Genomic DNA, 129,412 nt, shown 5'->3' with positions numbered 1-129,412 from the left:
ACGAGTATTCTGCCAAAAATATCATCAATAATGATTGCAGTACTAACAAAATGATTGGCATCCTTCACCTTCGCATGAGAGAATTCCAGTGTTCATTACTTCCATCCCAGATATGGACATTTTTCTATCATATTTTTCTTATGATGGAGACAACAAAGGACACAAAATGTTACTGCTATTTGTATCATATCTGCCTGAGTTGGTTCATCGATAGATAGCGTGTACTTCTGTTGTCATCACCTCTAGTTTACATCGCATGCTCAATGATTGATTCACTTAGGTGTAATGTCATACATCAGCAAGATGGTCTTGTAAGCGCCTGTCACAGGCTTGATGAAATTATTGCTCGCATGAGAATTTATGTGCTGATTCAAATGAATCTTGTCCCAGTCGCGCAATATAATAAGCATGCAAATATAGGCTATTGAGTGGTGAAAAGGTATAATTATTTATTCCAATTGCTTCATAGATATGTCTATATCCTAGTTAAATTTCTATAATGACACTAGATCTACCGCTCCTTGAATACATTCCACGCTCTATTAATTGTAGACTTGTCCAACAATGCGTTTTTCCATATTTGAAACTACTTTTCTTCAAGACATAAATTAGTGCATATGTCATATGAGGATATATAGATGGCATTGTTTTCACACAAGGATATTGATGTGGGCAACTATAAGATGACTCAAAAAAGTCTCTCGATTGTTTTGCACCGTTCACTTTGCTCCATCGATGGCATAATTCGCAATACTAATTCAGAGGGAGAAAATGAGAGTATAAAGCAACAGCTGAGGAACTTTTTTAGTTATATATGAGTTATGAATGCATTTTCACTCATATATATAGAAACTCTCAAGCAGATTGTTTAAACTAAAATTTGCCATCGTGTCCTTTAGCCCCATTATGAAGTTCTTATTGACATACTCAACTCAGTTAGTTAATTAATACCTAACTCCATTTAAACAAAAATCCTATTAAGTTGCTTGGGCTTTTATATTGCATGTCCGAAACTGTTTGAGGCAAATATGGAACATTAATGTCAAGGGCCAAGCAGTTGATTCTATAGGTAGACTTCATACTTAGGACTGTCGGATATCGATCATATCCAAGGCAAGCCAAAGCTTTTTATCAAGCTTTTAGGATAAACCATGCAGTGCTTCACATGTATATTGCTTAATACAAAAGAAATCTCCGACAAGATAGTCATGTGATTTAGGTTTCTACAAGAGGGCATTAATTTTCTTATTCTTCAAACATAGTTGAAGATTATGTGCTTATAATTGATGATCTTCTAGAAAGCGCCTACAATATATACACCTTGCAAGAAGGTAACAACATTTTCAAAGGAAGTGATTTGGATGGAAAACTTTCCTGCCTACTAATAGTCAAAGGCGATTTGTTGGTTCACTAACACCATAATGTTATTAGCTATCGTGCTTGCTTATGCCCATTCAACATCATAATAATTGTGTTCAGGTAGGCCTGTGTACCAAATCTTGTCAAACCCAATTGGATTGGCTGAGAAAGAGAGTACACCTAGGGGAGGAAGGAAGCGGAAGAAAGAAGAAGAGACATCGCAAGGGTTGCAATATGATTTAGAATGGAGGAGGTCTTTTTGTTAGTTTGGCCCTGCAACACCCTACACTCTCCCTCTCCTGCTCCTTTCTCAGTCTCCTCCACCTATGCTCTTTTCATCATCAATCTTTCAAGATCTAGCAAGAATTCATTAACAGACCCTTGATGATGAATTAATGTATCTGACAAAAAGATACGAGACATGATGTAGTATATGATCTTTGAATGGGCAATTGAACATATTCAGTTAACACACATTGTAATTCATGATGGCGAAACCACGTTGTTTGCTTAATTATGGTGCGGTGCACCTTTGTTACCGGACCTTAATGCTTTTTGTTCTTTGGTGGCACATGAATGCATCTAGGATGTGTGGTCGTGAATGGTCCATCCATGCAGCGTCCAATAGCCTCCACTATTGTTTGAAAATGAAGGATCTCGAAGTGCCACTAATGTCGGTTTCCCACTTAGGATTCCTTTGGGTTGAGGAAAGATTTTTTTGTAATTAGAATACTTTCTTTTTGAGAAGCTGATATCTGAATATATGATGCTCGAAAAAGCAGTTTTTGCATATTTGATTGATAATAAAAAAAGTAGCATATTTCGGAGTGTTTATATTTAGCTGAGTATCTATTTTTTTCCAAAAGTTATGTAAAATACTATCTTGCTAATACTGTTTGCAGTGCCGGTATTGGAGGCTGAGCATCTATTTGATTCCTTTCACATGCTGCTCAAGTTTCCATGAGCATAGCTTTGTGATTCATGTTTCCCTGACCACGTGTCCACTGAAGCCGCCGCTAATTGGATGAATGGTAGAGAGCCGCGCATCAAAGACTAGTCCTTTCTTCAGCCCAAAAAAAAGAAGAAAAAAGACTAGTCCTTGGCATTTGGTTGATGGATATAGTATGGAAGGCGGCATTTTTGCATGCTCATCCAACCTTCCATAATAGCAATCATACGGAGATATCGCGGAAGCAGCTACAAAGATGTACCACCGGTCGGCTTACATATTGAGGTCCAACTCATTTCGATGTTTAAAAGGTACACAAAAAAATGATATCATGCGAGAGAGTCACGCATGCACCATTCGCTTGACCATGTGGAAGGCATCGGATTAGCAGCTCAAGAAGGCGACTAGAATACAACAAATTAGCTGTGTGACTTGAATGACCTGTGGAGTTAAATCGTTGAGTTATTGAAATATTTTTTTATAAAAATAATAAAGCAGAAACCAATCCCATCTGCCAATTAGGGCCTTAAATAAATTGAATCAGACTAGTATATACTTGACCCTGACTCAACCCTATTTGATGTACAGATTCAATCTAAAAAATGATCAATCAATAAAAAATATTATATATATTTGACCCGAACTCAATCCAAAATATTCGGGTCCAAGTCAGGTCTAAGTCGAGTCTAACTCGAGTTTATATCTACAGTTTTTTTTTATCAACTACATCTACATTTATTAATAATATCTCATGAAGAAAATTTTGTTCTTATTTTTGATGAATTTTGTTTGCCATAATATTATTTGTTAACATGATCAAAACTTCATCAATTAATGCTTGTCTCGATGTGTAATATGCTTCAATAAATTAATAACCTCAATAATTAGGCTTTTTTAATGTAGTGAGTTTAGTTTTGATTTTTTTTCTTAATAGAGGAAAAAATGACTTGGAATATGTTTTTATTTTTTTCGAATCAATTCTACTCAAATCATGTCAAATAACAAATAGGAAGATCCAAAAAAAACCTAAAATAAATCTATCTTCTATCTAGTGCACGGATCGGGTCGAATCAGATTAAAATTTATAAAATGTAGACCTGACATGGGATGTGGAATATGTTTAATATTTGAATCCATCCCAGCTCTATGGGTTTTTAGGAAGGGATGGGGTTGAGTCCAACCAATTTGGGTAATGCCTCATATCAATCCAATCTATTAGCAGCCTTAATGCCATAAGGTCTCACTTTTTGGTGTTGCAACTGAAGTTGTCCTCTTAGTTGGCCCCCAACCCCATCTTGGACGCCGACCATTAATGAATTATAAGTTGGAAGAGTTCCGGATGGTCAAAAGGCCTAAGATTACGACTGTTGGAATCTTGGAGTAGGGCTGTTAACGAGCCGAGCCGAGCCCGAGCCTGGGAGAGCTCGGCTCGGCTCGTTTCACAGAAGCTCGGGCTCGGGCTCGGGCTCGAGCTCGGTAACGAGCTCTATATTGGGCTCGAGCTCGGGCTCGCTTGGCAAAGCAAAGGGTCGGGCTTGAGCTCGTAAAGCTCGTTTCGATTACAAGCTCCAGAACGAGCTCGAGCTCGGGCTCGTAATTGGGCTCAAGCTCGGGCTCGGGCTTGATAATAGGCTATTTTTCTCTATGTGGTCAGATTTTTATGAATTATAGTATTGAAATAAAATTTTTCAGTAGGAGACTAGAGCTCGTTTGGGCTCGTGAGCTGCTCGGGCTCGAGCTCGGGCTCGGGCTCGGGTGTAAACGAGCCTCATATTGGGCTCGGGCTCGGGCTCGTTTGACTAACGAGCCAAGCCCGAGCCGGGCTTTTACCGAGCCGAGCCCGAGCAGCTCGGCTCATTAACAGCCCTATCTTGGAGGATATCTTAGGTCGTGGCATTTGCTATTCCACAATCTATATCCAATCTTCGGGTTGTTTTGCAATGATTGGAGTAGATGAGCGACAGCTCCGTACCATCGAACAAAAATTCCATGGTGCTGACGTTTAGGTACATGCATCGGCACAAACTTCAGAAAAAGCCACATCATAATTTGAAACAATTGTAGTTTCTGTGGTCTGATGTGAATTGGACGTCTTTTTTTTTAATCCTTTGGACCACCCGCGCAGTCGTATGGTTGCTTTCAAGGAGGATATGCTGCTTCTTGTAGCAAAATCTCACAAATCTATTGGCATCTAACACCATATAATTTCAACTATAATTTTTGATTTTTTGACTAGAATAATCCACATATTGCACGAAGGACAAGGGTTGTATCTTTGCACATAAAAAAAAAAAGGATTCATAATAAAGGAGAAACATATAACAACCTTAATCCCACTTGCTAATTAGAGCTGCAAATGAATCGGATCGGACCAAGATATGCTCGACTCTGGCTCAACTCGGTTTCATTTACAGATTTTAATATTGAAACCAGATCCAATCCAATAAATGTTCGGATCCAGATCGGATCCAATCCGGATCAATGGAAAATATTTTAGATCCAACGAATTGTTCGGATCGAGTTAGGATTACATGTGGCCCGAACCCAATCCAAAGTATTTGGGTCCAAGTCAGGTCTAAGTCGAGTCCAATTTGAGTTTACGTCTACGTTTGTTCTTTATGAACCACATCTACATTTGTTAACAATATCTCGTGAAGAAAATTTTCTTCTTGCCTTTGATGAATTTTGGTAGCCACAATACAGGTTGAGTCCAAACGATTTGGGTCATGTCATAAATCAATCCATTTGCAACCTTAAATGCCATAAGGTCTCACTTTTAGTGTTCCAACTGCAGTTGTCCCCTTGGGTGGCTCCCAACCCCATCTTGGACGCCGGCCACTAATGAATAATAAGTTGGAAGAGTTCCTGATGGTTAAAAAGGTCTAGAATTACAACCGTTGGAATCTTGGAGGATATCTTAGGCCGTGGCATTTGCTATTCCATAATCTATATCCAATCTTGGGGTTGTTTTGCAATGATTGTCGAAGATGAGCGGCAGCTCCGTACCATTGGACAAAAATTCCATGGTCCTGACGTTTAGGTACATGTATCAGCACAAACTTCAGAAAAAGTCACATGATAATTGAAAAAATTGTAGTTTTTGCGGTCTACTGTGAATTGGACGGCTTTTTTTTGTTTATCCTTGGACCACCAAGCAGTCGTACAGTTGTCTTTTTTTCTTTCTTTTTTTTTTAAAGCCTATAATTCACATAGTTTTAATATGGATACATCTAAAAAGATCAGAAAACAACAAGTCTCGAAGCGCTCTAGGCAACTCACTCTTTCTAACCCATAGAGCACCCTCAAAGTGACTAACCACATACAAAGCCACCTAGTCCGCGATCCTATTAGCCTCTCTGAATATGTATTTGGCCTGAAAGCAAGGGGTGACACCCTCTAGTATGGTTGTTTTCAAAGAGAATTTGCTATCAAACTTTCGCCCATGGATAAAGGCGGTGTAACCCTCTAAACAGGCGCATATATGCTGCTTCTTGTAGCTAAATTTCACAAACCTATTGGCATGTAACGCCATATAATTTCAACTATAAATTTTCATTTTTTTTGGACTACGATAATCCATATGTTGAGTGAAGGATAGGGGCTGTATCTTTCACACATAAGAAAAAGGATTTATCTTCTTTCACATGAATCCTCTATTGGATCATCCTCTACATAGATCTCAAAACTCTCCAAATTCCTTTATTCACTATCTATTTGGATCTCAAAGTGACAAATGGGTGATCCAATGGTGGATTTGTGCGAAACAAGGTGAGTCCTTTTTTCATGTTAAAAGTACAATCCTAATCCTTATGTAAAAGACCAATTGGGCTCCAATAGGTTTTTATTAACCTATAAAGTTAACTCCTATTTGAAGCTGGACATCTAAATTAATCACCTTAAGTTCCCTTAGGGACTTGTCTATCTTGGATTAGTTTCAAGGATCCTGCCCCTATCTCAATGATCTTGATTCTGTTTCATCTATTTCTTTATTTCTCCATGAAATCGTATGCTTGTGACAATAGTGATAAAATTGTCTCAATTCTAATCAATGGGATATATTATGTCGATTCTTTTGATACTATTCCAATGATGATATTCATGAAGAAAGAATTGCAATAAATATAAAGAAGGAACATGTTGGATTCAGAATTGAAGGATTTGAATCAAGATTTTCAGATAGATGGGATAAGGTATTTATATATCTAACATATAATTTAAATGCGATAATTTATCCTCCAAAATGGGAATGACAGCAGCAGTTTTCGGTTGTTCCTATTGCTTGATGGTTCTGTTATTTTGTTCCATGCATATTGCTGACTGCTATTGAGTGGCACGAGCACACACAAGACTGTTGTATGCCGTCTAGTATCTCTACCCCCCAATTTTGAGGTCGGCGGTCCATGAATCATACCAAGGCATGAAAGTGAATCCCTGAAGTCACACAGGTCACACTAAAATTAGTTTCTAAGTATTTGAGTATCATTCAACATGGCTTTGCGGACCTATAAGTAAAGGAGCCTCTCCTCAACCTATCCAAACTCTAATTTTGAATCCTGTCCCTAACATGGATTGTGCAACGCATTTAGTGTTTCAATTTTCATAGTGTCAAACTAGCACACTAATGGCCCCATCAAATAAAAACTAACACATGATAATGGTGTGGGAAGTTTATGGACTACATATCGTAGATTGGAACATAAAAGATTTCTAAATCCAATCAAAGAAAACTGAAGCATACCTTTAGAGTCCTAATTAGCTATTGATGATCGTTGTAGCAATATCCTATGAAAAAGAAAGCACAAAGATGGGATAGATCTTTCTCTCCTTCTCCTCCTTGATGCATGACTCCTTAATGCGATAGGTGCACCTAGGATCGTAGAGATCTTGATGACCTAGAATTTTTTTACAGATATATATATATATATATATATATATATATATATATATATATATATATATATATATATATATATATATATATATATATATATATAGGAGTGGAGTGGAGTGGAGAGCTAGCCCAGTTAGCAATGCTAATAGGTCCACCCATTAACCAAATCATGCATACACCAATACTCGCCACACCACATGACTAAGATAATAGAGCCCAAAATAACTATATGATCACAAATTAATTATGGGTTTCTTAAATATTTATTCAAATGACAACTTAGCTTGTACTGCTTAATAAAAAATTAAAATCAGTCCTTAATCAATGGAAACCCACCTTTTTGAGAAATTCCAAAATTCTCCCACTTAGGCAACATTGATTAAGACTTTAATTTTTCAAGAAAATATATTTACATATATGTAGTTTGAAAATGACTTTCGGACTAAGTTCATCTCATGTGGCTACATATACAAATATCCTGAATGAATAATATCTTAGGTCAAAAATCCAATCCAACAAAACCACTAACATCGAATAATAGCAGTTTTTATATTATTTATTAATACAAGACCCTTCTATGGTTACAAATGTCAGTAATCTCACTGACATGGATCTCGGTGATGTAGTGCATGTACTGTAAACTTTGTACCCTCATGTGATTAAAACATACCAAGTTCATCATTAGTTCACTTTATGGTCTTAAATAAAATCCCTTTATGCTTTCAAATGAAAGATGCTGCAATTACAACAATTTTAAGCTTATGTCACAATTTCACCTTTATGTATCAAGACAAATCATATATCAATTATAACATAAGCAAGAATTTTATGTTTAAGCAACACCTTTATGCTTAAGACTTTCATTTAAACAATATTTACAAATAGCCATATGTGCACAAATGTAAATGTGATATTCCATATAAAAATAATAGAAAAGATACTTATGACATCCAAATAATGTTTGACAAAATAATGCTCCAACTAACCAAGTACATTAAAAGATTCCAATAGGCCTATATTTTTCACATGTTTAACAAATACATTGAATCTAAGTCCTTTGGTTAATGGATTCACCAGCACTACATCGGTTTCTATGTGCTCAGTAACAACATCTCCCTTTTTTTGACCAAATCTTTGAATGCGAGATACTTTATCTCTATATGTTTAGAGGCACTAGAATTCTTATTGTTTTTTATTTTTTGCTAAGACGGATGCATCATATAGACCGAGTGCGGATACAACTAAAAAAGTCAAAAAATAATACTTCTCAAAGGGCACCAGGCAACTCCCTCTCCTCTAGCCAAATAGTGTCATCAGAGTGGTTAGTCACATATGAAGCCACCCAATTCATTGCCCTATTGGCCTCATGGTATACATGCTTCGCATGGAAGGCTAACCCATCATAGGCTATAGCCCGAATATCTCTAAGCAGAGGGTGAAAGTCGCCCACACCGCCCTCGTTCTGCTAGATCCAGCCAATAACTGTCGCCGAGTCTCCTTCTAGCATAACAACCCTAGCCCGCAGAGTCCGCCAGGCATACTTCATGCTAGCCCAAGCTGCCCTCAACTTAGCCCCCAGATCGAGGTATCAAAAATATGGCAACCACCAGTTGCAACCACCCTAGAGTCTGGCCCTCTGATAATAAAGCTGACTCCGCCCCTCCTGCCACCATCTAGCACAAATCTGTTGAAATTAATCTTGAGAAAACTCGGGGGTGGAGGCTCTCAGGTGAAAAACACCGTAGGAGATGCTTTACGAGCAGAAGCAAAGCTCCAAATGTCTCGAGTTGTCAAAGGTTCGTCCAACAGATATGACTGTGCAATCTCAGCCGCCTGAAGCTGGGCCTGCTCGATAATGACCCGCGGTAGGGGGCAGCCCTCGCCAAAGGTCCAGGCATTCTAGGACAACCAAATATGATAAGCTATATATGTAGCCTCAATAGCCACCTGTCGGGTCCGTGGGGCAGAAGCCCACCGTCTGGTAGCTTGCAGGACGGACGCCGAGTGATACCAAATCTCTAGTGGAGTCGCAGCAAGCTCCTAGATCCTCCTAGCATGCTGGCACTAGAACAGAGAGTGGTCCATCGACTCATCCACCTGGCAATTGGAGCAATGGGGGGGGGGGGGGAAGGAATGCCTAGACCCCTCCTACCCAGCGCCAGTCTCGTCGGTAGCCGGCCTCGTGCGACCTTCCAGAGGAATAAGGCGACCCTTGGTTGCAGTCCAAACCGCCAAATTCAGGCGTAATCCCCCGTGGGTGCTGCTCACTAAAGAGAGTGCTAAAGATATCGCCCACCCTAACCCTAGACCTACAGGTCGTGCTCCAAACCCTCACATCAAGGCTGGTGGATCTCGAAACTAGCATAGATCGGATCCTCTCTGCGAGCTAGGCTTCGAACAACTAGTCGATCTAGGCAGTGCCCCACCCTCCGCCCTTTAGAAGAAGAAGATTGCAGAATTGTAACTCGCCCGGGACCTCCACATTAACTAGATTTAGCCACCGCCTCACCAGCAGTGAGTCCACCCAGGGGTCATCCACCACATCAATACTCTGCCCATTGTCGATCAGCCATCTGCAATTGGATGAAGCTATCAGCACATACCAGCTAATCTCCCACCAAATAGGGGAACACCTGCGGCCCCTAGAGGAAGGCTCGCCCATCCGTGCAGGCCCGTATCGAGCAGCCATCACTTGGCTCCAAAGGCACTGCGGCTCTAAGACAAATTTAGCTGTATGTCAGGCGATCAGGGCCTCTCTTCTACCCAGTAGAGACTGCACTAAACCCACCAACTCGAGTAGGCTGGTAAATCGCCTCCCATGCCACAAGATGCACTCTATGGCCACCTCCAAGCAAACCCCACAGAAACTCCCTCAAGAACCGCTCGATCCTCGTCAGCACTATCTTCGAGACCACAGTGTTAGACATAAGGTAGACCGGCATAGAGCACAAGACAACTCTAATTAGGGTCACCTTGCCCCTCATGGATAGCAAAGTAGCCCTCCAGCCCTCCATTCGATCTTGTATACGCTAGACCACCCCGAGGCACTCTGACACCCACAGCCTCCTCCCAAGATCGGATTTCCCAAATATCTCCAAGGTCCCTCCTGCTCCTTCATGCCAAACAACCTTCTAATCTCCTGCTGCACATGCAACTCTATACTCGGACTGAAACATATGGTGGATTTGTAAAAATTCACCCTCTAACCAAATGCCTCGTAGTAGTCTTCCAGAAGCCCTTTGAGGGTCCGAGCCTCCCTTATCATGGCTCTGGCCAGCAGGAGACAATCATCTACAAATAGAAGATGAGAGATTGGTCGAGCTCCGAGGGCTAAAATATATGTCTCCAGCTCCCAACTCTGATAGGCGGCCTGCAAAGCACGGGATAAGACATCAACACAAATAATAAATAGATATGGAGACAAGGAACAACCCTAGCGCAGCCCAATAGACGACCAGAAGAAAGGTGATAGCGAGTCATTCACTAGGATCAAGAATGAAAACTAAAGCTCTCCAGTGCCTGCCTAAGAAAGCACCATCAGACTCTATCGTAGGCTCTCTCCATGTCAAGTTTTATGGCCATATAGCACCGCGGCCTCAAAGCTTGCTGCAGATCCCACATCATTTTATCGGCAATCATAATATTATCGAAGATGCTCCGCGCTCCGCGCTCCAACAAAAGCTCCTGCTCCTGACAAATGAAATCCGACAGCAAGGGCTTCGGTCTGCCAACCAAAACTTTCGCCACCACCTTGTAAAGGGTGGTGCACAAACTGATAAGCTTATAATGGCTAGGCTCTGCCGCATCGCACCACTTCAGAATCAAGGTAATAGAGGTGGCTTTTCAGTCATCCACCATAATTGCCGTGCTGAAAAATAATTGGATTGCCCTTCCAACTATACTCCAGTATCTCTTGAAGAAGAAAAGGGAGAACTGTCAGACTCTGGGGCTTTGTTCTCCCCCAAGGCCCAAACTGCCCTCTTGATCTCGTCCTCAGACACTGCCTCAACCAAAGCTGCATTCTCCAACGGCCCCACCTCGGTGGTCGGCTACCAGAAGTGGGTGACGCCCTCAACTCCCCCATCCTCTATCCATTGGGATTTGAAGAAGTCAGTCAGCTCCCGTTTGATCAAGCTCTCCTCCTCTAGACGATGCCCTCCCCCATCTCTCAAGATTCGTATTATACTCCTCTGTCTCTTGATGATAGTCGACCGGTGGAAGAAGTGAGTATTCCTATCGCCCCCCTTCATCCACTGAATTCAGAACTTTTGTTTCTAGAAAACCTCCTGCTGCCTCAAAAGGGAGTGGTGCATGGCGAGCAGCTGCCTCAGAGAGCACATATCAGCCTCCAGCAACCCACCCAATCGGTCCTCCCTCTCTTGGAGCTACGCAATGGATGCCTCCACCTCCTCCAACCTCCTAAAGATGTCTCCTATTGCCACACGATTCCATCTGCGAAGCCTGCGTTTGGTAAGCCTCATCTTATGCAAGACCCTCTGCATGGTGTCTCGCTGAACCGAATCGCCCAAGCCTCCCTAACTATATCCCACGACTGGGGCATGACAACCACAGTTTCTCGAACCAGAAGGAGGGATGGTGGCCCAATCGTGCGGCTATGGAAATCAATAGTGGATATTGATCAGAGGCAATCCGAGCAAGATGACACACCTGGTAGGCCGAAAACCACTGAATCCAGCGCGGTGAAGCAACCGCCCTATCAATGTTCACATATATACCACAAAAAACTCAAGGAGCTTCATTAGGTTCAGAGATTACCAACATCACTTGTCGGAAGCAGTTGCGGAACACATCCACACTTGCCACTCCCTGCTTCCATAGCAACTGGATGCTTCCCGACAACCCCTGAGATTCCACTGCAAAGAATTCTCAGGCAGCCCCAGGCGTTCTGAGTTCAATGAAGACTACGCCCTGACAACCGCATCTCGCATAGGAAGCATATGTCCGGGTCGTGCACCTGGACCAGTCTTCTAAATGAGGATTTGAATGAGGGCTTTGCCACCTCCTATAGTTCCAAGCTAGGATCTTCATTCCCTTTCAGTTTGCTGAATGGGCCCCTGCGCACCCTCGTCGTGGGCCCTATCTGACATCGTCACCATTGGGACCGGCCCCTGCCCGCCGCTGGTGCCCTCGGCAGGGCCCGGGCCGTCCCCCATCAACACCGTCTTGGCATTATACCACGTGTTAGGCCTGCACTTTTGCACTTTGTCCACCATCATTGTAGGTTGGGTCGGCCCATCAACACCCACCATGCCACCATCATGGCCGTCCTCTTCCCCAAACATGGCATCATTGATCTTCCTCATGGCCGCATAGTGGTCCGCTCACCCGACTGCCCAGAGCTACCTAGGCCGGTTGGCCACCGATGCCTTGCCCCTAGCCGATACCCTAGACGCCTCAATCAATGGCCCAAAACATAGAGGTGTCGCGTCGATGCCCCCAAGAGTGTCGTCGCCCGTGCCCCCGTCACTAGCGGATTGCCCGAGAGTTAGTCCCCCCCCCCGGCGGCTGGGCAGGGGGTCACCGTGCCCTGTGCCTCCCTGGCCGGGAGTGGCACTGGCGCGATCGCCGAAGAGGATTGGCCCTCTCGTAGCCAAGGGATTGGGCTCGACCCTGGGACCAAGTTAGGCCTGATCCGACAATCCCCCTCCTTGGACCCGCCTATGCCCCCGGGCTAGCCTACAGCAAATAGGCCCACATCCGCAATGGTCGGCCTCACTAGGGATTTGGCCTGTTTATTGGATGGGCCAGCATCCACCATGTAGACTTCTGGGCCGGCCTGCCCTACAGCTGGCCCATCTCCATCAGCATCCCCCGTTGAGTCACTAAGGGCTGAGAGGGGGTCAAAGGCCGACTCGACTCGATCGCCCCCAACCACTGAGCTTGACCCAAACCCCAGCTCTTCCTCACTGGCGGGCCTTCTTTGGGCAGGGACCAGTGCCTGGCCACCTTCGCTGGCTTCTGCCACTCGTCGGAGTCAGTCGGCGAACCGGGAAGGCTCGGCCGGTTAGGCAGCGAGGGCGGCTTCGAAGAAGACAACTCAAGCGTCGATTCAGTCATCTTCCTCGGCCGAGGCGGGCCCATTGCCTCCCATGGCGGCCAGATATGGGTGGCCATAAGCCATGGCCTGAAGGTTGGCCACCCAGAATCTTCATCAAAGCTAGTGCCCGACGCTCCTCAGAGGCCGCCCGACATGATTGCCATTGGTGCTCGGTCCGACCCTCATCCTCCATAGCTGGCGGTGGAAAGGTGTAGGAGATCTTCGTGTGCCCGATCCGCTTGCAACGGTAGCAAATTCTAGGCATATCTTCGTAGACGAAGAGTTGCCAGAGCACCTTCGTCATCCTATGGATCAAGACGCGAGGCAACAAAGGAGCGGTGGCATCGATGACCACCCACACCCTTGCAAACCCCATCACCCTCTGTTCCTAAGTGAACCTATCCATAGTGATTGGCTGGCCCACCGCCACTACGATCTGTAGCACTATCTCGCTCGACCAGTACTCCACTGGGTGGTGCGACAGGCAGAGCTAGACAACCACCATCTTGACGACATCCTTTTCCATCACGAAATTAGAAGCCCAAGGCTCCATGGCGAGCAACTAGCCCGCCACCACCCACGGGCTGCCTGCTAGCACCCGATCTCTGTCTGCCAGCGACTTGAAGTAGAGAGCTAGGTGATCATTGGCGAGCGGCATCGCCACCACCTCGGCCTCCGTCTTTACCCGTGCTGTGACGTCCTTCGCTACCCATTCCACCGGCACCCGGCAGCCCAAGCTTCGGACCACCACCACCCAGTCCACCCATTCCCGATGAGAAGCTTTGATCGGCTCTTCCGGCAACTCAAGGACCACCGAGAAGAGGCACTGGAGCTTCTCCACCTCGGCCTCAGGCATAGAGTAAGTATTCCAGCCGCCTCGGACTCAGTCGGTTGCTCGACCCCTCCCCCCCGAGCCGGCGAAACCCGACTCCCCCCTTTTGCGACGTCACCAGGAACCCTCTCCAGTTTCAATCTCTCCGCCATGGCTGAACTTGCACGAAGCTTCAAGCATTCACCGGTGTGAACTGGCTGTTAAAAAATTCTTATTGTTCTTTGAAGAGAATATAGCTGCACTAATGTCACAATAAATCCTAAGTGGTTTCAAAATGCAATCAACAATCATAAGTCTTGAGATAAAATTTTTTAACCAAACAACATGAGTTGTAGCTCTGTAACATGACATAAACTCTATATGCATAGTAAAAGATGCCACAGGAGTATATTTTGTACTTTTCAAGGAAATAGCTTCTCCAGTTATCATAAATATATAATCGGAAGAGGATTTCATATCCCCCACGCAACTAGTAAAATCAGAATCACAATATCCAATTATCTTAAGATTATCAAACCTTCTATATGCTAGCATAAAATATTTAGTTTTTTATAAATTTCTTATAATATTCTTAGCTGTCTTCCAATGCTCCATATCTGAATTTGCCACATATATGCTAAGTATACTAACAACATTAGAATAAGGCATTTTTCATGGATACTCTTTCTACATCATTCTTAGGACACTGACTTTTACTGAATTTTTTCTCCTTTGACCATAGGTACATCGTTAGGTTTGCAATTATGTATACCAAATTTACTCATTACATGGTCAATGTATGCTCTCTGAGACAACCCCAACACACTATGGGCTCTATCCCTATGAATCTCAATACCAAAAGTACAAATGAAGCTTCTCCAAGATCTTTCATATCAAAGACCTTAGATAGCATATATTTAGTCTCATGCAATTAATAATCCAAAGTCATTACTAGTAAGCAAAACATCATCCATGTGTAAGACAAGAAAGATAAATTTACTTCTACTGACCTTAAGGTATATGCAGCAATCTACTTTATTTTCCATAAATCCAAGAGAACTCATAGTGTCATCAAGCTTAAGATACCATTGTCTTGATGTTTGCTTAAGATCATAAATGGATTTCTTAAGTTGCATACCATATGCTCCTTTCCACTTTCAACAAAGTCTTCTAGTTGACTCATGTAGAGTTCTTCATGAAGATCACCATTCAAAAAAGCTATCTTAATATCCATCCGACAAAGCTCTAGGTCAAAATGGGCTACTAGTGCCATAATTACTTTGAAATAATCGTTACAAGATACCAGAGAAAAAGTCTCATTGTAATCTATGCTCTCCTTTTGTGTGAACCCTTTTGCAACCAGTATGGCCTGCAGCGTTCAATATTACCATTAGAGTCTTTCTTGGTTTTAAAAACCATTTACACCTTACAAGCTTAAACCCCTCAAGTAATTGCACAAAATCTCATACTTCATTGCTAGCCATGGACTGCATCCATCATGCATAGCTTCAAGCCACTTGTTTGACTGGAACATGCAATAGTTTGATCATATGAGACCAGATTAACCTCATGACCAATGCTATAATTATCCTCACCTAAATAAACCACATAGTCATTAGGAATGGAAGGTCTCCTTTCTCTGAGTGATCTCTTTGTTGGTATTTCATTAATTAAATATGGAGGTGCTATAATCAGTTCAGCTGTCTGCTGTTGCTCTCCTATTGCCTCTTTGACGGAATGAAATATGACCTTTTCATGGACCATAGGAATAAGAACAATAAGCTATCTTTCCTTTGATGTCACATCTCTAGTATGAGAACATCTGCAATCTTCCATATCAGACGCTAGAAACCTAGCATGGATAGACTCAATAATCTTTGTACCTCTATCCAGGCAATAAAATTTGTATCCTTTAGAATTATCTAGATAGCCAATGCAATAACAACGAATGGTTTTAGGTCCAGACTTATTCTCTAATGGATTATAAATTTTGACCGCTCTAGGGTTTCTCCAAATTTGAAAGTGATTAATATTGGGCTTCCTTCCAACCCACAACTCAAAAGGGGTCTTAGGAACTGCCTTACTAGAAAGTCTTTTCAAGATTATATGGCATTCTTTAAGGCCTCACACTAAAGATATTATGATAAATTGCATTCACTCATCATGTTTCTAACTATATCCTTAAGAGCACGACTATGCCTCTTAGCCACACCATTTTGCTCAGGGGTTTCAGGCATAGTGTATTGACCCATTATTCCACACTCCTGCAAGTATTTGAAAAATGGTCCCATTTGTTGCCCAAATACACCTTGTCGACCATAATATTCACTACTACGACCAGATCTACCAGCCTACTTATCTTCCCACTCTACTTTTCAACCTTAGTTTTAAATATTTTAAACTTATCAAATGATTTTTTTCCTTGAGAAGGTAGACACACCCATAGCAAGAAAAGTTATCAATTAAAGCAATGAAACATCTACTACCATAAATAGCAAGATCTAGTGGGTCTACTAATATATGTATGAATGAGTTCTAAAAGTTTATTGCTACATGTGGACTTCTTTCTTTTAGATTTGGTAAATTTTTCCCTAAGATAGTCACCATAAGTATGAAAATTACCATAGTCAAGCGAAGGCACAATTTCAACATCAATTAACATTTGATTCGTCTCTTTAGAAATGTGACGTAATTGCTTATGCCTCAACATAGAAGATTTATACTTAGTCAACTGCTTTTTAGAGACAATACCATCAACATGCATGTTTTTTTTCTTCTCTAGCTAACTCTTGTGCTTGAAAGATTCAAATTTCTTCTGACCCTTTTTTTACAGAAGAAGCACTCTAAAACTTTCTTAATAGCAGCTCGTGGGCCTCTAGAATTCTAATTTCCACTTTCAACATTGTGAGTTTGACCATCCATTTTGGAACCATTGCCCTTTTTTTATTGTGTGGGACTCTTAGGGTGCCACTGATACACCATATTAGCACTCTCACATTTTTTCTTAAGATATTTTTCTTCCTCTTGAACATAAACAGAATTCTGTTCATTTACATTTCATTTATCCCTCTGCACATTATATGTAGTTTTAAGCTGACTAAATTGCACGGTGCAATACTTTCTAGTTTCATGATGTAAGCCCTAATACCACCAATACCACCATATCTCATATTGATTAATTTATCCATTAACTCTCTAACTTTAACCTTATCAGATTCTACGTACCTCTTACTTATGGCATCAAAGAATTGTTTAGTGTCACTATTATAAAGTATAGCATCTAGAATTGAATCAAATATGGACCTCTTCATGATCATTAGGCTAAAACGATTTTCTCTCTCCCACTTTTCATAAGCAACCTTTTGTTCTAAAGTACTCCCACTAGTAACTTGAGATGAAAAATCATCCCTAAGTGCAATATCCGAATCCATCAAACTCAGTGCAAGATCAATGCCACCTTTTCATATTTTGTAGTTTGTTTCAATCAAAGTTTTAGTGGAACCATCAGTGTTATTCATAGTAAAGGTGCTAATTGCTGCACAACCTTTTGCATTTAATTAATGGACATATATGGATAAACAATATGCTTGAGAATATCTATTAGCATTACTTTAATGAGAGCTCTTGGTGCAATGCCACAAATTTTCTTTAAAAGAAAGTAGCCCACATGAGGTACCCCTCTCCAGTGTATAGTGGAATCAACTAGAAAAGCATCATTAGCTTTCGGAGGTCCATTTACTTTGGTAGAATGAATTTCTAGACCATGCACACTCACCTGTCAAAAAAAAATTCTATTTTAGAATTATAACACTCAATAAACTCTCTTTGGGAAGATGATCGTGTGTAATAATTCCTCAACGCATTTCAATCTCTTTCAAAATATCAAATAGGAGGATCCCACAAATTTCAGTGAATGGGTCACTTTGGTGGTCACCGTCCATTAAAATCAACAACCCTCTAAAAGAAAAAATGGTAATCAGCAAGCCATGCCATAAATCCATTCATTAATCCTGATGCGCCAATGACATTCAATTTATCAAAAATTAACATTACCCTCAATTCCTTAAAATAGCAAATAGAGAGATCTTGCAAATCTCAATGAATAGGGAATAAAATAGAGACAAACTAAGTATTTAGAGACCTTTTATGTAAACAAATTTCACAATAGGGAATAAAATGTAATTCATGGATGACACTTTTGTCAAATAATATACTCTTTAGGGGCTAAACTGCAAATCTTTTTTTCTTTTGCCAACCAAATTCGGATTTTGAGTCGAAACCCAAAACCTGATTCTACTCTCCTCATCGTCTCCATCACAATTGGGTGCAGGAGGGCACCAAATTCGATGGCCCATCCTTGCCCAAACAAGCACCGACAGCCGCCGAAATCTTTTGATCGGAGGCCCGCCGCCTTCTCCCCGCAACTCCGACCGGCTATCAAGAGGAGAATAGTTAGTCCTTTTCTTCTTTTTTTTTCTTGAAAGCCGATGGGAAGGAGGAAAGGGAACCATGCGGCGGTGCAGCCACTCACCGGGTTCACCATCGGCCCATCCCAGGCAGCTGGTGGTGTCCTCTCCAACCACCCGATGGGAGGAAGAGGGCACAGTGGCGGGGAACGTGAGTGTTGTTGTCCCTTCTTCTTCTTCTTTTTATTCTCATTTTTTTATTTCTTCCTTAGACCTCATTTTTGATTATTTTTTTTTAACTTGATTTCTTCTTCATTTGATTTGATCACTTATTTTGATTCTAATTTCTCACAAAATCCAGGCTCCGATACCAAATGTAGAAAATTTATGGACTACGTGCAGGAGATTAGAATACAAAAGAAATATCTAAATCCAATCAAAGAAAACTGAAGCGTACATTGAGAGTTTTCAGCGGTTATTGATGATTGCTGCAACAGCTGAAGAAGAAATCACAAAGATGGGGCAGATTTTTCTCTCATTCTTGATGTCTATCTTCTTAATGGGATAGGTGCCTTCTAGAAACGTAGAAACATTGATATCCTAAGATTTCTCTACAAGTAGATATATATAAAAGTGGAGTAGGAACTTAGCCTAATACTAATGTGTCCATCCAATACAGAGTCCACTAACTAAATCAGACATACACCAATATTCGCCATATCACATGACTATGACAATAGAGCCCAATAACCAAACAATCATAAATTAATTATGAACTTTTTAAATATTTGTTTGGACTGCAACTTAGTCCGTATTGCTTAATAAAAAAATTAAAATTAGTTCAAACCAATGAAAGTACATCTTTATAAAAAATTTCAACAAATGGTTGCTCTCTTAGTCTACCTTTTGAATCCATCTATGCCTCCAATACGCAAGTCAGCCTAGCAAAATCTATTCAAAGTACGTCAAGGAAAATAATGCCACGATGGGTTAGCCACAAGAAATAAAAGGCGAAAGTAGACATTCGATTTACCACGTGGTATTGCATAATCATAAAACAATCTCATAAGCCAATAAAATAGATTAGCTAACATCCAAGATGGTAGAATTGAACTAAATTTGGGACTACCAATGTGTCAATATAATGCCACTTCTACATGCGCAAAAGTTTTTGCTGCTTTTAATCTATGTCGACAATAACAATGATGATCACCTTCAATCAAATCTCAGGAACTTAGAGGTGTGAGGGAGACATTCCTCTGTGGCCTCCCTTTGGCTTGGCAAGGCCATACATTGTGCTGTGGCCAGGTGACTGATAGCCTGTCCTTCTTTGGGAAGTATAAAAGCAGAAAAGTGAACAAGATAAAGGAAAAATATACATCAAGATTATTTATTGAACATAAAATATAATCAAAATTATTATTATTATTGTAAGGAGGTTACATTAAACAGTCATAGTGTAGATGCATCCACTGGAATCCGAGAACAAAATGTCATGAAGTTGGATAAAAGTAGAGGAAAAATAGTCCTAGAGCATCGATCTCATTTGGTTGGCACGGTGGATACCATCACTATGATATAAAGAGGGGCATGGGAAGGTCTAACCTACTCCTGAGGGCAAATAACATAGTTTTGGAATCCCATAGAGGGGACTCAAAAAAGGTTATTAGTACATCTGGTCCATATTTTTTTAAAATACTTGTTTTGCTATTCTATTTTTTTTATTCTTATTTTTGTATATATGCCTACATCATCAATATCGCTAAAAAATTTACAATTTCAAATTAAAATGAATATAATATTTTTAATGGATAAATATGTAAAACGAAATATTTATAAGGCGGCTGCAAGACAAAAAATAATTTCAAAATTTTATTTTATTTTTAATTAAAATAAATATGATTTTTATTAATGGCGTTAAAAAAATTATTATATTAGAGGTGTTTGTGCAAAAATAATGTTTTATGAAAATATTGAAATAAATACAAATTTAAAAAGGGCATTCTGTAAATTTAAATTTAGGAGGATATTTATGAAAAAAAACTTAGTAAATATTATAAGATCACGGCCGTCCATCTCAATTAGGAATTGCCAAGCTGGCACTGGTCCGTGTAACGGTACGCATCCGGGCTATAAAACCCCGCCTAAATTGCTTCGGGACGCTTTCCCGACTTCACCGGTGCCGCCCTTCTCCGTCCTATAAAAGGCCGCATCAGCTCTCCGAGCCGGGGAAACGGAAGCGAGCTAGGTTTCCCCTTCCCCTCGGGCGAGAGCTGGGGATCCTCTGTTTCGGCTGCAAAAGCTACGCCATTCCAAAAAAATTGAGGCTTCTTGTCCTCCGGATCTCTCCCGGAGGAGTTCGCCGATCCTTCAACGATCGTTAGGGTTTTAGGAAAGAACGCTTACTTTCCTACATGGCGGGGTCTCGGGTACTTCTTTTTCTCTTATATCTTGGCTAACCTTATCTGTTGCGAAGTTTTCTTGACGTTTATTCCCTTCAAATGTACCTAAAGATTGTCTCTTTTCCGCTTCTTTGAAAGATTTCGTTCATATTTCTTTCATGTTTCTTTCTTTCTTTTACATTTTCCTTTATTATTTAAGCTGTGATCTTTGGCTTCTCTGTTCCCTTGGAAAACCTTGTCTGAGTTTTCTTGACGTTGATTCCGTCCAACCGTACATTAAGATCGCCTCTTTTCCGCTTCGTTGAAGGATTTTGTTCGTATTTCTTTAATGTTTCTTTCTTTCTTTAACATTTTCCTTTATTATTAGCGCTGTGATCTTTTGCGCTCCCCTCCAAAAAAATAATAATCTTGACATGGAGTTCCTCAGATCAATCCTAAGGACTGCTTCCTTTTTTGGATGATTTCGCTTATGCATCTTTCATGCTCTTTTCTTTCTTTCGTTTTGCCTTTTCTTCCCCCTTAACGATAACATTTTTTTCAATCGCTGTGATCTCTTGCCTTCTTTTACGTTTTCCTTTATTACTTGCGCCGTGATCTTTTGCCCCCCGTTTTTTTTTCTTGACATTGAGATCCTCCGGTCAATCCTAAGGATTGCTTCTTTTTTTTAAAGATGATTTCGCTCATGTATCTTTCATGTTCTTTTCTTTCTTACATTTTGCCCTTTCTTTCCTCCTTAACGATATTTTTTTTTTAATCTCTGTGATCTTTCGCAATCTTTGACGTTTTCCTTTTTTACTGTGGTCTTTTGGCCCCCGTTTTTTTTTATTTTACCTAACATTGAGATCCTCCGATCAATCCTAAAGATTGCTTCTTCTTTGGATGATTTCGTTCACGGGTCGTTAATGTTCGTTTTTTTTTCCTTACGCTTTGAATTTTCTTTTTGGCCCCTTAATGACGACATTTTTTTTAATCCCTCTGATATTTTGCTACGAATGACATTAAGTACCTCGGATTAATCATAAAGATACCTTCTTTGTTTACTTTCTTGAATGATTTACTAATGTCTTTAATATGTTGATGATCTTTTAGGTACGTTGTATTTGGGGATATTTCAATATGCACAACAGAGAATATTCCCAAAAAAACTAGATTAACATCAAAACTTTCGGAGTAGTCCTAAAATTGGCTTCTTTTTTGAGTTATTGGAATGAGTTATTTGGATAATTTATACTAAAATCTTTCATAAATCCTACTGTAGAGATTTTTTAATCAAATGCCTTGATTTAATTTGGTCCAAAGCAATGTCCGTCGGACCAATGCACTGGTGGGCGCTGGTACCGGTTCCGACCGGTAGGGACCGGTATCAGAGGTTTGGCTTGGTTCATGCATCCAAAAGTCTTAAAAAAAATTGAAACTGGTACAGGCCAGTACCGATTTTTAACACCGAACCGGCTGGTACCGGTTCGGTACGGGCTGAACGGGCTGGTTTAGCATTCCTTGGTCCAAAGCAATTGATCCACACCTGGGCAACCGAGCTATGCTCCCATGGTTTATGGTTTCTTAAAATTTTGATTTATATAGTTGTCCTTAATTTAGGATTACATATTTGTGATGCAAATAAAGCTTCACTGGAAATTTTACTAGACATTATACCCATTAGGGAATGTCTTCTGTGCACATTCCTGGTGGATATCTCTCCCTGCTAGAGATGCCTGGACCAATCACAGATGATCAATGCTAGAATGAGAAGTAGTCATAAAAATTTTCTCAACTTGATGCATCATGCACTTAATTCCTAAAATTGACTGAAACAAAAAGGAAAAAAATCGGTGAATAAGATTAAATGTAGCTATAAAGATAACTATCCATGTACTAGACATCAAATTTTTTGTTTTGAAAAATTTTGGCGTTAAGGAACCCCCAATAGTTATAGGTATCATGCAAATATGCACTTCCAAATCAGGTTTTGTGGTAAATGTACAAATGAAATTTGTTATCGCAATGCACCTTTATAAGATAATATTTGCTCTAGCTATATTGTCAAAATCAGAATTTTTTGGAAATAATCAATCTGCAAATCCACAATATGCATGTGTTAGAGCTGAGTGTGCTGAGTTGGATATATATATATATATATATATATATATATATTGTATACTTACGATGTATATGAGATAAGTACATAAGTACTAGCAAAGATAATGAAGGCCCTGCTTGTGAGGTGATTAGATTTGTATGGAAGAATTAGGAAGATGATGCTGCGGAAACTATAGATGGAACTTGCAAAGAGGAGTTGAAAGTTGACCATCTGAAATAGTTGAAAGAAAAGTTTTTTTGCTTATAATCATATGTACTTGAAAAACATCATCGGCGGAATTGCGGAAAGGAACAAATGACATAAAAATGCTGTTTGCAGATATTTTCATTTAACCCAAGATTTACGGGTGCACCTTCAGTTCATCAGAATTTTGTGGATGCATGTGCATATATTCTTTTGATTATTCTTTTGATTATTACATTATGGATGCATGTAATTTTCATGTTAACTTTCTAACATATGCATTGTAATATATTCTGTCCCGTGCTTTATATGTATGCAAATGGTTGTTATATCCTACATGAGCTGAGGATGACTGATTTTTTGTTAAAGCGACCACGGATTAGGATCCTAAGAATATAATTCTTTTGATTGTTTTAGGTGAAGATTGGCCTCTTAATTCCCCTTCAAAAGAACCTTTTGGTAGATTACTCAGTCTCGAATATACCAATATTTCAAGGACGTAATATTATTGGCCGCAATAACCTTGCTATATCTGACAAGAGAGTTAGCCGCAAGCATGTCAGTTTGCATACAACAGTTGATGGCTCCGCTGAAGTTGTTGTGGTACGTCATCTATTTATGCAGTATATTAGCTTAAATTGCTTCTTTGCTTCTATGACTTGCAATGGGAAAAAATTGGCGGTCCAGCTACACTTAATAATTGTGACCTTGCTACAGGTTGTGATATGAGGCATATAATTTGTAACACATTGTATCATTCTATCAGAGCTTATTTTTCTGATACTTATGTCTATTTGCTAATTATTTGCTATTTCATTTAACCTGGGATTAAAAGTGAAGATATCTAGACCCTGTTTATATATTCGATATTTTAAATGACCTTGCAGGAAGGACCAAATCCTGTTATTGTAAAATCTGGGGATGAAAGAAAGAAGCTCTCTACTCAAGACAAAGCTCCGTTTGTTCATGGTGACATTCTTGAGTTGATTCCTGGTAATTATTTATTTAAGTATGTAACAGTTGGCAATGAGGATGCATCTTCATCAAAAATAGATTCGAGCTTCTTAAGAAAAGAAAAAAGACACAGTGAAGAGGAGAGTTCAGCTGTCAAAAGGAATCGACATATTCTTGAAGATGAATCTTTGGAAAAAACTTTGCAGGTTTTGTTCTAAACTGCTTTGCTGACATGTATCCCTGTTTTGGTAAAATGGCATTCTATTAATTTTTGAATTATTAAACTTTTTACCGACCTCATGTTTTTGGTTCATTTTTCATAATACTGCCATCGTTGTTTCTGAGGGATGAAATTAAATGTCATAAGCTAATATTGTTTAGATTCTTCCTCTCCATTCATATGCACATGATTTTACCCTTGTATAGATGAAAGGGTTGTAGCTCAATTTTAGAATAAAAAAGATGGGAGGAGAAGCGCTAAATTAAGCCTACTGGTTTATCTCGATTAAGAAACATGCAAACCTTGCATATTGACAATTCGATCAAATTGTATGAGAATATTTTTTTCGCAAGTCTGGTAGTTATATTGTATTCAGATATATCAATAAAGAACTGGAATCCTGAGGCTTATTGACATGTCTTAGGTTCACTTAAGTTTTTTTTTGGACACCTATCTTGTTTGATATTCTGCTCTACATTGAAAAATATCATTTTCTACACCTTTTCTTTATCTATGAGCATGCTGTATGTTGTACCTTTTAAGCACTTAACTATTCGTTTTTCTTGTTGTATGAACTTGAGATCCTTTAATGGTCCAGCTGCCAGAACATTAAAGGCCTCTGTCTGAAGAACAAAATAAAGAAGAAAGATGCAGAAGAAGAAAGAAGAGAGAAATTCAGCAAGAGGAGGGGGCATATGTACAATTTAGATGTGTGACAACCTGACCCTTTCTCTGTTTACATTAGACAAGGGCATCTTTTATGCATAATAAAGTGACATATATTCCCCCCACCGGGGTGCAGGACAAAAATATGCACACCATACAAGTTATGCCTATAAACAAGGCCTATAGGTTAAGATACACTTTAACACTCAATGTTTTCATGACTTTCCAATAGTGTTGATTTTCCTTTTTTTTTTTCCACCTAACACTTTGATAACTTATAGATAATGGTAGTTGCAAAAGATACGTCTGCACATTGCATGATCTCATTTTGAAGTTTATCTTTTAAATCTTAGTGTGTTACAAATTGTTAAAACATTTGTATTCTACTCTTTTGTGTGATTTATGTTTAAAGTATGCCATGCGGGCGCGCGGAGGGTTGTGCACTGCGGTGTGGGCATCCGGAGGGCTGCGCATTGCCAGGCGCGCGGGCGGGGGGCTGCGCCCATCCGAGCGCGCTGTGGTGCGGGCGCATGGAGGGCCGCGCTATTGTGGACCCCAGACGGCCAACCCACAAACGAGCTCCGCCAAGCCAAATTTCGGGAGATTAGTCCGAGATTGGCCTTGGCCAAGACCAAGTTGCGAGCCAAATCCACTTATTGTAGGTTTGCCCAAGCATTGGCCAACTTCGCCAGTAGCTGGCTTAGCCCTGCGTAGGCCTTGCCTAGCGCCTGCACGAGGTTTGGGGCCATCAGCACCAGCGCGCGGCCAACCTGCGCACCAGCACGGCCATAGCTGTGCGCGGACCCCGCGCGCGCACCCAGTAGCGCGCGGGCTTCCATGCGCCCGTCCAGCCTCAGGCGCGCGCGACCAACCGCGCGCACACCTGTCGCGCGCACGCCACAGGTGCGCGGCCCTCCGTGCGCGTACTAGCCAGCGCGCGGCCGATCGTGCCTGCACCAGCCCGCGCACGACCCTCTGCACGCACATCCAGCACTCGGGCCGGCCAACGCCCAAGCGCTAGGCCGACCTGACACTCCGCACACTAGCACGAGCACGACGCTCTCCGCCCGTGCCCGCACGACGCACCCAAACCTTGCTATGGCCAGAAGGGGCTGAAGCAGTGCCAGGCCGCCATCCTACGCCTTGCCAGCACCTGGCACATGCACAACGATCCGTTGCGCGCATGCCAAGAGTGGGCATGGTCGTGGGCGACGACAAGGCATGGCACGTCAAGCACAGAGCTCGGCCAACATTGCGCCCGACCAAGCACCATCAAGCCAATTGGTCAAGAGGCATGCACATGGTCTGAGCCAAGCCAAAGCAAGCAACATCAGGCCGAGCCCGAGCACATGGCCAACCGAGCGCCATCCAAGGGGCCACACATCAGCTAGCACGAGCGTGCCCGCAAGCCAAGCAATGGACTCGGTCAACAACCGACAGCAACAAGTGGCAAGAGAGCAAATAGGGAAAGATCCCCAAAGGAAGCACTCGGCCAGCAGGCCGAGACAAGTGTCATGCATCTGCACGCAAGAGCAAGAATGGAAAGGCCCCCAAAGGTTGCGCTCGGCCAAAGACAGCAGGCTGAGCCACATGGCAAGCATCTAAGCACAAGCAAAGGGCCAAAGAAGGAAGGAACGCGTGCAGAATCCATGGAGTCCGCGGATTCTTCCATAGAGGCCAGGCAAACAGAAGCATGGGCGGCCAAGATGCAACAGGCTGCAGGATCAAAGGAGCACAAGAAGACAAGTTATTAATCCGCGGGAGGAGAGGCAGCTGGATCTGCTTTCCGGCCAACCAAGACCCGCATCCGGGCCAACCAGGATCCGTGTCCCGGCCAGGTCGGGAGCTCAATCCAGCCAGCCATACAAGATGCCAAATCAAGACTCCGCGGACACATGGCAGCACCCGCGCGGGACGCGCCCCGGCCAACCGGGCAACGCATCCCAGGCATCCAAGAGCCAGCAAATTCAGCACATGGCCTCAAGGGATCTGACTTAGTTTGGATCCCCTTGCGGCTGATTAGGAATGCTTTTTGAATTTTGAATTGTTTCCGCCAATAAGCCTATTCAACATATGGGCATTAGGCCTATATAAAGGAGCCATTAGGGCCCTTTGAAGGAATCAATTAGATCATCTATTTTCAGCTTCTTAAGGATTTTTTCTTAGGTCCCTTAGGGAGTCGGCCGAAAGGCTTGAGCAGCACTCGTGCCGATGTCGGTCTAGAGGTTAGGCCTTAGACTTGGGCTATTGAGGGGTTAGGCCTTCAATAGATTTCGGTCCTTAGATCTTTGTCTAAGACTTGGGCTAGGGGTGGGTAAATCAACTCCCTTGAGATTGTATTAAGCTAGCATGATTCTTTCCCGATCTTGCTAGATTTCTTTTCATCGTTGTCTTTTAGAATAGTCATCATATTTCAGCCCCATACTTTGATTCTTTTCCTTGTCCGAGCACCATTATTGGAGTAGCATAGGCAAGGTTCCAAAAGCAGCAAGAGATAGCGCGTTAAAGATGATCCCGCAACCAACCAACAACTCCCTCGACTGAACCTCGGTGCGGGGTTTGGGACCGCAGTGCCCCATGGGGCCAACACTGGTGGCTTTTATTAAGATAGATCGTCGGGCACTCGACTAGGTCCACGGAAGGGCAATCTCAAAAGGTAACACACTTATCTTTGAGATCTATATTCTCTTCACATATTCATATGAGATCTGAAGTTTAAAATCAGATCTGAATTTTTTTTGTATTTATTTGAGAGATCTGATTGTATTGGGGATATTTATAGTCTTGACGTATTGTGAGTCTTTCTTTGTAAGGGGGAAGAGTTCTCTTGATTTTATCTTGTTCAAACTAGGGATAGCACAACGGGGAGGCTACTGGTTGTACCCAGTGCTATTTGACCAAACTGATCTGCTGTAGGATATATTAGGGGTCGCATAAAGGGAGGCTACTGGTAGTACCTTGTGCGCCTTCTCCAACTACAGTGTTTCAGGGAACAAATCGTTTATCAAGACCTCTTTGGGTTGAGAGATATTTTTATTTTGTATTCACTTTTTGTACAACCCATACGTGGGATATTGGCGTTGATTAAGTGGTGTATTGTTTACTTTTAAAAGAAAGGTCGGTTCATCCCTTGGGTGACGATCACTGGAGGATTGGGTTATTGTTGGGACTGATTTTATTGATTAGATATGAAGTCAGGAGGAGACTCAAACACCCAACAAAGGCTTGTAGAAGCCTCGGAGAGTAGTAATGCCCAACTTGGCTGAGTGTTAGAGAATGTTATGAACACTTTGGTCGACATGAGTAGAGAAAATAACGCCAATATTGAGAGGTTAGAAAGGAGATTTGTAGAGAGGGAGAGTGATATGAGTGATGGATTGAGAAAAAAACACGAGAGAAACAAGAAGAGGAGGAAGAATAGAGAGTGGTGATGTAGTAGTTGAGAGATGGGCCGATGGCATCCTAAAGGAGGATCGGCCTGGGGTTATTATGAAGAGGAAAGTGAACCCAAAAGGAACCCTGTACCTTGGAGGCCTTCTGGCCGAAGAGATCATGAGGAAAGGAGGAGAGATCGGGTTGATATTGAGGAAGAAGTTAGGGTTTCGGGTCTCCAAGAGAAAGGGATTCGAAGACCTAAGATATATTTTCCAACTTCCGAAGGTGGAGATCCATATAAATGGCTTGACAAGGTGGAGCAATACTTTCAAGTCTATGAGATCCCATGGGAGGAAAGAGTTACCTTAGCTAGTTATCATTTAGAAGGGAGAGCAAGTAAATGGTGGAGATGGCTAAGGATTTGTATGAGAAAGAGGGGAATCGATTGGGATGGACGATCTTTGTACAAGAATTTATGACTCAATGGGGGCCGTCCCCAGTTGTTAATCACCATGGCCAATTAGCCAAACTGAAGCAAGAAGGCAAGGTGCATAGCTAAATCGACGACTTTCGCCAACTCCAAACTATGGTGGATGGATGGTTCGAAGAAGCTTTGCTAGGCACCTTCATCGACGGGCTCAAACCTTGGCTATCCAAAGAACTTAAACTCAAGCAGCCCACAAGCCTTCAAGATGCAATGAGGATGGTGAAGATCTTTGACCAAAGCGGCTATCCCGACCGACGACTGGCTAAGGAAGTCTCCAACTGCAAGGACACCAAACCCTTGCAATCGAGGCTACACATGCAGCCGCAAGCACTTCCAAATCATTGCCCCAAGAAGTAAGAAAACTAACTCGTGAACTCCAAAAATACTTTGATAAGGGTCTATGTTACAAGTGTGGCGCCAAGTGGGAGAAGGGCCACCGATGTAATCGTGGCCAAGCCTTTGTGATAGAACTCGAACGTGAAGAAGAAACCAATGAAGGTACTGAATTTCAGATGGGAATCAAACTGCAAATGACCCATCCGACGAAGACGTGCCTTCATGATCCATGAATGCAGCTCAAGTTCCACTGAAGATTCAGGTGTTGAAGCCGACACCATACCAGAAATTTCTGCAACCGCAGAAATTTCCGCAGCTGCCCAAAATTCTGCAACTCCTACCGCAGCCAACCACTCCAAGGTAACCCCCCCAAATCATGGCTGCTGAACAAACACTTGCAGAAATTCCAGCAAGCAAGGAAGAGATCAAAAGCGCTGCTGCAACTCCAGAAGACAACAGCAGGAAATCAGAACCTTTAGAGGGTGATCAAGCATTCCTATTTGAGGGCAGCAACAAAGGACCTAAGGCTGAACCATTTGCAGCAAAGCAGATGATGCTGCAACCAAACCGGCAGCAGCATGCCGTGATGAAGCCAAGCAACACAGAATAGCTAATGCAGGAAGCCCGAATTAGAAGGTAGAAGATCATGTCGGTGCGACCCTTATCTGCAACAAGTTGCAGATTTGTAACCATGACCGAAGATTCTACATTCGGTATGTTCATTTGCCTGTTATTCCAAACTTCAGCAGAGACATGTTTGGGCACTTCCACAACAGTCAAGTAGGTGGACTTCCTAAATGGATTCGCATCCGGGCAAAGCACTCTTCCTATTGGGGAAGATTGAAGGCGTCGCATATGCTATTTCATTCGGGCGACGTACCGAAGGCATCAACTGCATGAGAAGACAGTGACAAGTTGGCTCCAAGGTATTCAAGATATATCCTTGAGGGCAAGGATGTTCTCCAAGAGAGGGTGAATGTTGCGAACCCCGCTCCACCGAGCCAAATTTCAGTTGGCACAAGCGAGGCCAATACTCCGGCCAACTCTGTTGCTTGGAGGCTTGGCTGAGTCGTGGCCAAGCATTGTAGCAGCCGCCCCAACCTTGTGTAGGCTTTCCACAACACCCACGCGAAGTTCAGGGTCATCAAATGCATGAGCCCAAGAGAACTGCGTGCTCGACCAAAGGCTGCATGCAACACCTCTTCATCGCAGCCACTCAGCCTGTGTGCAGCACTTGCAAAAGCGGCCGCATGCCAGGCCCTCGACCGCGAGGCCTTCGGCCCTTGCTCTAGCAGCAACGTGTAGCCAATCGTGTTTTTACTTTGTAGCAACGCGTAGCCAACTGCGCACGCATGCCCTAGCAACGAGCGGCTCCGCGTGTGCACTAGGCAGCGCGCGGTCCTCTGCGCTCCCGCCAGCTCGCGCATGGCCCTCCGCGCGCCCGACCAGCAGCGCGCGGCGCTCTGCGCACCCCAGCATCCGGGCCGGCCAACACCCAAGCGCCAGGCCGACCCGATGCACCGCGCACTAGCGCGCGCCCAGCGCTCCACGCCCACGCCGGCATGGCGCGCTCGAACCTCGCCTCAGTTAGAAGGGGCCGGTGCACTGCCAGGCCACCAGCCCGGGAGATCAATCCAGCCAGCCATACAAGATGCTAAATCAAGACTCCGCGGACACATGGCGGCACCTGCACGGGACATGAGCCCCGGCCAACCGGGCAATGCATCCTGGACGTCCAAGAGCCCAGCAAATTCAGCACATGACCGCAAGGGATCTGACTTAGTTTGGATCCCCTTGCGGCTGATTAGGAATGTTTTTTGAATTTTGAATTGTTTCCGCCAATAAGCCTATTCAGCACATGGGTATTAGGCCTAAATAAAGGAGCCATTAAGGCTCTTCGAGGCAATCAATTCGATCATTTATTTTCAGCTGGTAAAGAGTTTTCCCTTAGGTCCTTTAGGGAGTCGGCCGAAAGGCTTGGGCGGCACTTGTGCCAATGTCGGTCTAGGGGTTGGGCCTTAGACTTGGGCTATTGAGGGGTTAGGCCTTCAATAGATTTCGGTCTAGATCTTTGTCTAGGACTTAGGCTAGGGTGGGGTAAATCAACTCCCCTTAGATTGTATTAGGCTAGCCTGGTCCCTTCCCAATCTTGTTAGATTTCTCTTTTTCGTTGTCATTTGGAATAGAATCATCTTTTCTTCCCCACATCTTGATTCTTCTCCTTGGCCGAGCACCAACATTGAAAGTAGCATAGGCAAGGTTCCAAAACAAGCAAGAGATAGCGCGTTACCCGCCCTAAAGATGGTCCTGCACTCAACAACTCCCTCGACTGAACCTTGGCGCGGGGTTTGGAACTGCAGCGCCCCGCTGGTCCAATAGCGTGCCACAGCGCTGCGCACTGCGGTGCGGGCGAGTGGAGGGCCGCACGGGGGGCCGGGTGCTGCGGTAGGGCGTGTGGGGGGCCGAGAGCTGCGTTGCCGGTGCGCGCTGCGGTGCGGACGTGCGGAGAGACGCACGTTGCGGTGCGGCCGCGCACTAGAGCTGGGGCGTGTGGAGGGCCGCGTGCTGCTGGTCGGGCGAACGGAGGGCCGTGCGCTGGCCGGTGCGCGCGCGGTTGGCCGCGTATTGCTACGAAGTGGACGCACGGTTGGCTGCGCGTTGCTGCTAGTGCGAGGGCCGAAGGCCTCGCGGTCGAGAGCCTGGCGCGCGGCCGCTTTGGCAAGTGCTGTGCGCAGGCCGAGTGGCTGCGATCAAGAGGTGCTGCGCACGGCCTTTGGTCGAGCGCGCAATCCTCTTGGGCTGATGCGTGTGGTGACCCCGGACCTTGCGTGGGCGTTGTGGAGGGCTTGCGTGGGGTCGGGCGGCCAAGCCTCCCAGCAATGGAGTTGGCCCGATTATTGGCCTTGAGCGAGGTTGGCCTCACTTGTGCCGTTTGAAATTTGGCTCAGCAGAGCGGGGTTCGCAACATTCACCCTCTCTTGGAGAACATCCTTGCTCTCAAGGATATATTTTTGAATACCTTGGAGCCAACTTGTCACCATCCTCTCGTGTGGTTGATGGCCTTCGGTACGTCGCCCGAATGAAATAGCATCTGTGACGCCTTCAATCTTCCCCAATAGGAAGAGTGCTTTGCCCGGATGCGAAGCCATTTAGGAAGTCCACCCACTTGACTGTTGTGGAAGTGCCCAAACATGTCTTTGCTGAAGTTTGGAATAATAGGCAAATGAACATTATCGAATGTAGAAGATCAACCCTCTTCGGTCATGGTTACAAATCTGCAACTTGTTGCAGATAAGGGTCGCACCGACATGATCTTCTACCTTCTGATTCGGGCTTCCTGCATTAGCCATTTTGTGTTGCTTGGCTTCATCACGGCATGCTGCTGCCGGTTGGTTGCAGCATCATCTGCTTTGCTGCAAATGGTTCCAGCCTTAGGTCCTTTGTTGTTGCCCTCAAATAGGAATGCTTGATGACGCTCTAAAGGTTCTGATTTGCTGCTGTTGTCTTCTGGAGTTGCAACAGCGCTTTTGGCCTCTTCCTTGCTTGCTGGAATTTCTGCAAGGATTTGGTGTGGCGGCTTGGGGCTGAAAGCCACCCTCCATCACGACTATGCCTGCATGCACGCGTGTACAGCAGCGGCACGCGCGCGCTCGACAGCGAGCCTGCGCGCACGCCCGTCAAGCGCCCTGCCGCGCCCCAGTGCCCCAGCCGCCCTGCCACAGCGCCCCAGTGCCCCAGTCGCCCAGCAGCGGCCCAGCCACCCAGTAGCGCTCTGCCACAGCGCCCAGCAGCCTGCCAGCCGCAGGCCTTGGCCGGCCTAGGCCACACCATTTGCCATCTTTCATTAAGTGTTTGTCCCATGGTCTGCCGTACCGGTCCGTACTGGTCCGGCCTGGAACCGGTACCGGATCAGCGTGGAATTCAGTACCGGTAGTTTATTGTTGGAGAACCGGTACGGGACTGGTTCGGACCGGTTCGGGCCCGGTTCTGACCGGTACGGGACCGGTTCGGACTGGTATGGGATCGGTTCGGGCCCGATTTGGGCCGCCACCGGTACGCCGACCAGTACCGGTACGGCGGGCCTTGGTTTGTCCCCTTTGAAGAGCCTATAAATATGCCCTGAGGAGAGCTTGGGGGGATATCTTTTGTCTTGGAGAGTTCATTTGTATTTCGGCCTAAGGGCTTGGGAAGGCTTTTGTCTTAGTGTATTCGGTCTTAGAGCATGTTCTAAGACTTGGGCTAGTGAGGACCCATCATAGTTCCACTAGAGTGTTTGTAATCTTGTCTTTGAGAATTGAATCAACCTTCAAGCGTTCTTCGACATTACTTGTGCTCTTTGGTTGTTTTCTTTTAAGCCAAGGGTCGGGCCAAGCTGCAACCAGTAGATCCGCCCCTTATTTTGATTCCCATGAATACTTGAAGTGCCCGAACACCTTTCGACGTTACCTGCATCGGCCCAAATCAACCATTTTCAAGGTGTGCAGAAGGAGCGCAAGGCATAGAGTGCTGTAAAGGCTTTCAGGCCGAAAGTCACCCTCCATCAGGTCGCGCGCTGCGGTGAGGGCGCACGAGGGGCCGGGCACTGCGGTGCGGGCGCGCATGGCGCGCGGGGGGCACGCAAGGCTAGGTTATTTGGGATTCTTTTCCTCCTATACAGTATGTGATGCCTTGACATTCTGAAATAGTGGGGACACGCAAGGCTAGGTTATTTGGGATTCTTTTATGGTAGGGCCCAGCTTCACACTTTGAGGCCAGATGCATGATGCTAGTCTCAAAAGCCTTTCCCATTAAATAAATTGGTTTATTCAATCAATAGAGGTACAATAAGCAAGATGAACCCCTTGTTTGTTGGTGGATTCCCGCAACAAACAAAACAAGAAAAAAAGTAAATTAAGTATGAATACAGCAAGAAAAAGGCAAATTGTGTGTAAATAATTACACAAAGATGGATCCGCAAGGACCATGATTGGGAATTGTTTGATCGTCTTTCTCCGAGGAAGAAGCGAAACATAATCAACTTGCTGAACCGACCGGAACCGGTCGGTTCAGTACTTCAGCCTGCACCGAACCGGTGCCGACGGGCATCGGTACGGTACAGCGTATAAAAATGGTTCCGACCCAAATTGGGTTGGAATTGATTGGTTCCGTACTTGTACCGGTGCGAACTGGGCCGGTTCGCGCCGGTACAAGCCGGTACCGGTGCGAACCCGCCCGGTTCGCACCGGCCAAGCACATTTTCCCCGCGCATGGGCAGGCGGGGAAGAGCGCCCACGCGGCTGGAGCCTGCGTGGCCTCTTAATGCCACAGAGTGGCATTTAAAGCCACTATGTGGCATTTAACGCGTCCGCACGGATGCGTGCGGATGCGGTGATTTTTTTTTGGGACGCGCGAGCGGAGAATGCGCACCCGTGCGCGATTCCCCGCGTAGGGCACCGTTAATGCCACAGAGTGGCATTTAACCACTCTGTGGCATTTGATGCGTCCGCGCGGACGTGGTGAATTTTTTTTTTTGGGAATCACGCGCGGACGCGCGAGTGGAGAACGCGCGCCCGCGCTCGATTCCCGAGCAGGGAATCGAGTTTGCGCGCGTTCCCCACGCGGGGCACCGTGCCCACGCGGGCTGCCAGCCGGCGTGGGCAGAGTGGCATTAAATGCCTCTCTGCGACATTTGACGCGTCCGTGCGTGGACGCGTTATTTTTTTTTTTAATGTCCGCGCGTGCCCGTGGACGCGTTGTTTTTTTTTTTTTGATGTCCGCGCGCACAGCTCCGGTTCGGTACCGGTTCCAAGCCGGTACCGAACCGGAACTGTACCGGTGCCGGTGCTTGTCGGTACGGTCGGTCCGGCGAACCTTGTATGACACCTTATTTGACATCCTTGTTGATATAGTGAAAAGTATCTCTTTCATGTAGTACTTGAATTATCTGTCTAGAATAGTAGTAATATGAATGACTACTAATATCATGCTTGACAATTTTGATTTTTCAGCTTAAAAGATCTTTGTTTTAGTTTGGGCTTCTCACTGCTCTATATGATCCTATTGACAGACACTATTTTACTCCTACATATGCATGAACCGTACTTATTCCAGATTGTACATCATGCTAATCAAAGTTCTGTTAATCTTATTAATGTCCCTGTTGTCTTCTTATCTTCAGTTATTGGGCCCTACTCAATTTCCCTAACATCTGATTTCTGATTGCTTGCTTTGAGGAATATATGATGATCCTTACACTGATATAAATATATTGTTTTATTTTGCTATTTTGCTCTGTTTTTGCTATTTTATTTTATATGGGCCATTGTGGGTTCCTTGTCTTTCATCGACTAAGGAACACCTGCAACTGCTTTTCGACACTTCTTGCTAATTTCCTTAGGGATAACATATGCTTTCAGCCAATTTAGTTATTTTCACTTGAGCACTCATTTCACTATTTTCTACATGTTGATCAGGAAAATGACAACTTGGAACAGGATGATGTAGTGGCTATTGCACCTACTGATTCTCAGTGGAAACCACCTGAGGTTCTGGCTTCTTGTGAGAACGTGGAGGCCATTCGCCATTTTTGTGTTCCTAAGGATAGACTCTCTTTGATCTTTCGACTTATGCGAGTCCAAGGCCTTCCTGCATGGACAAATTCATGCTCAGTTGCTATACAAGATGTGATACAGGTAAAATCTATACGTAGGGTTAAGAGAATGAGGCATTTTCACTTTCAATAAGTTCGGTGACGTTTATTTATTGTTGTTCTACTCTAAACACCTAATGTTACATTAGATAGGATATTGTAGATATCTAACACTAGCCAGCCAAAGAAAAAGGTGAAAGATAATCCTGTACTGGATTTTTGTTATTACAAAGATATGAAATGGCTAATTTCCATTGGTACTGAAATTATTAACTCAAAAACAACTACAAATAAAAACCAGCATCTAGACGTATCATGAGTTGACTTTTAAGAGTTTTCCGACCCTTGTTTGGATGAAAAGTAGGGATGTACTGCCTATCGGCTTGACATGATAAAAGTAGGCAGCAAGGACCGCAATATTAGTACTGGGTACTATATCGATGCGTTACTGGTTCATTAGGTACAATATGGATTCCATACTGATCTCACTTTTTATCACGGTACCGCCCAATACCTGGTGGTACAGGTTGGTATGGTATGGCATGCACCCCATTTCAGGCAACACTAGGTCTAGGCTATATGGGGTGAAGGGAAAATTTCCCGAGTTGTCTGATAAAATCGGACGCCAGGCATGAAAAATCAATTTTAAAATTTTTATTTATAACAATTATAAATATTAAACTACTAATATGTAAAACATACCTCGATCCCGCAGTGGAAGTTGGATGAGGTATGTCGGATCTGGATCTGGATCTGGATCCCTGAAGATAGCTCTGCGAGGTCTGGATTTGCAGGCCCTCTACTTCGCACGCACGTCGAGCTTCGTAGGAATGTAGGATGACTTTGATATTCGGGCAAAACACCTTTTGCAAAAGGGACCCTAGAAGAAAAGAAATTCCCTTTTTCTTTTCTTTCTTTTCCTTTTCCTTAACAGTAAATCACTGTTTTCTTTTCTCTCCTGTTTCTTCGCGGCACGCCCGAGAGCATTGACGCCTGAGTTTGATCCCGATTACAGAGGAAGAGGGAAGGCAGGAGTGTACGCCGGATCTGAGCTGGATTTCGTACCACCTGAGAGAGAGAGAACTTCTTCCTCTCTCTTCTTCTTCACTAAATCAAGACTATCTCTTTCTGTCTGACGTTTTCTTCCGAAGAAAAAAAATTCTTTCATCTCCTTCTTTGAGGAAACGGTGGCCTACAAATAGGCCAATGCTGAGAGGAGTTAAGAGGCGTAAATGGCCGAGCGTTATTGTATTCATTCGTTATCTAATATGAATGAATTTCATAACGTTTGTTTCAAAAACAATCGTGGGAAAAAAACAACGATTAATGCCGATAACTGCCGTATTTCAAAAATCAAATTGAATTGGAATGTAGCCGGTTCAAAACCGGACATTCCAGTCCAAACGGCAATCCAAATGGAGTCCAGATGGAGACATGGCGTGGCTTTGAAGCATCGGTGGAAAGTCCTCTGTTTTCTCCCAGGCTCTCTCTCATCGCGGCTCACAGGACACTTCTTAAGGGTCCATAGCTTTTATCCATCGCGGCTCATAGGGGATGCTTAAGGGTCCATGGGAGCTTAAGGGTCCACGGGTCCATGGGTTATTTAAATTGGGATTGGGTCAGCAGTTCAATCAATTGGGTTAGCCTACTTGGTTCTAAACCAAATTGATGGCCCAATTGAATGATTTTTGACCAAAAAAAAAATCCACATGAGTTCGACTCATGGGAGGTTCAATTGGGTCCAGTCTCGGCTCAATCCCAGTCTGACTTAGATCAAAACAAATACGAAATTAAATCCCAATTAAATCATGATCGAGCCCAATTACTCTAATTGAGACCCAATCAAACCCAATCTCAACAATTGAGTTCTGATCAAGTTCAATTACATTAAATGAAACTTGATTGACCCTGAATAGATACTTAATTAGTTGTTCATCCATGAAATTTAGCATGTACCTCATGTTCTGTGGTAGCTGAACATAGACAAAACCAAATTCCAAATGACCCACAATTTAATTCTTAATTAAATTGGGTCAAGACCTTCCTACTTAGCTTGACTAATGTGCGTGACTCCGATAGGTTCGAACACTAAGCCGGTAGTACATGGACTACTCCATGCACTAATCAAGGTGACCATCTAGCAAAGATACCCGACGTCCGGATAGGTCGAATATGCAAAGCAACATTCAAGAACCTAGACGTATGGTTATTGCATAATTCATCCTTATGACTATCGATGCTCAAGATGACCTCAGAGTGGACTGTCGAACTTTGGGTCCGGTCATCCATAGTGTATTTCAAATAATCAAATCAAGTGACTTATCACTTGGTTTACCCTGGCCAAGGTTTTACTGAATTGAAATACAGCGAGATATCAACTCCTATAATCTGGAGCGGTCAATCCCATCTTGACTCATACACAGACTTCGCGAGTACTTGACTGCATCCAGTCCCTGAATTAGAAATTCAGGTCGTCCAGTGTCTAAGTACAGTGAGTTGCTTGCAAGTCACCGTAATAGTCTCAGGTCTAAGAAGTACTTATGCCCATACGCTTTGCTAGCTAACTCCCGACAGTGGAGTGCTACGCAGGTGAGTCACTGTTCAGTGACGATATACTCCTACATCTTACCTGTATGCCATATAGTGTCTCCACACTCCTTGGTTTAAGAGGACAACCAACTAAATGGCACACAACGACCTATACTTGACATAGCTATCGTCCAATTGACAGCTCATCATTTGGTCGCGAACTGGTTTAGGGACTAAATGATAAAACCTCCTTTATCCACTAAATTAGTCCTAAGGACTTCATCACAATACACAGGAGTTCAATTTGAAGATGTAACACTTATAATGAATAGAAAAATGCCAGAATAAATTTTTATTCACTTTAATAAAACATATACATACACCAATTTCTTACAATTAAAAAATTGGCTTTGGGACACAATTCCCAACATGGGGTGGTTCTGTTAGGTTGGATTGGTATGGATTGGTTCGACTTGTATAACGAACCGAACATCAATATTGTATTAGTACCTTACAAATATGGGGGTACAATAAACTTTACTAGGCAGTATAAAGGAGTACATGTTCAAGTTGCTGGCTTAACAATTCATTGATGTCATATTACTAGAAGGTTCTGTTTTTATAAAATAGTTTTTTTTGCCTGATCCACTATCATTGAAAAAGCTAATTAACCAAACATGCATTTGCTGTGCTTTGGCTGAGGCGATCATCCAATTCTTTTGTTAGTCATGCAAAATCTTATAAGCTCATATAGGCATAGATCTACCACTTTATTTTTGTGGATGTAGTGTGTATTGAAGAATAATGAAATTTAAGTTTGCTAGATGTGGTGAATCATATGCTTTTTAAGATGACTAACAATTGTAATAATATATTTGTGCAGCAAGGTTTACCAAACCGATACCGGAGGGCGTACCAGCTGGCAATTGGTTTGGTATAGGTCTATATACCATTCCAGGGTGTATTGAAAACAAGGAGAGGGGGAGAGGGAGAAGGAGAGAGAGGAAGTGGGAGAGAGAGGGGAAGGGAGGGAGAGGGAGGAGAGAGGAAGAGAGCGAGAGGGAGGACGGGGGAGAGTAAGAGAAGAGGGGGTGTGCTGGAATGTGGGGAGGAGGGCCACCATGGACATGGGGGGAGATAGAGAGAGGGGGGAGCGAGAAACCCAAACCGAAAGGGAGGTGAAGGGAGAGAGAGAGGGAGAAGGAGAGAGAGGAAGTGGGAGAGAGGGGAAGGGAGGGAGAGGGAGGAGAGAGGAAGAGAGCAAGAGGGAGAGGAAAGAAGGGGGAGAGAGACTGAGAGAAGAGGGGGTGTGCTAGAATGTGGGGAGGAGGGCCACCATGGACATGGGGGGAGATAGAGAGAGATGGAGAGAGGGGGGAGAGAGAAACCCAAACCAAAAGGGAGGTGAAGGGAGGGAGAGAGAGAGGGAGGGAGGGAGGGAGAATGTTGGCGAGACTTACCTGGGAGCGACGACGGTGGTTGGTGAGGACAAGATGAGTGCGAAACCCTTGTGAGGGAACGAACTTGGGAGGGCTTTCGAAGCCAAATAGTGGTGGTCAGGGGAGGGTTTTAATAAACCAGGGCCAAACCAACCCGAGAGGTTGAACGGTCTTCGGCTGGCTTCGGTATGGTTTGGTATGGCCTGAACCGCCCGAGTTGGGTTGGTTCGGAAATCCATAACTATGTAGTTTTAGTGAAGAGATATTGGAACTTCAAGAACTGCGACTTCAAGAAATTCTTGTTAATTTTCCTTTCTTCTTAGAAGAAAGAATGTCTGATGCAGCACGGTAACTTGCTAGTTGCTATACATGCAAAACAAAAGTACATTTAAGGATCATGCGTACCAACTCTATTAAGAATCGATAGAAATGTGCATAGGTTGTTCTTTCCTGGAGTTTTGACCTCAACTGTATTGTCATTTTTTGTAACTTCTTTCGCACTGTTTGCCACCTAAGCTTTAAACTTTTATATGGTATTGTCAACAAATTTCACCCAAAACCAAGGTCGGCGGAACTGTGCCGAACTGCCCGATTTGGGACGTCCCGAGCCGTACCGGTGGCGGACCGGAGCGGTTCCGGCAAAGAAACCGAGACACGGTCGCCGGAGGAGGAGAAGGAAAGAGAAGAAAAAAGAGAGCGAGCGGGGGAGGAAGAGAGAGGGAGGGAGGCTGGCAGAGGGCCGACGGAGGTCGGTGCTGGTGTAGGTGGCGGAGGCCGTGGCCGGACCTCTGTTTTGAACTCCCCCACTCGCTCTCTCTTTTCCTCTCCTACGGTCTCCTGTGTCGGTACAACCAGTACCGATTTGTGCCGCCGGACAACCAGTATGGTGCCTAGTATCGGCACAGCAGACCCCTGCCCAAAACCATACCTTTCAAGCTCTTCAGTCTTTGATTTGCCTGCCTCTCATAATTGAGCAACCTTTCCTACGAAAGGAAGAAAAAGGATATTCTTGATATCAATTTCTTTGAAGTTGGTCTCTTCTTTATACCATCTATGCTTTCTCAAAAAGGGTGTTAAAATTTCAAAATAGAACAATCTCTTTATTGTCTTCAATAACCATGCCTTTATTGCTATGTTGTAAATGCTGCAGTTGCATCTTTATTGTAAAAATAGCATATGGTGCCTACTTCTGTGAAATGTTGAAGTATTCATGTCAACTCATTTAAGTCCTTGCCTCTTTATTCCCAAGCTCCATTTTATCTCCGATTTTCCTTTTTTTAACCTTAAAGGACATTTGCAATGAAATGGAACGGGGATACTGCAATTATATGTCATGATTTCCTTTTTTTACCTTAAGGGACATTATATGATTATCATATTATTACTTTAATTTTATTGGTGAATATACTTGTAGTTGAAGCACAAATGTTTCGTAGATGCACAAATGTTTTATTGGTAAATGATTTTTGTGAAAGTTGTGAAAATCATAGAGAAAGCAAAATTTCATTAGATGTTGTCAGAATATCACGTACCTTTGGTGTTCTGGTCATACAGTTTCTTAACTGCTAATCACTTATCTAAAGTAACATTTTTGGTCCTTTCATTAAGCAATTTGGTAGTGGGTGGAATTATAGGAATAATATAGCTGAGGCATCATACCTTGACTCATGTTTGACATTTTGTTCCCCCATTGATTACCTACTTGGACTCAGAAATGAATTCAACTTTTTGACTTGTTTTATGTATTAGTAGGGGAACGTGCTTATTGCCGTCTTATCAAATTACATGGTGGACATTGATTGGTTGATGTCTGGTAAGTTTGACATTCCAGTAATTAGACTTTTTTGTAATTATAAATTGGCTTATGTAGTACCTATTTTTTAACTTCTTACATCTTATTCTTTCTTTTAACTTATTTGCTCCTTGAAGGGGTAATACTGCATATATGCTATGAATCTGTAAATTTAAATTGTTCCTTAGCTTGTATGAGTCACCATTGGTTTAATACCAAGAATTTGAAAGAAGTGAAATGCCCGTATGAGGTGCTGTTTATATATATTGTAAGGATGGTGTTAAAATATTATATTGCAACACTTATATCTTATGATTATTTCTCTTAAGATCAAGAGCCTCTATCTGAAAGTAAGGTGGAAAATGTTGAAATCTGATACTGCCAATATGGTGCAAATGTACCGTTAGCTTTACCGATGCAATACTTGAAGTTAACCAAGATATTAATTCCAAACATTCCTTTGGTGCTCTTAGGGCATGTACCTCTAACACGTGCATTATAGGTTCTCCTTCAGAACTTCTTCTTTCTCATATTTCTGTCATTCTAAACTCTGAGATCCATACTCATTGGGGCTTTTGGTTTCATCAAGTCATAATTTGTTTTTTGTTCATGTCTGTTGTGAGTTCTTAATACTACTTTTAAAGTGTTAGATGCACTTATGGTAGTTATATTAATTGTTACAACTGTGTGAATTGGATTGTGTCCAAGCAACCTATTCCGCTAAAAGGCATTCTGCAGGTTCAACATGTATTTGAGTGGAAATTATTTTACTTATTACCATGTAACATTTTTTCATTCTCTTGTGTGGACACTTTCTTGCCAAGCATGTAGTTTAAGAATCCATGTTTTTCATATTTTGCAGCATGTCCAGATTTGAGGAAAATTCCTCACGTGCTTGTCATTCATGGAGAAAGTGGTGCCACGATTGACCATTTGAAAGTACCTACGATTACATACCATCCTTTTGATTTTCATTTCCTTATTAGCTTTTTTTAAAAAATATTTATATGTTTTTTGTTCATGGAATTAACAGAAAAATAGACCTGCAAATTGGATCCTTCACAAGCCCCCACTTCCTATTTCATATGGAACACACCATTCCAAAGCTATGCTTCTTGTATATCCTCAAGGTGTGCGTGTTGTTGTACACACTGCAAATCTAATCTATGTTGACTGGAACAACAAAACCCAAGGTTTATGGATGCAAGATTTCCCATGGAAAGAACAACAGAATTTGAACAAAGGGTCTTCATTTGAAAATGACCTGGTTGATTATCTCAACACACTAAAGGTATGTTGACTGGAACATGCAAAGGACTCACAGCAGGTGTATAAACATGCAAGAATATGCACATGCACTCATAGATGCACAAACATTAGCTTACAAAGTGCTTTGGGCACTATGTAGTCAACCTAGTTGTTTCCTAGGATTCTCACTATCTCGGCATGGCCACTTTTACTGACTTAATTGGTTGCAAATTGCAAACAATTCTGCTTGTATTGCATAAGAAATTTCCATCTTCTGTTAGGATAACTTTTTTCAGAAGTTGAAACCCCATCTATTTCTTATTTGTTTCTCCAGCAAGTCTTCTAATTTCGTCTTGTGTGAACATTATTGGGCACATAATGTCTTTTGAATTCAGATTATTCAGATTGCTATTTTCATATAATTTTCCTCATACAACATCTCTGGCCAACAATATTCTACTTGTAACATATCATTGTTTGTCTTCCTTAGTTTACTCAATTAATCTGAAATGGTTGCAGCAAACTAATTAGTTCTACCAATAAATATGCAGTGGTCTGAATTTAACGTTAATTTGCCTGTGGTTGGCAATGTTAACATCAATCCTTCCTTCTTCAAGAAGTTTGATTATAGCAGCTCAAAGGTATCCTCCCATTTTTCAGTCTGTAGATCTAAATTTTCATAAACTAGTTTCTTGGTGTTCTGAGTTGCTGCTTGTAGCATTGCTATCCTAAGCATTTCCATTTGAACTTATATCCCCAAATTGGTTAATGACATGATTTTGTTTATAATGCATCTCTGGATGTTAATTGTTTTCCACTTCCATTCCTATGTTGATGGTATCATCAAAAAAATCTTTTGCATTAGTATGATGGAATACTAGCTTTTCTTTTTTATTTGTGTCAAATGAAAATTGAATATGAATATTAATATTTGTCTCATGTTGAGAATTTACATGCTCGTTAATTCTTGCACCTGATTCCTTTCTTTCTCTACTCACGATGTTCATATCATAATTCGTATTTGGAAAATTTTCAAATTTAATCTGTCAAAAGGTTTCGTCTGTGGGTGTTGGTGTTTGGGCTGTTCCAAACAGATTTTGCACTATTTTTTTTGATATATTTAAAAATTATTAACTGCTATGCATCCTGTGCTTGGTGTCCATACTGGCCTGGCACAGGCAAGCACTTGAAACCTTGATTTGCCATCTCTGGGTCTACTAGTAGTCTGCTTTGTACTGTGAACTTAATCTTCTAGTTACAAGTTATTGAACCAGTTTTAATGTTCCTTTTGTTTTAGCAGATCTTGTTTCTAATACATTATAATCTTTATTCATAGATATGCAGTATTGCAGTAGCTGCTTTTTCAGCAATTCTTGAAAATGACTTGTATATTACAAGTGGTGCAAATGTACTATTGCTTCTTCAGTACAATTTCTTACCTTTTTTTAATCAAGGAATACATGCTTCAAATGCTTTTTGATTTATTAAAAGAACAGGATGTATTAGGTTATTCTAGTCTTCTGTATTTACTTTTATGATGATTGTTTTGAAGGATATGACAACATTAAATATGCACATGAATATTTAGCGCAGTGGCGATTTGTGCCAATTAAAATCATGAAATCTTGATGCTCTGGAGTACGAGATCATTTATAATTCTCACCTTTCAAATACATATATCGGAAGTAAAATATCATCTTAGATTCGGTGAGCAGAATTGTTGCTGAGAAGAAAAAAAACATTGACATAGTTGCGTGGTTGAATTGTTGCATTATATTAACACGTGATTTTGTAAAGTAGATAATCACGAAGCAAGCAATCGTGGGCTGATAAACCATATGGTCATGGAATTGTCTAAGACAACAGTGGGCATAATCACTATAGATGCTTTCAGAATTCTATTTTTGCTTGGTTCTAAATCTTAACCTCTTGGATAAAACAAAATCCTAAGTTATGACATCATATATCTCACTTCCTGATTTTTTTCCTGCTTCTAAAGGACAGTGATTGGTATTTTAAATTAATTCCCATCGTGGTTGTCTTACACTTTCTTGTTTCTTGACTCTTCAAGACATATCTGAGTCCTATTCAAAGACTTTTTTTGTTGAACATACCTATATTATTTTTGTCTGACCCCTGCAACATTTTTATAAATGATGCATCTTGACTTCATGTATCGTATTCCGTTTTAACCTTACATGCCTAGGCCCTCATAGTGCCAACTTCACTTATAGTGCCAGCTTCACGTCCGTAAAGCATGTGCAGTCACTTAGTCTGGACATGCCTTTCCACAATGTTATCTTGTGCCTTAATCCACATAATATCATTGTGCATCACTCCATTTTCTTTGATTTTTTTAGATCTAATTTAGCTAAAATTTTCAGATGGAATATCCTTGGCTTCCATACATTTGTTTTCTTTTCTAAGCCTACTATGCTCAACTTTATAGGGAAGTGGGCTGGGCTTGATACTTCTTATGAAGTGAACACCATATTAGCTGCAAACCTTAGCACCTCTCAAATATTGTTGATTCATCATCAACAAATGCACTGAGACATAGGATCAAGGTCTGCTGAACCGACCTGTACCGGTCGGTTCAGCCCGTACCGGACCGGTACCGACTGTTACCGGTCCAGTACGAGGGTATAAAACGGTTCCGACCCATTATGGGTCGGAACCGTTCGGTTCGACCCCCGTACCGGTGCGGTTCGCACCGGTATATAACTGAACCGGGTTCGGTTTGCACCGGTACATAACCGAACCGGTGCGAACCGAGCCGGTTCGCACCGGTTCGGTGCTGAAACCAGCGTGGCCACAGCGTTGGAGTGCCACAGTGTGGCACTTTGAAAGTGCCACAGTGTGGCACTTTGACAAAGTGCCAGTGTGGCACTTCGAAGGTGCCACACTGGGGCACTTTCGAAGGTGCCCCTTTGTGCGGCACTTTGAAGGTGCAAGTGCCGCACCGTGGCAAAATCCAACGTGCACAGTGGCTCAACGGTTGGCTATAAAAGCCGACCGAATGCAATCAACAAATCCATCAGCTTAGGTGAAGAAAAGGCAGAGAGAAAGGAGGAGATAAAGAAGCGAAAGGCGTGAAAAAAAATTAGAAGGGTCGGAGAGCGTCGTTTTTCTTGAAGAAAAATCCAGCAAAAACTAAATAAGGTAAAATTTCTTTCCCCTACATTGGTTTTTTAATATTTCATTTAAATTGCTTAAAAAGATTAAGTCAAAAATTGCCAAAAAATAGGAAATGATTCAATGATTCCATTTCGTCTTGAATTTTTTATATGTTGTCGATATATGGACAATGTTAATGATGACATTAACTTTTGTTTTTACAGAATTTATATAATTTATAATTTAATTAAAAAATTAATTAAATAATTTTTAATTACAAAAAAATAGAAATTGAAAAAAATTAATGTGGTCGTAGGAATGGAGCCATCAAGAAGAGGGCAACCCCAAGAGCGTAATATTGGCTGGGAGCATGGGAAGATGCTCGGTGAACGGCACCAGTTTCAGTGCAATTATTGCCACAAGTGCTTCAAAGGAGGAGGGGTAACCAGATTAAAGCAACACTTAGCCGGTAATTCTCGTGAGATATCTGCATGTTCGGAGTGCCCACCGAGTACCTGTCAGCTGATGAGGAAAAACCTTGCTGAGATCAAAGCAGCCAAGGAGAGGGCTGCCAAACAGAAAGCGGAGGTGGAACGCCAAGCTGCAGAAGCACCTTCCTATCACTTGATGGAGTCACAGGAGGTCGAGGGTCCAGATGAAGAGGCACAGATCCAGGCTGCCATGCGGGCGAGTCTGGATGATCGGTGGCAGCAGGAGGTGGCGAGGCATCGGGCTCGATTTGGGCCCTCGTTTTTCGAGTCGGGCGCCGGTTCTGGTGGAAGCAGACAAGATCCAGAGTTTCAAAGGACAACCTCAGTCAGGGAGGGCGAGGGCAGAGGACGTAGCCGGATTGCATCTATCCTGGGTGGTTTTGGTGGCCGAAAGAAGTCTTCCGGAGGGATTCCACCAGGTGCGTCAATCCATGATGTAGATCCGCATGCCTTCCACAGGAGAGATTCGAAGCAGCAAAGAGTAGACACAATGTGGAAGGAGAAGAAGAAAGATATGTGGCGAGCTATTGGATCCTGGTTCCACTTCAGCCACATTCCAGCGAATGCTGCAGACAATACATACTACAAGTCTGCCATTTCTGCCATACAGTCTGCCGGTCCCGGTGTCGATCCTCCAGGCCCGAAGGACATCTACGGTGAGCTTCTTGACAACAATGAGGAGCTAGAGAATTGGATTGGCTCATATAAGAGCAAGTGGCCCACATATGGGCTCACTCTGATGTGTGATGGTTGGACCGGTCCGACAAAGCGGGCCATCATCAACTTTCTGACATACTGTGATACAAAGACCTTCCACCAGTCAGTTGATGCTTCGGATAAGGTGCACAACGCCAATTACATCCTCAGACTTATGGAGGAGGTGATTGATCAGATTGGAGAGGAGAATATCGTGCAGGTCGTCACTGATAACGGGCCGCAATATAAGTTGGCCGGGCAGGTCTTGATAGAGTGGCGACCACAAATTTTCTGGACCCCATGTGCTGCACATTGCATCGACCTCATCCTGATGGACACTGGAAAGATCTGTAGGGTGCAACATACGGTGGAGATAGCCCAACGCATCACCAGGTATATTTATAGCCATACTTGGGTTTTTTCATTAATGAGAAGGTATGCAGGGGGAGAAATTCTTAGACCAGGAGTCACACGGTTTGCTACGAATTACATTGCACTTGATAACCTTATCGAGAAGAAAGGAGCCCTACGTCAGATGTTTGTCAGTCCCGAGTGGCAGGAAAGTAGATATGCCCAGGCCGGCACTGAAGGAAGCAGAATGGAAGACTTGGTAAGCAGGCAGTCATTCTGGCAGCGGGCCAATGCGATAGTCAAGGCTATCAAACCATTATATGAAGTACTGCGGGCCGTGGATAGCGAGAGGTACCCCCAGATGGGCTTTTTGTATCACATGATGAAGAAGGCAAAGGCTCAGATCATGGAGGCAGATGTAGCCCATGCCCAGGAGTACATCGACATCATTGAGCGGCGGTGGGGAGCCCAAATGGGTAGGGAATTGCATCTAGCAGGTAAGCGATAATATTGATAATTATACTGATTGATATATTTGTATAATTATACTAAGATGGTGTCATCTATGTGCAGCATACTATCTGAATCCTCGGTTTCAGTACGAGAGTGGAATTGGTATGGATGATGAACTTCTTCATGCTCTGCGTAATGTTATTTATAAGATGGAGCCTGATCCAGAAATCGCCGCGTCATGTATAGAAGAGGTAACTATGATTTAGTAACATATGTAAATATATCGGATCTTATATTATTGACATACTACAACAAGCTTCTTTCCACAGACCAAATTATTTCGAGAGGGCAGCCATAGCTTTGGACAGCGACCAGCTGTCGTGAGCAAGACAACTATGAATTCAGGTACAATACAAATCTGCAAGACACCTCTGCATATGAATTATCTTCGACAATGAGGCCATCATATATGTAAAATGTAATTATCTTCAATATTTTTGCAGCTGAATGGTGGATTCATTTTGGCGGATCCGCAAAAAATCTTAAGCGGATAGCTATCCGGATTCTCTCCCAAACGGTCTCCTCGAGTGGCTGTGAGCGCAACTGGTCCGCCTTCGGCCTCATCCACAGCAAATAGAGAAACCGTTTGACACAAAAGCGCCTCAACGGCCTAGTTTATGTGCACTACAATCTGCGGTTGAGGCTAAAATGCATTCAGGAGGAAGTGGAGCTCAAGTATGCAGATCCCATCTATAGGACTTTTACAGATGATGAAGATAATCCTATGCTCGACTGGCTTGCGGCCCAGCAGCAGGAGCCCGAGCTTGATGAGCCAGGATCGCCTCGACGACTAGCCAGCATCATAGCCACTGAGGCTATGGTCGATCCACAGCAATGGGCTGAGGGCAACATTCCACGTACTCCTACAGCTGATATGACGTGGCTAGAGGGGAGCCAGTCACCGCATGACTGGTACGATGCTTCCATTCAGAGAGATGATCCTCTCATGCGAGGACGAGGACGCTCTAGTACCCAGTCGACTCGATCAGAAGGGCGTCAATCCCAGCAAAGAAGAAAAGGAAAGGAAAGGGCTCCAATGGAGAGTGTCGAGGAGACTTGGATCAGCAGCGATGAAGGTTCTGGTGGTGATGGATCTACTAGCCATGGAGGAAGTGGAGGACAGTATGGTACTACTTATAAGACACAGCCGGAGGAAGGTTTTCGATACACCGGTGAGTCTCAGTTTACGCATGCTACACAAGATACGGACCATAGTAGGCCGTCTGATATAGGCCGGTCGAATACCATTGCATATCGAAGAAGAGCTCCTCGAGGTCGTTCAAGAGGCCAGGATGCAGCTGCAGATGACCTTCCATGTGGAGTCGGATCCATTGATGTATCAAGTTCCGAGTCTTCCTATTATCCGCAGCCTCAGCCAGCCTATGGATATGGTGCATCGGAGTCATCTGCCGGTGGCTACTACCCTGCGCAGCCCGGAGGGTCTTACGGGTCGGATTTTGGTACCGGCATATTCGGATGGGCCCCTTATCAAGACACCTCTCAGAGCCAGAGTTTCAGCGAGAGATCCGAGAGTTCTTATGACCCGACGCGCATTCCTCGATGATTGAGCATACAAGACTACAATGCCGCTTGGTTAGAGGGATGGGTTGATCTGCCTCCATATTATGCTGATAATCCAGATATTGACGAGAAGCATCGCCACTCGATCCGATTTTAGATATTCGAGAGTGCTTTAAATGTATGTAATTGATTGTATCTTAATTTGAAAATATTTTATGTTCTTCATCTCATTATTTGAATCATTTGGAAGTAATAAGTTGCATCATCTAGTTTTAACCTTAAACCTAAACATAAAAACATTAAAAAAGTATCCAAAAGTGAAAGAACTCCCCAAAAAAAAAAACGACAATGGGGTCGAAACCAGGCCGAATGTGCCCCATCGGTACGGTATCGGATCGGCTCGGTTTGGCACCGGTACCGTACCATTACCGGAGCCGACCGGTACGTCGGTACCATCGGTACCGCGAACCTATGATAGGATTGATTTGGTGTTGTTGAGAAGAAGTCCTTTTGTGACTTCTAAAGTAAAATAATTGCTTTTGTAAAGAATAAATATTTAGTTATGTAACTTGAGATGTGCTTATCATTTGAGCATAAGCCAAGAAGTGGCTGTTAGGAGAAGCTAGAAAAAAATCATCTAGGCTTATATGCATTTGCTCTGTGTTTTGTTTTCTTGATGATCCAAGCCAAGAAACAGACATTTTTTGTTCCTTCCTCACCTCCATGTAAGGCAATTTTTAGGTTTGAAAATTTTATATTGGTAATCCTTTTAAACCCAAGTAAATCCTATATATAGATGTATAAGTTAGATCCTAGTCCTAGACAAAGTTTCCTTTTGGGTCTACTAAACTAGAGTGGAGCCCACCTCCCTCAACGTTGCTCCAAAGTTTAGTTTGGATCCATATGGTTCAGCATTGACCCAAGCCTAGCTCAAGCTAGACCAAAACCTGATTTCTCCACGCACGCCGCAGAAAAATCAGAACGCAGCAGAAGGGCATGCGCGAGATCCCGTTCGTCGCATGAACGTATTTTAAAACCATCGTTCGTAGATAGATTAGGATTAAATACTTTTTATATGATTAGGAAGATCAGATCTTCACCTTGTGCAGGTAGATGAACACCGCAAATCTGATAATCGTGGATTTGTTGAAGGTTCGCTTAAAGCCGCACACGCGTCCGGCCTCTACGGGTATCCACACAAGGCAGAGGACCAATCCAAACACCTAAATCTCCCTGGGGTGCTAGCTCTCTTGCTGAGATTTGTTTTGATGGCTAAAATCCTCTTTTGATCTATCAACTCTTTGATTGATCTTAAGAGGAAGAAGGACTAGAAAAGGGAGGAAGAAGATCCCATCTTGCTGCCCCTTTTCTTTTGTCTTTTGGATGGAAGGAGGAAGGGAAGAAGCCAACGCCACCTTCCTTCTTTTTTTTTCTTTTTTTTTTCTTTGCGGCTGAAAAACCCAATGGGAGAGGTGCTGTTCACGGCTTTTAAGGAGAGGAGAGGAATCCCACGTATTTCCAAGGAGGGAGGTTCAAGGGGGCCCGCATGGAGGCTTTTTGAATCATCTTAAACGTGAGCTTCTAATTTTTAGGAGCTCATGTTTATCTCCCTCATTTTTTTTATGTTGGCGGCTGAAACCAAGAGGGATAAGAGGGCTTTCTCATGGCTCAAAGGAGAAGTCAAAAACCCCTTCACGGCTGCCCCTTTTATTCCTTTTTAAGATAAGGATTGGATCTAATGCGTGGGACCAATCCTTTTTAAGAGGGCTTTCCACTGTTTATACTGCCCCAGCTGAGGTCTTACGAACTTAGTCTTATAAATCACATAGAATCACTCCTCATCTATCAAGATCGATAGATTCCATGTAGGTGCATACCCTATTCCTACAGTGAACCTACTGCAGCCAATCTACACTACAAGGATCCATATGTCTACAGACCATGTATATGTGCAGTCAAACTACAATAATCTCACTGTGAGTAGCCAAAGCACCGCAAGTCAAAGGACCAGTCACACTACTGCAACATCAAGCAAGTCACTGACGAGTGGATAGACATCCAAGTGACTTCTTGTATTAGTCACGCTCAGTACTCTTGTTCTCTAACAAGCACCTGCACTATCACTTCAGTGTCCCTACACTGTGGACTCGAGTCATTCATCCATAAGAAAAGCGATCTATGCACTGATCTCATCGGATTGATCACCGTCCTCATGATGATCCATTGATCAGGAGCATTTAGAAATTAATCACCAATGATACATGGCTCAAATTTTCAACTCTTGAGAATATGTATCATCTTATTAATTTCTTGGACGATTCATAGACACATAAACAATATGAATGAAAAGAATGCCCATTTATTAATCAATAATAATAAAGTCAAGTACAAAACTATATCCCATAATTAATAATGTGTCAGCCAGATTGGCTTATAGAGCATACATCTAACAATCTTCCACTTGCACTAAAGCCAATCAGTCATATATCTAAGTTCCATCTTCTCAAGGTGGGCTTCAGTTTTCTGCTGACTTAGCTGCTTAGTGAACGGGTCCGCCACATTGTCCGTGGAATCTACTCTCTGCACCTTGACATATTTCTTTTCGAGGTAGTCGCGTATGAGGTGAAAGTGCCACTATATGTGCTTGGACTTTTGATGAGTCCTTGGCTCCTTAGTAAGAGTTATGGCGCCATTATTATCGCAGTAGAGTGTTATGGCATCTGATGACAGTACATCTAACTCTGCAATGAATCAGAAGGCTTCCTTTGCAGCTTCAGAGGTAGCGATATACTCAGCTTCCATGGTAGAATCAGCAATGATCGGTTGTTTGGAACTCTTCCAATTTACCGTACCACCATTGCACAAGAACACATATCCAGATGTAGACTTTCTATCATCAATATCAGTCATGAAGTCTGAATCTGTGTATACTTCTACCTTTAACTCTGATGCTCCTCCAAAGATCAAGAACAAATCTTTAGTTCTTCTCAAGTACTTGAGAATGTTCTTCACAGTTGTCCATTGCTCTTCGCTTGGATTCGACTGATATCTGCTAGTGACACTCACAGCAAGAGCTATATCAGGTCGTGTACACAGCATGACATACATGAGGCTCCCTATTGCAGAAGCATAAGGGATCTTGCTCATGCATTGAATCTCTTCAGATGTGTTGGGGCACATCTTCTTGGAGAGATGAATCCCATGCCTAAGGGGTAAAAGATCCCTTTTGGAGTTTTCCATGCTGAACCTCTTCAGCAACTCCTCTATGTACATCTTCTGTGATAGGCCAAGCATCCTCTTAGATCGTCTCTATAAACCTTAATCCCCAAAATATAGGATGCTTTCCCAAGGTCTTTTATGGAGAATTCTTTTGACAACCAGATCTTAACCGAGGTTAGCATGGGAATATCGTTCCCAATCAGGAGCATGTCGTCCACATACAATACGAGGAATACGACAGCACTCCCACTGACCTTTTTGTAAACACATGGTTCCTCTTCGTTCTTGATGAAATCAAATGATTTGATCACATCATTGAAACAAGTGTTCCAACTTCGAGATGCTTGCTTTAGTCCATAGTTGGACCTTTGCAGCTTGCAGACCTTGTGATCTCCATCACTGGAAGTGAAACCCAAAGGCTGCTCCATATAGATGTCTTCATCAAGATATCCATTTAGAAAAGCAGTTTTCACATCCATCTGCCATATTTCATAATCATGAAATGCTGCAATGGCAAGCAATGTTCAAATGGATTTCAGCATGGCTACAGGTGAAAAGATCTTCTGATAGTCAATACCTTCGCGCTGACTATACCCTTTCGCCACTAGCCTTGCCTTATAGGTCTCTATCTTTCCATCCGAACCTATCTTCCTTTTGTAGATCCATTTGCATCCAATAGGTACTATACCTTCTAGTGGATTTACTAAGATCCAGACTTGGTTGAAATGCATGGAGTCTATCTCTGACTTCATGGCTTCCAGCCATTTCTCGGAATCGATATCTGATATCGCTTCGTTGTAGGTATTGGGATCCTGTACGTGTTCCCTATCTCCCATGAGGAACATTTCTTTAGTATCCTCTATAAGCATACCTAAGTATCTATCAGGAGGATGGAAGACCCTACTAGATCTATGAGGTGGAGGAGGTACTACGTGTACTGGATATATATGAATAGGTTCTATAGGATCCATAACTTGTTGCTTTTCAGAGACTCTCTTCAAGCCCAATTTTTCTCCCACTGCCTCTATCAAGGATAAACTGTTTTTCCAAGAAGATAGCATGTCGGCTCACAAATACATTGTGATCCTCTGAGACGTAAAAATTATATCCTAATGACTTTTTAGGATATCCAATAAAACGAGCACATATGGTTCTAGGCTCTAACTTGTCCGCCTGCGGTCACTTGACGTGGGCCGAACATCTCCAAATCTTGAAATGACCAAGACTCGGCTTCTTACCATGCCATATCCCATACGGTGTGGTAGGAACAGATTTAGAGGGAACTCTATTCAACAAGTAAATTGCGGATAGTAAGGCATCTTTCCAAAGAAACATAGATAAATCAGTGAAGCTCATCATGGATCGGACCATTTCCAATAGAGTCTGATTCCTCCTTTCTGACACCCCGTTGAGTTGAGGTGTATCCGGAGGCATCCATTGTGAGACTATGCCATTTTTCTTGAGATAGTTTCGGAATTTTCCACTAAGGTATCTCCTCCTCGATCTGATCGAAGAGCTTTTAGGGATTTTCCAGTTTGTTTTTCTACTTCATTTCTGAACTCTTTGAACTTTTCAAAAGATTCAGATGTGTCTCATAAGATACGCATCCATATTATGAAAAATCATCGGTAAAGGTAATGAAGTATGAATAACGACCCCTGGCTAGCACATCGAATGGGCCACACACATCGGTATGAACCAGGGTAAGTATCTCAGTGGTCCTCTTTTCATGTCCTACAAAGGGTAATCTAGCCATTTTTTCTTGAAGACAAGACTCGCAAACTGGATATGACTCGGAAGTCAATGAGCCAAGAAACCCATCTTTCTCCATTTTGTTCATTCTGTCCTCTCCAATATGGCCAAGCCTGAGGTGCCACAAATACTTCTGGTTTATCTCATCTCTGGATCTTTTGGATCCTATGGCACTCACTACTTGTTCAGACACTACTTGTGCAACTAATTTATTTTTGAAATAATTATAACAACAGTCTTTGTCAAATATAAAAACATGACCATCTTGCGCTAAACACGAAACAGAAATCAAATTCTTGCTAGTAGTAGGGACATAATAACAGTTTCTAAGCAACAAACTAAAACCAGACGGTAGTCGCAGAGGATAGGTGCCCATAGCTACATTCGCAACTCTTGCCCCGTTGCCAACCCGAAGGGTTACTGCACCTTCCGCTAGCCTTCTACTTTTCTTTAGATCCTGTATAGTAGTGCACAAGTGAGCACTAGAACCAGAATCTATAACCCAACTAGAAGTAGAAGAAACCGTAAGGTTAGTTTCAATTACGAGCAAGTTTAACATACCTTATGAAGGTATGTCTGCCTTTTTGTTCTTCAGGCTCTCGAGATATGAAGGGCAGTTCCTTTTCCAGTGGCCGTTGACGTTGCAGTGGAAACATTTTTCTTTGTCATTAGCCTTTTTCTTTTGAACTTCCTTCTTTGGTTTCTTGTCTTTCTTTTGCTTCTTCGCTGGCTTCTTTTTATTCCAAGTAGACTTTATCTTGGAATCAGAAGTCAACTCAGCAGCAAGAACAGTGCCCCTTGAACCTTTCAAGGCCCTTTCAGCAGTTACCAACATATTTAACAGTTCGGTCTTAGTGCATTAAATCTTATTCATATGGTAGTTTACTATAAACTGCCCAAATGAATCAGGAAGGGATTGCAGGATCAGATCTATTTGCAATTCCTTGTGCATGGTCATACCGAGCTTCTGAAGCTCTTCTAGGTCCTTCATCATAGTCAAACAGTGATCGTGGACAGACTGCCCCTCGCGTATCTTTGCCTTGAAGAACCTCTTAGACACTTCAAAGCGTGCTGTGGGGCTTTGCTCACCATACAACTCTTGCAGGTGTGCCAATATTTATCTAGCAGTTTTCATATTCTCATGCTGGCATTGGAGTTCATTTGACATGGATGCCATGATGTAGCACTTGACCCTAATGTCATCGTCCGTCCATTTTTCATGCGTCTCACGCTGTTCATCGGTCGGACGTGATGGTAACCTAGGGATATCGTTGTCGAGCACATTACCTATTTTCTCGCAACTCAGAACAATTTTCAGGTTTTTTAGCCAGTCTTTGTAATTAGTTCCGGTAAATCGGTTGGTCTCAAGAATACGGATCAAAGGGCTCAAAGCTGACATTGTGATCTATAGAGAGTAAAGATTCTAGTTAAACTTTATACTTGAACTCTATTTGTTTTAGGAACTTTAAAAACAAATGTACTCCTACTATTTTCTCAAATCCCTCACACTCTCCTGGTGGAGAAACGAAAATCTTACGCAACTAGGGTTTCTAGTGGGTACTACGGTCCCGCCAATTTACATGCCGCCTCACCTAACGGTTACTGGTGACATATAAATGGATGAGTGTACAACTCTTGTACAACGCTTCTTAAGCAAATTGCAGTGCTACTTGGTCTCTAAGTTATGAAAACCTTACCTAACAATTATTGATTCCATTTCTTAGTTAAGTCAGATCCACCGTATAACCGCAGAAATAAAGTCGTCATTGGGTCCTCACCTAACAGTTATTGGCGCCCAACCCCATCTTTACCCCTACAACATCTCATGTCAATAGAGAGGTCCAGCCCCCGATACAACTTGCCCATTGTGTCCAGCCGAGACAAATCAACACCGGAAAGACCTTAGCAACTCTACTACGGTGGAAGACCTATGAACTTAATATTGCGTAATCATGTCTTAGTGTTTGCAACCTTGTGCTCTTCATAAGAGGTAATCGAGCAATTGACCAGGTAAGCAGGTGGGAGGCTCCCCTTACTCAGAGAGTAAGGTCCTAATTAAGTAACCACCTTTCATGCTCTCCTAGACACTAATTAGATCAATTAATCTAATATGACTAGCTCATGTTGGTTCACTCTCGACTGATTGAGGAGGTTTTAATTTAGGTCTCTAACGATTGACTATCCACATCTCATGCAAATATATTTCTACCCGCTATGCATAGACATAAACATAAACATCCAGGCATAATATCAACATATAAATGTAACTGGTGATGATCATGGATCTAGGATGAGGTCATAGTACAAGCACATGCATGTCAATTGGTTAGATCGTCTTCAACTCTTGACTCGATCTTGATCCCCTAGGTTCAATTGTGATCAACTCCTTGATCCATCTTTAATCAACCCTTGATCTCGATCCGCGCAAGTTGTGCTTGTTGAGGTATGTATCGATCAAGGAAAGCCGTACCGGTCCGTACCGGCCGGTACGGGCCGGTACGAACCGGTCCGGTGCTTGACCGGTACCGGAGAGCGATGAAAACCGGTATATCCGGTTTTCATCTGTGTACCGGCCGGTACGGACCCCGTACCGGCCGGTACGGGACTCGTACCGGTGCGAACCGGCCGGTTCGCACCGGTACGGGTGGTTTTTTTTTTTTTTTTTTACGAAACCACAGCTTCGCGCTGTGGTTTCAAAAACCACGCGCGCGCGTGGTTTCAAAAACCACGCGCCGCGCGTGGTTTTAGGGAGAAGTGGCCCACGGGGCCACTTCTTTCAATTTTTTTTTTTTTTTTCGGGGAACCACAGCGAGGCGCTGTGGTTCCCAAAACCACCGCGGCGCGTGGTTTCAAAAACCACGCGCCGCGCGTGGTTTTGTGAAGGAAGTGGCCAACCGGCCACTTCTTTCAATGAAAAAAAAAAAAAAATTGCTGTGGCCGACAGGCCACAGCTTTCTCCCTTTTTTTAATAGGAAAAGGAGTGGCCGGAGGCCACTCCTTCCCATTAAAAACCAAGAAGCGGCCGACCGGCCACTTCTTTCCGTACGAATTTAACATTACTAAGCTGGAATTTTCTGTTAATCTGGGATTAACTTAAGCCTCTCGTTCGGTTATAAAAACCGAACGAGGCTCACTTCTTTCCCAAACAATTTGAGGTTGAGACTTGAGAGGTTCTAGTTAAGGTGCGGAGACGGAAAGATTTGAGAGATAGCGAGGAGGAGGTCCTGCCCAAAAAATCCAGCGGAGACCATTTAAGGTGCGGTTTTTTTATCCTATATTATTTCATTAATTTTGTTAATAATTTATTTAAAAAAAATAGTTTATAAATTACTTAAATAATAAGATAATGCAAAAATTTACTTTATTAGCTTAATTTTTTGATAAGTTGTCCTTTTATGATAGAAATGGGTTCTATTTAAGGTGCGGAGACGGAAAGATTTGAGAGATAGCGAGGAGGAGATCCTGCCCAAAAAATCCAGCGGAGACTATTTAAGGTGCGGTTTTTTTATCCTATATTATTTCATTAATTTTGTTAATAATTTATTTAAAAAAAATAGTTTATAAATTACTTAAATAATAAGATAATGCAAAAATTTACTTTATTAGCTTAATTTTTTGATAAGTTGTCCTTTTATGATAGAAATGGAGCCATCAAGAAAAACGAACCCTGCAAAGCGTGATATTGGCTGGTCTTATGGGCGAAGACTTGGAAGTGAGGGGCAACGACACCAGTTTCAATGCAAGTTTTGCGACAAGGTTTTCAAGGGAGGAGGGGTAACCAGGTTGAAGCAACACTTAGCCGGAAATTCCGGTGAGGTTGCTACGTGCCGAAATTGTCCTAACGAGATTCGTGTGCTGATGAGGCAGAATCTTGCTGAGGCCAAAGAAGCGAAGGAGGTGGCTTCCAAGAAGAGGGCGGAGGTCGATCGCCAAGCGGCAGAGCCACCTTCCTATCACTCTAGGGAGCCAGAGGAGGTCGAGGATCTAGATGAGGAGGAGGCAGATATTCAGGCGGCCATGCATGCAAGCCTGGATGATCAGTGGCAGCAGGAGGAGGTGGCCAGGCATAGGGCTCGATTTGGGCCCTCTGCATACGAGTCGGGCGGCGGTTCTCGAAGCACTAGACAAGATCCAGAGTTCTTGAGGACAACTTCAGTAAGGGAGGGCGTCGGCAAAGAACGTGGCCGGATTGCATCTATGCTGGGTGGTTTTGGTAGCCGAAAGAAGTCATCTAGAGGAGTTGCAGAAGGAGCGACAATTCATGATGTAGATCCGCATGCTCTCCCCAGTAGAGATTCAAGGCAGCAGAGGGTAGACACAATGTGGATGAAGGATAAGAAGAAAACTATGTGGCGAGCTATTGGATCCTGGTTTCACTTCAGCCACATCCCAGCGAATGTGGCAGACAATACATACTACAGGTCTGCCATTGCCGCCATACAAGCTGCCGGTCCCGGTGTAGCTCCTCCAGGCCCGAAGGATATATACGGTGAGCTTCTTGACAACAATAAGGAGGAGCTGGAGAATTGGATTGACTCCTACAAGAGCAAGTGGCCCATATATGGACTAACCATCATGTGCGATGGTTGGACCGGTCCGACCAGGCGGAGCATCATCAACTTCCTGACATACTGTGATGCTAAGACCTTCTTCCACAAGTCGATTGATGCTTCGGCTTCTGTGCACAACACCTCGTACATGCTGAAACTTATGGAGGATGTGATTGATCTGGTAGGAGAGGAGAATGTCGTGCAGGTCGTCACTGATAATGGGCCGCAATATAAGGCTGCCGGGCAAGTCTTGATGGAGCGGCGGCCACATATTTTCTGGACCCCATGTGCTGCACATTGTATCGATCTTATGTTGATGGACATTGGAAAGATCCGTAGGGTGCAACAAACGGTGGAGACAGCCCAACGCATTACGAGGTATATTTATAACCATAACTGGGTTCTTTCATTGATGAGAAAGTATGCAGGGGGAGAGATTCTGAGACCAGGAGTCACACGGTTTGCTACCAACTTCATCGCACTTGATAGCATACTCGAGAAGAGAGGAGCCTTACGTCAGATGTTTGCCAGTCCGGAGTGGTATGATAGTAGATATTCTTATGCCGGCTCTGAAGGGAGCAAGATAGAAGACTTGGTGACGAGACAACCATTCTGGCAGCGGGCTACTACAATAGTCAAGGCTATCAAACCATTATATGAAGTGCTGCGGGCCGTAGATAGCGAGATCTACCCCCAGATGGAGTTTTTGTATCACATGATGGTCAAGGCAAAGGATCAGATTATGGAGGCAGATCCAGCACATGGCCGGTCATACATCAACATCATTGAGCAACGGTGGGGAGCGCAAATGGGTACGGAATTACATCTAGCAGGTAAACTAAGATATAATTATAGTGACAATTATAGTGATGGATATAATTATATAATTATGCTAAGATAGTCTCGTATATGTGCAGCATACTACCTAAACCCCCGGTTTCAGTACAGCATAGATGGAATTGGTATGGATGAAACACTTCTGGATGCTTTGCGTAATGTGATTTACAAGATGGAGGCAGATCCAGAAAAAGCGGCCCTATGTCTTGAAGAGGTAATTATGATTTAGTAATTACTAGCATGTGTAAGTATATCAGCATCTTCAATTATTAACATGGTTTTCTTATGCTTATTTTTCACAGAGCAAATTATTTAGAGAGGGCAGCTACAGTTTTGGCCAACGAGCGGCTGTCGTCAGCAAACACAATATGAATCCAGGTACGTGACACATCAGCAAAACATTCACCTGGTGTTACTTAGTTACTATTATGGAACTATCATATATGTAATCTTCATAAATATTTTTGCAGCTGAATGGTGGGTGCATTTTGGCGGATCCGCGAGAAATCTAAAGCGGATAGCTATCCGGATCCTCTCCCAAACAGTCTCCTCTAGTGGATGTGAGCGCAATTGGTCCACCTTCGCCCTTATCCACAGCAAACAAAGAAACCGTTTGACGCAAAAGCGCCTCAACGACCTTGTTTATGTGCATTACAATTTGCGGTTGAGGCTAAAGTGCATCCAGGAGGAAGTGGAGCTCAAGTATACAGATCCGATTTACGGGTCCTTCACCGCTGATGACGATGATCCACTACTCGGCTGGCTTGTAGGCCAGCAGCAGGAGCCCGAGCTTGACGAGCCAGGATCGCCTCCACGACCAGCTACCTTCATAGCCACCGAAGCTGGGGTTGATCCAGAGCAATGGGCTGAGCGCAATATTCCACGCACTCCCAGAGCTGATCAGCCGCAGGCACAGGGGAGCCAGACAGAGAGGGCCAGGAAAGGAAAACAAAGAATCCCAATGGAGAGTGTCGAGGAAGAGACTTGGACTAGTAGCGATGAAGGTTCTGGTGGTGATGGATCTTCTAGCCATGGAGGGAGCGGAGGACAGTATGGTACTCATGAGACACAGCCGGAGGGTGGTCTTTATTTCACCGGTGAGTCCCAATTTATGGGTGCTACACAGGATACGGACCACGGTCGACCACCTGATAGAGATCGTGAGGATATTATTGGATATAGAAGACGGGCTCCTCGAGGTCGTTCAGGAAGACAGGATACGACTGCAGATCCGAGGACATACGGATACGGATTCTATTATCCACAGCCTCAGCCTGACGAATACGGATATGGTGCATTGGATTTTGCTTCCGCCATATTTGGATGGGCTCCTACACAATCAGAGGACACCTCTCAGAGCCAGAGCGTGAGCGAGAGATCCGACAGTTCTTATAATCTGGCGCGTGTTCCTTCTGATTGGGTTGATTTGCCTCCTCCTGATTATACTTATGATCCAGATATCTACGAGAGCCATCGGCACTCGTCCCGATTTTAGATATCCTAGAGTACTTTAAATGTATGTAAATGATTGTATCTTAATTCGAAGATATTTTATGTGTATGATTTTATCATTTCGAACGGGAGGAAAACGTAACATGCAATCATGCATCATATATGTTTCAAATTTCAACCCTAAATTTAAATATGAAAATATCAAAAATCATGAAAAAAGTAATAAAAAAACATCAATTTTCATTTAATTTAAGATCCAACAGAGACAACATTAAAAAAAAAAAAAAGTCTGACTCGTGGAGCCCGGCCGGTACCGGACCGGTACGGTACCGGTCCGGACCGGTACCGTACCGGTCCGGCCGGCGACCGGTACGCCGGACCGGACCGGTACGGCGGACCTTGGTATCGATCAACCATCGACGTGCAACACACATCACAGATTACATCCCAGATTAAATTTTAAAAATAAAAGAATAAATTATAACCCTTTTTCATGAGACACGCAGGTCTCTAATACATGAATTTAAGATGCACGCAGACATCTAAAAATCAAAATTACATGCCATCACATAATATCACAGAACATCGTAGAACATTTCAGCACATTCAAAAGGGTTCATCCATGATCATCACCATACGCATCTCATGCATAAATATAATTTTCAGATCTGTAATTTAACTGATTATGTCATTTCATGACTTGCTGATTATGCAAGATATGATTCTAAACATTTGTAATCATATTATCAAAGCAATAGAATCATTAATCCAAGCATACAAAAATCAGCATGCAAAAAATCAGCAACCTAAAATTCTGCATGCAGAAAATTTCAGCAAGCATAATATTTTAAATTTCAGAACTAATATGCCTTTAATGATTAATCCTAATCTTAATCTACATAACCTGGCTCTGATACAACTATTGGGATCCCACGCACGCCGTAGAAAAATCAGAACGCAGCGAAAGGGCATGCACGAGATTCCGTTCATCGCATGAATGTATTTTAGAACAATCGTTTGTAGATAGATTAGGATTAAATACTTTTTATATGATTAGGAAGATCAGATCTTCACCTTGTGCGGGTAGATGAACACCGCAAATCTGATGATCGTGGATTTGTTGAAGGTTCGCTTGAAGCCGCACACGCGTCCGGCCTCTATGGGTGTCCATACGAGGCAGAGGACCAATCCAAACACCTGAATCTCCCCGGGGTGCTAGCTCCCTTGCAGAGATTTGTTTTGATGGCTGAAATCCTCTCTTGATCTATCAACTCGTTGATTGATCTTAAGAGGAAGGTCTAGAAAAGGGAGGAAGAAGATCCCATCTTGCTGCCCCTTCTCTTTTGTCTTTTGGATGGAAGGAGGAAGGGAAAAATGCATGCTTTAACTATAATTGTGGTCCATCTAGATCTATTCCTCAAATAATAGTTCCTTTTTAGACACTACTAAAATAACCTTTTGATTCTTTAATTTGATGAGATTGCGTTATGCTAACTGATACAACCTCTTGGACTGTGGTACATAATATATAAAGCTTTTGGTGCTTGATGTGATTTTTTTGCATGTTTTATTGTGTAAAATGAGATATTCTGAATTATATTATTACTATTGAAGTTAACTTGTCTGTTGGAATTGTTAATCTTATGTTTTTTGCCTCATGACTCTTAAACTATCAGGTTAGGTTGATTGCATCTGTTCCTGGATATCATAAGGGTACCAACTTGAAAAAATGGGGCCATATGAAATTGCGAGGTGTCCTTGAAGAATGTATATTTGATAAAGAATTTTGTAAATCCCCGCTTGTTTACCAGGTATTGGTGGGTTAATCTTTGACAATTCAAAATGTTGTTTGTTCATATTCTGCGATAGTTATTTTGACGCGTATTTAATGCATGGACTGTGAACTGACTCACTAAACATTTTTAGCATGTTGTAATTTTTTCACCTTTCCTAGCATGTTTTTTTATTGTAACATTACATCGTTTGTATGCATTGAATTGGAAATTTGCATTTAGATACTTTGCCTCTGAAATAGAGTGCGGATATATCATATACCTTGAGCATGGGTGTTCTTCTAAGATTTTATTATGGACATTTCCAAGGACCTCCTAGATGGCTTAACTGTACTGGAATTGCATTAGATTTTAGCATGATGAATCCTTAGCAGTTCGTTTATGGATATCTTAAAACTGCCATAGCAAAAATCTTGCAAATAACATAGAGACAGCCGAAATTTATCCATACTTTGGTAGAGATTGAATTGATTATTTTCAGCTATGCCCAAACATGACTCATGGTGATGCTGGGTTTTGGGAACAGAGAGGTTAATTTATTGAATATTGAAATTAATGTTGTTTACATGAGGGCTTTGTAAAAAAATATTCATTCTGCTATTGATTACCCTATACTTATACAGTTGGTGGCATAGTTCATTTGAATTTTTGTAAAAAATTAATGTTAGATATATTGATGTTACAGGAACTAGACCAGAACTTAACATGATAATGACATAGATAATGGCAAGACATTGTTACTTTAGATTTGGCACATCTCTTTCGTTCCAGAAATGCTTACAGTTTTATTGATTTGTGTTGAATTACATGAATTCATGCTTTTAGACACTATTAAGTAAGAAATGTAGTTTAAATCAAACCTCAGACCAGTGAAATATATCCTCTCTCTCGTAAAAAGAATCACTAACCTATTTTTCGTTGCTAACGTATGATTCTTATACTTCAAATTTAGGGCATCAGACTTCATGATAGTATAACTACTTCCTAACACAAAATCTGGTCTCATTACTTACATTCTTTTGTCCTGCTATTCCACCATTCATCCTAATTTGTGTGGTAACCTGTATTTCTTATGATCATTTAAAGTATTCCTGGTGTAAAATATAACTTGCAAGTTGTTGCAGTTTTCTTCCCTTGGTTCATTGGATGAGAGGTGGTTAGCTGAGTTAGCAGTGTCTATGTCATCAGGCATCTTAAATGACGGATCACCTCTGGGTTCTGGAAAACCGCTTATAATCTGGCCAACCGTGGAGGATGTTAGATGCTCCCTAGAGGTATGACGTTAAACTGTGTTAAGAATAGTTGTCAATCCAGCCCTCCATCATTGTGCCATGACTTGGTTTATTACTCTTAACTGCATTTTCTGCTGCTGCTGCTACTACTGTTATTGTTGTCATATGTTCTCCACCATCACCATTGTTGTTATGCTTGTTTTGTTTGAGCTACCTTATAGGAGTTAAGGGTTCAGTTTATACTCTTCCTGTCTATAGAAATGACTGTAAAAGTACATAAAAGCCATGAGGCATGAAGCTAGATCTCTGGTGGTTGTTTAATTTACGGTTTTTTCCTCTTTCTTTTTAATGACAGTTCCTTCTTTTTCTTTTTTATTTTGTTTCATACGAATTCTTTTCTACATTAGTGACAAATCTTACATTTGATTTTGCTATGTCAAAAATCTAAACCAATTAATGGTATTTTTAGTTGGCTGTGACCCTTTCTGCACTCTTTTTCTCAATTAAGTCCATGGGTAAATTGTATTTGAAATTTCAAAAACTGTCTATCTATTAGTTTGTGTCTTTTTTTGTATTTAAAGATTGTTCTAATCTTTGTAGGTTTCTCATTATGCTCTCTTTAGGTTTCTCATTAAATATTCTCACCGTATTTTTCAACCAAAATTTTCCCCTAATCTTATTCCTGGCACAAATCACTTTGATAATATCTGTTCAATTCAAGTTTCATGATTTTTGTATATGCTACTTTTGCAATTTTTAAACAGTTTTGTCTTTAGAACCTAGAGAGTGAGCCTGGCACAACGGTGAGATTGCTCTATTGTGACCTGAATGTCACAAGTTTGAAGTGCAGAAATGGCCTCTCTTCATGCGGGGGTAAGGCTGTGTGCATCTGATTCTATTCAAACCACACAATAGTGGGAGCCTTGTGCATTAGGCTGCCCCTATTGTCTTTGAAACCTTAATTTTCTCTTTGAATATTATTCTTGATGCAAATCACTCCATAATAGATGCTATTTGATCTATTCTGATGAATTATTTGATGTTACTTTTGCTAGGGAGAAAGGATCATATATCATTTGTAAATAATCTTAGATGGTGGATCCAAATATACTTCATATCTGCAGCAAAGTGACAGCGGTATCTCCTTAGTTGAGCATAGGGTGACGACAAAGTGGAAGAAAATTGACAAAGAAACTCGATCAAACTACTAAATGGAAGAACATAAGAGAGAAGAGAGGAAGATGAAGAAGAAGAGATATGGGAGGTCGCTCTGTTTGATAGAAATGACCAAAATTTCCCAGACAGGAGGTGGTGGTTGGCAATGTACCACTGAAAATGGTTGACCAAATACAGTAGGCTCAAAAACTTGGGTCCCAGTTGGTCTGGGAAGAGAAAAATTTAAATATGGTTTTTAATTCAAGCTGGCACAGCTTTTTTTATTGGGTTAAGGTGCAGCTAGTGCCATTTACAACCTACTTGAATGCAGAAGCAAATTATATAATCTCAATCCTATTTGAAGAAATCAACATGCAAGCAAATGCAAAGATCAGCTAGTGATTAGGATGCATAAATTAAAACTATATATATGAAAGGCATGGACATGAAACCGACAGTCATCTGATGACATAAATGAGCAATTAAAATTTATTATACAAAAATTAACAAGTTCAGAGATGTATTAGAAGAAAAGTTAGAACTTAGAAGCTTTGAAATCATTGATTGATGTTATCTTGAGTTTGAAGCTACAACATTATCTTCTGAGCCTGTCCTCATCAGATCACCTGGTAAGACTCAGCAACAAAACTTCCATATCTATGTCTTTCTGCTGCTTAACCAAACATGATACAGAACAAGATGTATGGACATGGGGAAGGCCTTGTAAGGCCTAATAGGTGGCCGAAGGGGTTTAGGGATTTACAGTACATCAGATCTGTTGTGGTTGGACTGGAATTGAGACTGAACTGGTTTGAAGGAAAGGGCAGCTTCAGATTTTAGGTTCTGTAGCTGTCGAGGATCGACTAAGGCTTGTTGCACAGGTTTTTAAAGAGGACTTTCTGGTGAACAGCTGATAATATTTGCTGTTACTACATATTGGACTGACCTGATTGATGACTGGGTTTTGCCAGTCCTAATGTAGGGCTGCTGTTAGGTTTTTGGAGTGGATGAATTTCAGGTTTGTGGATAGGTTGGCTTGAATTGGATATGAAGAAAAATTAACAGAAAAAGAAAAGAAATAGATAAAATATGAAAGTTTCTGTCTGACAATGATATGTAGGATTTGCTCTTCCTAACTCCTAAGTCCTTGCACCCATCTGATCCCTCAGATGCAGGAGGGGGGGGGGGGGGGGGGGGGAGTTGTAGATTAAAGTCAAGCAATCATCCGTAAGGGCCTGGAGGGAATGTTGTTGTTGCATCTAGTCCTTTTTTTTCTAAAACAGAAGTGTGTCTTGGTGAGGCCGGGATTCTGACCCTACTGGCATCCAACACCCTATTACATTACGAGCTCAACTAGTTGCGGCCACTCTGATTTGATAATTTCAGTAGACCTCCTAGTAAAGTAGGAAACAAATAAGGGCCTGTTTGGGAAATCTAGTAGGATTGTGCCGGATTTCCTATTGGATCATGGATTGCACAATCTATTTAAGTAAGGCAATCCCTCTCTAGCCCAAATCCCGTGGGAGGAATAGGACTTTTTTTTTTCATCCTGCAGTCCAACAGGCCTATAGATGGGATTTAGGCCGAGGACAGACGGGCCTTTAGAAAAAAGGGGCTGGATAGGCTAATAGGCTCGATTCCTATAGGAAATCCAGCCCTATCCTGCTGAATTTCCGAAATAGGCCCTAAAAAGGTATCTTGCGATATATTTAACTTCATATTTGAAGATTCTTGCAAAACAGTTCATAGCAATAAATGGTGATTAAAAATGAACTAGGTTTGAGTGATAATTCTAAAAGCCTTCCAACCATAATCCAAAGTCATCCTTATACAGGTTTTGGTTGTTTCTTCTGAAACTAAGTGTAAACTTGAAGGCATCATTAGTTCTCTTCAATTATTCCTCGTTATGTTTGGTGGTGGAAGGGGTCATTGCTTTGTGCAGTGGTAAAAGGCTTAGGCTGACAAGCACAATGGCATGGATTCGAGTCCTAGGACAGCTACTTTTTGTGCAAAAAACTGCTAAAGATTAGGTCCTTGCCTAGTTTGCCCCTTCTAGGGTCCTGGCTTGTTGGGATCATAACTAGGTGATGTTTTTTCTTTTTTATGTTTGGTGGTGGACTTCTTATTCCAGTTACTGCAGAGCTGGTCGAACTCAGTCTGCTGATTTGTTGGATGGGTGAAATAGTTACAAAAACCTGGTTGATAACAACAAATTCTGCTCTTGCCCTTCGACTTGGGCAGGAAATAGACTTTATGTGTAAATTTGGTTTGTTGAATATGATCAAACATGTATTTAATTGCATGACTATGCTATGCTAGGTTCTAATGTAATGATTTTGTATGTCTGTGCATGAAGTACATCTTGAAGGCCCTGGTTCTGGTACACAGGTTGCATAAGTGAATTTAATATAAAAGTATTCTTGGACTTCATGCTTAAATGTATGACTGATATTGGACATATGTATTATGCCCAAACTTACATCCCCAATGATGGTTATAGTCTAAGAGCAGCTTTATGGTTGCTATATCTCCATGCACATATGGTGTCAGATTATGCATTGATAAGATGCGGGATTCAGCTGCATATATCATGATTTGCGGATTTAACCCAAATATCATGGCCAGTAAGGACCACGTTTATGGAATATGGCAATTTTGCTACTTTATATAGCATGGATTTGGCTTTGTTATGTTGCATATGGGTGTGAGGGTTAATGCCTGCATATGGGGAAAGAATTACATGTATATGTTGATGCTCTACTCTTGTAACTCATGTCATGCTGGATCTTAGACATTTGTGGTTATATTTAGCTTATTCTTAAAGATCAATTCATAAACTCTTAATTTGCATAATATATAAATTTTTCATTGTATTAATACACCAGTCCTATTCGTTTCATAGTTAGCACGAGGTTAGAACTTCCTGAGTTCTGGCCTGTCAAATACTTAAATCTTACTAGGTTGTTCCGTTACTTATCCATCTTCGCTCGCTTTGATCTCTAATTTCTTTAACGTGTTGCATAATGTTTCAGGGTTATGCAGCTGGTAATGCAATTCCAAGCCCACAAAAGAATGTAGAAAAGGACTTTCTGAAAAAATATTGGGCTAGATGGAAGGCAAACCATGTAGGCCGGTGGTATACCCTTTATTCATTAAAGATTTGATGAAATTATTGGATTATAATTTTTAAATTATGGAAGGCCTGTTTTTCTTCCCTTTGCTTAACTATTTCTTCTTGCTATTATATAATTTCATCCTAGTTTATGAACCTACGAGTACAATTTCAAGGTTTTTTTTCTCAACTTTTCATTATGGTAGGATGCTACGCGCCTGCACCTTCAGAATGAGTTATTTGTACAGTTTCACACAGCTTGATCAATATTTTGTATCATATGACAAAATGATGCTGAGTGTTTTTCCTAAAATCTAGAGGACCTTCACATTTGTTCAAAAAAAATACATAGAAGGCCATTATTAAGTTTGTAACAGGTCACAATGTTAAAGCTTCCCCATTTGGTAAGGTGTTAGGAGTTACTTCTGACTAGTCAACTTGAAATCAAGAAAAATAATGTTGTCAAAGGCAAATTTTTTACCAGTAGAGAAAGACAATTAAGATTTGTTCAAGCTTAGGCTAACTGCTAGTGGGGGGGACAGATTGCCTGCTAGTCAGACTGCTGTAGATTTGAGGAATGTGGCTTGGCAAATTGTGAAGTAAATCTTCCGGCCCTTTAAAGTGAGGTTTTGATGTTAGGTGGGCATGGTCCTAAATTGAATTTAATTATGGTTGAAGTACTGACTAGTTTGGAAGGGAAGAAGAAATTGCATTTGTCACTTTAGAGCAATTTAATGCTGGTTGATAAAGCATGATGACATTTCTAATAAGGTTTGTGCTTGCTGGAAAGCTTTTATATGAAACAAGTTTAAAAGTTATTGATCATTAGCTTCACTAGGAAGACATAGGATTTGACCAATGCTGGCCTTTAGCTTTTCTTTGTTTCATGGTGCACAAAAATAGCATAGAAAAAAAATCCTTTTGGTAATTTATTTTTATGGTGAACTAACATCACTTTGAGCAAAATTTATGGTGTCACTAAAGTTCCATGAGTCCTGGATATTCTGACTTCAGTAGAGTCATAATTTTCCAGTGTTTGCATGAAGTTGATGCTAAGTACCTTCTTGCTTATATCATGCAGGTCTGTGTATGAAAACTCGAGGAATATGGAGATTTAGTAGATTCAAGGACATTTGTTGAACTTGAATAAGTTTTGGTTACCTTGATAATAAATTTTCTATGTTGTATGTCTCCTTTCAAATGAATGAGGATGACGGACTAATACTAGTTTATGGGTATTAAAAGAAATAAAAGCTGATTTAATGCAAATTAGGAAAATTTGGAATGCAGTTTTGTGTTCATGCAATTATCAGAAAAGATAAAGAGGGTTGATAGAAAGACAATGGAGGAGGCTATAGTGAATTATTGTCGGTTCAGTGTGTTGGCAATGCCCTGGCAAAAGGAGGGAAAAATGAGATTCTGAGTTCTAGAAAGTTTTGTATCTCAAGGAATTGGAAACTTAAGGTTGTGTGGTGGTGAAGGTTGGAAATGCCAACTGTGTCATCATGTGCTGCATGCTCTACCTCTCCATATTGCATGTCATATCAACATGGTTGTATCATCTATGCCTGTGAACTATGAGTATATGGGAGCATGCCATTCCTTGCAGATCCTGGTACATGACCAATATGCTCTCCATATGACCAGGTTTCAAATTTTTGGTGCTGATAACGTAAGTTTGGTAACGAAGTTGAGATGGTTCTGTTATCAACCACTTTAGCTAACCAGGTGGAGTTCTCAAGTTATGTTGATTAGAAAAAGCTAGACAAGAGGTAATTTCTAGCGATGTCATATTAAAACCTAGGAGGACCTGAAGTGAGGGTAGGTGGAGAATCCATCTTGTATTCATTGAGTTCATGTCATGATAAATAGGAGTTTCATATAATTATAAAAACAATATAATTATATGGAGCCTGGCATGGAAGGAATTGAATTATAGTTCGTACTTCGTACCTTTCCTAATTATAAGATTAAGTAGATCTTTGAAGGTTTAGAGGGGCAATTTTTCTCTTGGTGATTGATCAAGTTAAATCACTTTGAATGTTAGGAGTTTGAGTAGCTTTATGAAGCAGAGAAATGCTAAAGGCCGACTATCTTGCTGATGTTTTAATGTGCTTGGTATTCTGGAGCATGATATTAGTACTAAAACCTGAATGCTTCTGGAACATGAAATTAATACCAAAACCTGTGTACTTCTGGAGCATGAGATTAATACCTGAACAGTGATGATTGATGATCAGCCTCTAGAGAAGTATTTTAAGGTGTTGGTATGCAGCACTCACAATGTTGGTGAACTTGGCCATGTGTTTTTGAGCTCTTGTCACCATACCATGGCCCATAGTGGCCTAATATGGCATTTGGATCCATAGGAGGCACCATGTTGGGCCCAAATCCACCATGGGATTAACTATATGGCCGAGGCAAAGCGGGGACTTTAGGCCTAAAGCAGGCTGGATTTGTTTTTAATTAAATTGGGTTAGGTAGGGCTTTGTTAGGAGTTAAGACTAGTTTGATTTTTGTGTATACACACTGGGTGGTTTGAGGGCTCTAGGAATTGAGTTGTAGCTGAAAAAAAGAGGGCAGGAGAGGGTGAAAAGGAGACGAGAAGAGAGGATGAGAAAGAGGAAATAGACAAGGAAGAAGAAAGATACTGATGCTGCACCACCACTGGTGCTGCCTCTCCCTGCTGCTAACTTGTATCTTGCCTTTTCTTTCTTTTATTCTATTGTCTTCTCTCGCTCTTTTCCCAATTCTTTTTTTACTGTTTACCTTTTCCCACCAAAGGCAGAGAAGAGGGATACTGCAAAGCTCCAGCTGCACCATGAATGGCATTGCCCTGTTCCTTGCAACTGTCCCCCACCCATCCTCTCTCTGTTTTCCCACCTTTTCTCTGCTTTTACTCCCCTTGCTCACTTTGGTCTTGGTGGTTGAAGGAAGAGTGTTTTTCTGCTGCCAACAGCCCACCAGCATTCTTCCACTGGCCGAAGGAAAGAGAAAAGAAAGAAGAGAAATAAGGGATAAGACAGGAGGAAGGAAAAGAATGCTCAGGGCTCAACATCAGGGTAAAGTAAAATATATCCCTGGGGCTGGATCCCTAGATTTGATTAGTGGACAGAGTTTGGAGGACAAGGAATGTCAATGTACATCCTAAAAGGGGAAAGAAACCCTGCAAAAAAATCCCATTAACCTACATAAAAAGTTCGAGTGAATGTTTGGGGGTCGGAAAACTTGTCCTTTAGTTTTAATGTTCGAAAATTGATGTAGAGGGTGATAGAAGCATCATTACAGGGAGACTATGAAATTTGTGTTGAAAATGATTTGGTACGAGCCTTGATAAAAATTTTGTGGCAGAAAATGGAAATACTTCCATTAGTAAGTGGCTGAAATGTTAGGAGTTTAAGTTGCCACTTTTGGTCCAAGCATAGGCATTGGAAGCTGACTCAATGGCCTCAAGGAATCTTAGGATCCAAGAAATCTTTTTTAGCTACTTACGAATCTTCAATAGCCTTATTTTGATGACCTTAATACAAAAATAGTTTGGCAATGTCATTTCCTATGGGTATTTATGTGTTGGGTTCTGGCAAGTTGGCCACATAACACAGCGAAATTTGTTAAAACTTAAAAGTGAGCCTATCTACTGTACTAAATTTTTTAGCTTTTCAAAGGTAGTCCTTGGAAAGGTGTTCTCATATCATTAATATCGAGTGTCATGTGTTGGATGGGTTGAAATGATTGTTTGTCTCTGTTTGGTTGTGGAGTACGTTAGCTTAGAATAGATGGGTTAGCTTACTCCTAACCCACTTTACTCCGGAATAAACTGCTCCATTACACATGTTGGAGTGTTTTATTCCAGGTTAAGTGAAAAAAGCAACCCTACTTATTCTTCAAAATAAATTTTGCCTCCAAAATATGTGGGGTTCATTTCTAGAATTTGGTGGGTTAAAGTGAAATAATTGAGAAAAGGGGCTTTATTCCCCTTCATTGTGCCTTATTGTGCAAGCAAAGGAAGCCTTGATGTAACATGGTAACCCAATAAGTGACCAAAAGAATATGCATGCATACCTAATTGATTAATATGACTTACAATGCTTCCCATTTGCTCCTTGCACTGAATGTTTTATAACACAACTATCACTTCTATTCTTGTTCCAAGTTCAAGGAGAAATTATAGTCACGTTATCCTCATCCATTACAATTTTGTTGATGGGTAAATTTGAATCAGATGCATTACCTTAATTCTGTTGAAAATGCTATTCAGTTTAGCTCAGATATTTGTTGATGGTGTAGTCAGGAAGTAAAAAAGTTGAGTAAGAGCAAATAATGTTTTTGGTAAGATTATTAATTCCTTTATGTTGTTTGGCTAATTCTTTCATAAAAGGTTTTAATCTTGATTAGTATAGTTTGCTGCTCTATCTGAACAAATCACACATTCTTTCTTTACTGAACATATCACACATTCTTTCTTTACTGAACAAATCACACATTCTTTCTTTATCCTCATTTTGTAAGTGAAATTGCTGATATCATGCTGATGATCATTTGTCTTTTGATGTTACAGTCGTGCAATGCCTCATATAAAAACCTACACTCGTTATAATGGTCAGAATCTTGCGTAAGGCTTCATCTTTATCCTCTAACCATTTAGATTGTGCATAACTGGATTTGCTTTTAATTTTAAGCATTTTTAATCATGTTCTGTTGAGATAGTGGTTATTATTGTTATTGTTGTTGTTTCTAGTGTTTCAGTGCGATCATTTTCGTTTCCTCTCAACAGATGGTTTCTGCTTACTTCAGCCAATCTAAGCAAAGCTGCTTGGGGTGCATTACAGAAGAACAGTTCCCAACTAATGATACGTTCTTACGAGGTAGGCTTTTAACTCTAAGTACTCCATAAGTTTCTTGTTACATATTGTGTCTTTTGGGTCCTGCAGTATGCTGCAACTTCATTAGTTTGTCATTTCAATAAAATCAGCACCAAGAAAAGCATGTCAAAACCAGTAAAACAGTACCACGATGTTCTTATATGTCTGATATATAGGTAAACTATACTTTGTCACACTGGAATGTTGTTAGTTGCACAGATGCTTTATTGTTCGAGTTTGTAATCCTAGTTTTGCATTGCTTATCCTATTTTTCCTTTTAAACCTTTTTGCTTGAATATTTGAATTGAAACTTAGTCAAAAAAATCTTTCATTTTGAAGTTATGTAATTCTTGGCTTAGAAATTAGATGTCTTCTCCTTTTTCTTCTTCCTCTTCTATTACATTCAGGATTTTGTGAACATCTGCTGTAGGTTGTCTTAAATTTCTGGATGAAGATAGATATATTAATTCTTCAGATTTTAGTTGAAATAAAACCTCTTTTTCTTTTTTCTATTTGTCTTAGAGATTTGTAAATAAATTTAGTGTGTTGTACTTAGGTCGATAATTGGACTAGAGTCCAGCTTAATCTATGAGTGGAGGTCTAGGCGGATCAGTGTTGACCTCTAATGTTTGGTTCACGGCCAAAGAGAAGATTTAATCACTCCATTAATTGGTTTTAAATCTAGTTAAGGTTTAAAAATTGGAAGACTATCATTAAGAGTTTGCTTCTAATAAAATCAGGATAGGATCCACTTTAGTGTGTTTGGCCCCAAATGCTTCACGGTGGAAATCAATAATAGACCTTTCAAAATAAAAATCAACACCGTTAAATATGACTTGTGGTGCATAAAATGCCTAGAAAAAAAAATCATGCAGTTTCGAGATCTTTTACCCATTTATCAAATCGATGAAAAATAAACAAATTTAATGGTATAATGCCATGTCTTCATTTGATCTATAGTCTAGAAGTATCCAAATCATTTGAAATTTGATCCGCATATGTTTAAAGTATTTATATCAACATCAATGGTTAAGATTTGCAAGTATGTAGTGTATAATTTGCTTTAGCTCATTAGAAATATTGATACTGTTCATTTTGTGGTCGCTTGATGCATAGGCAAGATACCTCTAAAATAAATGATTTTAGCATCTGGGCATTTTATGCACCACAGTTCATGATCCATCATGTCGATTTTCACTTGAGAGGTGCATTATTGATTTCCACCAAGAAGCATTTGGGTAAATGCACTCAAGTGCATGCTTTCCTAACTCCTAATAATTCGATACATTCTTATTTTAGATGAAAAAAATTCCTAATAAAAACATAAGGTATAGTGCATTTATAGTTTGTTACAATGTTTTATCAGTGGCCGAGGGTGTGCACGGGTCTGGTCAGATCAGTTTGGAGATAAACCAAAAATTGAACCGATTTAAACTAGTTTACTAAAACCAAAACCAAAACCGAACCGACCATTTAAAAAACCGATTGAAAGCCAGCCCAAGAAATTTGGTTTGGTTTGTTTCAATTTATATGGTTGATATTCAATGGTTGGGGCTAAATAGGCTAGGCTAAGTCTAAACAAGAAATTCTATATTATATAGGGTTGATATTCAATGGACTGGGCTAAATGGGCTAGACTTAGTGTAAACATAAAAATTCCATTTTATATATAAGAGAAAATATAAAATAAAATAAAATTGAATTATATATATACGCATGCATATGGGTCAGGTCCGGTCGGGTCAGTTTGAATTGATTTTTTGAAAATCCAAACTGAAATTGAATTGAATTTTTTCAATCAAGCCTTCCTCAAATTGACACCAAATTGAATATAGAAAAAAATCAATATAAACCGAACCGAAGAGACCTATTCAAATCGGGTTTACGATTTGGCCAATTTTTTGCACACCCTAGTCAGTGGAAATAGACATAGCTTACAAGAGCTTATTGGCTAATCTCTTTTTTGTACTTGAAACTAGGACTTGTTTTGGTGGTTTTGCGGAAACAAATCATGGGGCCAAATTTATGTAAATGTGTTTCGTCATCCTTCATTTCTTTAAAATATGATTTTGTAAATTGTGAACCTTAGGAGGTCTTGTTTACTTTATAAATACTTAGAGGAAAAGTAATTTTTTTTTAACAAGTGTCTGGTTACCCTATATCTCAAATCTTGTCGACACTACCACTAGGATATTTACATTGTCATTAGACCAAAAATTAAGTATAAACTTTGCAAATTATCTCCTGAATATCTTTTTGAGGGACATTCCATTTTAGTGGAAAACTCCATTTTTTAGGTTTCCAAAAGTGTTGCCACTTCTAGATACTTGGACGGCAGGATAGGACATGGCAATGTTGGATATTTCACTTTGATGTGTTCTGCTAAAATTAGCCGGAAAGTGCATACACTTGGTTACCTTTTTATTGGAGTGTCATTCAAGGGTTTCTTAGTTTCAAGTGTTTTATACGCTAATCGAAGAGTCATTATGTTTTCAATATAAAGTTATCATGGTTATTTAACAAGTTAAGTAATTCCATACATTGTAAGTGATGTTAAATGTGCTGTGAATTTTAGATTACTCACATTGTCATGATTGGTCTACTGTCTTGGACAACATTTCTCTCCTCTCCTTTCTAATCTCTCTTTTGGATAAGTATCAAAAAAATGGTGTATAGGTAGGTGACCATGCATGCACGCCTATATGTATGTATGTATGTTTGTATGCACCAGGTCCATGTGCCTAGATTTTTAGGGACTGCTGTGTCTGACATGTGAGTACACTTAAAACACTGCACACGGGTGGCATTGGTTTTTGTAAAATTTTTGAGTAAGTGGTCTCAATGGCTTAGGGGTATATTGGTCTAGTAGTTGGGGTTAAAGGGGACACCTGCTCATCTTTCTCATCTTTCTCATCTTTCTCTCGCATTGAACACTTGCTCCTTTGCCATATCTATATTATTCTCCACGCCTAGCTCCCTCATCACCATTACGTTCCTCTCGGCGATGCCTGCTCAACAATGTCTAGGGTGCCCTCTCCAAGTTCTTTCACCTTCAAGTCTGATGCACTGCTCGTAGGGGGACAGGGGGCCAAATTGTTTGGTCGAGCTGTCATGGTTAGCGGCCAGGAAGCATGGACACGGATATAGAGTATGGATGCACCAATGCATCCATCTTTCATACATTAAACATCAACTTCCACTAATTCATCATCATTCAAATCCATAGGCCCCAATCCATATTCTATACTTTAGTATCAACATCACAAACTCCTAAATCAACCATTCATCATTAAAAAATTTAACTTTTATAGGAAAAGGAGAAAGAAAAAACATCTCCCTCATTCTTGAAAGTTTCTCGAGGGTATCTGGAGTATAATTGGAAAGTATCCATTTGATTTTGAAAAATAAGATACTTAACATAAGTATCGAGCATGTATCCTAGAAGTATTGCATGAGTATTGGTATCCGGTATGTATCTGATATAGACAAGGCATGCGATCTAAATTGTCTATGCTTCTTGGGATGGTGGTGATGGTAGGGTTGCAAGTTTGGATTGTGATGGCACCGAAGGAAGAGGGAGGAGGGCACATTTGCTGATGGATTGGAGGAGAGAGGGAGGGGGGAGCTGATGGGGGCACTGGGGGAGAGACTGTTGTTGGGGATTGCTCTTGGAGGAGAGGAGTGGAGTTGGAGGTGAGAACAGAGGAGCAAACAAAGGTGTGCTGGAGGTTGGAGGGGTTGGGGCCATTAGACGGGCAGGGAGGTGTTCCATGAGATGGTAGAGGACCATGCTGAGGTGCTCTGGTTCTTATATCGGTGCATACACTTTGTCCCATTGTCTGTAGTGAAAAATCAAAGAATCTGGTTTTGTAGCAGATGAAGAGTGAGCTCCTAAAGGTTTCCAATCAACAATCTTTCGTAGTTACTAGATGTATGTGTTATCTAGATCACTCTGTTCTGATTGGAGTTCAGTGAGCAAACAAGAATATTAAGATTATTAGTTGCTTGAAGAGGATTTGCATGATTTTTTACGAAGTTGACAAAGGATTTTTGCTACTACCTCTATTTTGGATATCTCTATGAATTTGTAAAGGCTCTTGCAACTGATTGTCCTGCAACAGCAAGGCCGATCTGGTTCGATGTTTCGAAAGCACGGAGTGAGTCTATATTTTTTCCAATTTCTATGCATGGAGATAGTATGACTAAGAAAAATGCTTGTTTCCATAAATCCAGGAAAAAATAGAAATAGAATTTCCATTTTATATTTTTAAATTTAAACAGGAAATGTGACAGATATACCAAGCACAGGCTGTTTTTTGACAAATATAAGGAATACTATTCTTATTTTGAGAAAAAATATTGGATGCATAAGATTCTTGTTAAATAACGTAATTATAATTCAAAATTTTATATAATCTAATTTTCTAAATTATGCTATTCATATATTTTATTTATTTTAAATAATTTTATATTTTATTGTTTTAATAATTCCTACTGTTATCCACACAAAAAAAAGCTTCATACGCATTGGGTTCTGTCTGTTCTGTTTTGTCATGAAAATAAGAAACTATAGATGAACTTTATGTGTTTTCAAATTCAATGTTACACAAGCTGGTGTTTTTTCCTCCCTTCAAATAAGAAAAAACACTTTTCCTGCTTCATCTTTACCATCTAATTCTGTATTAAAGATCATATTTATCTCAATCTTTGCAGTTGGGGGTTCTGTTCTTGCCATCCACCATTCAGGACCGTGGTTCTGAATTCTCATGCACGGAGAACCTGATCTTAAATCAGGTATTGCCAACAGAGCTGGTGTGCCATGCTTCCAGCTTACTCTGGAAATGTTGTCATGCTCCTTTGTTAACTCTCTGTGAACACCACCATTTTCTTGTTCATTCAGGGAGAATGCAAGTCATTTAGTGACACTGAGGTGTGCAAAACAAAGCTGGTGACTCTCTGCCGGAAAGGAAATAATGGAATAGACTCGTCTTCAGAGGTGATCCGACTGCCTGTGCCATATCAGCTCCCGCCGCAACCATACACCTCTGAAGGTTGGGCAATGACAAGCAGCAGCTAATCTCTGCTTTTTAGTTTTACGTAGCTATATTTCTGTGGTACAGAAAAGTAAGTTTTCGTTGTGTTTACTGTTGCATCTATCCAGATATCCCCTGGTCCTGGGATAGGCAATATTTTGAGAAAGATGTGTATGGTCAAGTTTGGCCACATCATGTTGAGCTGTATGCAAATGAAGATGCTTGACCCCTGCATTTTTTTTCCCGCTAAAGATGCACATTTATGATCGTAGTCTTGGTTCATGTGGAAATGACAAGCAGGTTCAGAAGCTAACCTTCTTTTGTAGTAAAATGAGCAGGTCATAAGTTAAACTTGAATTGGTTTTATTTTTGACAATATATTGTTGCAAGTCTCTGTTTACTGAAATAAGTTTTTTTATTAAATTCAGATGCTCATCTTTCCCCCGTTTTCTTTTGTTACGCTAGGGAGGAATGATACCAAAGGACAACTCTCCTACCCCAATTCCTAGGAGTCATGAATGCGGAGCAAGTGATGGTAACACTTCTTCAGCTTCAGCCATCGAAGGCAGTTATCAGCTAGCTGTATGACTCAGGATTTGTAGGTTGGGATGGTAAACAAATTTGTTTTCTCGTCATACCATATTCATAGAACTGGGTGATGAAACGACATGTAACAACTATGAAGCATTCATCGGTAGCTCACTATGAAGTCTCTTGATAAATAATGATGGTGTGCATAGAGCGTCAGGGTCCCATATTGCTTCTTGATCACCTTTTAAGGTTTTGCAAAGCTGTCGGAGACCTTATCAACGAAGTATTGCACTAAAAAGTGGCTGTACGGCAAAATGCTTGTTTTTTGTTTTGCAAGTTTTAATTTTTCAGAGAACATGCTGCCTCAGGAGTCTTGTGTTGGCTTCAAAAAGTTCGGTTAATCGTGTGAATCATAGTGGTTGAGAGAGGGGGGGTTCTTGGCATGCTTTGCACGCTTAAAGCTGCCTCCATTCGGAGTAATGAGAGATTAAGATATGTTTTCTCCGTTATCTGTTAAGTTTTTGCCCGGTCATGGTTCAAAACCAGATACAATTAGCATAAATTAAGATCTCTATCATGTTCAGAGGACATAAAGCTGATCTGATGGGCTGAACCTTTCTATGACTCTGGGCCAACTGGGATGCTATAAGCCATGAAGGATTCTTCTGTCGGAAGAAAAAAAAAAAAAAAAACTATATTGGTTTCTTACAATCCGTATCAAGCTCTTGTTGCAGTGGATGATTGACTTAGACGTAAATAACTTTGTTATGGTAGAAACCACGATATAAATTAAAGAACATACTGTGATTTATCGTTAAAAAATTATTATATTAATGGAGAAAGTTCTTCTGTTAGTTTACAAAGAAAAAGAAGGGGCTTCCATTTTGAAAGATCACAAGAGATTGCAATTATGAAAGTGTACATACTTTGCACATTGCAGCTCGCATGAGCCAAATGTTGCAATGAAATGAAAAATCTATGGTTGATTTCACATTAATGGAAAAAAGATGGGGAATTTAGAGGATACTGGAGTTGTTTTTTTTTTTGTTTTTTTTTTGGTACATCGGCTATTTATGCTAATCTTGCATGAGTATTGCCAACACTATCAAAAGAAAAAAGACTTCAATGGTAAAGAAACATCCAACTCCCGTGTCCAGAGAATCTCTCTAATGTGCTGGGCGGCGTAGGTGGTGATCTAGTTAGCTGTCCTGTTTACCTTCCGGTACAAATGGATGGCCTGAAAGGTATACACTCTCTCACCAACCATCAGATGACGCCAAGGAGCGGGTGCTCTTCTCTCCTCCGCTCTCTCTGTAGAATCCACTGCACCACAACCGCCGAGTCTCCCTCCAGAATGATGTGTCTCGCCCCTAGCACCCGTCTCGCATAAGAGATATCCTACCTGCACCCCTAATACTGAAACCTTGAAGGAGCGATGCCCCCTAGCAGCAACCAATCTGGATGCCTGATTTCTGATCACGAATGCAGCTCCAGTTCCACCACCACTATCAGGCAAGCTACCATCAAAGTTCACCTTGAATTGGCCAAGGGAGGAGGGCTCCCATGAAACAAGGGATAAACTTGGGTGCTGTAGCAATAGAGTGGGGGTCCCAGATTTTTCTAGCCAACCCGGATGAAGTCGCCACTATAACCTCTGTGACTTCAATAGCCTGACATATAGCTCTTTCCACAATAGACCTCAGGGGGTACCCTCCCGTTCTCGAAGAGCCTATCATTTCTATCCAGTCAGATATGATATACCAAATAGGCACAGGCAATACCCCATTCAGCAGTACCTATTGACCGCATGGCTATCCTCATATGCCGTAACAGGTCCTCAACTGACTCAAGTGACCTCGGTAGTAGCGAAATCGAGGCCCTTCTCTATATTTGCACAGGCCGAGGGCAGAACAGTAGTACATGACAGGCGGTCTCCACCTCATCAGGGCAATTCACACACATCGAGGGAATCCTAACCCCCTCCTGGCCAGCATGCTTCTGGTTGGTAGACATTTTCAGGCCACCTTCCAGATGAACAAGGCCACCCGGGGGTGGACCTGCATCCTCTAAATCCATCCTGCGTCAATCCGTCTGGCCCTCCTTGTGGCCGCCCAAATCAATCTATTCGTCAAATCACCAAGAGGGATTGGGATGGATGGGATTCGCTCCACCAACTGCTCTCCGAATGCCTCCCTGATCCGCACCTCATCCCATCGACCCTCTTCTGGTATAAACAGGTCATACACCCTGGAACCGACTAGCCTAGCCGCGTCCACCGTCATCGGCATCCGACTAAGAAGTAGCTCTATCAACCATCTATCCTCCAAAATGTCAATAAACTGTCCATCTTCGATAGCCCACTTGATCGCATCAAACACAATCGAGGCATGTGAGCAGATCTCCCGCCATAAGAAGCAACATTGGCATCCCACCTGAAAACTCGCCGTCATCGTGTGCACTCTATACTTGGCTCACATCAGGGCACTCCAAAGATCATCCTGCTCCAAAATAAGCCTTGCAGCATGCCGCATAGCTAAAACCTCCCGCCTCGCCACTAGTGACTGGATCCCCAATCCTCCCTGCCTGGGGGCCTGGCATAGCACCTCCCAAGCCACCAAATGGACTCTTTTATGGCCCTCTCGCCTGCCCCATATAAAGTTTCTGAATAACTGCTCAAGTGTCTGTAGTAATGATAGTGGTACCGGGGTTTTTGCTAGCAGGTACACCAGTATTGAACTCAAAACCGACTGCACCCAAGGTGACCCTGCCCATCATGGAGAGAGCACCCGCCTGCCAACTCTCCACCCTATGTCTGATACTCACCTAAATATCGGAACACTCCATCCAACGGAGGCGACGCCCTGTGATAGGGATCCTTAGGTACCTCATCGGGCCCTCCTGCATATCAACCTCCAAAATTTCTTTAATGGAGGCCTTCACCTGCGACTTGGTCTTTGAACTGAAGCAGATAGCCGATTTAGCTATTTTAATACACTGACCCAATGCGGCATAATAATCCTCCAAAATGCCTCGTATCACCCTTGCCGCCTGGCTCATCGCATGGACCAACAGTTATAGTCATCAGCAAATAAGAGGTGCAATTCTGAATAGATGTCAGCACCGGTCGATATGCCTCTAGATCCTGTGACTCCGTAGCCCGCCGAAGAGCTCTAGATAATGCATTCAAACATAGGATGAACAAAAAGGGACAGCGGGCAACCCTGATGGAGACCAATCAAGGACTCGAAGAACTATGTGGGCGAGTCGTTCACTAGGATGGCGAAAGACGGATTGCCCACACAGCCCAGAATCCATCCAATCCACTCCTCGTGAAAGCCAATACTCTGAAGCAAACTCCTCAGGAACTCCCAACTCATCCTATCATAGGCTTGCTCCATGTCTAGTTTGATACTCATCAGGATCCTTCGACATGGGGCTCTCAGTAGATCAGACATGAACTCACGGACAATAAGAACATTGTTTGAGATTCCTACAAAAGCCCCCACTCTAGGCTGATCAATCCGATAGTAAGCCCCTCAACCTATCGGCCATCGCCTTCGCTATCACCTTATATAAGGTAGTACAAAGATTGATCGGTCAGTAATGTGCTGGCTCTGTGGCATCCTGCCTTTTTGGAATCAAAACGATGAAGGTTCTCTTTCAATCTGCTGGTAGAGCTGCCAAACTGAAAAACTGTTGTATGGTCTCTACCACATCCTGTCTAATCAACACCCAGTATCTTCTAAAGAATAAAGGTGGAAAACCATCTGGACCTGAGGCTTTGTTCTCTCCCAATGACCACAGCTGCCCGAATCTCCTTCATGAACACCGGCCTAATCAGCGCTACATTCTCCTCCTCAGTGACCCTAGCAGTCGACGTCGGCATGGGGATGGGCCCTTGCTGTCCACCTGCTTTGTCCATCTGGACCTGAAGAACTGCATCAGTACTCTCCTGATCTTGTCCGAGTCCTCAGTCATCTGGCCATCGGGACCCCTAATGCTCCTGATTCGGCTTATCTGTCTTCTAATGATAGTCGACTGGTGGAAAAATATGGTGTTGCGGTTCCTTTCTCTAATCCACCAAATCCAAGACTTCTGCCTCCAAAATATCTCTTGCTGGTGAAGAAGTGCATCATGGGTGGATAAGTGAGATTTTAGCTCCTCTAGCTCTTCGGTCGTCAGCCCCTCTCTATATCTCCTATACCTGCAGTCTATTGATAGCCTGTTCTGCTGCTTCCACTCTCCTAAAGATATTGCTCGCCTCCTTCTTATTCTACCGGCACTATCGCCGCTTGGTTATCTCCAGCTTACGAGACATCCTGTACATAGCACTACCTTGGGTTGGCACCCGCCATGCCTCGCAGACCACCTCCCAAGACTGGGGGTAGGATAGCCAGATTTTCTCAAATCTAAAAGGACAATGATAGGGAACAGGAGAAGAACTCACCAAGATCAGGCAATTATCTAATGCAATCCAGAGCAAGTGGGTCACCCGGTAATCCGGAAAGCTCTGCATCCACCTCATCATGGTGAATACTCTATCAATGCACTTCCAGACTCTAGCTTGTTCCTGCCGGTTGTTGCACCATGTGAATCTTGGACTATCAAACCCAAGATCAATCAAGCCATTAGTCATGATGAACTCCTGAACTTTCTTCACCTCCTTTTTGTTGGTGAAGGCCTTTCCCCCAATTTTCTCTTGCGGCTCGTCAATGCAATTGAAGTCTCCGACCACCAGTAATGGATGCTCCTCTTGTGCCAGCTTGGCTACCTCTTCCTATAAAATTCTTCTCTCCCTAAAGTTTATATTGGCATACGCAACATCTAAGATCCACGGACTGCCATTGCCTTCAGTGATCACCATAACCACTTGTTGCTCTCATACATTAAAGATATCCAAATGACAGAAACTCGTCCTCCAAGCTGCAATTATCCCACCTAAAAGCCTTCAGGACTCCACTGCATAGAATCCCCAAAAATGCAGGAAGGCCCGCTTAGCACGTTGTAAATCCCTTCCGGACAGGCGCATCTCAAAGAGCATGCAAATCTCAGGATTATGAATCTGCATTAACCTTCGAAAAGCCGGAGCAAAAGAAGGCTCCCCGCCCCCCAGCAGTTCCATAGAAGAATCTTCATTGGGCTTTCTGGGTGTCATCAAGGGCCCCCTCGATAGGCCTCTGCTCCCCCTGATTGGTTGATGTCCCAAGCTCCTCCACAGCCATCTGGTGCCCCCCTTTCAAAACTTCCTTCAGAAGGTTAACAAGCCCTTTATGCTGAGTAGTGGTGTTATTCACAGCCCGGCACGGATATTGGCGCATGCGGCATGGTTACTATTACGGTGGGCAGGCTACTGTTCCCTGGGCACCATTACCCCCATTCCCTCCTGCACCGGTCTCAACCCGGCCAACCATGTCCGCCGCCGTCAGAGCCGGAGCCTGAGATTGTTCGCCGGCCGCCTTGGCCCCCGCGGTGGAGTTGTTCGGCGGTGCAATTTTGCTTTCGAACTCTCGCATCATAATATTACATATATTTGGTAGAATGTCTATCTGTTGTTTGATGCTCAACGCAAAGGCAGTAACAAAAGCAAATGCCTTTTGTGGTATCCGTTAAAATTACTTTAATAATAATAAATTTAGTCAACAGATAATTTTATAATCATTGTTCAAATAATTCTGCATTCGTGCAACGCATAAGTTTGAGCAAATGTCCTTTACCCTGCTCGGAAAGAAAAATTCACAGCAATTTAAACATTTAGAAGAGGATCGATGATTATGCCTTGCGAGCCATTTTTGGACGACAAACATATATCAAACACTAAAGAATCTAAGAAATCTCTTGGATCCACAAATACGCACATTGGCCCATGAACTCAGAAAAAAAAACTACTGTATGGATCTTCAACAATATGAGACAAGCCGGACATCTATTGGATCATTGCACTCTCATATATTGTTCAACATTAAGCTTATATTTGGAGGAAACATAAGAAGCAGAATAGGTTTTCAACATTCCCTTACAAAAAAAGTGACAAAATCTTCGAAGTAGGTGAGCCAATTGGGATTTCCAGCGGATGTGAAGAAAAGATAGATAATGGACCCGTCAAGGACTTCATAGTCAGCTAGGGCACGTTGATCATCCTTCATCAGACGTCCATTGCTGAGCATCAAAATTAGCCTGTTCTCCTGGAAGCTCTCCTTCCTTGCGATAGCTTTCTTAAGGCTTCCAACCGTTGCATCCTCCTCAATCTCCACATAGAAGAACCTCCCTGTTAGAATCTCCACTCCTACTCTCATTTTTGTTCTCTCTCACACAGCTTCAACTGCATCAGAAAGCGCATAAAAATGCGAGCATGTTTGTCTATACGGTGTCTATCACAAATTTGGCCTTCAGAAAACTTAGTTGAGATGCTCCCAATACAATGCGAACGGTCAAGATTGAAGGGTAAATACGTCCTCTAAATTTTTTATTAGGCGATGCATTCGAACGTGGAATTAACAAGTGGCAGCAGAAGGCAAGTATGTGTCAATTAGATTAGTAATAATTGCGACACGCGGAAATATATATTTTTGAAATTTTAACAAGTATGGAAAATCGCCCGTTGAGATGAGATATTTTAGGAAATTAGTTAAGTAGCAGCCATTACCAAAATAGCAAATGCATTCCTTTTTGTCCAATTTTTTTCTTAGATTACGTTAATCTTATCAGCCAAAGAGAAAAGATATATTAGGAAAATAGTTAAGCGGTGGCAATTAGGAAAAATAGATAGTTTCTTTTTTCTACCTTTATATGAAATGAATCAGCTCGTATTATTAGAAAGAGAACGATTCTAAGTATCTCGCCGTGCTCTATGCCAAAGAGAACGATTCTATTTATCTCGCCGAGTTATATGCCAAAATTATCTCACCAGACAAGACGTAAATACAATTGCTGACTTGAAATCCAAATTCGTTTTCCTTTTTTTTTTATTTGCTGTGCCAAAGTTGAAGGAGCAACAATATTAGCTTAAAAACATAGTTCCTTACGAAGTAGGAGTTGGCCCAAGGTTTCATGATGCTATTATACTTGCAAAAGTGGATCCCCTCGATGGAAAGAGAAATGTTATCGAATGCCATTCAGAACTTTTCTCCTAGTTCCCGCTGAACGTGGCATTATGGGGGCAAGGGCTGGTTAAAGAATTTCCAAATAAGAGACCCATAAACGTGCTCCTCTAATTTGAGGTTAGGCCGTGACTATAATAAAATTTGCCTCACCACCAATGCGCCAAGAACTCTCCATCTTGAGACTTTTTTCTTTTTTTTTTTTTTTTTTTTTTTTTTTTTTTTTTTTGGTGAAAACGGCTACTCATTTCATATAGTTCGAATTTGAGTACAGCCCTCCAAGTCACAAGAAAGTAAAAAGTACAACTGTGGGGGGACATCTGCACGAGACGTCCACAAAAAACCACCTGAGTGCCGAGCGACAAAGGAGGCGACCCAATCTGCTGCCCGGTTCGCCTCCCTAAACACGTGCGCTGCCCGAAAGTCAGCCATCAACTGAGCCATCCTACGGGACTCTCGGATGAGGGGATGGCCATCCCCAAACCGATCCACACCCCGAATCCAATCAATCACCACCGAAGAATCACCCTCGAGGTACACCCGCACAGCCCCGTATACCTGCCTCACATAGGATATACCCTCCCAGGCTGCCTGCAGCTCTGCTCCAACCACTGTAGATCCAGGCGTGCTCCGTCCTCCTGCTGCTATCATCCTGCCAAGATGGTCCCTGATCACAAATCCGACCCCTCCAAACAAACCATCTGCCGACCTGCTGCCATCAAAGTTCACCTTGAGATAGCCAGGGGGTGGGGGTGCCCAAGAGACATAGGCAAACCGTGGCGCTGAGACAGCGTGATGAGCACCCCAGATATCCCTGACCAGCCCAGAGGTGACTACCGAAGTCGCCCCGATAACCTCCCTCGCAAGCCTCGCCGCCCGATCCACCACCATCCTCGGAGTCGCCCTCCTCCCCTCAAAAATGCCAGTGTTCCTGTCCAACCATATATGGTAGGACAGGTAGGCCACATGAATCCCCACCTCAACAGATCTAGGGCGTCGCATAGAACCTCTCAGCCACTGGATCAGATCCTGCGCTGACACCACCGAAGCCGATAACGATATCGGAGAGCGACTCCATATATCGCGAGCCCTAGGGCACTGCAGCAGGACGTGCTCCACAGTCTCCTCAATATCTGCACATACCTCACAACACTGAGAGATCCTCATGCCACGTCGAGCTAACATACTCCTGGTCGGAAGGCAGCCCCACGCCACCTTCCATATGAAAAGTGCCACTCGTGGGTGGACCCGCATCCTCCATATCCACCGCCCCTCAATCTGCCGTACTGGCTCCCTGCTGATCACTGTATGAAGGTCCCTAGCTCGCACCCGTGAACGCCCTGACGGTATCCATACTAACCTATCCGCCTCCCCCCCCCCTCGGGGTCGCTCGGGCTAGGACCAGCTCTGCCAACTGCTCCCCAAACACCTCCCGCACCAGCTCCTCCCTCCATCGTCCTCCCTCAGCATCCAATAGGTCACTGACCCTCCACCCAACTACTCTCGTCGAGTCCACCATGGTCGGCATACGACTAAGCGGTACCTCGGTCACCCATCTATCCTCCATCACATCAATAGACTGACCGTCACCAATAGCCCATCCAATCTCCGGAAGCACCACCGGAGCTCTAGCACACATCTCCCTCCACACCGGGGAGTGACGACGTCCCATATGCACACCCGATACCATAGCACCGTACTTAGCCCTCAACAGCGAGGACCATAGACACTCCGGCTCAAGCATAAATCTGGCCACATGTCTGGCTACTAACACCTCCCGCCTCACTGCCAAGTCTAGAACCCCCAGCCCACCACAGCTAGTAGGCTGGCACACCACCTCCCATGCCAACAAATGAACACCACCTCGGCCACTACTCCTCCCCCATATAAAGTCCCTAAACAACCGCTCCAGGGAACGAAGGAATCTCACCGGAACAATGGCATTGGAAAGCAGATAGATAGGAACCGAAGCAAGGACCGAACGCACCAAGGTGATCCTCCCAGCCATAGATAGTGTGTGCATCCGCCAACCCGCTAATCTGCGTCTAATACAAAGCTCACTAGGCAAGCAATCCCCACTCCGCAACCGCCGCCCAGATAATGGGATGCCCAAGTATATCATCGTGCCCACCTGCTCACCCACCCCCAGAGTCTCCAATATCAAATGCTTCATCGCCACTCTAGTCTTTGGGCTGAAAATGATGGCTGACTTGGACAAGTTGACCCTCTGACCTGATACTGCACAGTAGACCTGAAGAATCTGACCTATAACCCGGGCCGCCTGTCGCGTCGCCCTGGCAAGGAGCAAACAATCATCGGCGAATAGCAAATGAGATATCGCAGGGGCCCCAATCGCCGGTCTGTAAGCCTCCAACTCCTGAGTATCCACTGCCTGGCGTAGGGATCTAGACAAGGCGTCAACACATATAATAAACAGTAGCGGGGATAGGGGGCATCCCTGTCGCAGCCCACCAGATGACACAAAGAACCGTGATGGCGTCCCATTCACCAGAATGGCAAAGGAGGGGGACCGAATGCAACCCATCACCCATCTAATCCACGTCTCATGAAAGCCAAACCCCTGCAAGGACTGCTGCACGAAATCCCAACTCATCCTGTCATAGGCCCGCTCCATATCAAGCTTGATCCCCATCAAGCTCCCCCTAACCGGGGCCCTGCCAAGGTCATACATAAACTCCTGGGCAATAAGCACATTGTCAGAAATGCTCCGCCCCTCCAGGAAGGCCCCCTGCTCTGGACCAATGAGTCTAGGGAGGACAACTCTCAATCTAGCAGCAATGATCTTCGCCGTAGCTTTGTACAAGGTCGTACAAAGGCTAATCGGGCGATAATGACTCGGCTCCGAAGCATCCTGCCGCTTCGGAACCAAGGTAATAAAGGTCCTCTGCCAGTCTGCCGCCATCACTGCCGTCTCGAAGAACTGCTGTATGGCCTCCGTCACATCTCGTCCTACAATCATCCAGTATCTCTGAAAAAACACCGGAGGAAACCCATCCGGCCCCGGGGCCTTATCCCCCTCTAGAGACCACATCGTCTCTCTGATCTCCCTCTCCGAGACCGGACTAATCAGTGCATCAGTCTCATCCTCAGATACCCCTATCGAAGGCAGTGGGATACCCACAGTGCTCTCCCCTGTAGTCTGCTCGGTCCACCTGGCCCTGAAAAAACTACCCAAGATCCTCTGAATCATATCCGGATCCTCTGACAACTGCCCATCCTCGCCCCTGATGGCTCTGATCCTATTCTGCTACCTCCTGATAACTGTCGCCTGGTGAAAGAACCTGGTATTTCTATCCCCCTCCACAATCCACTGGGCTCTCGATTTCTGTCTCCAGAAAATCTCCTGCTGTCTAAGGAGGCAGTCATGCAGTGACAAAAGTGATCTCAACTCTACCATCTCCCCCTCCGTAAGACCCCCACCCGAAGCCTCCTGCATCTGTAACCTGGTAATAGCCTCCTCTGCCTCCTCGATCCTCCTGAAAATATCTCCAACCTCCTCACGATTCCACCTCCTCAACCGTCTCCTCGTCAGCTCCAATCTCCGGGACACCCGGTACATAGCGTCACCCCTGACTGGTGTTCTCCAAGCCTCCCTCACCATCCCCCACGACCGCGGATAGCAGAGCCACATCTTCTCAAATCTGAATGGGGGTCGAACTGGAATGTGTACATCTGTGCTAACCAATAGAGGACAATGATCAGACGCTATCCTAGGTAGATGGCTCACCCGATGATCCGGATAGTGCTGAACCCATCCAACGGTCCCATATGCTCTGTCAAGACGCTCCCACACTCTAGCCCGACCCTGCTGATTATTGCACCAAGTGTACCTGGGGCCCACAAACCCCAGGTCAATCAATCCAGTCGATGTCAGAAAGTCCTGAAACTCCAAAATCTTCCTCTCATAAGTAAACGGTCTACCCCCCATCTTTTCAGAGGGATCTGTAATACAGTTAAAATCTCCTGCTACCAACATAGGATAACCCACACTAATCAGCTGAGACAACTCCTCCCACAATATCCGCCGCATCCTGAAGTCAGTACTGGCATACACCGCAGCAAATACCCAAGGCCTCCAACTGCCCTCTGAGATAACCAAAATCACCTCCTGGGAACAGACATGGAAGACGTCCACTTTACATGGCCCCTGCGCCCATGTAACTATAATACCACCAGATAGCCCTTGAGACTCCACGGAGTAGAATCCCCATGACCTCGGTACCGCTCTCCTAGCCTTCTGTAGGCTCTGTCCCGCCAACCGGGTTTCCAAGACAACACACATATCCGGATTGTGCTGCTGCACAATCCTACGAAAGGCCGGGGCGAAAGAAGGCTTCCCCGCACCTCGACAATTCCATACCAAGATCTTCATAAATCACCAACGGGCTTGTCACAACCCCCTACCCCAGGGTTGCAGTCATGGAAAACCAGCTCCTCAGAGGTCCCTCCACTAACCAAACCCACCGGATTCACCTGCTTCACAACAGCCATCAGTTGGGACACAATATGGTGGTGTTCTCCTTCCCCAACTATGTGTGCTACTTGGTGTGCCGTGCCACCACCTGCTGCAGACCCAGCCACAGATCCCGTTCCCGCCGTCGTTCCCCTACACAGCCCCTCTCCAGGTCCCCCATTCTGTCTTCTTCCTTTGGCTTCCTTACTAGAGCTTGCTGCCCCCACCTCCGGTCTCCCAGGGTCACCCTCCACACCGCTATGTCCGGGTGACAAACCATGGCCCAGAGCACCAGACTGAAGGGAAGCATACACAGAGTCAAGCACAGGACCCTTACCTCGCCTGTCGTCGTCCGAAGCCGTCCCACGCCCTTCCCGTCCGTCCGCGCGACCCGCCTCGTCGAACGCCCTAAACGGAGAGCGTCGACCAGCTGCCGAGAGATCCGCCGCTACCGAGTTAGCCCTCTTCATCTTCCTACCGGAGGCCGCCGTCATCCCACGCCGCGAGGTGTCACCGGCCCCCCTACCCTCACGCTCTGCCCGTGGGGGCCGGTTGCTCGACGCCGAGAGCGGAGGAGGAGAACTCCAGCTCCTCCGATGACCACCCGCTCCCGGCCTTCCTTCCGGACATGGCTGAAGAGAGTACATCCCATTCGTAAACCGGCCTTTAGGTCCCAGCCCTCGGCATGGGCTCCTAGACCTTTTCCTCGGACTCGGTCCCAGCCCGCCACAACCCGGGTCACCAATCAGCCCATCCATCGGACCAGACATCCGGCCCGGATCGGTCAGCCCACACTCCTCTGGGCCAATACCCCGGCCCAATGCCTCGTCGAGTCGACCCTGTAATAACCCCAAAATATTTTTTTTATATAAAAAGGGATAGAATAGTCCTTTTCAATTAATATAAGGGGTAAAATAGGAAAGAATCAAAAGATAATGGCATAGTTGTAGATGCATTGAAGTGGTAAGGGTAAAATTGGAAGGAATCAAAAGTTAATGGCATAACGGTAGATATGTTGAAGTGTTAGGGGCAAAATGAGAATTTAATAATATTAAACAAAGGGTGAATAGTGTTTTGATGTGATTTAATTAGGGGGTTTGTGTGGCTTTTGGATGGAAACCGAGAGAGAGTCACAGGGGAGTCTCAGACGGACAGAGAGGAAGAAAAAGAAGGAGAGGAAAGGAAAGGAAGAAAGGAAGAGGAAAGGAAAGGAAAGGAAGAAAGGAAGAGGAAGGAGATCCCGGTTGCACTTCTAGCTGAAGGGAAAAACGTAGATCTCCTTTCCCTCTACGCAAGGACCTCGATTTCCAAAAAGAAAAAGGTAAATATCCATCCCTATCTAGTCTTTGGATGACATTAGGCTATACAAAGGGTGGATATAGTCTAGAGGGATCGGATAAGGGTTGTAGAGGCGGTTAAAAGAGGAAGAATCAGATTTTGACAAATTTTTCCGGCACTACGGAAAAACTGTGCCGAAGTCCCAACTTCGGCGAATTATTTAGGGGGCCAAATGGCCTCCGATGATGATGCATGTTATCTCTTTGGAATCCTCTATGAGTGTAGAATGTTAGATAAAAATTTCATCAAATTTGGAGTCTGAAAAGTGGATCAAACCCGGGATGAAGTAACCGGCTGTCGGTCCGGGTTACTGTTCATCCGGGTGGAAATAAGGGATTTCATGCTATAATAGAGTATTAAGCCTAGATCAAGCTAAAAGGGACCTTGTACTCATGCAAGGGAATCCCTAGTATACATAAATGATGAGTTAATTAATAGAAAAAGAAAAAAAGAAAGAAAAGAAAAGATTTAGGGAACGGGGGAGTTGAATCAATTAAAGTTCCCTATATTATAAATGGCACGTAGATTATAGCCCTTGATACAGGACTAAATGTATTATAAATGCATGTCACAGTTGGGCAAGAAGCTAGGGAACAAGAGGAAGAAGTTCCCCACTGCCTGCTGTAGAATTTTGGAGGCGTATCAGGGCTGTGCCGGATTGACAGGTGAGTGGGAGTCATGTACTTTGCACCATGAGCATCCTTAATTCATTTTCATGAATGTCGCCAAGTGTGAATTGATTCCACTTGAGCATATTGGTTGATATTGTAGTAGATTCCTCTATAATCTTGATTCTCTATGCTTGATTATTCTGTACATGCATTTGAGGAAACATTGAGAGGAATTACGAGGGGTTGATGAGTAATCAAATTGATTCTGAATTGTGAAATGATTTCTTTTGTAAATTGATTTCATTTCCTCTATTTCAAAGATTTGTAGAGCCTTTTTAATGGTATATTGAGTTGTATTGCACTTCCTTGACCCTCACTCCTAACCCTGATGTTAGTTTATGATTGGGTCATGATCGAGTGAGTGGTAGTCTTGATCATACTCCTTTTTAGCAGAGTATTGGGAGGGTGCATTATGGCATTTATGCATGGCTTGGCAGTATCTGCAGGACACCTATAGTCGATGGGGTTGAACATCGGCCTTTGTGCACATAGTAGCCTTCTGGGTGGGCGGAGCCCAGTCCCTTCCTAGGGGGGACACGGCCCTAGGCGTAGGATCGGCCGGTCCTATGACTTATATTCTGCTTGCCGCCGGGCATAGTAAGACCCCGCGAGGTGCAGTATGGCTTTCCGCGGATGTAGAATTCCCGCGAGGTGCCGTTTAGTATGTAGATGTGAGATGGATTTCTGTTCTGGATACTGGCCAGCATTTATATGATTAGTGTGGTGTCTTATCCTGCATATGCATGTGACAGTAGGGAGTTGTTGCTGGTTCGCCTGGGGCGTAAAACCCACCTTCCGACAGCTGTTTAGCATTTACATTATCGATATGGTGTCTTATCCTGCATATGCATGTGACAGTAGGGAGTTGTTGCTGGTTCGCCTGGGGCGTAAAACCCACCTCCCGACAGCTGTCTAGTGATGATTTCAGCATATTGACACCTGATTTGTATGTTCCAGCATTATGATCTGTTGAGCATATTCATGAGTAGCATATATGTTTACTTGATTATTCCATATATGCTTCAGATGAGTTGATATTGATTGTGGTGATATTGATGATTTACTCCATATTCTCTATGTTGAGTTCATGTTCATGTTGTTATTGATCTTGAGATTTCATCTCGAGCCATGATTATATTCTGTCTCATGTGCATAGTACTCTCTACTCCACTCACTGAGTATTTATATACTCACTCCCCAGTTTAATATTTTTGATTGCAGGGCAGGTATTGTATAGAGAGGAGCAGGATTAGTGGTTGCCTGCTAGCTGTGCCGCTCCATAGTATAGTATAGTATAATGTAAATAGAGGTTTATACCTTTTGGTGTATTATAAACCTTCTATTGTATATAGTGCATAGTTACAGTCATAGATCCTGTTGTGGATATGGGTTTGACCATGGATGGAATGGGAACCAGATTTTTATACAGATGAGTTATATGCCTGAGATAATGTATTGATATATATTGTCCAGGTTCATTATGTGACGGATTATGTGATTGCTGCTCTGACAGGTAGTGTGTTGTATGTATTGAGATAATCCTGACAGGTCACTATAGGAAAAGTGATCATTTTGTGCATGTATCATGCCAAATTTTTCAAGATCTATTGATGATTGATAGGTAGTAGGGTTCTACGCGGTGGCTGGTGGCCTTATGCCTACCCGCACCCTAGGACCGTCGCGGCGGCCCGCCGGGAATGGGGCGGGGGTCGTGACAAAGCTTGGTATCAGAGCAAAGGTTAAGAAGAGTCCTGTCAGAGCAATAGGATGAGTCAGGATTAAGTATAGGATTATACTATGGAGCATAGGATTTTTCTGTATGTTATTTTATGAGTCATTTACAACTCAGTAAAATATATCATGACTCAGTGTGTAACGACCATCCTCTCTTTTTGACTTTTTTAGAGAGATATAAAGAATACCTCCAAGGAGAGGACCTGCTCGTCCTGGAAGGAGGATGGAGCCAGATATAGCATTGGATGCGGGTTCTGCACATGTCGAGCCCCAAAGAGAAAAACCTCCTCCTGCTGATAGACGGAGGGTTGATGATCAAGGAGAGGTAGGAAGTAGAGATGCATTGATGGAACAGTTACTGGTGGAGAATCAAGCTCTGAGGGAGCAGATTGCTCGGGGGAAATCTCCTGCCCCGTCAGTAGTATCCATCCCACCTCCTGTACCTGTGCCAAGAAGTTTGGCCAGGCGAGCTCTAGATGATGAGGAGATTACTGTACAAGAATTTCTGAGGCTCAGAACCCCGGAGTTTAAGGGGGAAGAAGGTGAAGATCCTCAGAGATTTCTGGAGGAGACTGAAAAGATGATACGGAGACTGCCCTGTTCTGATGCAAGAGCTATAGAACTTGTAGGGCTTACAATGAAGGAAGATGCCTGGGACTGGTACCAGAGGCATATGGAGGACAGATTGTACAGTAGGAATCCTCCAACCTGGGAAGAGTTCAGGCAAGCAGTGATGGATGAGTTCTTGTCTCCGGCTGAGAGGCAGAATCGGGCTCTTCAGTTTGAGAGGCTGAAGCAAATGCCCGGAATGAGCGTATCTGAGTACGCTCGTGAGTTCACTAGATTGGGGAAGTATGCTCCTTACATCATCCCCACTGAAGCTGCCAGGATAGAAAGGTTCAGACGAGGTCTGATTTCCCCGCTTTATAATGCAGTACTGGCAGTAGAGGTCCCCACCTTGTCTAGGCTGATAGATAAAGCAAAACAGTGGGAGACCAGAAACAAAGAGGAAAGAGCTGAAAGAGAACAGAGAAAAATGAGTGTGGGGAAGGAGCAAAGCAGTAGAGGTAGATCTGAGGGAGTAGATCTCTCGGAGGGCCCGACGGAGCAGTCTGTATGCTCAACTCCACCTGCCCCACGTAAGAGGAAATGGAGGAAAAGAGGTCAATCACAAGAAACTTTTCTACCATCAGTACCTCGTCCTCCAGTCACTATAGCCAGAACTGAATCTGAGTTCCAATCATGGCCAGTGTGTGGCATATGTGGGAAGCAGCACCCTGGCAGATGCAGAATGGGCCAGGGAGTGTGCTACAGATGTGGACAGCCGGGTCATTTTGCCAGAGAATGCCCGCAGGGTGCCACCCAGCAGTTTGTGCCTTTGGCATCCTACCCTTCTGTGCAGATGGACAGGCCTAGTAGTAGGGAGCCTGTAGGCAGAGGTAGAGGTCAAGCACAAACATCACAGCAGAGTGCTGGACCATCTCAACTGTCAGCTCCAGTAGGCAGAGGGCAAGGAAGGGTGTTCACGGTAAATCCACAGGAGGCACAGACATCGAATGCAGCTATGACAGGTAATTTACTCTTTTAAATTCGAGGACGAATTTTATATAAGGGGGGGAGGATGTAATAACCCCAAAATATTTTTTTTATATAAAAAGGGATAGAATAGTCCTTTTCAATTAATATAAGGGGTAAAATAGGAAAGAATCAAAAGATAATGGCATAGTTGTAGATGCATTGAAGTGGTAAGGGTAAAATTGGAAGGAATCAAAAGTTAATGGCATAACGGTAGATATGTTGAAGTGTTAGGGGCAAAATGAGAATTTAATAATATTAAACAAAGGGTGAATAGTGTTTTGATGTGATTTAATTAGGGGGTTTGTGTGGCTTTTGGATGGAAACCGAGAGAGAGTCACAGGGGAGTCTCAGACGGACAGAGAGGAAGAAAAAGAAGGAGAGGAAAGGAAAGGAAGAAAGGAAGAGGAAAGGAAAGGAAAGGAAGAAAGGAAGAGGAAGGAGATCCCGGTTGCACTTCTAGCTGAAGGGAAAAACGTAGATCTCCTTTCCCTCTACGCAAGGACCTCGATTTCCAAAAAGAAAAAGGTAAATATCCATCCCTATCTAGTCTTTGGATGACATTAGGCTATACAAAGGGTGGATATAGTCTAGAGGGATCGGATAAGGGTTGTAGAGGCGGTTAAAAGAGGAAGAATCAGATTTTGACAAATTTTTCCGGCACTACGGAAAAACTGTGCCGAAGTCCCAACTTCGGCGAATTATTTAGGGGGCCAAATGGCCTCCGATGATGATGCATGTTATCTCTTTGGAATCCTCTATGAGTGTAGAATGTTAGGTAAAAATTTCATCAAATTTGGAGTCTGAAAAGTGGATCAAACCCGGGATGAAGTAACCGGCTGTCGGTCCGGGTTACTGTTTATCCGGGTGGAAATAAGGGATTTCATGCTATAATAGAGTATTAAGCCTAGATCAAGCTAAAAGGGACCTTGTACTCATGCAAGGGAATCCCTAGTATACATAAATGATGAGTTAATTAATAGAAAAAGAAAAAAAGAAAGAAAAGAAAAGATTTAGGGAACGGGGGAGTTGAATCAATTAAAGTTCCCTATATTATAAATGGCACGTAGATTATAGCCCTTGATACAGGACTAAATGTATTATAAATGCATGTCACAGTTGGGCAAGAAGCTAGGGAACAAGAGGAAGAAGTTCCCCACTGCCTGCTGTAGAATTTTGGAGGCGTATCAGGGCTGTGCCGGATTGACAGGTGAGTGGGAGTCATGTACTTTGCACCATGAGCATCCTTAATTCATTTTCATGAATGTCGCCAAGTGTGAATTGATTCCACTTGAGCATATTGGTTGATATTGTAGTAGATTCCTCTATAATCTTGATTCTCTATGCTTGATTATTCTGTACATGCATTTGAGGAAACATTGAGAGGAATTACGAGGGGTTGATGAGTAATCAAATTGATTCTGAATTGTGAAATGATTTCTTTTGTAAATTGATTTCATTTCCTCTATTTCAAAGATTTGTAGAGCCTTTTTAATGGTATATTGAGTTGTATTGCACTTCCTTGACCCTCACTCCTAACCCTGATGTTAGTTTATGATTGGGTCATGATCGAGTGAGTGGTAGTCTTGATCATACTCCTTTTTAGCAGAGTATTGGGAGGGTGCATTATGGCATTTATGCATGGCTTGGCAGTATCTGCAGGACACCTATAGTCGATGGGGTTGAACATCGGCCTTTGTGCACATAGTAGCCTTCTGGGTGGGCGGAGCCCAGTCCCTTCCTAGGGGGGGACACGGCCCTAGGCGTAGGATCGGCCGGTCCTATGACTTATATTCTGCTTGCCGCCGGGCATAGTAAGACCCCGCGAGGTGCAGTATGGCTTTCCGCGGATGTAGAATTCCCGCGAGGTGCCGTTTAGTATGTAGATGTGAGATGGATTTCTGTTCTGGATACTGGCCAGCATTTATATGATTAGTGTGGTGTCTTATCCTGCATATGCATGTGACAGTAGGGAGTTGTTGCTGGTTCGCCTGGGGCGTAAAACCCACCTTCCGACAGCTGTTTAGCATTTACATTATCGATATGGTGTCTTATCCTGCATATGCATGTGACAGTAGGGAGTTGTTGCTGGTTCGCCTGGGGCGTAAAACCCACCTCCCGACAGCTGTCTAGTGATGATTTCAGCATATTGACACCTGATTTGTATGTTCCAGCATTATGATCTGTTGAGCATATTCATGAGTAGCATATATGTTTACTTGATTATTCCATATATGCTTCAGATGAGTTGATATTGATTGTGGTGATATTGATGATTTACTCCATATTCTCTATGTTGAGTTCATGTTCATGTTGTTATTGATCTTGAGATTTCATCTCGAGCCATGATTATATTCTGTCTCATGTGCATAGTACTCTCTACTCCACTCACTGAGTATTTATATACTCACTCCCCAGTTTAATATTTTTGATTGCAGGGCAGGTATTGTATAGAGAGGAGCAGGATTAGTGGTTGCCTGCTAGCTGTGCCGCTCCATAGTATAGTATAGTATAATGTAAATAGAGGTTTATACCTTTTGGTGTATTATAAACCTTCTATTGTATATAGTGCATAGTTACAGTCATAGATCCTGTTGTGGATATGGGTTTGACCATGGATGGAATGGGAACCAGATTTTTATACAGATGAGTTATATGCCTGAGATAATGTATTGATATATATTGTCCAGGTTCATTATGTGACGGATTATGTGATTGCTGCTCTGACAGGTAGTGTGTTGTATGTATTGAGATAATCCTGACAGGTCACTATAGGAAAAGTGATCATTTTGTGCATGTATCATGCCAAATTTTTCAAGATCTATTGATGATTGATAGGTAGTAGGGTTCTACGCGGTGGCTGGTGGCCTTATGCCTACCCGCACCCTAGGACCGTCGCGGCGGCCCGCCGGGAATGGGGCGGGGGTCGTGACAGACCCAGACCCAACCCGTCGCCTGACTTAGCACCTGCACCGGGTTGACTCGCCACACCAGCGGCCACCCCCACACCAGCCAACCCGACATCCTTCTCCGGCGTCTTCCTCCGGGCCACCTTAGAGGGTTTCTGCCACCCTTCAAGGTCGACCGGCGAGGAGACCCCAGAAGAGTTGGCGCAGGCCCGGGAAGGAGTGATCGCCGGGTCCGACCGAGATCCCTCAGTAGTCGTCTCCTTCCTTTGTGCCGCCTTCTTGGCCACCGGCTTGTGCCAGGGACGACTCATCACCATCCATGGCCCATACACCGCCGGCTCCTCCACTGCACCAGCTCCCCCACGCTCCGTCTCAACATCCCCCTGATCATCCCCCCCGGAACCAGGCGACTTCCTCCACCCTGTCTCTGCCGTCTCCCCTGAACCCGCCACCGGAGTGAAACGACCACACCCCGGCGCCGAATGCCCAATCCGGCCGCATTTGGAGCACGGGGCAGGCATATTCTCGTAAACAAAGCTTTGCCAGAAAGTTTCCTCGACTCCACCTGTTCTTCCCCTCACCGTCGTCCCCGGTTTAAGAGAGCCAGAGCAGTCGAGCTCGATCTTAACTCTCGCGAAGCCAAACCTCCGCCCCTGCTCCGTGAACACGTCCAAAGCCAACGGATTTCCAGCCCTCGCCGCGATCTTATATATGGTCTCCTTCCTCCAGTAATCGACAGGCAGACGAGGGAGCCGGAGCCAGACGACGACCCTGCCAACCCCCTTGGCGCCAGGCACAAAGTTGGGTTGCCATCTATCCATCGCCACAAGTTGCCCGGCCACTGTCCAGGGGCCATTCAACACAGCAGCTTCGCGGTCCTCCTCCTTGGCGAACCGAAGAACAGTGAAGCCGTCCATAAGCGGGAAAGCCTCCACATTGTAGGCCAATCGACCCACCCTCTTGATCTCCTTCGCAATCCACTCACCTGGGACTGTCCTCCCCAAGCTTCTAACGATGACCGCCGAGCTCCGCCACTCCGCCCGTGCATCCTCCAGCTCCTCTTCCGTGATGTCAACCACCTCGTCGGAGAACCTGTTTTGCATGAGCTCCACCTCCCGGGAAGATGGCTGGTGACAGGTCCACGCCGGTTGCCGAGCGGGTCCCTTTGCAACGTCCGCCCAAGACCGCTCCTTCGTCGCTTCCCCCACCCCCTGCACCGCAGGACCCCCATCCATCCCCGGTCGAACCGGAACCCCCTTCCGAGAATCCATGAGCTGCTCGCCCCCACACCAGATGTTTGGGAGAATACCCCACCCACCGCACAGATTTTGGCGCACCTAGGTACGCTTCCCGAGCCACTCTGCCCGGCCACTGTCCAGGGGCCATTCAACACAGCAGCTTCGCGGTCCTCCTCCTTGGCGAACCGAAGAACAGTGAAGCCGTCCATAAGCGGGAAAGCCTCCACATTGTAGGCCAATCGACCCACCCTCTTGATCTCCTTCGCAATCCACTCACCTGGGACTGTCCTCCCCAAGCTTCTAACGATGACCGCCGAGCTCCGCCACTCCGCCCGTGCATCCTCCAGCTCCTCTTCCGTGATGTCAACCACCTCGTCGGAGAACCTGTTTTGCATGAGCTCCACCTCCCGGGAAGATGGCTGGTGACAGGTCCACGCCGGTTGCCGAGCGGGTCCCTTTGCAACGTCCGCCCAAGACCGCTCCTTCGTCGCTTCCCCCACCCCCTGCACCGCAGGACCCCCATCCATCCCCGGTCGAACCGGAACCCCCTTCCGAGAATCCATGAGCTGCTCGCCCCCACACCAGATGTTTGGGAGAATACCCCACCCACCGCACAAATTTTGGCGCACCTAGGTACGCTTCCCGAGCCACTCACTCTCTCTCCCCCCGAGCCACTCACCTTGTTTTTGAAACTATCTAGTGAGGCTATATTAACAACCAAGATTCTCTCCATTCAGATCGACATGAGGATCCAACTCCATTACATTGCTAGAATCCATATTGTATATTTGAAGCCAGCCGCACCTTAAAGTATCTTGCGACGCCTCTAAAATTGCACCGCATGAATGATCCGTGCTCGTAGGCTAATGCTGAATGTGAAATCGATCCGGTGCTTCGAGCTCGAGAAAATTAGTTTGCTCATCCTACACTAAAGCACTTGCTAAGTTCCTACGAGAAAGAATCATCCTACACTAAAGCACTTGCTAAGTTCCTACGAGAAAGAAAGACGTGCATCACAAAAAGTTTAGCAATGCTAGTAATAATATATCGTCAAAATAAATATTAATAGCATCCAAATAAATATATGGTTGCAATTTTTTTGTTTCTTTTTAATGCATCCAAATAAATATCAATATCATCAGACCCGGCCATATATAGGAGCTCGACCAACAAAAATTTAGAATGCAGGAGAAAAGGTTAAATACTCTCAAATTTACGCCAAATAAAATTTCTCTCTTCAAACATGGGCGCAAAATAAGTTTAGTCCTGGCATTATTTTTCGGCAGGATAAGCACCCACCGAAGCAGAACACAAAAGAAAACAAGGATACGATTCGAGCCGCCCACATTAAGTCGGCCAACGACACCACACAAACACGAGACAAACCACGGACGCATAACAGAACCAGACACGTGTGACCACACGAGACAAAACACGGACGCAGACCGGACGCGAACAGCTCCAGGACCACCAGATCAACGGCTGAGAATTCACATCCCACCGCGGAGGCGGAGCACCAGATGGAGGGTAGACTCCTTCTGGATGTTGTAGTCGGCGAGAGTCCGACCGTCCTCGAGCTGCTTCCCGGCGAAGATCAGCCTCTGCTGATCCGGCGGAATCCCCTCCTTATCCTGGATCTTCGCCTTCACGTTGTCGATAGTGTCCGAGCTCTCCACCTCCAGGGTGATCGTCTTGCCGGTGAGAGTCTTCACGAAGATCTGCATCCCTCCCCTGAGGCGGAGCACCAGGTGGAGGGTGGACTCCTTCTGGATGTTATAGTCGGCGAGGGTCCGGCCGTCTTCAAGCTGTTTTCCGGCAAAGATGAGCCTCTGCTGGTCCGGGGGGATGCCCTCCTTGTCCTGGATCTTGGCCTTCACGTTGTCGATCGTGTCCGAGGACTCGACCTCCAGGGTGATGGTTTTGCCGGTGAGGGTCTTCACGAAGATCTGCATCCCTCCCCTGAGGCGGAGCACCAGGTGGAGGGTGGACTCCTTCTGGATATTATAGTCGGCGAGGGTCCGGCCGTCTTCAAGCTGTTTCCCGGCAAAGATGAGCCTCTGCTGGTCCGGGGGGATGCCCTCCTTGTCCTGGATCTTGGCCTTGACGTTGTCGATCGTATCCGAGGACTCGACCTCCAGGGTGATGGTTTTGCCGGTGAGGGTCTTGACGAAGATTTGCATACCACCACGGAGACGGAGAACGAGATGGAGGGTGGACTCCTTCTGGATGTTATAGTCGGCGAGGGTCCGGCCGTCTTCAAGCTGTTTTCCGGCAAAGATGAGCCTCTGCTGGTCCGGGGGGATGCCCTCCTTGTCCTGGATCTTGGCCTTCACGTTGTCGATCGTGTCCGAGGACTCGACCTCCAGGGTGATGGTTTTGCCGGTGAGGGTCTTCACGAAGATCTGCATCCCTCCCCTGAGGCGGAGCACCAGGTGGAGGGTGGACTCCTTCTGGATATTATAGTCGGCGAGGGTCCGGCCGTCTTCAAGCTGTTTCCCGGCAAAGATGAGCCTCTGCTGGTCCGGGGGGATGCCCTCCTTGTCCTGGATCTTGGCCTTGACGTTGTCGATCGTATCCGAGGACTCGACCTCCAGGGTGATGGTTTTGCCGGTGAGGGTCTTGACGAAGATTTGCATACCACCACGGAGACGGAGAACGAGATGGAGGGTGGACTCCTTCTGGATGTTGTAGTCGGCGAGCGTCCGGCCGTCCTCGAGCTGCTTGCCGGCGAAGATAAGACGTTGCTGGTCCGGGGGGATGCCCTCTTTGTCCTGGATCTTGGCCTTGACGTTGTCGATCGTGTCCGAGGACTCGACCTCTAGGGTGATGGTCTTGCCGGTGAGAGTCTTCACGAAGATCTGCATCCCTCCCCTGAGGCGGAGCACCAGGTGGAGGGTGGACTCCTTCTGGATATTATAGTCGGCGAGCGTCCGGCCGTCCTCGAGCTGCTTGCCGGCGAAGATAAGACGTTGCTGGTCCGGGGGGATGCCCTCCTTGTCTTGGATCTTGGCCTTGACGTTGTCGATCGTGTCCGAGGACTCGACCTCCAGGGTAATGGTCTTGCCGGTGAGGGTCTTCACGAAGATCTGCATCTGTTTTCACGGAAAGAAAAACAAGAACAGGCATCAGAGGTAGTTCTACGAACAGATCAAACTTACTTGACAAAGAAACAGAAAAGGAGTTGATCGATGGTGGAGACCATGAGCAGATCGACAATAGGGCAAGGGGATTCAAGCGACGGACATATGTATCACATTAAAATCTAAAAAAATAGCGAGAGAAATTGCAACAACAGATCTTTATCTCGATTGTTACGGAGGAAACAAAATAAAAAAAAAATCCAAAATATTTTTTTTCAAAAAACAAAGAATCATATGTACTTCTAGCCAAGCAGAACCCATCGAAAATCCAAATAGAATTAGGATAGTTAACCGTTCTATGAGATCTACAAGAAATGAGACAAAAGAATATACCTTACAAGAACGAATTGAGAACTCTTCACTTTCAACCGAAGAAAACTGGATGGCAGAAGAAAGAGGGATGGGTCTTATATAAAGCTGGAATTGCCGACGCCTGGGGGAGAATGTGAACGGACGACGGAACCACCGAGAAAAGCAAGACCAATTATGGGCGAACACGTGTCGTCTATGAGCTGTAAAGACGTGGCGTGCACGGAACATGGTTTTATTTTAACCATTGTTCCCCCGTGACGAGGGATAACTTGATGAACGGCCATGATGTGGCAACCGATGTGATGATTAAAATTATCTACGGACAGAGTTGGTCGACTACTCGAATCTGAGCCGGAGCAGAGTCCGGATGTCCATAGCAGGTCTTCGAATACAAATTCGAAACCCTCTCCCTCCTTGCTCCATTACCGCCGAGCGGAGGAGCGCAGCTCAAGGTATGCCCCCATTTTTCTGCTTCTTTTGTCGTTCTCTGAGCTGTTTTTGGATAACCATTCCTCTGTTCAACGGCTTGGCCAAGGTTTGGCTTTGCTTGGTCTTAAATTTGGGTTGCCAGGATCCTCTTCGTGGTCCATCAATGGTGAGACAAATTCCGATCGGTTGTAATGAATTTTTCTGATTAATTTATTCGAAGGTTTCATAAGTGATGGGTTATACGATTCCCTCAGTTGTTCTTTTGGGATGCAAGGCTATATACCCATCGATCTTCCCCTTGTGTGCAAGCTAGGGTTTTGTTGAATTCTGAAGGGATTTAGGGAAAATTTGAGCCTAGTTGTTGGTGAATTGTTTGATTCGGCGTCCTGGGTGAGTTGCTATTATTGTTCGAGTCCTTTTGAGAGGTGTTATACAATGTTTTTATTTAACTGAAGGGTTGGAGATTTGGTTTCTTGAGTTGGGGACGTCCGTGAGATGGAAGAACAATTCATACTCCGAGTCCCCCCTTCTGTATCTGAACGAATAGAACGCCTTTTCAATGAGAACGCTTCCTCTTCCGAAGACGGGTCGTTGGATTTGTCCTTTTCAGGTATTTCCTTGTGCTTATGCTTCTTATTTTCTTTTTTGTAAAAAATAGTCCTGCAAGGTAATCTAGTTCATGCCTGATCGGTGCTGATAATTATTAAATGTCTTCAGTCGTGTTACAAACTGTAATGGTGTACTTGTGACAATCTCTTTTCTTTACCTACCGTTCCCTACTTTTCATGCAAATTTGTAGTTTTTTTCATGAACTTTTCATGAAGGAATAGTTGAGGTCAGAAGACTCCTCCGTGAAGGTGACGGTAATTCCTCTTTTGTTGACTAGGGCTGATGGCAGAGGGAGTTCCTCTAAGAAAATCTTTCACTCTACTATTCTCTTTGGAGAAATTATGGGGCCAATTGTGTGGGTTGTTGGAGTTTTGCATAGGCATATCTAGGAGAAAACTAATCAATTCTAAAAAATAAATCAGAGACAGTGAAGAAACCATTTAGGCAATAAAATTTTCTTAAGCAGGATATGTACATGTTTCAGTACAACAGCTTGGAAAATCCTGTTATTAGAACTTTTCAGGGATCTTGATAACATAATACTCCCTATCCAGATGCAAGGATATTTGGCCTGGAACCACAGTGAGTGAATTTTAAGATTGAACAAGCGATTCGCAATGAATGTTTGGTAAAGTTGAGCACGTGCATTTTAAAACTTCTTGAGTAGTATGCGATATGTGATATAAATACGATTATAGTTTAAGCATAAGCACTACAAATGAAGATATAGGTGTTACAATTGGAACGTTGATTGGAATAGGGAGGTCAATAGGTTAGTCGTGGGTTTGGGAAGGACGGACTGTGGAATCTTGGTATGATCTTCAGTTTAGAGGAGGGGATAGAGTTTCTCTCTGACATGATGGATGGTGTGGGAGTTAGCTTCAGGCAATTTAAGGCTTATTGCTACTTGTAATCTATTGATAGTTGCGTGTCATGTTGTCATGGCTACACGAGAACTTGAATATCATTTTCATCTAAAGTAGTTCTGAGTTATTTACCCTAGTTTAATGAGGTCAGTTCATCTTGACTTATTCAGAAGATTTATTACTTATTGATACCGTTGTCATACATTCATTAGGTGCAGCTGGTGTGTTTTAGGCATTGAAATTTGGATTTCCACCTTCCTTTAAATATATGACTTCTTTTTTAATTGCTTTGCATATTTTTGATTTCTTAGGCTATGTTCAGAAGCAAAATATCGTGGAATAGATATCAGCTAACCCAATCATTTTGCCAAACAACATAATGGTATTCTAGTTACTCTGGAGTAAAATTACTCCAGTCAAATTTCATCTTAATCCATTTACCCTAGTAAACCCAGAATAAACAACTCCATTGGGAGAGGTGGATTAGTTTATTCCATGTTCAAGGTCCATGACTTCCCAAAAACACCCATGAATCCCTCTTCCTTCTCATGACTTATCTTTCTCTCAAGATTTTTGACTGCGAACAACCACCTTGCTGACTTCCTGTGCTAAAGGTTCTTCTGTGGCATGACACCGCTGCCCTTATCAACAGAGCGACCATCATTGGCCTTGTCTCCAACCTCCACCATGGCATTGGCCAGGCTCTCAGCGATTGCCACTAGAGATCGATGACGACATCCTCGTTGACACCAGGCCACCATTCTTTGCAATGTTTGGATGGTAGAGGTGTCCAAGACCGAGGTTGAACCCATCATCCTTGTCACCTTTGATTGAGGCCATTGGTGATCCAGCCAAGATAGGTAATGGTGTCCTCAGTGGGCCAGAATTAGAGATGGGCACTGGGCCGGGCCGCCCATGGCCCGGCACGGCACGGCACGAAGCGGGCCGTGCCTGGCACGGCCCGCCAGCTACAGTGCCGGGCCGTGCCTGGCACGGCCCCTTTGATAGGGCCGTGCTGGGCTAGAGGTTCCTGGCCAGCGGGCCGTGCCAGGCACGGCCTGCTTCGGGCCTGGGCCGGCACGACCCGGTCTAGGCCCGCGGGCCAAGCACGGCACGGCCCGCGGGCCAGCACGGCACGGCCCATAAGGGCCTGGGCCGGGCTGGCACGCGAGCCTGGCACGGTCCGGGCCTGGGCCCGGCTCGGCCTGATAAAATTTTTTTAATAAATTAATAAATATTGAACACTAAGAAATCTTGATTTATGAATATAAAGCCACCTTAATGGTGGGGGATTTGGCATAGACCCCTACCAGTTTATTAATTTAAATCAAAATGGTACATGAAGGGAGGTTTGGACCTTGGTCTGACCTCTAGATTCTAGAATACAATAAGAAACTAAGAAAGGGCCGAGGTTTGGACCTTGGTCTGACCTCCAGAATACAATAAAAATGTACAATTATAAAAAATTAAGAAATCTTACTAATCATCAGTGATTCAGTGAATCAGTATTCACTCTTCAGTCTTCAGTCTTCAGTCTTCAGTCTTCAGTCTTCAGTAGTGTTTGTATCATCATCATCAGAGGATGTTGTATTATGTCCACCTTTATCTTGAAGTCTTGCCTCAGCATCCAGCCAATCCTTGAAGCAGAGAAGCATCTCCACCGTTTCGCCCGTCATCCTACTTCTCTTTTCGTCAAGAACACGCCGACCTGCACTAAAAGCGGATTCCGATGCTACCGTGGACATCGGCACAGCTAAAATATCGCGTGCAATTGCAGACATAACAGGATATTGATTTCTAACACTCTTCCACCAAGATAATACATCTAGATTCTCTATTTGATTTTCATCATATGCAGACTGAAGATCATTTCGTAAATAAAATTCTAGTTCACTACTTAAAGATGAAGAAGATGAAGAGGAACTTGAAGCATGTGTGTGTCTTCTCTGTGCAATGAATGAAAAAATAGATGACGAACGAGAACTACTAGAAGGAGGAATAGAGGTTTGTATTTGTGTTCTAGATCCACGAATTTTTTCATCATATATAGCATAAATATCATAAAGAAGTTGTCTTACCTCATCTTTAGCAGATTCAGCATCTTGATTCATATTTTCAGCGTATGCATCAAGTAAAATTAGCACGCCATTTAATTTAACTCTAGGATCAAATACAGCAGCTAAGTTATGCATAGGACATATCCTGTCCCAATACTCATTCCATTTAGATTCCATTAGGTGAATAATAGGCATTAAAACATCATCATATCTATGTTCTGCAAATTTTTGACTAATTATATATGCTTGTTGTAAAAATGAACATGAAGTAGGGTAATAAATACCAGAAAGAACATTGGTAGCATTATAAAAACTAAGCAAAAAATCTTCCAAAATTTTTCCTTTATTCCAATCAGTTTCAGTCAATGTAAATCCTAATCCACGATCATTAATATATGCACTTAATAAATTTTTATATGGGTATGCATCATGTATCATGCTATATGTGGAGTTCCAACGAGTAATTACATCAAGTTTAAATTTTTTAAAACGTTTACCATGATTTATGCATAATTCCTTAAATTCTTGAAGTCTTGATCTAGAAGTATGAATAAAAGAAACTGCATTTCTAATTTTTGAAATCACATCTTGAATCATGCCCATGCCAGCTTGAACAGAAAGATTTAAGATATGACATGCACATCTAATATGCAGTAAATTTTCATCTAATATGGGATGCAATGAGTCTTTTAATAATACAACAGCAGAATTATTATTAGATGCATTATCAAAAGTAATAGACATAATTTTATCATTAATATTATGTGAACATGCAGTTTGATAAATTATATTTGAAATTTGTTGTCCAGAATGTGGAAAATCAAAAGCACGAAAAGCAAGAATACGTTTATTTAATTGCCAATCATTATCAATATAATGAGCAGTAATGGCAATAAAACAATTACTACCTACAGATGCTGACCAAATATCAGAAGTTAATGAAATTTTTACATTTAAAGTAGAAAGTGTTTCAATTAAATTTTGTTTCATTGCTAAAAAATTGGTCATAGCTACTCTTCTAAATGTACGCCTATTAGTTCTTTTGTAAGCAGGTTGTAGGTTTAATTGAACATATTCTTCAAAATTAAAAGATTCACGTAAACTAAAAGGTAATTCATCCTTAACTATCCATTTTACAAGTGCTTTTCTTTGATTTTCATGATTATATGCAAAATTACCTACAAGTAATCCCCCTTGTATATTAAGGCTACTTTGAGTTTGAGCATGAGAATCATGCATCCTATGACTCTCTTGATGTCTTTTTAAATGCCCTGTTCCCCCACTACTACTACAACTATAAAGTTTGGCACATTTTTTACATTTAGCTTTCCAGACTCCCTCAACCATAACTCTATCAAATTCATTCCATACAGTACTAGTCCTCTTACGAGAAGAGGTTTGACCTTCACTCGGTTCACCAGTTCTAGAGGAACTAGGAACAGGGGGTTGGGGATTAGTTTCTTCTCCGTCAGAAACAGGAATGCCAAACTGACTTTCCTCAAAAGATGACATATCTATGATTAATTCAAAAAATAAAAACTAACCGCAAGGAGGAATTGAGTAGAGGGTCGGAGGGCAGAGGCAGAGCCGAGATTCCGAGCTTCCTCTTGTGCTCTCAACAGAAGCGACCTTCTCTTCTCAACAGGAACCTCCTCTTGTGTAGCACTTGAACAAACTAAAAATTAAATTGCTAGAAGAGCACTTTAGAGGAGAGAAATAATAGCAGTAGAGAAGGAGAGAATGAGAGGTTTGGTGTGGTGAGAATGAGGGAGGAATGGGCTATTTATAGAAGCCCAAAATTTTTTTTTCCCAAAATACCCCTCCATTCAGCCGTTATTGGACTGTTGGGAGGGGTAAAATCGACTTTTTTTCCGAAAATAGCCGTTGGAAACGGCTATTTTCCCTCCCCCTCTCCAGACGGCCCGTCTGGAGCCGTTACGGGCCGTGCCAGGCACGGCCCGTCTGGAGCCGTTACGGGCCGTGCCTGGCACGGCCCGTGCCGTGCCGTGCCCGGCCCGGCCCACCAATAGAGGGGCCGGGGGCCGGGCCGGGCTGGCCTTCCGTGCCTCACGGCACGGCCCGCTTAGAATTTGGGCCCGGGGGGCCTGGGCCGGGCCGGCCCGGCACGGCCCGTTGCCCAACTCTAGCCAGAATTCATGGAATGTTTAGATGGGTGTGGCTCCAAGATGATAGTTGAATCCATCATCCTATCAATGCCCTGCATGGGACCATCATTGTTGTCACCCTGGGAGGGCACCAGTGTAGTCCATGGATCACCATTGTCATAGTGTTTTAATTACATCTAAGTGTATATTTGTAATAGTATGAAGATAATATGGTGCTCCCTCTTATCTCATCTCTACTCTCTATGTGCTTCTTCTTCTTATTGGTATGTTTTGTATTATTATTTTTTAAAAAAGTAGAAATTGTAATCCCCAATGATTGAACTTTGCTAATGGCTTGAACTTGTTTAATTGGGTGGGTTTACATTTATTAAGTATCATTGTATTTGAATGAATTAAAAAATGGTTATACTTGTGTAAGTATTAGTTTTTGATCTTAATCTTAGAGTTCCATGGTTAGTATGGATTTTTTTTTTTTTTTGATTTTCTAATAATTGCATTGCTATATTGTTCAATCTTTAGTGCATATAATATTATTTGAATTTCCAAGTAGAAATTGATGCTGATCTTTTTTCGAAGTGACGTGGTTTCCAACTAATCACAAGGAGAGATACCTGATTAGCAAAGGAAGTGATTCCAGACTGTCAAAAAATGTTATGTTTCTCCACTAAATAGATTATATTGAAGTAATTAGTCAAATGAAAAATTGATAAGCAAGGGCAGCGTACTAGATTCAGCTCCTTCCGAGCTTCATATGAGACTTTCTAATATATTATTGTTATTTTTATTAAAATAATATTATCATTGTCGTAGCTTGAAAAATTATTTTAATAGCATTTTGATTCTCTCTATATTTGTCCAATTTATATTCCTATGGGGCAGGGACAATTTTGTCCAATTTATGAGAAGTTACCATTTAACCTTCTTATTCCAGTTTTTCCAACCAAGCAACATTCAGGTTTAACATCAGGAATAATAGATCATGAATCAAACAGAATTTAAGCTTATACCATTTAATCCATGGAATAACTGGACATAGAGGGTTAGGAACAATTACTGTTCTGCTTCCAACCGCAGCCTTAGGGGCTACCCTCTATATCCTTGCCTACCAGTGAATTTATGGCAAACAGTTCTAAATGTGTCTACTTATACACGTTGCACTTCCACTTTCTTGTGTCAGACTTCTGGGAATCTGTTAATTGTCAGTGACTATGTTGTGCTACTGTGGGAGCCAGCATGGCCAGTGGTTTGGAAGCACATATTCATAGAATTAATGGGGAGCAATGCCAACTTCCCAACTTGTGCGCCTTATGCAGCCAAAGAGTTGAAATTTGCAAGAGACCTAACACATGTAGAGGATGGTAGTTTTTGGTCCTCCCTCAAAATTATTTACCATATGGGCTCGTTTGGTTCACAGGAAAAGGAGGGGGGAAAGTGTGGTCAACGGGAAAGTAATGAAATGCCTCTTGTTTGGTTGGAGTTTTCAAAGGAGAGAGATGGAAAAGTTGTATTCCCATGGGAATATGATTCCCACATTTCATGGGAAAGTCTTTCCCATGAGAAACATGGGAAAGTTACTTTCCCATGAGGTGGGAATCACTCCTTTTTTATTTTTTTCCCAAAAAGACCCTTCAGCATTAAAGAAGCATTAAAGAGGCATTAAAGACCTAATTTTTATTAAGGGCATAATAGGAATTATACATAACTTTCCTAGGAAAGTGGATGGTCAACCAAACATAAGCACTTTGGAAATTTGTCACTTTCCCATGGTTAACCAAACATGCCAAAAGTACTTTCCTAGGTATCCTCTTCCTAGGAATCTGATTCCCAGGAATCATATTCCTAGGAGGGAAAATACTTCCCGCGAACCAAACGAGCCCTATGTGTATTTGCATGTGTGTTTTTTCTCCTTGCAACTATCCTATTCTGCTAAGATAGGATTTGGGAAAAAAATATTTCTCATATGTATGAACTCTAAAAATGGTATCTGATATAGGTTTTGAAGGGTCAGGCTAGCATGAGATTTTGTTAAGGCTAGTAATGTTATCGGGAACTTTCCATGTTCCCATGTATTCTGTAATTTCAAAATATTAAACTAGTTACTTTGCCCATCGAGAGTCAGAATGTGCTCGAAATTCTGGTATGTGGAGTGGGGTTTAAAACGGGAAAGAGATCTTAAGGGATGAAGTTGCAGGGGAAGATAGTGCAGATAGATTGTGAACCTCTTATTTGAGCATGATATGGGTAGAGAGAAATATTTTAACTAGAGTTGTGCTAGTTTACTTTGATAGCCTCATAACGAGCCCTCCCAAGCACTGAGTTGTCCTTTTTAGAGGGAAACCTTCCAATACTGTAAAGGAAGGTTCAACCTACTAATGTTATTAGTGCATACATCCATCTGATTTTCTTCTGGATGTAGTGTCTTGTAGTTTACAATTTTAAAAGAAAACTTGGTTCCTTCTGTGGATTTCTAATGCCCACCAATTCTTTTATCTTATGTTATTTATGTTGCTTTTTGTATGCACCAAGCATTTTCTTGTATGACGTTTGGTTTTGAGTTGATGTATACATTGTTCTCTTGATTGTTTTTTTGTGTACTTCTAACAAGTTCTATTTCATTGCAGAGGATGGAAGAAATGGTACTTTTATGATTGGCAATGAAAGATTTCCTGCCTCCCTCTTGGATCTTCCTTGCATAGTTGAATCTTATAAAACTTATGATGATACTGTGTTAATCAAAACCGCTGATGTTGGTCAGGTAATTGATGACCGTCCTCTGCTTTGCATAGTTAAAGATTGATTAGAACTTGACCTATTGAAATGGAACAGATTATTATGGTAAGAGAAGAAGGTGATCCTGCTCCAGAAGGGATTGAGTTCAAGCATGGGCTTACCCCACCAATGAGGGATGCTCGCAGAAGGCGGTTCCGGAGAGAACCTGATCTCAATGTACTTAGCTGCGACTTTTGTCTATGATTTCTTTGGTAGTTTCTCACATCTTTTTGCATGTGCAGCCAGAGTTCGTCCAGCGGGTTGAAAGAGATCTACTCAACATTATGTCTGGCGGGACAGTAGAGAATATCCTTTTTGGATGATAATGTTGCAGAGATATTATTGCTTTCGTGCAACTGGGAACTTACATGTGCCGATGAATTTCTGGGAGGTTGTTTGATCTATGCATGCGACCTTTTGTCTTCATTTTTCCATGTTGTTTCCTCCACCTTATTCTCTCACAGTAATAACCATGGAACAAACAGTGCATTTCTTTTCAATCTGATTCTAGTTCCCTATCTGGAGACCTCTTATGTCTTGAGTTACATGTTGGAACTGAAATTTCTCTGTAGGTCTTGCTGTGTAAGACACGGATGTATGAATTATATTTATGGTGAAGTGCTTCCTTAATTCCTTCCTAGGCTCGCGTGTTGAAATGGCTGAAACTGAGGCACGTGGCGCACGCAAGAAACCTGCTGAGACACCCGAGGCAAAGCCAGAAGATGTTCCCTTGGAGGTTGCTACTAATGGGGGCGGTGAACGTGAAAAAAGCGACTCTGATGATTCAATGGAGCCTGAAAGTTAGGGCAGCAAGTACCGACTTGGTTGGTAGGATGTGCACTACTATATTAAGCCTCTGGTAGCTTTAGTTCAGCCCTCTGAAGTGCATGATAGAGGTGCTAATTGGGTTCATCTCCTGCAGGCTTTGGCTGCAACAAGAGGAGGCTGTAGAAACAGGCCCATCAGATTCTAATAAAGGTTTTACAAGTTCTTACATTGTCATGGAAAAAACTCGTGCTAAATTCTCTTTGCCTGTCTTAGAACTCGAAAAATCTCATTTTGGACATGATGTATATACAGCCTGCGTGATATCTCCTACAGATTCACAGTTTATGTTGAAGATCTTAATCAATAGTTGCCATGGCCGTGGAATTTTTGTGTGTTCCACATATAGTGATGTGACTGTAGAAGTTCCTGGTTTATTTAGCCTGATGGTGCTATCTCTAATGGCCGAACTTTCTAGCTTTCTTGTCGATAACGACAACGAAAATGAATACATTTAGCTCTTCATTTTTGGGTCATTTTGCTTTCATTGGCTGTTTGATCTGCGGCTGGGCTAAAATCCCGGGCTGGATGTGATGTTCTCTTCAAGTTGTGTTGTTGTGACAGATAACCAGCTTGCCGCACCGGGTTGTCAGAGATTAGCGTAGCCCTGAGAAAATCTCGACATTTATAGCGTAGCTCTCTCTCAGGCATCCACGGTGGATTGGTTTCACATATAGGCAAGTTCAGGGAGTGGACCATATCGGTCATAGAATTGAATTAGATGCGAAAGGCTCAGTTAAACAAACAAAATATTGGAGACTTTACATGGAAGACTCAGCCATTAATAACAACGTTCGAGTAGTATATTTATGTGTCCAGGATGCAAGATGGTAGTGTACTACGAATGACATGGGAAGGAAATTAAACTAACCACCAAGATGAAAATAAATGGTCGATTGATCTTCTTAGACGTAAGTAAGTTGGTAATCTTGTATTTCTTCAAAAGGTGTGTTTTTATCAATCTTTTTGGCAAGTTCCTATGCCATTAGATATCATCATGCTTTGACGCATGATACTCGAGATTTATTTTCCATGAGCGAATGTATATAGTATCATCCAAGTCCTTCATCAAAAAATATCTCAAACTACAGTAACAATATTTTTCTGGGTATTGAACAAATGCTGAATCGTTCATGACCTTTTCATTTGTCGAATTGTCTTTGGAATCATCATCTGTTAACCGAGCTAAAGAAGACTTGTTCGATGATTCACTAATATTTTGTTGGTGTTGTTTTGGAAACTAGCATGCGACTGCATGTATGATTTGTTATTTGAACTGTTCCTGAAATGTAATATAGTGATTCAACAAATTATAATAAATAAAAAACTCTAATAGTTAAATTTCTTTTTATATTGAGTAATAAATTTTAATGATAGCATTGTTGAAATACTCACCATATGAAATTTTTAATAATTAGGTTAAAGAGTGTGAAGACATGGTTCGAACTCAGAACCTCTCCTCTAATACTACGTTGAAATCACTACTTGTCCCAAAAGTTTAAATTGATAGGATAAGATAGATTTATTTATATATTTTATATTTTTTTATAAGCATTAGTATCGACATCATTAATACTGACATCCGCCTAAAACTCTATATAGTATTCTGTCATTAATACTTGCATCATCAATATTGCCCGTGTGTAGAAAATGGTTTTTCCTATTTTTTAACTATTTTTGTAATAAATAGATGTTTTAATAGTAGAATTCCTATTGCGTTTGCAATAAATTTTAGTAGCAGTCGAGCATATTTGATACCATTAATATTTGTTGTATATTAAATAATAAATTTTAATGGTGGCTGAACATGTAAATATTTATGTTATTAATAATGATACTCATATAGTAAATGGAGAGCTCAACGTAAGCCATTATATATATATATATATATATATATATATATATATATATATATATATATAAAAAATAAAAGTTTATCAATGACATGATGTTTCACAAATTTTGCAAACTTTACTTACACTAACTTTACTTATCCTTTACAATGACATGATGTTTAACGGAACTTTACCTACACTAACTCTTTGCTATTTTTTAAACTCCGTATCTTATCGTGGTCTTTTTAAAGTAGAGAAAATCTTTACCATAGTTTATATTATATTATTGTTAAATTATCACCTTGTTGCGTAGTTTTTTGTTGCAATATGGCGTCACCTTTCCTGATTGGTATTGGTTTTTTTATCTCGCATAAAGCAGGCTACGAGGTAGGTGAGTTGGGTTGGATTCCAGTTCACGACTTCAATTAAGCTGTTAATCTGCAGTAATCCTCGGACGAAGGACCGGTAAAATCAAACCAGAATCAACTAACGGGCTCGCTGCCGCTGGTTTTGGCTGTTGCGCGTTGTGCACCATCCAGCTAATCCGAATCCCGATAAGGGGTCCACCATAATGGGTGCGGGAATCGCGTCGCTCCAGCGCCAAGCCCGCAGGTCCCCACGAATTCGATTCCCACGCGTGATGTGGGCAAACGGACAGCCCCCACCGCGCGAGATCCCCGAAACCGACCTCAACTCCCGAATCCCAAAGCACCCACCCAGCAATCGCAGCCGTCCGCACCCTCCTACCACCGCCAGCGGACGCCAACTACCGGACAGCATCTAGAAGGTCCTATCGCGAGACGTCCGTACTTATTTGTATGCGCTTAGCTTTATGATTAGCAACCTACCACTTGTAGAGAACGTTGACCTTAGATTGGCCTTCTCGTATAGGATTCTTATGCGGGCGGTTGGATGGGATATGGAGAGTTTAACCGGACGAATAAAAGGCTCTGTGGTCAGAAAGAGAGAGAAAAAGAAGACCCCAGGAATTAAGATTTTTTTTTTTTAAATCTTCGTCTATAAATAGGGAACTGAGGCCCGACGGAGGAGCTCATAAAGAAGACCGAGAGCAGATCTCCCGTGCGACGTGCGAGCGATTTGGGGATCTCGACGACGTGAGACCAAATCCTCGTATCCGGCGAGGTAAGAAAGGTTCTTCTTCGTTTTTCTGTCGTGTTTTCGTTTTTTTTTTTGGGTATTCGTTTAGTTCTTGGATGATCTTAGGGTTTTCTTCTTCACTCTTTTTGATTTGGAGCTGATAAGGGGTTTTTTGTATCTTTTTTCGTATTCTTTGGTGAATTCTTTGGTTGTCGGTTCTGTTCTTGTTGGCGATATTGAGATCTGGTTCTTGATGGTCTCTGCGTGGATTACTGGTGGAGAGTTCTTGAAAGTCAGGGCTTCTTGATGATTATTACGGGTTTGTGTTGAGGGTTATTCAAGATCTCTTTGTTTTCCCCTCGTCTTTGTTCTCTGATATGTATAATTGCAAGACTTTCTTGAAAAGAAGGCTTTTTTTCCTTGGTTTATGCTGAGAAATCGGTACATCTTGGTTCTTTTTCCTTCAATTTTTTTGTTCATCGTTGGCATGATATTTACTGTATATCATAGCGTGATCTGTTTGTGTTCTAAATCTAGACGCAAGATGATATCTTTATCAGGGAAGGTTAAAAAAGGATTACAAGTCCAGAGGGGTGTATGTGAAGGTCATATTCGTTTTCCATGAAAAATAGGGGTTTTAATTTAACAAAAGTATCTGATCCTGGCTTAACATCCATTTTGATGGTGGTTCTCTTCCATCATCTTTGAAATATATGGTGGCTTTGTTCCTTTTTTTTGTGTGTGTGTGTTGGAGAAGGGGTGGATGGGGGGGATGGGGTGCTCTGTGTAGGAGAAATCCTATGCTTATTATGATTTTGTTTGTTCACTTGTTTGCGCTTATAAGCTTGTTATATATTGAATAATCTATGTAGATCTGTTGTAACCTTTAGGAGTTTGGCTTCAGTTATTTCTGATCCCAACCTTTTTTTCTAAGCTGTATCTGTCCATGCCTGCTGTTCTTTCAGATACTGATGGGTGCAAAAGAAATTGTTTTACTGCAATAATATGCTAGATTTTATAGACCAAGCTTTGAAAGCTTATTGAGTCTTGTTCTGTGATCTGTGTTGGTCTATTGTTGTCAAGACTTTTTTGGTTTGGTCTAAGATCCATAATAATTAATGGTGCTAATCTGATCTAGTGGATTCAAATTTGATCAGAATTTTTATGGGTATTTTCATGAAAAGGATCATGTTAGGACAGGATTAAACATGGTGATAACGTTTTGGGGGGTCAAAAGTTGATTTGGATTTATACCATTCATTTAGTCTAGATGTAAAGAGTTAAGATCTTAAAGAAATTAATTTAGTGGAGTCGTGCATGTTCAATCTTGGTCAATTGGGTGAGATTGTGGCAATGTCCTAGTTTGGTCTTGCACAATGCAAGGAGCTTCAACCTTCAGGTGACGAGATAAGTTTGCTTGTCCTTTGCCAATGCTGATGCAACCTTACTGATGAATAAAAATTTGGGCATTGAATGTTACATATTCCAGGTTAGGCTAATAAAATAGTCTAGTGGAATCTACAGTTCCTTGACTCGATAAACTTCCATGCATTTGTTTGACCCTTTTGAGTGATCAAGTTCAGAGGTTATTTGCTTCATTTGTTATTGTACAAGTGTGGTTCTGCCTCTGGCGTGTTTCATGGATTCATGCTGTTGATTCTGGATATATATAATCTTCTCTTTTCATTTTTAATTATCTGCTTGGTATTTTGTGTGCGTCCTTCCGTAGGATATGTTGAGACTATATAGTGTGTAAGATCGTATGGATAACATTTAGTCATTTGAATGATAATATAACTGAATGGATATACATATAAATTTACTTATATTTATGTACATATAATGCATGTATATATTTGTCATCCTTCTGTTAACTTATATGATTTATGGGCTAATACATTGAAATGTCACTCTGCTTAAATGCATAAGGTCTTTTCATTGCAGAGGCTGGAGTTAATTGCCTCTTAAACTTTTAAAGGAAATTGCGGATATTATGGTAAAAATCTTGGGACATAATTTTAACTAGATATGTATTTTTTTTAATAATTTAGAAATAATGATAGTTGTGCTGTTGCTGAGAAAACACCATGCTGATTTTATACTTCATTCGCCTTCAATGAGATCTGTTTGTTTGCTTTTGGTAGAGTCGCTGAACAGATGATATGATCGTTTGCTGGTTGTTATGAATTACATTTTTTTGCCTTATTTGTCCACTGAAATCTAACAAACTCATGTCTTGTGGCTTTCAGCTTGAGCATAGCTTTCTAAAAGCAGGTAGTAGTCATCTGTTTGTTTGATCTCTGTCGATTTTCAACCGTCAAGTGTTCATGTCTGATCTTGACGTCCAGATTCCAACTACATTTGGTATGTTTGCATGTTCTTGACTTTGTGTATATATGTTTGATCGTTTGCTTGCATTCACAATCTCTTTGTAGCAAAACATTTATTATATGAAAGCATGATATACTACTTTCTGAATCTTTTAGTGCCCTGATTTCTTTTGGGCGCAGATCCGTTTGCTGAGGCAAATGCTGAGGACTCTGGTGCTGGAGCAAAAGAGTATGTGCATGTGCGCATACAGCAGCGCAACGGCAGGAAGAGTCTGACCACCGTGCAAGGATTGAAAAAGGAATTTAGCTATAACAAGATCTTGAAGGATCTCAAGAAGGAGTTCTGCTGCAATGGTACTGTTGTCCAGGACCCAGAGCTGGGCCAGGTATGATATTGCATGTATTTAGATGCTCACATTGCAAGAAATCTGGATAAATTTGTAGTGCACATGTTATTACCTCTGTTTCATCCTCGAATGCATTGTGGTTTGCAGGTCATTCAACTTCAAGGTGACCAACGGAAGAATGTGGCCACTTTCCTAGTTCAGGTATTCTTTTTGCCATGTTTCTTTTATGGGAAGTGATTTCCTATCGTGAGTTCTCTAGGCTCCGAATAGAAATTGGTAATCTCTGCAACGGTCGCTCATGGAAACTTTCAGCATCATTAATATGGTTGATGAGGCTTAGGGTGGCAATTGGTGGGGCTGGGTCATTTTTTTGAGTCAGGTCAAATTTGGGGTGGACAATCAGGTTGATAAGGACTGCAAGACCGAACCAAATTATGTTAATATAGAACTGCACCTAATTCCCCAACACAAAAAAAGCATCCCTCGTTAGTCATATTTAAAAATAAAACAAAAAAGAAATAAGAACACAAGGAAGGGAGTTAGGATTGGTCTTCAGAGAGGGAGGGGAGAGTAAATGTGATGAAGAAAATGCGGTAAATATTGAATTTTCCAAGTGGTCGGAGAATATTCGACAAAGTCTTGATTAACTTTGTGGGCAACTGCAATCTTTCCACCATCCCAGGGTAGCTGAGTTTGATTAAGAATTTATCAAAGCCCATTTTACCTGTTAGTGTAGGAGGCCAGCCAAATCTTGAATTTGTTATGCTAGATTCAGGTGGTTAGAGAATGTTGGACAACCGCTATGTTTCCACCATTACAGGGCTCTAAAATTAGGTTTTACAAATTTATCAAGCCTATGGAACCTGTGACTGCAGGAGGCCAGACAAAAATGTTGAATTTGTTATACTTGGTTCAAGTGACTAGAGAATATTGAACGGTGTCTTGATTAGCCTTGCGGCCAACTGGAATCTTTCCGCTACCCCATGGGAACTGGAATTAGGTTTCAGAATTTATCAAGCCACTGGAACCTGTCTGTGCAGAAGGCTTGGGAAAACCTGTTTATGCAGAAGGCTGGGACCCAATTGTAACTGGGTTGTTCTGAGATAAACCAGATCTAACCCATTTGTCTTCCCTGATCCCTTCGTTTCAGATAGATGGGTCGGGTTTCATAATGCCTCCCTTTTCTGTCGCTACTGTTCTCGACGAGCCCAAGTGTGCTTGTTATTTCTGTGTATGATGGCTTGTGATGAAGAGCATGCTGGCTGTTCTAAGTTTTATTTATGCCTGCTAATGACATGTAATGCTTTACTTGTGGTGCAGGCCGGCATCGTAAAGAAAGAGCACATTAAGATACATGGTTTCTGAGTAGCTGCAAATCAAGGCAACAACAGTGTTACTAGACGGCAGTTGGACATAATATTATCTTCTTAGCTATTTCTCTTCATGCTTGATATAATCTGTCCTGTGAGACTATGGGAACACTTCTTCAGTTGCCTTGTTTCTGTGACCTGTCTTGGACTGAGGACGTATGCTATGTGGTGTTTTTTGTTATTAACGACAGTTTGAAGTCAGCTTGTTTGAGTTTGAATGACAGAACTTGTAGTTTGGGTACTTGGTATTTTACTTTACGTGCTTCCTTGCTCTAGAGCATTTCCATTTTCATCTAGTCATCGAGAAAACCAGCAGTTGGCCAATTGGCATTGTCCGGACGTCATTCAAGGGAGAGAGGGACGAGGGGAAGTGCTGAAAGCCGAGTCTCTACTTGAGGGAATGACCGGAAAACAGTAGGGGTGGCAAAATATGACCCGACCTGCCAACCCGACCCGTGTTCGACCCGCCATAAACAGGTTTGGGTTTGGCCTAAACAGGTTCGGGTCGTAAACAGGTTGATCCGTTTAACCTGTTTATTAATTGGGTCGGATACGGGTTTTAGACGTCCAACCCGTTTAACCCGTATAACCTGTTTAATTGTTGGGCTGGTAGATAAAAGGCCAGGAGACAATGCCCAGGCCGGCCCAACTTTCTGCCGCACGCGCACATGGGCCGTATGCACATGGCCTCAGCCCGATTTCACACGAATACGATCCCTCTTCCCTAGTTCCCTCACTGTTCCTCTCCCGTCTTCGCTCCCGTCTTCCCTCAAGACCCTCGCAGAGCCGCAACCGCGCTCAAGTCCTCGGAAGGTCAAGGATTGCACATCAAGGGAGTGGAGAGAGGAAGAGATGGGAAAGAAGGCCATTGCTCCGTCGGCGGTGGCGGCAGACCTTGCTCGAATCGCTGACTTGCCGACCTCGAGCTTTCCATCTCCGCTGTCGTCGATCTCGGCCTCACCCTCTCCGCTGAGATCCAAGGATCGCCGCCCCCGACCTCGTCGCCGATGACTTCAGAGGCGCCCTCTCAATCGGTATGCCTCACTCCCTCTATCCTCCCCCCACCCCACAAACCCCACCACCAAACCCTCCTCCGGCGCCACCACCACCAGTCCATCCTCCTCAAGCCCTAATCCCTGAGGCAGGCCTGATCTATCGAAGCCGGCACCTCTCTCTCTCCGTCGAACCCTCCACCTCTCCGTCGAACCCCCCACCTCTCTCTCTCTCCGTCGAACCCCCCACGGCCCCACCTCTCCATCGAACCCCCCACCTCTCTCTCTCTCTCTCTCTCTCTCCGTCGAACCCCCCACGGCCCAACCTCTCCGTCGAACCCCCCACAGCCCCACCTCTTCGTCGAACCTCCCACCTCCCACCTCTCTCTCTCTCTCTCCGTCGAACCCCCCACGGCCCAACCTCTCCATCGAACCGTCCACGGCCCCACCTCTCTCTCTCTCTCGCCAGAGGCAACCCCACCGGCAGCCGTGTCTGTCGAGATCGACGATAGGGTGAGCGGGTGACCGGCCCACCCTCCCAGCTCTCTCTCTCTCTCTCTCTATTTGGTTAAACAGGTTAGAAGGGCAAATCCGACCTGTTTAATCGACCTGTTTATTAAACAGGTTAAACGGGTCGGGTCGGGTTACCTGTTTAATAAACAGGTCGGATTCAGATTTGTAATTTCTAACCTGTTTAATAAACAGGTCGGGTTCAGATTTATATTTTTCTGACCCGTTTAATATCTGACCCGACCCGTTTATGTCCGACTCGATCCGATTGCCACCCCTAGAAAACAGCCAAATGTAAAGGGCCGAATAGTTTAGCTGCTCCCGACGGTATAGAGGAGCACCTGTTATGGAACCTAGACCAAGAGCGCTTGACCACTAACTTCGGTCTGGTTTGGACGCCCCCTGGCTCTGTAAGAGGTGTTACAGGTGTCCAAGTCCCTGTCTTGATCCCGATAGATTTGTGTGTGATATAGAGGGGAAAAGGGGAAAAAAATTCAAGCACTTGCAATACCCAGTTGAATACCAAATGCTGGAAGGTGGCGAAGTAATTTAGTTCAAGATGTCTTTTTTGGTGTCTATGTCCGTAATCTGATGATGGTGTTGAGAATAACAAAATCTGTATGTTAGGGCTCACTGAAAATTTATAGACTTTCGCTTGATCATTTTTGTTGGAAATTTTATGCCAACTTCTGTAATTTATGGTCCTAAGATAGTTTTTCAGAGAGGATTCTCGACGCTCGATTGGTTGGGGGATATGTTGTTAGATCACCAGGTAAATTAACTTAAAGATTCCTAAAAATTAATTATTTAAAAAGGTAATGAAAAAGAAAATATATTTTATTATATTGTGTTTGTAAAAAATTATTTTAAAAAATAGTATCAGACTATTATGTTGGATTGGAGATAATCAAATTTTCAAGAATGCTTTTAAATGAATAATTTAATTAATATTTTTTTCAGTTTATTTTTTGGTATGCAATTACATGAACGCCGTCAATATTGTTTAATTATATTTATATAAGTTAATAAATATTTTTAAATTAATTATATATATATTATAAAATTTATTTTTATTATAAATAAATTTTAGCATTTTCAATGAAAGAGATTTATTGAAAATGGTTAGCTGGCGATATGTTTTGAGTTGGGATTGTTGGGAGATTGACAATATTAAAAAGAGGTATCCTGTGGGTTTCAATAAAAAAAATGAAAGTATTTCCGTTAAGGATGATAGTGATAAGTATGTAGTTTATAATTTATTTTTCCATCTCTTTCATTATTTTTTTGTAACATAGGATTTTTGCCTATACTAGACTACCCACAACCCAATGAATCCTCATATAAGAACCTTTAATGTACAACAGTATAAATTTATGTTAGTTTTTCAGAGAGGACTATCAGATATGAACCTTTGGTGTACAAAAACATAAAATTGTAAGTGATGAAAGCCTCTTTTAACTTAATTACTATTTAAAGGATCACTAAACTGTTTACTTTAAAAAAAAAAGAAGTTATATTGCAACTCGAAATCTAAAGACCGTATCAGTTCATTTTCTCGTAATCCTTGCCATACCTGCATAGCTGGTTGTCTCAGATAAAAAATTAAGTTGGTTTCTGATAATGAAAAGTAAATACACAAACAAATGAATGAATGTTATGCATCATTCTCTTAAATAATGTGATCATATTATCATCTGCAGCATGCTCAGGATTTGTTGCAAGGAAACAAAACCATTTTCTCTCTTGATGCGTTGGAGAGAGCTTCTTATATATTGCACTCCTCTGGCAGCGTGGGATATCGTTCTTTGTCTGTGCAGTAGTCGTATATGACGAGGTTCCTCCCAACCCAGCCAAAATCCTCAAGCTGGTTGTCTGTGAGGCTCCACGCCTCATACTGGTCCCACCAATGCTCCGTGGTGGTGGAGACGCAGGCCGGGTAGGGATCCTCCCATGGGCAACCATCAGCATGGAAGTCCTTGTAGGAGGACACGAAGGGCGCATTCTTCCAATCGGTCTTCTCGAGGCCTCCCCTCGTCGCCCAGTCATCAGCATTCCAGATGCTTGAGAACATATACATCGGCTTCTCGTTTGGGAAATAGTTATTTGGCTTGCCGGAGTTCTTGTGAACTCTAATGGGAACTCTGTCCACAAAGAACCTGCAGCAGAGTTGCATTGAGATGTTTGTAGGCATGTTTAACTTGAACTAGTGATAGAAAACTTTGGTACTGAGGTCCATGACTTGGTTTGTCTGATGAAATTGGTCTCGACTTCAAACAGGCCTTTGTGTATCAAAGAACTTACTAAGTTCAGCAGATCTAATCTGATCAAGTTGGATGCAAATTCTATATATATTCTACTAGGTTCGAGATCCAAAGCTTGCCATCTTTTCCTTTAGTAAACTTGGTCCTAGCATTTAAATCTGGTGCTTGGGGTCAAGTTGGACTTTGTTTGGAGTTATTGCTTATTTCAATCTACCTTAGGCTTGCCTGGATCTCGAAGTGGTGCTAACGAGGGAGCTGAGGGAGAATTTTTGAAGGGAATACTCACACGATGTGGTGGCTATTCCAAAGGATGGAATAGGTGTGGAAGTCTTCAGTGGGATCAAACCACAGGATGTGCCTCATCTCCCTCCCACCGATCCCACTCTTGTACACATTGGTCTGAATGGTGTATGGCTGCCCAGTCCTGTTCCCCAAGAACTCAAAATCCAACTCATCTCTGTCCGGCCCTGCTCCCAGGTCCGAACACATCTGCAATCATCAAACACAAAGATCTAATAAATCCAATCCAAATCCTTCAAAGATACTGCCATCTGTATCTCATCTATATGCCACATACATAATAAGCCGTGACAACTCCAGCCGAGTCGCCGCCGACCAACTTCAGCTTCATGCTGAACCACCCAAATCTGAATCTCTGACGTGTTTGGAACCCGCAACCTATCGTCCATTTTTGTGTTCTTCTCATTAGAATTCAAAAAAAAAAAAAAATGAAAGATACGTGCATAAAAAAGATTGATTGCAGTATCATATGTTTCCTGCTCTAATCTTCAATTTCTTATTGCTAGATTTAGAGCAGGAAAATAGGAATGTTATCAACCGAAGAACATCATGCAAGAATGCTGCTAAAAGTTTAAGAAGTGCTGTCACCTGTTTTCTTGTCCAAAAAGAGGTACCACACTTGCCCATCAGGCGATGTCTTGAAATGGTCTTCCGCCCACATTATGTGGAAGTTATCCTTGAAGGAAGAAGAGGTCGGCGGGTTCTTCGCCGGAGCTGCCCATGAACGACTCATGGAGCTTGCAAAGCATAGAAGCAGCAGCCATGAAGAAGAAAGCCATGCCCCCCCCATATTTGCTCCTTGGAAGCAAGGGAAGAAGGAGAGATGGAGTCCCAGAGCGTACAACGCACCGAAGCTTATAGCAGCAGCTTTGATTCCTCTCACATTCCGTGTGACCCACAATTATACAATGCTAAGCTTATCACGCCAGATCCGGTCCTTCAAAAAAATACATTGTTAGGTGTGCATCCACCACACCAGGCTAAGTTGTATACTATGAAACTGGCCATGAACATGCAATGAAACTGATGGCTTTCAAGACTGTTCCCTCAGCTACAATTGAGCTCCATTTCGGTGTGGAAGACTCGCAGTGAAGTGCTCGATTTCGTTGTCAAGAATACAGAAATCCAGGCTGCCTTGGGCTGGCCTTTGAGCTTGGGTCAAAAACAGACAGTTGCAAGTGGGGGCTGCATGTCCCGTGTATAATATGAATGATTGGCTGTTAAATAATGGGAAGGTTCCTTTGGGCCACGCAAAAGTATTTCCCTTGGGTCACGGGAAGCCACTGTTAAGGGCTGTCCTTAGAGCTGTTCTTGCGCGTGAAATCTGAATTTGAATTGGGTAAAGCAAAAGGTTAGGAACTGATTCTTTTCAGTTTTAAAGTGAGTATCTGACGTGCTCCCATATGATGTGATGCTGTGAATTGGTCTGCTTTTGGCCCCGTTGCTCTTCTCAAATCGCCAATACAAGTGCGTTTCCTTGTAGGTGCTCTGCCGACACAGAGAAAGAAGACTTACAGACCTATTTTCAGGTTAAAATATAGTGTAAAGCCTCTTCCATTTCACATGTTGAACGTGGAAGGAAAAGCTTGTTTCACTTTGCAATCTGAGTTCTATGTTAAGTGTGTTATGTTTGAGGATTATAGAACAAAAAGATTGAATGCTTTAATAATTCAGTAAAATCTTCAGTGGCATGGAGTGAAAAAAGAAGGCATTACAAATGAGATGAATAGATCGAGATTTGAGCAAAAGATTTTTAGCAAATAAACCAATAATGTGGTGCATTGTAAACGGAATGCTTTTTTGCCTGGGTAAGATACAGTGTATCAGCCAAAGCCAGCTCTGTACTTTGGGTTGTCAGGAAAGTTTGACAAAATTTCTGAAGGCCTCTGTGGAAAAGCTCCTAGAATCTCTTGAAGTAGCGTAGGTAGATTTGGTTCTGCAAGCAATAAAAAAAGGACTTATGGCCGGGAAAAAAAAGGAAGGTTGTAAATGTCTTGCACAAAGCTTCTAACAAAGCTTCTTAGCATTAACGTAAAGTTGGATGACACGCTTCTCAGCATTCCTACCTTCCCAATAGCAATAATGCCCACTCTTCTTATGAATTCTAACCTCTGAACCCAACCAAAATCCAATCAAGACTGTAAACTTTTACATTGATACGAGTAGAAAGATAAACCCGTAAAAAAAAGCTACGGATCCAGGTCTGGCTTTAGATAAAACATAACCGGTCTCAACCAAATCCAACAATCTACCCAACAACTATCATGCATGCATAAATATATATTTTACGTATTTTACACCTAATTATTTTAAGAAACCCGTAAAAATAGCTTTCATATGTTAAAGAAAATTTCTATATTTTATAAAAAAAAGTTTATACAGGATATAAAAAAATTACTTTTTCATCACTCGAGATTGGAGGCATAAGGCATAATTAGGACATTGCTATCTCGCTCGTACTCTCTAAGGACGGGTATGTCTGCCTCAATGGGAGTTGCACAAGCTGTTTTTTTTTTTTTGGCACAAGGACACCATTTATACCTACTTTTTATTTTTTATGAACAAAAGTCATCATTCAACAATTCTTTCAAAAAAGTACTATTGGATATTCACAAATGGTACCCAAAAAAAAATTGGCATAACTCAGCATAATTATTTCCATAGGAATAGCTTTTGCTATTCGTAGTTTTCTTATTCCTGAACCAAATGCAACATTATTATGTAGGATTAGGTTGGGTTATACGTGGACCATAAAATCTAGTTCTGATGAAGAATGCGGAGCTCAAGTCTGGCCAAACCTTAGGATATTTTTTAAAAAATTAAATTATATATCTTTTTTTTGATAAAGCGAGAAGCAAAGAAATCTGGCTTTTATTAAAAAAATAAAGTTTACAGTAATTATTTATAAAGAATTTGTAAAAAAATAAAAAAATAATAATTTTTTTTACAAAAAGTAGTGCCCTATAAGTAGATAATTTAAATTATATAATCATGCATGCCTCAATGTGTGAATGACGGTTTTGATGTTACAGCTATAATCAGGTACGTTTGAGGGAAAAGAGAGGAGAAGCAAGTGATAGGTTAGAATTTGTTCAGTCAAATTAGAAAGGGAAAAAATCCAATCTTTTTGAGAGTTTTATAGAAGGGTTCTAATTTGATTAGGGAGGGAGAGAAAGCATATACGGTAGTTACCGTAAGTCACAAAGTAATCGGGTTAAAAAATACGTTTTTGAAAAAGATTTACAAGGATTTTCTAGACATAGAAAATGATAGATGAAAGTTTTCAAAATTTATCATTTTTGTATATTATAGATAACGAAGGGATAAATACCCTATCCCCATATTTATCCCATCTATATTGTTAAAATGATCAGAAGTATCACTCATTAGCACCAAAAAAATAAAAAAGAGATGACTAGATTTGTCTTTAATCGACAACTAACCAATATAATTCAATGACAGTATGGTATAAAATAAACATAAGTAGGGATAAAAATGATTTATCCATTACCAATCTTATTCCAAAATTAATTATGGAGTGCAATAACTTATCCCCGAATTGCTGTCATTCAGATTCGAATCCAGGCCTTATGATCATGCCGAAAGGCTCTTCAAAATTTTGTTAAAACTTTGGGAGAGCTTGGGCGGCATTGCTGAAGATTTCACTCGAAAAGTTGGACTGTCCTAGATTTAGCCATGAAAAGGAGTGCCGCTGGTGGGAGTGCTTTTTCCAGCGGACAGTGGAGTACTGTCAGAGCCGAGCCTGAAATCGACCTTGGGGGCAGTTCAATGCTTGGTTTGCAGCATCAAGTTCTTTTTAAGTGCAGGATATAGCGGGTGGATGGCTTTTCTATCATTACGTTTCCCAATGACATCAATTCCTCAAGATCATAACTACAGTGTTCCATGCTCCTCTACATATCCGAATTTGAAAAATTAAACTTTTTCTGCTCGATCGCTTTTGTTCAACTGCTTCTGCTGGGAGTCCATTGCTTGTCATAGCTGAACTCAGATCCTATTTCTAGTTTAATCCGGGCTATTCCATTGTTGTCCCTGGGAGAATAGATGGTTTTGTTTGAGCGTAAAAAGTCCGTCACGAGTGGGAGAAGTCACCCAATGACACGGGGAAGAAGTCTTTGTACTATCGGAACTAGATGTCATCGTCTTGCAGTGAGGTTGGCAGCTTTTAATATAAAGCATTATTAGCTTGCCACAGCGTGTCCACGAGGTGTGCTGGATCAGTGAAAAAAAAAAAAAAAAAAAGAAAAGGAAAGAGGACAAGAATATTCTTTAAAATATCAAATTTTATATTAATATTTTTTAAAATTAATATTTATATGTATACTTTCAAAAATATTTGTTTTGTTATTTTATTTTTTTATTTTTGCTTCTGCATATGTAACTACATCATCTAACGCCGTTAAAAAATTAACGATTTTTAAATTAAAATAACAAAATATTCTTAATATGTAGATAAGTAAAAAAAAACATTTGTAAGACTGAAGGATAAAAAAAATAATTTTAAAATTTTATTTTATTTTTAATTAAAATAAATATGATTTTTATTAACGTTGTTGGAAGATCCGTTATATTAAGAGTATTTGTGCAAAAATAGTATTTTATGAAGGTACGGAAATAAATATTAATTTTAAGTAGGTATTTATGTAATTTGAATTTTGAGAAGATTATTCATAAAAAAAATCAAAAAAAACAAAAAAGGCTTAAGTAAGTGTGATTTTATTTTTTTTTAAAGAGAGAGACGCCACCAAGGTGGTAGCCTAGTGGTACTGGGCAGCAATTCTAACCACAAGGTCTCAAGTTCGAATCGCTGCGGCGACGATTAAATTGTGGACCGAAGCTCACTACTTTGGCCACTGCTTGGACTTGTGGTGTAGGACCGCTCTTGAACCGCTAGTAGCCGGGGTGGTGCCGGGTGTGACGTACTCACACGTGGGACTCGAGCCAGAGCTCAGAGGAGTAGCTGAGCCGGGCCCACGGGTGGGGAGGGTATGAGTAAAACCGGTCGGGGTGCCCAACACACGGCCATTTCTGCCCGCATCGAACATTCTCCTGGCGGGGCGGGGGCCCAGTGGGGGCTGCTACGCGGGGGTGGGCTTGTCCTTTCCTCCCCCTATCCCTTTTCTTTAGCAAA

The 129,412-nt window shown here is 42.6% G+C and overlaps 7 protein-coding genes and 2 pseudogenes across 26 annotated transcripts; 5 read left to right on the top strand and 4 right to left on the bottom strand.

Annotated features, from left to right (window-relative positions):
- Nucleotides 1-20,630: 20,630 nt before the first annotated feature.
- Nucleotides 20,631-79,403, top strand: TDP1 (tyrosyl-DNA phosphodiesterase-like protein). 11 transcript variants are annotated; one of them, XM_039125922.3, is made up of 17 exons: nt 20,631-20,903; nt 23,575-23,760; nt 24,045-24,317; nt 35,648-35,866; nt 41,544-41,604; nt 42,446-42,522; nt 42,617-42,874; nt 43,383-43,472; nt 63,007-63,141; nt 64,248-64,397; nt 68,543-68,646; nt 73,181-73,234; nt 73,397-73,487; nt 78,198-78,278; nt 78,385-78,535; nt 78,646-78,817; nt 78,983-79,403. In XM_039125922.3, exons 1-16 carry the CDS (start codon nt 20,889-20,891, stop codon nt 78,741-78,743), a joined length of 2,043 nt encoding a protein of 680 aa, XP_038981850.3. In that variant the 5' UTR covers nt 20,631-20,888; the 3' UTR covers nt 78,744-78,817; nt 78,983-79,403. The 11 variants fall into 11 exon arrangements, with proteins under 11 accessions (XP_038981850.3, XP_088580205.2, XP_038981848.3 ...); XM_088724079.2 differs by having other exon boundaries at nt 78,646-78,855; XM_039125920.3 differs by having other exon boundaries at nt 73,361-73,487.
- LOC120110578 (uncharacterized) lies at nt 45,777-48,434 on the top strand. The gene is made up of 2 exons (XM_089930814.1): nt 45,777-48,190; nt 48,269-48,434. The coding sequence occupies exon 1, from the start codon at nt 46,267-46,269 to the stop codon at nt 47,992-47,994; it is 1,728 nt and encodes a 575-aa protein (XP_089786940.1). The 5' UTR covers nt 45,777-46,266; the 3' UTR covers nt 47,995-48,190; nt 48,269-48,434.
- LOC149768618 (uncharacterized) lies at nt 48,433-49,563 on the top strand (annotated as a pseudogene).
- A 10,010-nt stretch (nt 79,404-89,413) lies between the features above and the next one.
- On the bottom strand, nt 89,414-90,448 carry LOC149768617 (uncharacterized). Its single transcript, XM_089930947.1, has one exon. It carries the CDS (start codon nt 90,446-90,448, stop codon nt 89,414-89,416), a length of 1,035 nt encoding a protein of 344 aa, XP_089787073.1.
- Nucleotides 90,449-101,328: 10,880 nt separating this feature from the next.
- On the bottom strand, nt 101,329-103,716 carry LOC120110580 (polyubiquitin). Its single transcript, XM_039125927.3, has 2 exons — nt 103,558-103,716; nt 101,329-103,176 (listed from the first exon to the last, which is right to left on the bottom strand). The coding sequence occupies exon 2, from the start codon at nt 103,174-103,176 to the stop codon at nt 101,575-101,577; it is 1,602 nt and encodes a 533-aa protein (XP_038981855.3). The 5' UTR covers nt 103,558-103,716; the 3' UTR covers nt 101,329-101,574.
- A 111-nt stretch (nt 103,717-103,827) lies between these two features.
- Nucleotides 103,828-113,693, top strand: LOC103716825 (transcription initiation factor TFIID subunit 7-like). 9 transcript variants are annotated; one of them, XR_015988315.2, is made up of 7 exons: nt 103,995-104,575; nt 112,245-112,378; nt 112,450-112,569; nt 112,635-112,698; nt 113,034-113,216; nt 113,315-113,370; nt 113,473-113,693. XR_015988315.2 is itself a non-coding variant. In XM_017845131.5 (6 exons), exons 2-6 carry the CDS (start codon nt 104,461-104,463, stop codon nt 113,195-113,197), a joined length of 597 nt encoding a protein of 198 aa, XP_017700620.4. In that variant the 5' UTR covers nt 103,828-103,988; nt 104,421-104,460; the 3' UTR covers nt 113,198-113,693. The 9 variants fall into 9 exon arrangements, 6 of the variants coding, with proteins under 6 accessions (XP_017700620.4, XP_088580174.2, XP_088580150.2 ...); XR_015988312.2 differs by having other exon boundaries at nt 113,034-113,220; XM_017845131.5 differs by adding an exon at nt 103,828-103,988 and having other exon boundaries at nt 104,421-104,575; nt 113,034-113,693.
- Nucleotides 113,694-115,436: 1,743 nt separating this feature from the next.
- On the top strand, nt 115,437-120,438 carry LOC103716824 (protein translation factor SUI1 homolog). 2 transcript variants are annotated; one of them, XM_026808376.4, is made up of 6 exons: nt 116,106-116,195; nt 118,095-118,146; nt 118,400-118,514; nt 118,661-118,866; nt 118,975-119,028; nt 120,148-120,438. In XM_026808376.4, exons 3-6 carry the CDS (start codon nt 118,478-118,480, stop codon nt 120,190-120,192), a joined length of 342 nt encoding a protein of 113 aa, XP_026664177.1. In that variant the 5' UTR covers nt 116,106-116,195; nt 118,095-118,146; nt 118,400-118,477; the 3' UTR covers nt 120,193-120,438. The 2 variants fall into 2 exon arrangements, with proteins under 2 accessions (XP_008803218.1, XP_026664177.1); XM_008804996.5 differs by lacking the exon at nt 118,095-118,146 and having other exon boundaries at nt 115,437-116,195.
- Nucleotides 120,439-123,343: 2,905 nt separating this feature from the next.
- Nucleotides 123,344-126,196, bottom strand: XTH8 (xyloglucan endotransglucosylase/hydrolase 8). Its single transcript, XM_008804995.4, has 4 exons — nt 124,849-126,196; nt 124,538-124,638; nt 124,247-124,449; nt 123,344-123,855 (listed from the first exon to the last, which is right to left on the bottom strand). Exons 1-4 carry the CDS (start codon nt 125,048-125,050, stop codon nt 123,465-123,467), a joined length of 897 nt encoding a protein of 298 aa, XP_008803217.1. The 5' UTR covers nt 125,051-126,196; the 3' UTR covers nt 123,344-123,464.
- Nucleotides 126,084-129,412, bottom strand: part of LOC148715224 (ethylene-responsive transcription factor ERF107-like) — a 15,634-nt pseudogene continuing 12,305 nt past the window's right edge.

Source organism: Phoenix dactylifera, chromosome 1 (assembly GCF_051530095.1).
Source record: "Phoenix dactylifera cultivar Ajwa chromosome 1, Ajwa_hap1_PhDact_Kaust_v1.1, whole genome shotgun sequence".
Taxonomy (NCBI): domain Eukaryota; kingdom Viridiplantae; phylum Streptophyta; class Magnoliopsida; order Arecales; family Arecaceae; genus Phoenix; species Phoenix dactylifera.
The sequence above is the reverse complement of the archived record's forward strand: the minus strand, read 5'-3'. Positions and strand labels throughout refer to the sequence as shown.

Excerpts from the sequence above, each read along its gene's own strand:
- LOC103716825 (XM_017845131.5), top strand. The coding sequence starts at position 104,461 with ATGGAAGAACAATTCATACTCCGAGTCCCCCCTTCTGTATCTGAACGA. Across the intron at positions 112,570-112,634 it reads GGAGAGAACCTGATCTCAAT|CCAGAGTTCGTCCAGCGGGT; the intron begins GTACTTAGCTGC and ends TTGCATGTGCAG. Across the intron at positions 112,699-113,033 it reads GTCTGGCGGGACAGTAGAGA|GCTCGCGTGTTGAAATGGCT; the intron begins ATATCCTTTTTG and ends ATTCCTTCCTAG.
- LOC103716824 (XM_008804996.5), top strand. The coding sequence starts at position 118,478 with ATGTCTGATCTTGACGTCCAGATTCCAACTACATTTG. Across the intron at positions 118,515-118,660 it reads CCAGATTCCAACTACATTTG|ATCCGTTTGCTGAGGCAAAT; the intron begins GTATGTTTGCAT and ends TTTTGGGCGCAG. Across the intron at positions 118,867-118,974 it reads AGGACCCAGAGCTGGGCCAG|GTCATTCAACTTCAAGGTGA; the intron begins GTATGATATTGC and ends TGTGGTTTGCAG.
- TDP1 (XM_039125920.3), top strand. Across the intron at positions 63,142-64,247 it reads AATCCCCGCTTGTTTACCAG|TTTTCTTCCCTTGGTTCATT; the intron begins GTATTGGTGGGT and ends AAGTTGTTGCAG. Across the intron at positions 73,235-73,360 it reads TATAATGGTCAGAATCTTGC|TGTTTCAGTGCGATCATTTT; the intron begins GTAAGGCTTCAT and ends TGTTGTTTCTAG.
- XTH8 (XM_008804995.4), bottom strand. The coding sequence starts at position 125,050 with ATGGGGGGGGCATGGCTTTCTTCTTCATGGCTGCTGCTTCTATGCTTT. Across the intron at positions 124,639-124,848 it reads CTTTTTGGACAAGAAAACAG|GTTGCGGGTTCCAAACACGT; the intron begins GTGACAGCACTT and ends AATGGACGATAG. Across the intron at positions 123,856-124,246 it reads TGGAATAGCCACCACATCGT|GTTCTTTGTGGACAGAGTTC; the intron begins GTGAGTATTCCC and ends ACTCTGCTGCAG.
- LOC120110580 (XM_039125927.3), bottom strand. The coding sequence starts at position 103,176 with ATGCAGATCTTCGTGAAGACCCTCACCGGCAAGACCATTACCCTGGAG.
- LOC120110578 (XM_089930814.1), top strand. The coding sequence starts at position 46,267 with ATGGAGCCATCAAGAAGAGGGCAACCCCAAGAGCGTAATATTGGCTGG.
- LOC149768617 (XM_089930947.1), bottom strand. The coding sequence starts at position 90,448 with ATGTGTGTTGTCTTGGAAACCCGGTTGGCGGGACAGAGCCTACAGAAG.